The sequence below is a fragment of the Cryptomeria japonica genome, chromosome 1 (assembly GCF_030272615.1).
Source record: "Cryptomeria japonica chromosome 1, Sugi_1.0, whole genome shotgun sequence".
Classification (NCBI taxonomy): Eukaryota; Viridiplantae; Streptophyta; class Pinopsida; order Cupressales; family Cupressaceae; genus Cryptomeria; species Cryptomeria japonica.
The window spans coordinates 246,168,956-246,313,134 of NC_081405.1; the positions used below are offsets into that span (position 1 = coordinate 246,168,956).

Genomic DNA, 144,179 nt, shown 5'->3' on the forward strand with positions numbered 1-144,179 from the left:
AGCACACCATTAATCCTTTTTATTCTACCATCAAAAAACCTGATTCTAACTTTACCTCGACCAACAATGTCTAGAGGTGAATCATCACCCAAGTACTCCTTACCTCCATTAAATCCTTCATATTCAGAAAACCAATCTCTATTGGAAGTCATATGAAAAGATGCACCTGAGTCAATTAGCCAGGCATCATTACCTGCATGAGTCGCCAAAGCCGCAATAAATGCATCGCCATCTTCCTTGTCGGACTCAAAATCAGAATCAAACTTTTTCTTTTTCTTCTTCTTCTTTTCTTCTTTGCAGTCCTTACGGATGTGACCCGGTTTACTGCAATTCCAGCAAATGACTTTGGACTTTCCAGGAGATTTCGATCTCCCTTTGGATTTGGACTTGTCGCACTTCTCATTCTTCTTGCCTTTCTCCTTAGGTCTTCCACAAATGGTTAGGGCTTCCTTTGAATTGATGGATACCTTCCTTCGCATCTCTTCACTGAGTAGGGCACCCACCACATCTTCAGATTTCAAAACAACAGAAGTACTACCGATAGCCATAATAAGAGAATCCCACGAATCAGGCAAAGAACAAAGCAAGATCTGACATTTCTCCTCCTCGTCCATCTTAACACCGACGGATACTAATTGAGCCACCAACATATTGAATGCTTCCAGGTGGTCTGCAATTTGTCCACCCTCTTCCATCTTCAAGGAATACAATTTCTTTCTTAAGAAAATTTGATTTAATAAAGATTTCGCTTGATACATCTCACCAAGCTTAGTCCATAGCTTCTTTGCAGAGTTTTCTTCATGAACATTGATTAGAACAGAGTCTGCCAGGCACAGTCTGATTAGACCCTTGGCTTTTCGGTCCATAACATCATATTGAGCTGCCGCAGTAGGATCTGAGGGCCTTTGGACATTCGCATCAACAGCATCCCAAAGATCTCGATCTATTAGCAGTTCTTCCATCTTCAGCTTCCACATCTCAAAATTACTTCCATTAAATTTCTCCACCTCTATTCTCCCTGACGAACTCACCATCTAAATATTCCTGCAACAAGATCAAAAAGTGTCTTCTGCACAAGCTCCCACTCAAATCTGGATTAGTTCAAAAAACCCAACTGCCCACAATTGAAACCAAAGGTGATCAGGCTCTGATACCACTTGTAAGGAAGTAAAGTAGCGGAAACAACTTCCTACACTAACCTTGAGAGGAGGGTAATGCAAAACTTTTTTAGATCGTTACAACAGTTACAGAAAATAGAAATAGATATAATAGCATTCATACCACAAAACAGTGATTTACGTGGGGAAAACCCTTTCGGGAGAAAAACCCCACACTCCAAAAGTAGCTCAATATTTTATTCAGCAATCAAAAACAGATTACAACATACTTGCAGAGTAAGCTCTTCGCAGGAATACCACTAATCAAAGATTCAGAGGCAACTCAATAGCCATAAGACTCTTACACGCAACCTCTATCTCACACACCTCATAAATAGGAGATACAATACAAGAAACCATCAAACTGTATTACAAAACCATGGGCTAAAACCACCCAATAAGGTGTAGCCGACCTTATCTCCCTTCTAGATGCCCTATGACATGTTAAAGCACACATCAACACATGTCGCTCCCTTTTACAGCTCATTTATGTATTCGATACAAATTATTTTTTCCTATTTCAGGAGTACAAACTTCCGGAGGCCATAACTTGAGAACCGGGTGTCCGATTGACGAACCGTTTGAAGCGTCGGAAAGCTCACGAAGTGCTCTATCACCTTGTAACCACTGCATCAGTTACAGCCACTTTTCAAGGCGTTTCAAAGTCTCTAAAGCCCCCAAAATTAAGTTTAAACATTTTATCGCACCCCTCCAAGATGAAAACTTTAATATCTTCAAAACTAGCTGTGACCTTGCGACGCAACTTTACCAGAATGCTTATCTAGCCAACTAGAAGCTTCAGGGAGAGTTTTGCACCATTTCATGTTCAAATGAAAACTTACTATAAATAGTAACCTCGCATAAATGCAAGGTTGAGACACCATTTTTCCCAACACAAAGGGCATGAGTTTTGAAGATAGGGTAGAGGCCAAAGTATGGTAGTAGAAAAATTATGGTGTGAAATGTTAATTTGGAAGTGGATTTTGAAGATCTGATGATTAAAATTCTATATGAATACCAAATTCCAAAGTAGAGATTGAAAAATAGTGTAGTGAGAGAAAAGATTCTAGGTGTTTGATAGTTGATGGAGAGAATCAAGGCCTAGATATTGGAAAAATGTGATTGCCCTAATCTAGAGGTTAGTTTTTTTTTGCATTAGCTATTTTTCATATTATTGTCCAATATGAATTTGAAAAAGCTATATTCTTAAGGGAGGCCTATGGATCATGGGTAATGCTGGTTTGTATATTCAAACTTACTCACCAAGGTTTGATCCTCACTTTAGATTTGATCCAAGATGTTTCGTTACCAATCTAAATGTATAAAATTTCTCGAGAAATTTTGCAAATTGGTTGGCAACTTCCTAGGGGAGTATGTCTTTAGTTTGAGTACCAGAGGGGGTAATTTTTTAGCCTCCTTTGCTAGCATATGCATAAAAGTTAATTTAAGAAAATGAAACCTTCCTCAATTTTTTTTGTTTAGATTCATGATTGGATTATGAATGCCTTTGCATTAGATGCTTTAATTGTTAGAAATTTTCGCATATCGCTAGAGATTGTCAAAATTGTAAGAGTGAAATAAAGGACTATATTAAGTTAAAAGGAAAGAAAAATAAATTTTAGAAGGGTTCCCCATATTGTCTTCCTGAAGTTGGGGAGGTGGTGGCGGATCCTCAAAGTTTTTCATAAGATGAGAGTCCTTAAATGTTCAAGGCTCCCTTAGGGGTATTGTTGTTGGGAAGTAATTAGTGGATTATAATTTAATATGCCCTAACAAGGGATACACTATCACCATTGAAGAAAGAATGTGAGCCAGAGTGATAGAAAAGTGTTAACAAAATTATCAGAGAACAATGAAACACATGATTGGAGTATTGCTACAAGGATGGGTAGAAGAAATTAGGGATGATTGTATTAATATAAGGACCATGACAAATGCGGATTGATAAAATGCATGAATAAGTAAACAAGAAAGAACACATGTTGATGCAAAGATAAACATGATTTTTTCACTAGTAAAGCTGAAAATTAATTGATTGATTAATGATGATACATGAGATTCCTTCCCGCCTAGGTGCTACTGTCCCACTTGTGTGCTAGCATTCCACCTAGGTGCTAGTGTATAATCTAGACACTATAGTCCTTTGAGAGATCTATTATCCTCCCATTCATTATATGTAAAGTACTTTTGAGCCTCAAATAGGAAAACTTGGTGTATAAAAGTTCTATTTCTTGACATCAAGGGTCTTCTTAATTTTTCTTTTCATTAACAAATGTTATATTTTAATACTTATAGCATATCCCTTCCTTGGGAAGCATTTTGTTTCCTGGAAGTGATCTATCATCATTCCATTTAGTGGAGTATTTGTACTATCCTAATTAGGAAACCTCTTGTGAAAGGTTTCCCGTTATGTTTGATGTTTTCTAAGGTTGGTATTGAGTCTATTTCATGTGCATGTACCCTCATCACGCTCTTTGTTTCAAAAATCGATAGCCTCATTGTCTAGTCAAGTGATGTTAGCTCCTAGGCATTCCATTGTTGTTGTTGATTTATGAATATGTTGTTAGAGATTATAAGTATGTCTAAATGGGGATTAGAGGTTTATGATTCTCTCATCCTATCTTTGTAGGATGTGAGAGAATGTGCTCATGGGTTAGTATCTGATTATCTTTCAGGTATTGTTGAGCTTCTCTCTCTTATAGGTTCATCATGGTGGATTTTCCTCATGATTGTTAAGTCTTCTATTAGTGTCACTTTGCTTGTATAAATAATGATTTTGTTCTTGTTTTAGTTTCCTTTGTCACATGGTGTCCCATATGACACTCGTGTGTGTTAGGGTTTTGAGCAGATTCGAAGCAAATGTGAACTAACAATTATATGCATATTTAAATAAAAAGATAAAGAAATAAAACAGGACACAAATAACATAGAGATTTAACATGGTTCACCCAGAATGGGTTATGTCCACCATACACAGTCATCCAATCTTTCTTATTATCTAGCAAAAATAGTACATCAACCTTACAATGCCTTAAGCATCCCAACCGCTTATAAGATGCATTTTTAGGGCAACAAACAAAGTCGGCCTTTTTAGGGTTTTATTACAATGTCGATTTTCATCAACAAAAAATAGCAAAAAATTTGCGAGGATACGTGCTGAGTGTACAGTACTTTGTTGATCAGTCGCCACATTTCAACAATCTCCCACTTGGAAATTGATCAGGCTCCACACCGAACAATCTCCCACTTGGAGACTGATACTATACGACACCACTGTACATGCAGCATCCGCTGGATAAAACACTAGGACTCGACTGGTATAAATTCCACAATTATCAATCAAGAAGACCAACAGAAACTGATGAAGAAATCAGCTTCTCCTATGAAACTGCCTTCGTGAACATATCAACAAGATTCTCACTTGTGTGAATCTTCTCAAGCCATAACTGACCCTCCTCCAAAATAGTCTAGATGAAGTGGTACCTGAGCTGAATGGGCTTTGCCCTTGAATGAAAAGCAGAGTTCTTCGCAAGATGAATGGCACTCTAGCTATCAATATACAATGGGCTATCCTCTTGTGTCTAACCAAATTCCTCCAAAAAACATTGCAACCAAATCATCTCCTTATTGGTTTCTATAGCAGCAACGTACTGAGCTTCAGTGCTTGAAAGTGCAACAACCTTTTGCAACCTAGAAATCCAACTGACTGCTGTTCCCCCTATAGTAAAAACATACCCTGTAGTACTCCTCTGTGAATCACTATCACCTGCCAGATCAGAGTCAACAAATCCACTCAGAGCAGCATTAGATCCTTTGAAATGTAATGCTTTCGTAGTAGTTCCTTTCAAATACCGAAGAATCCATTTCATAGCATTCCAATGTTCCATACCCGGATTACTCATAAACCTGCTCACAACTCCCACTGCATGTGCAATATCTGGCCTTGTGCATACCATTGCATACATCAGACTGCCAATAGCTGATGAATATGGGATGTTAGACATTTTATTAAGCTCTTCCTGTGCCTTTGGGCACATCTCCTTAGTCAATTTGAAATGACTAACCAAAGGTGTACTAACTACTTTTGCATCCTGCATGTTAAATCTTTTCAACACCTTCTTTATATAGTCACTTTGGGACAAATTCAAGGTTCTATTTTTCTTGTCCTATGTAATCTTCATACCAAGAATTTGCTTAGCTGCACCCAAATCTTTCATAGCAAATGACCTGGCTAATTTCTGTTTAAGATCATTTATATGTTGCATGTTAGACCCAGCAACAAGCATGTCATCAACATAAAGCAACAGGATAATATAACTGCCATTATCAAATCTCTTAAAATATACACAATGATCAGAATGACATCTATGATAACTGTGTTCAACCATGAAACTATCAAATTTTAAATACCATTGTCGGGGTGCTTGCTTTAGTCCATACAGACTTTTCTTCAACCTGCACACCAAGTTCTCCTTACCTTTGACCTCATATCCTTGTGGTTGCAACATGTAAATTTCCTCCTCCAAATCTCCATGGAGAAAAGTTGTTTTGACATCTAATTGTTCAAGATGTAAATCATCTGCAGCCACAAGACTAAGTATAGTTCTAATTGAAGTCATTTTTACAACTGGAGAAAATATTTCATCATAATCTATACTCTTTTTCTGTGCAAAACCTTTTACCACAAGTCTGGCCTTATATCTTTTCTGACCTCCTTCCTCCTCCTTCAGCCGATAAACCCATTTGTTAGGCAAGGCTCTTTTTTCTGCAAGTAAAGGGACTAAGTCCCAAGTCTTATTTTTCATCAAGGAGTCCATCTCCTCTTTCATTCCTAGCTCCCACTGTTGTTTGGCATCTACCTGCATTGCTTCTTCATATTCTTCTGGTTCACCAGAATCTGTTAATAAAATAGAATACAAAGAAGGAGAAAATCTTTCAAGGGGTCTACTTGTCCTCGTAGAACGTCTAACACTTGCAATAGTTTGTGGGACAATCTGTTGTTGCTGAGCATCAAGTACCTATGGCATTTCATTTTCAGAATCTCATCCAACACCACATATTCTTGTTTGTCCTGTTCATGCTTCTTTCCCTGCATTTGTTCTTTATACATAACCTTCTCATTGAATATAACATCTCTACTTCTAATTATTTTTTATTTTTAAAATCCCATAACCAATAGCCATATTCATCTATCCCATATCCAATGAAGGTACATTTATGAGATTTAGCATCAAGCTTGGTTCTATTTTCTTTATCAACATGGACAAAAGCTTCGCAACCAAAAGTTTTTAGAAAAAAATAATTTACCTTTTTACCAGTCCATGCCTTCTCTGGAATACCACCATCCAAAGGGGTTGAAGGTCCTCTATTTATCAAATAGACAACAGTATGTACAACATCTGCCCAAAAATGTAAGGGCAATCTAGCATGCAATCTCATGCTCCTCGCGCCTTCCATGATAGTCCTATTCATTATCTCTGACACACCATTTTCCTGTGGAGTTCCTGGAACTATCTTCTACTTTCGAATCCCATTTAAGGAGCAGTAATCTTCAAATGCTTTGCTGCAATACTCACCTCCATTATCCGATCTAAGACACTTCAACTTTTTTCCCGTCTCATTCTCAACCAAAGCTTTCCATTTCTTAAAAGTTTCAAAAACATCTGATTTTTTTTTAGGAAATATACCCATGTTTTTCTGGTTGAGTCATCAATAAAAATAACATAATAATAAGAGCCACCAAGAGATAATACCTAAGCAGGTCCCCATACATCTAAATGTACAAGCTCTAACTTCTCACTCTTCTTCTCTTTCCCAACCTTGAGAAATCTGACTCTTTTCTGTTTACCATAAACATAGTTTTCACAAAACTCTAAATCAATCTTCTTTAGTCCTGGCAATAGATTTTTGGAGTGACGGGTTTTCATCCCTTTCTCACTCATGTGCCCAAGCCTATGGTGTCACATTATCGAATCTGTTCTTGCAACATTTATTGTTGTTGTCCCTACAGTAACTTTATCTATAGCACCTAGGATAGAGTACGTGTTGCATGTACACAGATATAATGTGCCTACCTTCGCACCTTTATCTATTACTAATGATCCTTTAGCGACCTTCCACATACTGTCTGAGAGGGTAACTATGCAACCTTCACTACCTAGTTGCCCTGCAGAAATTAAATTTCTTCTTAAATTAGGAACATGTCTTACCTCCTGCAGAAACCAGTCATTTCCATTCTGCAACTTGATCTTTATCTTTCCTTTTCCAACAATTTGACAGGGCTCATCATCACCCAAATATACCTGTCCAAAATCACCTTGAACATAATCTAGAAACTATTTTCTATTGGGTGTAGCATGAAATGAAGCCCTAGAATCTATTACCCAGGAATCATTAACATTATCCAAACATAAGATTAAAGCATCTTGTAAAGTATTACTTGCAATATTAGCTTCCTTACTAACATTTTCAATTTTTTCTCCTTCTTTATTTTTCTGAGACCAACAATCTTTCTTTAGATGACCAGGCTTTCCGCAATACCAGCAATCTTTCTTTCCTCTAGATTGAAAGTGTCCTTTCTTTGACTTCCCTCATGACTTCTCATTCCCAGGGCCTTTTCCTCTTTCCTTTGATCTTCCTCTGTTCTCCACATTCAAAACACTACTCGATGATGTTGGAGTCTCACCTGTGCTTTTCCTTCGCATTTCCTCGCTTAGGATAACACCAACAATATCATCAAATACCAAAGTATTTTTACTAGAGACAGAGTTACTTACAACCATAACCAAGCTATTCTAGCTTTCTGGCAAAGAACATAAAATCAAGAGAGCCCTAACCTCTTCTGCAAAAGTAATTTTTACCAAAGACAATTGACTAGTAATTGTATTAAATTCATTTAAGTGCTCCGCTACAGATCCTTCCTCACTCATTTTCAAATTAAACAGACGCTTCATAAAAAATACCTTATTCGAAGCCGAGGGTTTCTCATACAACTTAGCTAATGTCGCCATCAAATCTATAGTCATTTTTGCTTCTGTTATATTGAATGCTATAGACGGTGCAAGGCACAATCGAATGGATCCCAGTGCCTTTCTATCTAAAATGTCCCACTCTTCATTTGACATTGTGGTTGTTTTCTTTGCCTTTCCTTCCAATGGCCGCCACAAATCCTTTTGATACAAGTAATCCTCCATCTGCATTTTCCATAACTGATAATTCTGGTCGTTAAACTTTTCAACCTTGAATTTGGAATCCTCCATTGCTCCCACTCAAATCTGAAAGTCCTGCCAATTTATAGAAAACCTCGCTCTGATACCAATTGTTAGGGTTTCAAGCAAATCCGAAGCAAATATGAACTAACAATTATATGCAGATTTAAATAAAAAGATAAAGAAATAAAACATGACACAGATAACATAGAGATTTAATGTGGTTCACCCAAAATGGGTTACATCCACCATACATAGCCATCCAATCTTTCTTATTATCTAGGAAAAATAGTACATCAACCTTACAATGCCTTAAGCATCCCAACCGCTTATAACATGTGTTTTTAGGGAAACAAACAAAGTCGGCCTTTTTAGGGTTTTATTACAATGTCAGTTTTCATCAACAAAAAATTTGCGAGGATACGTATTGAGTGTACAGTACTTTGCTGATCAATCGCCACATTTCAACAGTGTGCACATTATGGATCAAGTGCAACATGTTATTGTTATACATTTCGTGTTGTTGTCTTCATTTAAAAAAAAAATTGTTTCATTCTTTAAACATGGCATTATAGCATATTTGCATAAAACTTTTTAGTATTATTTGTGTTATCATGGTATCTATTATGTGCAAAAGTTGTTAGACATATAGAAATTCGCAGATGAAGATTTCAAAGGCATACAAATTGGATAGTCTAAGGTCTATTAGCATGGACGTGTCTTTTATTTAATTGGAGGTGCAATGAGTTGGATAGGTTAAATGTATCCCAAGATTTCTTTTTTTACCAGTTAGGTAGAATATACGACCATTATACCTATCTATAAGGAGGTAATTTGGTTATAGGGAATTTGCACACATATATTAGTTTGAATTGTAAAGTTATTAGATTTGATATGATAGTAAGAGTTCTAGTTTATTGGGTAGGAATCTCTTGTATCATGCATGTAATAAGAATTTTGATGTTTACTTTATGTGAAAAAGGTTGAGAATGGTAGGTTTTGTCAAAGTATGTTGGTAGTCTAGACAATATTGTAAGTATTCTTATGAAGTTAGTGACCAAAAAATATTCTCTTCATGTCAGAAAGCCATGGATCTTGATCCTTATAATTAATTATACTTGTATTTAGGTCATGTAAATTTATTTGCAATGTATAGTGTCAAATGAAAAATGTTGGGATTGAGATACCATTTAGATTTTAATCTATTTCTAACATTTTAGAAAATAATTTATGATAAATATTCATTACAAATATCATTAGCCATTATATGTAGTTATGAAGAAGGCAAAGTTGGGAATGATGGTCATGAAGCTTTTTTTGATAAATTCTCAATTTGGGTATGAGAATTGAGTAGTGTAGCATCTTGCATGTTTTTTGTCCAGGGCTCATATGAGCTAGGTGATGAATCTGTATGTTTACCTTAGGTTATGCTCCATATTATGGAGTTACAAGTCAAAGATACTATCTATTTTTTGTATGGAGATCATTTCTACCATTTGTGGCTCATTAGGAGTTACATTTACTATTATATAAAGAGCCTCTTTATTTTAAACTCGGTATTTTTTGTATTTTATAATGGTTTGATGGTACTAAATATTTTGGGAAACCATTTGTAGTATTCATCTCCCATTTCTCTAAGTTGTATAAATTTATTTAATAGATATATAGGTGTTGTTAGTGTATCCTCAAAGTGAAAAGAGCGTTACCATGCTCTAGATGTATCTCTTTACATTGAATAAATTTATACATTCTTGCATTGTTTCTTATGTGGAAGTTTTTATTCAAAACATTTCTCCACACAAAACTTGTATTCATATAATTTATTGATTTTATTCTTATTACTAAATTTATACAATTTAATATAATCATTACATGGTAATCCCTAATTAAAAATTATCTTATAAAAGATTTAACTATTAGAAATATTTTAAACTCCATAGAAAAAAAATAATTAAAATAAATTGCAATCTATGTTTTAGAGAAACCATAAAAATATATGTTAAAACAACTTGATTTTGAGAAGGATAAGAATCTTATCAATAATAAAGAAATGCATACAAGATGTCTAATATAATAAATTTTAATCAGGAAAAAACAAAACAGTAAGTTAATAATCCTACTATCACCCATGCCATATGTCATGGAGTTCAAGCTTGGGATTCAAAGCTTGTTGGCCTAGAAATTTGCAGTACTTCATCAAATCCTTGGATCTATTTATAGAAGTATGTTTGGCTCAAAACTCAATCTATTGTGGTTTTGGTTAGTGAGAGAAGTTTAGGTTTGCTTGGAGAAATCCATAAAGAATGATGGAGATGGAGGAATGGTATCCTTTGCAATTTGGATAAGCAAATAGTCAAAGGGAAGGTCTCATTTGGTGCTAATGAATATTCGGAGGTTGATTATCAAATCTATATTTGGAGGTGCAACAAAGTGGGTTTGATGATGATGAAATCTGAATACGAAAGAAGTTAAAGAGAGAATTGAAAATCTCATAGATAGGGAATGTTTAGAGAGAGATAACGAAAAATATTAGAATGTATAATTATTTGTCTTGACATTGGTTTAGAAAAGAGGTCGATTAGATCTTTCTAGATTTGAGACTTCACAAATTAGAATCCTCAAAGTTGAGTACTCTTGCTTATCTTGATATTGGTTTAAAAAAGAGGCCAATTAGACATTTCTGAATTTGATACTTCACAAGTTATTGTAACACTGAACTTTATAAGAATCCTCAAGATTGACTACTCTTTCTTGTCCTTGACATTGGTTCAGAAAAGAGGCAATTAGAAATCACAAGTTATTTTAGCACTGAACTTTATAAAAAGTTAAGTACTCTTGTTATTTTTTAACTGGATTGTGGATCTTATGTTGTTCATTAATCTTCTACTCTTTCTTTTCTCTAGGCTTTAGGATATTTCATATGAATACAATACTATATAATAGATTTTATTTGCCATTAATAATAGAATAAAATTGATACATATGTTGATATTAAGTAGCAAATAAATAACTAGGATGATATTTAAATCCAACTGTTGTAGAGACGAGAATCATAATTTAAATATTGATTTTTTGATATGAAATTAACATTGAACTTTAGTGTACAAAATTATTTAGTGAAATTGCAAAAAGCATTTCTATAATATAATAGTAAAATTATGTGATAGCATATTTATATTTTACAAAATCTATGTAGAATATGTTTTTTTAAGTCAGCAAACGGCAAAGCCAAAAGTTTTATATTAAAAAAGAAGTCCTTAAATACAAATTTTAGCAGTCTAAGAACCCTTTTCGAGTCTTTCATAGTAGGAGATATTTTTCTGACAACATCTAATAAGAAACCACAACAAAATTTCTAGAGTTTATCAAAAAACCTTTAGTCTAATCTGCTCAGCAATACGGTTTGAAGCTTAACTACTGAGAACTAAAACAAAAACAAAAAAGATCATTGTCTGCAAAAAATTCATCTCTTTCTGATTGTGAACACTCCTAGGATGAAGGCCCAAGCTGGAGACCATATACAGCTAAACCACAACCCCCATGACCTCTACAACCCCAACCCCGACCTCTGCCCCTATCCCTTCCGAGGCCACGACCACCACCTTGACTGAGCTGCCCATGGCCAATACCTTGGCCACTCTGCAAGTGAGTTGAATTGGTGCCATTTTGGACAGGTACTTCTTTTTCTTCTTTTGGAGAGAGCTTATCGTTTAAGATAGCGAAATCTCTAAATTTGTCTTCCTTATCCAGGTCTCCACCTTGGTCTGAAACAAATTTTCATTTCAAGAAGACATGTGCCATTGCTACAAAAGCTCTGTGTTTCATGAGAGATGGGCCTTTAAGGTCTAAAAGAAACAGGTAAAAAGTTAGAGATTCTTCCATTTCGGTGATTAAAGCAAGATCACCGGGCCGCAAAAGGCCAGTTCCGAGCCCAAAGTACCCCAAGACTTTCCCTAAACCGACCAAAAGACATTATTTATTACTTTAATTTTGAAAATTTTAAAAACAAAAGTTTTTTCCAAAAGAAAATTATTGAAATGATCTACACGCTAACACCCAAACTTATACGCTCATGGCAACTATGAACTATATCCATGATAGATTGTTATCACCAATAACCGATGTTGGTAGATTGTATGGTTCTGACAGTACATCAAAATAGTTCAATGATTAACAAATAAATATCATCGAATGAATCATCAATACTTTGAATTGGTTTATGATACATCATATTTGAATTCTTTTTGAATAAATGACTGGTGGCAGATTTCAAAATATGTATTTGTTATTTAAATACTCAAATAAAAGCTTAAATGAGGTCTTTTTAACAAATTAAATTTCCACAGTCCATGCAAATGAATATTGTTTCTGGATTTAACTATGTAAGAATTTTTTACATTAACGTTTTAGATCATACTCCATGATCCAATCATCAAGATGTAATAAGAGAGCTAAAGGAAAAACATAGATGAGTTGTAGATCAAGGTAGGTTAAAAAGAGGAGGGACAAAGATGTGTAGTTTATAAGGAAGGAAGAAGAACACCAAAGACTTAATACAGAAAATAAAAATAAAAATCAAATCTGGTATATAAATACTTAAATAAAAGCTTAAATGAGGTCTTTTGAACAAATTAAATTTCCACAGTCCATGCAAATGAATATTGTTTCTGGATTTAACTATGTAAGATTTTTTTACATCAACGTTTTAGATCATACTCCGTGATCCAATCATCAAGATGTAATAAGAGAGTTGAAGGGAAAAAATAGATGAATTATAGATCAAGGTAGGTTAAAAAGATGAGGGAGAAAGATGTGCAGTTTACAAGGAAGGAAGAAGAACACCAAAGACCTAATGTAGAAAAAAAAAATCAAATAGAACATTTAAATGTTGTATGGCATTTCAATAATCAGTAAAATGAAGAGAGTAAAATTAGTGTCTAGATTTCAAACCTTTATAAAAAAAATCAGAAAATTTGAGAAAATATAATATTATGATCACAAATATAATATTATGATCACATTTCATATTGTAAATGTAATTAAATTTCTACAGTAAAAAAAATGGATATGCTAAAGATCTTAGGGTAAGGTCTCATGGAGGGGGGCTTCCTAAAAACATCAATGGGTGTTGTTTAGATTTTTTGGAATATTTTAAAGCTAGTGGTCCCATGATTTAGTAGTGCAGAGTAGCTTAAAAGTTTAAGTTCCAAAATTTAGGGAAGCTAGTGATCTCATGAAGAATGTTGCAAATGAAAAATTTATAAATAAACACCATGTCCTATTTCTTTTCTAGCAAGAATTTAAAATAGTAGCTAATTGACAAGTGGCGGAAAAAATTCCTAAGTTGGTGGGGCAATTTCTAGCCCCACCCCAATTGCACCTGCTAAAATATGTTGTCCTAAACAACCTCTTGCTCCATGAAAATAGAACTTGAAATCCCATAAGATCTTATCCTTAGATCCACCAAGAGAGAAAAAATGAGTGAACTTGGTAATAAGGGATGTTCAGGCATGATAAGGGAAAGAGGAGGAGGATAGTGCAACAAAGGGTATGAGTTTTGAAGATGGGTTAGAGGCCAAGGTATGGTAGTAAAAAAATTATGGTGTGAAATGTTAATTTGGAAGCAGATTTTAAAGACCCATTGATTAAAATTCTAGATGGATACCAAATTCCAAAGTAGAAAGATTGAAAAAGATTGTAGTAATAGCAAAATTAATAGGATTTGGCAATTATAGAGACAATCAAGGCCTAGATATTGGAAAAATGTGATTGCCCTAATTTGGAGGTTAGCTCTTTTTTTCCATTAGGTAGTTTTGCAAATTATGATTCTTAAGGGAGGCCTATGGTTCATGGGTAATGTTGGTTTGTATATTCAAACCTAGTCAACAAGGTTTGATCGTCACTTTAGATTTGATCCAAGATGTCCTGTTATTGATTTAAATGTATAAAATTTCTTGAGAACTTTTCAAATTGATTGGCAACTTCCTAGGGAAATATGTCTTTAGTTTGAGCATCATAGGGTAATTATTTAGCCACATATGCTAGGACATACATAAAAGTTAATTTAAGAAAATCAAACCTTCTTTATTTCTTTATGTTCAAAGTCAAGAATTAGATTATGAATGTCTTTGCATTAGATGTTTTAATTGTTGGAAAGTTTGGCACATCACTAGAGATTGTAGAAATTGTAAGAGTGAAATAAAGGACTATATTAAGTTAAAATGAATTTTTAAAGGGTTTTTCATATTGTCTTCCTAAAGTTGGGGAGGTGGTGGTGAATCCTCAAATTTTGACGTAAGATGGCAGTCCTTCAATGTAGAAGGTTCCCTTAAGGGTATTGTTGTTGGAAAGTGATAAGGGGATTATAATTTACTATACCCTAACAAGGGAGACATTGCCAACATTGAAGAAAAAAATGTGGGCTAGAGTGATATAAAAGTGTTACCAAAATTATTAGAGAACAAAAAAAACATGAAATATTGGAGTATTGCTACAAGTATGGGTAGAAGAAATTAGGGATGATTGTATTAATATAAGGACCATGATAAATGTAGATTGATAAAAATTTTGAACAAGTAAACAAGAAAGCATACATGATGATGCAAAGATAAACATGTTTTTTTTCCCTAGTAAAGCTGAATATTGATTGATCGATTGATGAAGATGATGTTTCCCTAGTAAAGCTAAATATTGATTGATCTTAAATATATCTGCATCACTTGTTTAGGTCACCAACATGTTAGTTCCAAAAATATCCACAAAATATGAAACGTGTAACAAGAATTCAGCTCAATCCGATTACCAATGCACATGTGGACCAAAAATGAATTGATAACATGCTTCAAATAAGTCATCACAGCAACCTCGAACACAACACCAATCAACAAAATCATCCCGAAGATTCCACATAATACGTTGTACCAAATTAACCTTGTTCTTCTAAAAATATCAGATACCAGATCATCAAACTTGCACTAGAATCAACATCGAAATCTAGGATTGCGAACTAAGCAATTCCAATCATTGAATCAACTACCTTTTTCACTGCAAACAAAAATGTGCACCCAAAATCGAGCTCTGCTCAATGTACTCACACTCTGCCGAACATTGTGTTCCACTTTCTAGACTTAAGCAAAATAGGCTTAGAACTTCCGGTAGAATGAATTTGCATATACCGGATAATACATATGATCTAAGTTGTCATCAACGACAACCCCTAAACAATCCTCAAGCACTAATCTCTTTCGAAACAATGTCTCTTGCCAACATCACATAGATAGTTAATATTATGTATGACACCTATTTACCAATTTTTCATCATGGGACTTATCCAAAGTGCCATATGAGTTTTCACTATTGGATATATTTTATATCTTTGATTTTTCTTTTTTTGCTATTTTCTAAATGATATCGATCTTCAACTATTCTAGTCCATTTGATGATGCTAATGTAGATGCTGGTATCATGATATGCCAGTAGTTTTCTATACAAAATAACTACTTTGTCAAGAGCATGACACTTGTATACAACCCATGGATGTTATTGTGATCCTTTTTTATACTAGGGTTGATCTTATTTGAATATACACATCATGCTAGATTACCATGAGATTCCTTAGAATAAAGTATTGCTGCAAAGACACAATGGATATATGAATTTGGATGTTTGGACTTTAGACAAGATGTTGGATTATGCTAGGAAAATGCAGATGTGATGGATTCTTTGAAATTTTAGATATAGGATTTTATTTTCCAAACTTGGAATGGTTGATGATGGAGTTTGGATTTTAGATTAGAATTTTGTTTGGAGCTTATACTTTTATAGGCCTTACATAATGACATTTTTGAAGGAGGTGGACACTTGTTATATGTAGGAGATCTCTTTTCTCATGGCTCTACTTTTTGAGTGACAATTGGATTTGGATTATTTTCTTTGCTCGATCCAATTTTCTTTAAGATCCATCTTGACTTCATGTGTCCCCTTGGAATTTTGGATTCAATAGTTTTTTACATTTGGTTTTGATATTTTCTTTTTAGAACTTTTCTTTTTGTTGGTCCCAATTGGTGGTTTTAAGGATTTGTGAATGATGGTTAATGGTGTGTATGGGAGAAGTATTGGTAGCAATGTCATGATAAGGACTACACATGGCTCTATTTTGGTGGTTGTATTAGATGAAGGTTTTCAAAATATTGTTAAGGTATCACTATCATCATTAGATTTGTTGATAAATGAATAACCAAGGCCTTCATATTTAGAATTTTTTGGAAACTATACTGGTTCTAAAATTCCTTACTCATGTATGTCTAATCCCATTCCTTAATATTGCATGATTTGAAATATTTTGTTTGTAATGGGATATTTATTATTTTGAAAGAAGGATGCTAACCTATCTTTGTGTAGCTGATATCCATCAACATTTGGTATTTTCTCATTTGCGAAAAATATTGCTTTGGAAAAAGTAGTTGAACTTGATTGGTAGCTTCTCTATAGTCTCATCTAATGTGATTTATGTTACTATGTGTCAAAGGGAGGTAAGTGTCCCATATTAGGGAATGAAGGTGATTAGACTATAAATAGGATCAATTTCAATTTTATGATCATACATGGGTTAGAGGTGTATGAGGGAATAATCTAGAATTTCTCAATCATAGGCGAGATGATCAAAGATTAGATCAACTTGGATTTCATGATCATCTATGGGATCTTGTTCAAATATTGGAATATCTTGGATGTTCTAAACAAGATCTTGATCAAAGTTAGATGGTCAAGGATATAACATATTTTTAATGCAGTGCATGAAGGTGCTCGATCGAAGGTCTCTTGTTTATGGATGTAACTTTGATTTAGGATAGGGAACATTGGGGTATGCTTTTGACCAAATTCTTGACACGTGCAAATTTGCTTAGATGATATGGGAGAGGATTGAAATGTTGTATTGCTAGTGATTAGTATGTGGAGGGACTCTTTGAGTTGTACAAATGGATTGGAAGAGTATCTTATATGCTTATGGATGTTAGACTTAAAATATTCAAGGTATATGAGGGGTTTGAACTTGGTAAAGTCAATAAAATATTTGGATGGGATAGGACTAGTGATGGGATGTGATGACATTACCTTGTTTATGCATTGGAGTTTAATATCCTTCTATATTAGTCCTTGGAGAAAATACCTAAATTTGTCTACATTAAATGGTTTTTTAGATTGAGATGGAGTGGATCGCAATGGCTTAGTGATGCCCAAAGCACCCAACTAACACCTTTAACTCTAGAGTTTTGAATATTTGTTTTATTCATCATTATAGGCTAGTTTTCCTCATTTTTTTAGGTAGAGAGTCACCACTATTTTGCTTAGGTTGGATCTTAGAGAACAAGATAACTAGAGGACAATCTTCGATTTTGTAAATGAGGATTCACACCAATAACAAGTGTTTGACAAGTTGAGATACATGACCCTTTGGGTAAGGCTTTGGGTTCCTATCTAGACTTCTATTGATTCCTTAAGGTCCTTGGATTATTCAATCTCAATAAAAAACCCTTTTCTATGGACAATTTAAGAAGAGTGCATTCTTGCTCAACATAAATAACTTGCCCTAATGACCCACTATGATGTAGTTTAGGAAGGGTTAGAGTGGTAAGGGTAGACTAGGGAATTCAACATAGAATAGGACTCAAAGAGAATGTTTTTATAAAGAACATTACCTCAAGTCCATTGTGTAAAGACCAACAAAGAGGAGTGAATGTTCTAGGGGCCATGCTCAAAATGACCTTAGCAAACTTGAGTTCAATAAAACAAAAGAAAGAAAGAAACTCTTAGATTTTGGATGACCTCCACGTAGACCCCATGAATTACCTAGGTAGAGTTGACCTAACTCCTCATCATGCTTAAAAAAAAATCTACCGATAACATATCTAACAAGAATAAAGTTTTCAAGCCAACTACAAACAAGTAAAACAATATTAGAAACAAAAGAATTATCTTAAATACCATTTTTAATATAAATTTATTAAAACATCTCAAAATCATTTTCTCATGCTTTCTAATTGACAACACCAACAATCATATAAGAAATAAAAAACACTCTCATAAATACACAAATCTCCTACTTTAAAAACAAGACTAAGGAACAAACAAAATCATGCAAATCAAATAAAGCCAAAATCATAAGGAGCATTTCACTTTAAAAAAACCATTTATTTTCATCACACAAAAGTTAACTACTCATATAAAAACCAAAGTTATATTATATAAAAGCCAAATTAAGTTATGGACATAAATATAAAACCGCGTGTTGGTAGGAAAAAAAGAATACCATGTTTGTTTTTATTACTTATTAACGACTTTGCACAATATCGTTCTCACAAACAACATTTCCTACTCAAAGTTTTTTAAAAAAGTACATTGTACAATCAAGTAAACTCTGCAACTCTCAAGCCCATCCGCCAGTCAAAGCAATGCAGACCAAGATCGAGGTAAACGAATATTATCTACGGATTTAGAATCCGTTGTTTTCGATATTTGTCAATTACAGAGCAAATCATTTTTTCGTAGGCTCAAATATAACCATTTGTTTTTTATTCGTCTGTGGAACTCCACACAATATCAGTTGGGACTTTATTTGATTTAAAAAATTCTTCGCGAGAGCTTACATTTTCTTAGTTCATCTGCTGCAACGGGAGATACTGTAAGTATTTTCCCCCACCACTTAGAAATACATCATTAATTTTACAACAAGTGATAAATTACTACGAAAATTCTTAATTTTATTTTCCGACACAAGCCGATTACGCATGTTTTGTAATTTTCCAGACCTAAGGTCTCCTGTTATATTAATTTCCGATCATGGGGGTGTGATTCTGTTAACTGGGGTCTTATTTATAACCCTGTGTATCAGATAAGAATTTTCACATAATCCTCTTTAGAATTTAGCCAATTGAGGTTTCGTATATAATTCTCTGTTTTAACCGAGAATTTCATTTTTTTCCTGTGTTCGTAGCAATATTTAGTTAAATTGTAATTTGTTTCCCTATGCTCCAGTGCTTATTTAGATAGTTTGGGATAAAGCTCAACAAAACATGGTAAACTAAAAAGAGAACATTTTAGCATAATTCATAAAAATGAATTGAATTGTGTACAGTCCAACACAAATAACATGAGTCACAAAAAGAAAAAACCATATATATGCTATTAGCATATTATTACATTATCTTAAATCACGATAAGGCAAAAGTTTTTATCATTGAACCATACTGTCATAGTGTAGCTGATGTTTTCTACTGAGCAAAAAGAGAAACTGCTGCGGTATACAAACAGGAAACATGTTTTTAGCTTTTTTGTCTTTCAAAAATGATTTTAATGTATTTTTAAAATCTCTTGTTTTTTTAAAAATTGGTTTATTCTACCCTCATGAGGCTGCAGTGAATATTGCGAAGTTTTCCTATCTGAGAATTAGCAAGACTATCAAAACTTGGCAAATCTGGCAGAGACATAGCTTGTTAAAAAGTTAATTTTGAACTTGCTTCCAATTTACAAGCGCACTCCATCATGACTACACAACTCCTTGAAGGCTTGAACAATTTAGAATGAATATTTAGAAGCTGAGAATAGTGGAACACATGTCCCAAAAAGAGTTCTGTAGCCTGTTGGATGGATTTAGACGATCAAGGTGTTTTGTAATTTATTTGAAAGTTCAGCGTTATTGAAATTATCGGGATTACTATGTGTGGGATGTTTGTACCAAATCCCAATGATTTGTGAGGATAGATAAAACTATTAAAATTTCTTCTATTGTACACTGATGTTTACCATTTTATTTAAAGCATGAAGGAATGAATTATCAAACTTAGGATACTGTTTGACTTATTTAAGCCACAACATAATTATCTATTCCTCATAATTCATCCAAGGTTTGGCTTGAACATTGGTCATCAGCATGGCAATTGCCTTGCCTTACCATTAGACGATGCTCCACTGGACATTCAATAGTTAATAGTTAAAATTTTGGTAGAATGCTTGTTTCCTGCCTTGCTTTTCGTCTCTGAAGCTCTAGATATTCTAATCTGACTGGTAGTAAAAGCAAATTTTGTATAATTGTATTTGCACTTGGTAAAGGATCTGACCAGATAGATCCACCCCTGCTATTTATAAAGGAAAATAACACACAGACATATAGGTTTTTGGTTAGCTTTATAAGTTTACCAAGCTTCAGCGAAGACTACAAAATGAGAGTACATGGCTGACACATATATTGTACTTTGGACCATGGAGATACCTTGAACCCTACTTATTTTTCCAGTCAGTTAAATATTGGAAGCTACAACTGTTATCAGTTTGCTGCCACATAAGTTTTAGAGTTATTGTTCTATAATTAAAGGGCCAAGGCTATGATTAGCTTTAATGTCCTTACCAGGAACCACAAATTACAGAACGTGGTGGTATGATTATATGGAGAGTAGGGGGTAAATGAGTTATTTGAAGATTCTCTAGTTTTTCTACCATCCTCCCATTTGCTTTCAGCAGGCTGCACTCTCATTATATCTTTGCTTCCCCCAAACTTCATTAGCAATAGCTGATACAACTGATTGATCTCAGCATCCTAAATTAGAACAGATTGTCTGCAAAAGGTAGAAACAATCAGGTAGAAGAATAAAAATTATGCTATATCATCAATCAAGAAAAAATATGAACATTTAATTGACATTTTATTCTAAATTCTCTCATGTTGGCATCGAGCTTGGGGAGTCTCTTTAATGGAGTCTCTTTAATTATCATTGACTACATTGATTAAATTGATTGTGACTCCAGTTTAGGGGCCTTTGATTCCATTTTATCATGACAACAATGGATTTTGTACTGATGATTATGCCCTTGACACTAATTGTAGATGAGCCTAAGAAATAATGATTGCATCTATATAATGAAAATCATATATTTCAGAATGAAAATATTCTCTAGATGGTAGCAATGTCCCAGTAGATGGTGCATAGCATTCAGAATAACATCAGCAATATCATCCAATAGCAAACACTCATCCATAATAACAGAAATAATCTAATTTTGAATAGATTTGAGAGGATTGATGTTTTGCACCGCACTAAAGTGTGGTTCAAAATGTTAGTTCTCTTATCTATGTGTAATTTTTCTAGAATTATTTTTTCTTGTAACATTGTGGAATGCGGAAGCTTGATGTTTTTTGTAATCCAATTCAAAGGCAAATAGTAATGCAGAACAGGAATTTTTGATAAATGATGGCACATGGCCATAAATACCAATTGACAGAAATATGAACACAATGTCAGTTAAGAGGGCACCCTCCAGGAAGCAGAAAAATTAATGATAAAAGAATTATTCTATGACTGATAATCAATTTATAGCCAACTCTAAGTTGGGTCATCCCCAGATTCCTAAGGGGCCAACTACTTAGAGATAATCAATTCTAGAATCTGTTATCTTCTAGTCAGAAGTTATTTGTACCATGCATTGGCTACTCCATATTCCTACATTACATATGATGACAAAAGAATGATTAGGGGCACAACATTTCCTCCTCCTTTTTTATAGTGTTACTCTCAACACTTAAATAAAAATCTTTTGATGGATAAACAATTTAAACTAAGTTAGTTAACACATGAAGCAGTATAGCTCAGAATTCATTGTCTTCTCTATAGATTTTTGTGGGGGTAGATAGAGGAACAGGGTTCTTTTGATTCAACTGAAAAGAAAGTGTCTGTACTGCAATCTCATTAGTTCTATACTGGAAATCGTTTTGTTTAAGTTTTTCGTGTATTCACTTATGTTTAAGAAATGATTTGGTCTCCAATTGCAATCATATAATCTCAATGCAGCTTCTTTAAATGATGTAAATTGCATTCTAGTGTTAATTATGCTCAAGTTGATGAAATGACATCCTTTTCTGAACTATGAGTTTCCTTGATTCAATTTTGATGGAATTCCACATGTGTTCCATGTGTCTCATGTTAAGCATCTGTAGGAACTAAGAAATCACACTGCAGATATGTAGCCATGACAGATGCATTTGTTTCATCTGGAAAATCAGCTTGTCTTTTATAAACGGTGAAGATCTTGTCTCGATAATTTCTATTCATGAGTGGATGGAACTAAAACAATAAATGTTGGAAGATAAGTACTGTTGAAGCATACAGATCAAATTTAGCAAGAATTTTTTTCTTTTTTAAAATGGAAAAGCATGCTGCTATAATTCATTGGCATTTTTTATCCATTCATTTTGTAAAGATGAAAGGCCTTCTATTGACGTTCATCCTGGAGGCTGTTGCACTTTATCACAATCATGTTTTCAAAACTTACAATATGAAAAAAAATAATTACTGACCAAGAATGCAACGTGGCCACAGGCTACTAAAATCTGTGAAATCCCTTTGAGGATTTATATTGGACAAACATCAGTTTTCATGTAGGTTTTCCTTTCAGAGAATTCTGAATTTGACAAAAAGAGTAGAGATTGGGGCACATTGTTAACCGACCATGTAATAATTACACAGGGAAATGTAAATTTGAGAACAGAACACATTTTTGGTTTTATAACCCAGGTCATTTACATGGTTAAAAATTATTAAAAAAGGAGTTTGAAATGGTTGCAGGAAAAAGGACTTTTATATGGTGCACTGAAGCCAAGATTTGATGCTGTTAAACTTTTGGAAAGTGGAGCTGATACAACTATCTGAGCCATTACTTTTGAACCAGATTTTTTTTGTCTTGGGAGCAGTTGCAATATATCTTCCTCGATTTCAAACAATTGAAGTGACATTACCAATTTCTTGACCTGTGAGTCCCAAGGGAATACACACATGACAGGATTGCAGTTGAGGTTCCTTTCTGTCAAAAAGATTAGAGGGCAACAGCTGAAGAGCTTTAAGGTGCTGCTGTAGGCTTTTTAGGGATTGAAAAGAAGCGGTTTAGCTAATAGACAAATAGATCTCCTAAACTTGGAGCATTCAGGATGGGCATACCCCTACAGTGGACAAAAATTACATGGTAGACCAGATTTAATAGAATGAGAAAGTGAATAGAGTCTGTAGACTAAAATCATATGAAAGTAAGTTATTGCTATTTTGTTATATTTCATGGAGGCAAGATAAAAAAAAAGTATTGAAATAATGCTTTTAAACAGACATAGACATTTCAAAAAGCATTCAAGTGAATTTATATGTAATAGGTAGGAAATATCTGGGTGTGCATGCAAATCAGAGTTTTCTGCATGGATGTTACATGGAAGAAGGGAGGAGTGATTCTCTCATTTTATACCTTAAGTAATTTTGTTTCAGTATCTGGTAAATGGAAAGATGAAGAAGAGGCTCCTCAGTGTCTCAAAAAGCAGGTCGTTTTGTACTAAATTTTTTAAAATAGGAACTTCATTAAACTTGAGGTGTTCGAAGTACTGGAAATTGGCATTCATGTGTACTGATGGCAGAATATTTTTTTTTCTCTAATTGGGTCAAGAGAAGGAACTCCAGAAGTTACATTATAACCCCATAGAAAACACTCTACTTCTTTATTGAAAACAGTTGGAGAAGACATTGCTGATAGCCCAGATTTGGATCTCAATGATGTTAGCTTCCCTTTTGGCACTGGCAGCAAGGAGTTAACATGGTACTGAAAATGTCGTAGAAGCTCCTATTGCCAAAGAGAACCTTTGCATAAACAGCGGACAAGGTGCAGAATTCTTTGATGAAAGCAGCATGCATGATTTAACTAATGGCTATGAAATGGAGCTCACTAGTCTACTAAAACACAGAAGGCGGGCATTTGAAACAAAGCGACCTTTGATATTTGAGGCATCATCACTGAAGTATGGGTTTAACAGAAGAAGTCCAGATTTAGGCTTCTTAGCTAATTTTAATATGATGGATTTTTCTGCTGCAGACAGAAAGAAGATATTAAAATCACCAATGGTTGAAGAGAATGGTGGGACTGTCCTGTTAATGACGTCTAGTTCAAAATCAATTCTAGCTGAAGACAGAAGCCCAAATGCAGAGGTTAAGGAAACTCAAGGCAGGTTATGGAAAGCTGTGGAACACAAAGAGGTAATGTATTCTATGTGGACTAATCTATTATCTCGAAACATGCATACTAAAATAGTCGAAGGATTGTAATTTATGTTCAAGCTTCTTCTGCAGTTATATTGATGTGGCATTGCCAATTTATAAAAGCTCTAGGGTTAAATTCTTATTCCTTTGATCACCTTACATCTAGGCAATGGTGTCAATAGATAACCTTTGACAGTGATTGAATGAGTTCCCTGATCATTTCTTTCAATTTTTTTTTTTCATGACAATGTTCATGGTATTTCTGAATGGTGTTTTCACCTTCATTAGAAAGGTGAGGAAGGACTTTAATAGATTTAATAAAAATAAAGTTGATCTATTACTAAAAGAAAACGAGTTACAATATAGATGTATCAAGGAGATTACATCAGCCACAGCTTGCACAAAGATTCATACAATGAGAATCACATAATTGAAGCCAAGAAGGCTCAGAAAAACCAGTCCGGTAAGCTAAATATGCAAGTTTGGCACACCATTATTTAAGGAATTCAGAAGCCAAAAGAGAACAACATATAGTATTTTTTAATTGATAATAGATTACCAAAGAAAATACCGAGAGTACAATCAGATGCAGCAAAGTGGGCATATACCCAAGACTGCTGCCCCCAAAAAAGATCACGTAACAGCAGTATTGCAATGTCCACTTACAGACCCCCAGAACCAGACCAAGGTATATTACATACAGTATTCAGAGCAGGAGCATAGAATGACCAACAGATCTGGGGTATGAAATAGGCCAGATTCACCAACAAGGAAGCCGGAGCTGTAGCAAAACTGAAAATAAACTGATTGCATAGTAGCCACGGGATAATGATATAGCCAAAGAAGCAAACCTGATGAAAAACTGCCTGTACAGTGTCCACAAAGTCCTCTAGCCTCACAGAACTGACAGGGACAAGGATGAGGAACATCCTAACTGAACTACAACTTGCCAAATAGTCAATAGAACCCATGGAAGAATAGACGTGGAGAAAGCCTGTACTGTATTCACACTGTCAAATAAACCCTTGCCAAAATAATGTATCCCTGACAAATATCACTGCCAAAACCACTGCACCCCTGCCAAACTCTTGTCACAGCACCATGAAAACAGAACCATAGATCACTAAACCTCATGCCCAAATCTGATGCAGCAAGAATAGTATATTGCTGCACTTTGAGGTGACAAAGACTCATAACATATAGTATTGTAACAATATATTAAGGTATTAAAACTGGTAGCAAAATAGAGTCTTTTTAGAATACAGTAAAAAACAGTCTTCAGCAACTCCCAGCAGCATCTCCTGCAGTTGCTTTCATTATAAGCATCAAATACGAAGGTACCAATGGGGGTAGAGAGAGTACTCGTGCTTTCACTATTATCAAAATTCATTTCAATATCAGCATCTTTTTCCACGGTTAACTCATAATTATGAATTTTACAACACTGCTTTTGAAATTGCATATAATCTTTGAGAAACTTTTCATCAAGATTTTTGATGTGATGAGTCCAGAACTGGGAAAACTTGATATGCAATTTGTAGACAACGGTGGAGCCTTCATCCACAATCTTCATAAGTCTGTCTCTGGGAATCTCCAAGGTCATAGTAACTTGTTCAATAATATAAAAAAAGTTTAAAAGAGTGGTTCTAATGGAAGATTCTGTAAGGTGCTTTCTTTTGTCTTGAAAAACCTCCTCATTTCTCATTTTCCAAAGAAACCAGAAAATCTCAATAGAAAGCACAAGCCAAAAAGTATTAAGCTTAGGATGCAACTCATCATCATACTTGTCATGTCTTCTAATTCGGATTAAAATATTTAATAATTTTTTTTTAAAGTTGGGCCTAGTCATTTCTATTTTTGGGGCAACTTAAATAATGGTTTTCAACCCAGTTTGAGGACTCTGCAAGTACTCTCCAAAACTCTCCAAACTCCTGAGTTGTATCTCTAGCCGAGTCCAATCGCCACCGACTCCCATGGCGAGTCTAGAAGAGTTCTGGGGACTACTTGTCCGAGTCTCACCCCAGGACTCTCTTGATCCCAGACTCGGACTCTTGAGTTCTGGGCATGAACTCTTGGGTCCACTTGGGTGTGGCTAGGGAGGTAAAAAAACATAAAAAATTGACTTTTTCTTCTTCACTCTATTTAGCCCAATCTTGTCCAAAACAGGTATGAACAATGAAATAGGAAAGGAAGGAGAGGAGAAGAGGAACATTTGAGACCCAAAAAGACAATGTTGAAGAAACAACTCATCATCATTTTGATACTATAGCACCTTCTAGTTCGAGCCCTGACAAATTGAGTTACATTAGGACGGGAAAGAGGAAGATGTACATTGTATTTGGTTGTTATTCTCATTTTGACATATCATTATATGTAAACATTTATAAACTTATGATATTACACATTTGGAAGTTCGAAACTATGAGCATGAATTATGAAATTACAAATATAATAGGAAAGGAAGGAGAGGAGAAGAGGGACATTTGAGACCCAAAAAGACAATGTTGAAGAAACAACTCATTATCATTTTGATACTATAGCACCTTCTAGTTCGAGGCCTGACAAATTGAGTTACATTAGGATGGGAAAGAGGAAGATGTACATTGTATTTGGTTGTTATTCTCATTTTGACATATCATTATATGTAAACATTTATAAACTTATGATATTACACATTGGGAAGTTTGAAACTATGAGCATGAATTATGCAATTGCAAATATTGAGTGTTTGAAGATCATATGAAATGTGTAATGTTTGAATTATGACAAACTGATGGTCAATTTAGGCTTTTATGTTCTCTAAATGCATTAATTTCTTTCTTTTTTTGTAAAACTAAGTCTTTTTTGGCCCACTCCTAGCCGAGTGTTTTGCTGAATCCGTGCTGAGTCCCAAGTCTGAGTCCAAATTTTGGGCTGCCGAGTCCAAGTTGTCAAACTTTGGTTTTTAATTTTCTTTTTCAAACACAATATAAAAAGTATATTTAATATAAAAGGTTTGTTGAATCTAAGGCATTTAAGGACGAGATCCCTTGGTTTGTTTAGTGTTTGAGATGACAAAACCCCTCTTGAATCCCACATTTGGGATCAAGGACAAAATACCTTGTTTCCAATCTTGGTTGATTCCATCCAAATATCACATGTTGATTTGTGGTGAGTTTGGATTTTGCTACAGTGGTTTTGGTTAGCAAAAATAATCATTTCATCATCAATGCATATTTGAGGGTTTATATATTGAATTTTAGATTTTTGGTGAATTTTTTGGGCATCCCAAACGGCTGGACCTGAGTTGTTACAGTCATACCAGCTGTTGGTTGACATCATTGGAGGGTTTTGACACTATTTTAGGAGGTAGCCCAGCTACAGAAAAAATGAGAAATTATTTTCCAAGGGTGGTGAACCATTTTTTTTTTGATAGTTATTGCTGATTTGGGAGGTGCCAGCTGTGAGGACAATCTATACATGCTTATTTGACTCCTTTTAGGTCTGATTTGTGTTTCTAGGGTCTGATGTTCATTACATCGGTGGCAAGGAGGATTAAAAATAGTTTGTTTGGTCATTGTAAGCTCGTACAACGGACGTACAGCTTCTGTACCAGTTTGTACAACCCTTAAACCTAGCTGGATCAGCCAACCACACCACTCCAATAAGGTCTATGTGAGTTAAAAATTGTAATTTCAAATTTGGTTTTGGTTTTAGAGCAATTTCCAACTTGTAATCAGTGCAAAAGTCAATAAAATCAGACTTTGAGGGTTTCCAAATTTATGTTCGAATCTGATTTGAGCATTTAGAGTGACCTAGGGTTTGACCTAGCCATTAAATTTATCAAAACTTGGTCCAGGTTTGTCTTAAGTGTTTGAGGGTTTGATCAAGTATTTTCCATAATTATTGTCAATGTTCAGTTTGTTTCTTGTTTCAAGAAAATCAGAAAATACAAAAAAAAAGTATAAAACCATAAAAAATATAAAGGGGACATTACAATACCAAAAGTTATTCCTACTACACCACTGAATAACACTCCCTTAAACATAGGCCAAATCAACTAAGCTTTTGAACAATCAAAGAAAAGATAATCAAAATCCTTTGGAACATTGTGGCTAGAACAAGTACTAAAGTCTAAAACCATTAACATGATAAAAGGAACCAATAGTAAACTTCTTGGTAAAAAATAATCAATTTTAAATTTTAATAGAATTTTGTAGACCTCTTTGATAAATATATGAAAAATATGAATATAAAATGAAAACAAACACCAAGCTTAAGAGATGTAGTGCTTTTGATTTGAGAATTAGTTATGAAATCTTAGAAATAGTTGTGTACTAGATGAGCATCATGGGAAACCTCTCTTTTCTTACACCTTGATAAAATTCTAAGCTAGTCAATTTTCGAATGTAATGACTTATGTAGTTGGCTATACTAATTGAAATCATTCACTTCATAAAAGCTGCATCAAAACCCTTGGTTATGTGTCAACTGTGCCAATTCAGCCTTATGTATTTTTCAAGGGTACTTTGTATTTGTTTTAAAAAAAAATCATTTTTCATTTCCAATGGTCATTTTAAACTTACCGCCTGAAAATGTTACAAGTTGTGGCATTAAAAAGAAATAGTTTCTGGTTCAATTTTCTCCCCGTATCATTATCTACGCACAACTGTAAATGTTTTTTAATTTTTGAATGTGGAAAATTTTCCATGAGATATGTTAGTTTCTTCTCCTAGTATTTCTCTTGTTAAATATTTTTTTTCTTCACAAAGGAATGCATTGTTTCTGATTGAGCAAGTTACTTGAAAGGCAGAAATGTTGTGAAGTTTTGTGCATCTATGAAAATTTGGAGACCTCACATTAAAAAAACTTAAGGACTACTAAAAGGCTATGTCACTGCACACATGCATAAAATTCAAAATATATACACTGGCCAACTGTTTTTAGGATTAAGTATACTTTATGGAATCATCCTGGTCTATAAGCATCATCTCAAATGAATTATCTTAGCACAATTGCAGGTACCAGGAAATCTTTACTACCTTGAAGGTTAGCAAAGAAATAGGAAATACCTCTCTGCACCTTTAATGATAAGACTTAAACTACAACTTTTCTTTTGACAGATAAACAGACACACAGCATTGTAAAATCACATTTGAAGAGGCCTGTAAGCATTGAGTACAATCTACAAAGCATATAACACCTATCATTCTGCTATCTGTAAATCACAGACATGGTAATTTGTAAATTGCAGCAAGTTGGCAACCACAGTAACACCTCTAAAACACAATGCAAGCAACATGATCAATTTGTAGACATCTAGGAAAAAAGTAAGGCATAAGAGAGAGAAGAATTATTGACTTTAGTGCCTCAAATTTTAAAATACTCTTAACCTGCAGAACAAATGACCGCTGTAGTAAATTTCAGCAACCTGCACTCTATTCAGTCATCCAACAACGGAGAGTATATTTTACATTAAACTTATGCTTAAATAGAACTCAGATCATCGTGATTGTCTCTCAAAATTTGGAGTCGTTATTGCATCCTATATGTTCTGTTGTACACTTGACACATGCAATACAAACCTATCAGCCAATCAACTCACTTGATTGACTCATTAAATCATGATTCCCACAGTTAACTGAAACTAATCAAGCAAACTCAATCCCTAAGCAGATGTGTTACCTTGTAGTTTTCACTTATCACTACTGATAACTCTAAGCTGTGGTCATCCTTGACAATCTCATCATTTGATGTGACTAATTTCATGAATGATTCAAATGTGAGCGAGTGTAAATGTGTGCACCTTAACTAGTTCATCAAGGCTGTTTATATATGTAATAGCACCCTGACATGGTGTATGACATGTATTTATTACATGTCAAATAATCTTAAATTTTATTGCAACTTAAGAAATACATTTTTATTCAAACACATCATTAACTTTTTAGCCAAGAAATATCAAAACAAAATAAGGTGAAAAGAATCAATTCAGACAAAATAAGCCAATATTCCTACTTTGTGACAAATGGATTCTCCTTCAAATGAAGTCATCTCTAAGAAACTGTAATGTCCCTTTTTAAATTTTTTTAGTTTCAAGCCCTAACACATAGAATATAAGCTTTGCATTTTTTTTTTTGGTCGATAAACGACAGAGCTGGAGATATTAATATTAAAAAGTTAAATGTTCCAAATTTACATGGAAATAATCAGTTTGCGTACCCTTTTTGGCCTACCTTAGAGCTAGAAATTCAAAAAAGGACAATATCCCTAATTGAAGCTATTTTTCATCCCACAAAATAAAGGGAACGTGTTGACGTGTTTGAAATCGCATTGCTGCAAACTCCATACGGCCAACGCAGAATAGAATAGCCGACTGATTATCCTACTCTCTCTTGAGATAAGGAAGTCTCTAATGCTGTTTTTCTAAGTTTGATCAAAGGAGACTACCTCAAGGTTTCTTTTGTCAGGTCTTGACTGCGGGATCTCTCAGTGGCTTGATGTGTTTATGCTGGAAACACAAGGGGGCTTACGTTTGATTGGTAATTTCATATGCGAATTCCCAGGGACCTCTTTTGGTTTTCTTTCAGGTGATGTTGATTTATTTGAAGCTGACTTAGCAAGACTGGATTTCTAAAAAAAGGATAAAATTGGGAGGAAAGAAAGGAAGGGTAGCGAGAGAGAACAGTAAATATTAACTAGGACAACAGATTTACCCAAGCAGACAGACACCTCCAGGAAACCAGGTTAAGCATCATCAGTCATTCAGACACAATGTTTGCATAAACTTAGTGCAATCTTCAAAGGAGAAACCAGATTTTCATATTACCAAATACAATATTAGAACTTCTATATTCATGATACGTGTACTTTTGATAATCGAACTGAATCATAAAATAGCCCAGATTAACCATGCAGAAAGGAAAAAAAGCAATCAGCTATCCTCTAATGGTATGGACTGTGGAGATTCTATCAGATGCTTGGTAAGAACTGCTGTATAAAATGAACAGACATAATTAAAAGCTTTCTAATTTAAATGAAGAAGGAGACCATGCACTCACAAGGAAATTTGAAGGTAATTTCAATCCATTGTATTAATTCCTGCAAAATTTCTTCAGAGCTTTCGCAACAATTCAAGAACTTCCTCCTAAATGAAGGAAAACCAGTCCCCTTAAATAGGTTTCCAAAAATGGATGAATGGCCAAGATCTAATCTAAACAAGTGGCCCAGATTCATCCTTACAAAAAGAGGGACCCACACTCATAAATAGGGAGATAAATATCTACAACTACTCAAAAGGAGCAATAACTACCAAAGGATAATTACAACTTTAAAATAATCCAAAAAGGGGAGGTGCACAAAAAAAACTTTACAATATGTTGACCAAAAGTCAACTGTCACCCTTTTGGGACAAAAGTGCACTTTTTAAGACTTGGAGGGAAAAAAGCATTTTTGAGAAACTGCTTTCTCTATTCTGGTTTCACATTCCTTTTGCAGAAACTGGTCTTCGCCATGCAGGTATTCTCGCCATAAATCACGACCTGCTACTCGTTCCTCGCGGACATATTCCTGAAACTTGATGCATAATTGGAAGAGGGGATTAAAAGGTGGCATGGGAGGGTGGCGAATTTTGTATTGCATGCCTTCGAGATACTGGTCCACGTGCCTTAAACCGTCCTTCCAGCTGGAGCGATTACGCTCGAAGCATAATATGTCTGAATGGAACTGACCAGCAAAACTTAAGTCTTCAATGGAATAAGAAGCCTTATCTGCTCCCAATCTTCCCTCCCAATCCGGCCGGATTACACTGTCGGACAGGTCATTTATCCACCCTGAAACCATTGATCGGAGGATGGTCTTGCCTAGTTCTCGCATGTTCCCCAGAATCGCCTCACACGCGTCATTTTCTTTATCAATAATTTCCTGGGCATCGTTCTTCATGGTGACGGTCCAATACCATTCCTTGAGAACACTGATGCTATGGGGACTCAAGAAGTCAGGCAGTGTGGGAATTTGTGTATGTGTCCAGAAAAGAGCTCTTAGGAGGGGAAGGGTAGAGGCCGCTACTTCATGCATGTGAAGGGATTCTCTCTTTACTTCCAACAACCTGACGAGAGTGAGCTCTCGATGGAGAGCCATTTCCTTTACTTCTTTGAGGATCTGTTCTCCCCTTTTCTTGATGTCTTGCACCCATTCCTTAACGGCCTTTGCGGTATCCCGGATTCCTTCAAATTCAGTTGTGGTCCTCTGCGCCAATGCCATTGGGGGAATATGGGATTCAGAGGGGTTGTGTAGTGGCCGTAGGAGCTTATCGATGTATCCCTCGGCTTGTTCAGCACGGGCTCGATACATGTCCTTTTCAGCCGTGATTTCCTCGAGCTGTCTGAGTATGTTTTGCACCGAGTCCTTAAATTCCTCCTTTTCTTGCTCTTTTGTAGCTCGTCCGATGGGGACAGTCGTAATGCTATAATCTGCAAGGGTTATTTGATCTGCTAGCTTGTTTACGGGCGGGGTAGCAATATGAAGAGTGCGGTTCCTTTGCCCATCCTTGGTTATCTTAGAGTATGTTCTCGGTTTCTTCTTCCCTTTTACTTTTGTTTGATCCATTCGTGAGAAGATGTCTTCAAGGTCGATGGGCGCCTTGGTGGCGGCCCTACGCTGAGCTCTGGCGATCAGCCACTCTTGAGGCACCGTCTGGGTTGAGGATAGGGTTAAGTTAGCACCTTGTGCTCCCATACTTTCAACTGGCTGATCACAAATTAACAGCTGTCCCGCCATCGGAGGGGTGGAAGAAGGAGGAAGCTCTTTGTTTGCATCTGAGTTCTCCCCTATCTCACTGAATAATTGTCTGATATCTTCCTGTGATGGTGGCTCCTTGGTTCCCTCGAGCTCATGGATCTCGTCTGTTCTTTGTTCCCCTTCGACAGTTGAGTCGTCCTTGGCTGCATGGAGGAGTAGTAATTCATGGCGGCTCTGCTGGGTAGGTTCATGCACTTCGATCCCCTGGGTGGATGGGATTTCTCCTTCCTCTATCTGGTCACCCGGCTTGGTCGAATTGGGGCCCTTTTGCTCGGTGTCCGGCATATCTGGAGCAGGAGGATCATTGGCTTGGAATGCCTCTATGTCGCTCTGGGAAGGCGGAGCAGGTATGCAATCCAAATCTATGGCACCATCGGGCGAACTGGGGTCTGAAGATGAAGCGGTCTCTGGCCTTCTTATGGGAATCTTCTCCCTCCTTGTTCTCTTGGACGTCCGAGTCCCTCTGCAAGCCTTAGTTTTCTTCCTTTTCTCTGGTTTTTCAGCTGATGTCCTTTCATCTTCGGAAGACTGAGAGTCGAAATTGCCCATCAGATGGTAAGTAAACTGGACCCCTTCATGGACTAGCCTCTCGATCTGGTGTTGTAACCATTGATCTGTGTATCTTGCCGGGGCTGCCATGACTGCTTCGAAATCCGTGATTGGGTCTCGAGACCAATCGACGCCTGGCAAGAGATGCCTCACTGCTTCGAATTCCCGGACTTGGAGACAATTCCCCGAGTCTGTGAGCTGATCCGGGACCCGACGGTACTCAAAGAGTCGCATTTGCTGCACACTCAATCTAGAATATTCCCGTCGCCTGACTTCGTAGTCATCGGAGCAATTTTTCCAGTAATCTTCAATTGACTCCTTTGCTTTGTAGCGCCTACCGTAAGCTCTCTTTGCCAAATTGTCATGATCAAAACATTTTCTTGGGAAATGTTCCTGTAGGCCATAAGAGGCTAGCTCTGCAAGGGACTCTTCTGCTAGGGTGGGAGTTCTCAATTGGACATCATGGTTGCCTATGATCATTGGAAATGCGAATCCAGCCTGCTTGCTTTCTCGTAATAATATGCCGGCAGGGCGTGATTGCCTTGCCACTTCCATGAGGACTACTTTATCGGTTGGGTACCGCGGAAGTCGAAGGGGGGCACCTTCGAAGCCAGCAATTCGGATGTAGGAGAATCTTGGGAACTGAATAAACCAGGCCCCATACCTCTGCACTAAAATGGTAGCTTGCTCCGAGAGCCTTATGTGTAACCCTCCCTGCATTAGCCTGACTAGGCGCATTGTGAAGGCGTCGTTGACACGTTCGTACTGTCCAACTGCGTAAGCCGGGCTGCTCTTTTCCCTTTGAGCTATATCCTGGTAGTGCAGCTGCGGGTAGCAATCATAAACCTTTACCTGACCAGGCCCATTCCCGATCTCACCTTTCATTATTAATCCTGGCAGTGGCTGGTTCTTTGCGAACATATAGACCAAATAGGAGGTCATGGTGAAATACTTCTTTGTCTCAAGCTCAATCAGCTGAGCATGGATGTTATCACTTATGATCTGAGCCCAGTCAAACTTAGACTTTCCGGCAAAGACCTGTTCTGTAAAATAGAACATCCATTCTTCAAAGTAGTTGGACTTAGGGAGTCCCATGACTCGGCTAAGTAAGGTGACCATATCGCCATGTTCATTATGAAAGTCAATTCTGGGGGTCTTTTTCACAATCCTGGTGCTTGAAGGCTTTTTTCTTTGAACCATTCTTCGTTAATTAGTGCCCTGCATCGAGCTGGGTTCATATCATACGCCCCCTGTGCCTCGTCCATTGTTGTAGCTATGGGATTATTTGGAAAGGGGATATCAAATGCATCGCCGATAGCCTCAGGGGAGAAGTCGGCAATAGTGATATCTTCCAGAAGCACTAATCTGGACTTTGGCTCGTAATGCCGAGCAGCTTCCACTACTAATTCATAGTTCTGGATTGCTGGAGGAAAACCTGCTGCTTGGGCGATGCCACTTTCCAGCATTTGCCTAGGCCTGCCATATGCATTGGGTGAGAAGACCCGATCCCTGAAATCCTGAATATCAATGTGGCCAAGGTCGGTGTCACCAATGTTGTCCCAGATACTCTGGACCTTTGACTCTCTTAACCCTCCCCTCTGATACTGATACTTCATTCTTTCAACTTTCCGTGGGATGTCTGATTTGGATGCTCGTGAGGTTTCTGCTGCAGCGGGTGTTTTTGATGATTCTGCCGCTGATTTAGGCATTTATCCTGCACAGCCAGACACGGATTACAAGGTGACTCGAGAATGACGATGCGGGTTAGATAATAACAGAAGTGTTTCAACAGACCGAGATTAGTTTAAATATCACTCTGGGCTAACAATCTGATTAACTTCTACAACATCATATTCCTGAAGATTCATGACTAAGCATTCTTACTCTCGAATTTTTTTTTTTTTTTGATTAATTTTAACAAAGGCAAAACATGAGAATTTTGAAAAGAGATGCAGTTTCCGGTCAAACCTCGGGTATGAATCCTAAATTTTGGATGTTCGAATGACGGAGATGCAGACTCTAAGCATTTCAAATTTTGCGTATTTTGCCTATTTGATTCACACATTTTAAATGACCGTACGCGATAAGGCGTACTTACCTGATTGGAGCGAATGATGGGTGATTACCCAACCTTGTCGTGCGGGGCGAGCGGATGACCCTGCAAAATTTGAATCCCAACGGTTATCCTTCCTGTTTAAATTTTCGCAGTTTGGAAGATGAAAGAGGATTTATTAATTTCACATGGTTCTGTGTCTAACAACCTGAATTTTAAATGGTTGATGGGAGGATGATGCGGTGTCTTACCTCCTTGCTTTCGGATTTAAGAGTTCCTTTCGAATTTCGAATTGGAGGTTTTCGAATCTAACCTTCGCGGGTGTGCTCGCCCTGGCCTCCGCGTTACAAACTGTGCCTTTTGCGTTAAAGTTTCGCTTGCTTTTGGACTTCGCTTTCTGCATTAAAGCTTGGAGCTTAAGTCGGGAGAGATGATCGCATTGGCTTTTAACTTTGCCTTCGTTTTGTGTTCGGACCTAAGGTTCGAAAATGATTGTGTCGCCTTCAGCTTCCATCCCCGCCGAGGTTCGGACCTGGGGTCCGAAATGCGATCTCACAGGGTTAATTTCCTCGCCTTTGCCAGCGCTCGAGGCTTAGGGTCTGGAGACGATAATCGCACTATGTTTTGCTTTTAAACGTTCATCTTGGAATTTCGGACGCTTAGGGTCCGAAAACGTTGTTTGCACTATGCTTTTACTTAACTTCGCCTTGTTGGAGCTCGGACGCGGGGGTCCGAAATGGATGCTGCGCTATGTTTAAAACTTTATTTGCCTTTGTTGAAGTTCGGACGCGGGGGTCCGAAATGCGCGTTGTTCGCACTATGTTTTAAAACTTAACTTCGCCTTGGCTTAAGTTCGGACGCGGGGGTCCGAAATGCGCGTTTTGTTATGTTTAAAAAACCCAACTTTGCCTTTTTCGGAGCTTAGGGTCCGAAGCGCGTGTTTAATATGGTTGCTTTTAAAGCCTTGCTTCGCCCTTTTTATTCGGAGCTTGGGGTCCGAAGTATGCGTTTTGTTGTGCGTTTTTGCTTTTTAAAACTTACTTCGCCCTTTTCAGAGCTTAGGGTCCGAAGTATGTATGGTGTGCGTTTTTGCTTTTTAAAACTTATTTCGCCCTTTTCAGAGCTTAGGGTCCGAAAACGGTGTTTATGTAGCTTTTTTAAAAAAACTTTAACTTTGTCATTTAGGGTCCGAAATGCGATGTTTGCACAATGTTTTAAAACTTCACTTTGTTGAAGTTCGGACCTAAGGTCCGAAATGGATGCGCAGCGTTACGTTTTAACTTGATTTTGGATATTTCGGACCTGGGGTCCGAAAATGGATGCGCAGCGTTACGTTTTAACTTGATTTTGGATATTTCGGACCTGGGGTCCGAAAATGGATGCGCAGCGTTACGTTTTAACTTGATTTTGGACATTTCGGACCTGGGGTCCGAAAATGGAATTCCACCTTACGCTTTTAAATTTTGAATTTTCACTTTCGGACACTTAAATCCAAAAAGAGGAGCGCATAACGTTATTTTTACCTTAACTTGACTTTCGCCAAGTTCGGACCTGGGGTCCGAAAAGGAGATGCATTATGTTAAGTTTTGAAATTTTGGAACAAACTCTCGGTATTTACGCCCGAAAGCCAGATCAGTCAAAAGGGCTCATTGGTTCACTACTCCAACGTTGATCAGCTTACGGACTGATCACGAACTCGCTCGAGGAGATACGAGAAACTCTGATTCAATTCTCGGGATGACGATCAAAAAACTCAAAACTGGAAAGGGGGACCCTGTCGGCGACAGGGGGCGTGTGCAACGCACAACAAATGGCGACTCTGCTGGAGAAATGCTCCCAGTCATTTCGGGAACGCAAGTTCGGATCGAACCTAGAATCTCTGGTTAACCACCACGACCGAGAGGAGAGAAGGAGAAGAATCTTTCAAAATAAGATAATGTGAATAGTCAAATCAAATCACACGCAAGTCGGATCAACTAGTGTGTGCAAATGGGGTTCATTCCAGCCTAGAAAAAGTTGTGGCATCAATGTTTCACTGTGTCGAGATGTCCAATGGGCTAATACTCCAAAAGCAACCTGGATAGAGCCCCGCTGCCAGCAAGCGTCTATAGCCCCGGCGGAGTTATCGCCTGTTAGCTCACAGAGATTGCTCTGTTTCCGGCAAGAAGGTTTTATCCCTTTTTCTTTTTATACCGGCAGAGATGCCTGCATTCCCTTTTGCCAATTTTACGCTTAACGCTTGATTTCAGAGCGCTTGATCAGTTTTCTTTTCTTTTCTCTTTTCTTTTTTTTTTGGAATAGTAGGCAATGAAGCCTACGCGGGATTGAGCATAACAGTGGTCGCTGAAGTGTAGCCACGGACCTTTCATCGATATAGCGTCCCTTTGATTAGCAACTGATTGTATGCAGTTTTTTTTTTATGTGTATCTGTGCAGTAATCGCGATATTGTGGATAGGTTTTGACTAGGACAAGATTTTGTAGAGAAAGGTCGTCTAGATCTAACCGGACGGATCATGGGGTGCTCCATTAATCAAAAGTCTCCCCGAGCTTGGATTCCAAAAACAGATGGTAACAGTAATCTGGCGTCGCACCAGCGTTTGTACATGGCGAAGGCCTCTTTCGAGAAAATGACAGGGGTCCCAAAAATGGAGCAGGAAAACAAGAAACTAAGCTAAGACAAGGAAGGAAAACGGAGCCGCTATTCACAATGAAAAAGGCTTGGGGAAGCCTATGGCTGGAAATAATGCTTGAGGAATTGACCATTCACGGGCAAGGGAACGTCCTCGCCTGTTAGGGTCCTGAGTCGGAATGCATTCTCTCCCAAAATTTCTGAAATTTGAAAAGGACCGAGCCACAGATTATCAAATTTGTCGTGCTCTCCCTTTCTTTCATGAGCTTTGTCCCAACAAAGAACAAGATCGGAAATGCGAAAGGCCTTTACTTTTGCCCGTCTGTCGAACCAACGCTTGACTACTTCTTGGTGTTTGGCAAAATTATTTATAGCGTCGTCTCTTTTTTCATCTAAGTATAACAGCTGGGACAACCTGGCTTCCGCAGCGTTATCGATTCCTAGGTATTTGCTCATGAACTGCAAAGTTGGTATTCTCAATTGTATCGGGAAGATGGGGTCAAGACCATATACTAAGTGGTATGGAGAAGTTCCAATGGCGGCCTTGCATCGGGTACGGTCTACCCAAAGGGCAAATCGGAGTTGGGTATGCCAATCTCTCGGGTTCTTGTCTAGGAGTCTCTTAATCACACTCAGGAGGTTTTTGTTTGTGGATTCCGCTAAACCATTACCTTGGGGATAGTAATTAGATGAAAATTTTAAAGTGATCCCGTAATTGAAGGCCCAATTTGAAAATTTTAATGACGTGAAAGCAGAACCATTATCACAGACTAGAGCATGAGGACAGCAAAAACGTGTAATAATATTCTCCTCTAAAAATTTAATAACAGCATCAGCATTGCATTGTTTCAACGATTGAGCTTCAGACCACCTTGTACAATAATCGGAAGCGGTTAGAATGTACCTGTGTTGCGCAGAGGAGGGTGGGTTGATTGTACCTATGAAGTCGAGCGCCCATTGGCCAAATGGTCTTACCTCTATGACTGGTTGGAGTGGCATAGCTGGGGTACGCTCCCTTGCTGCGGATGCTTGGCACACATGACATTTCTTTACATGTTCGTGGGTGTCTCGAAATAAGGAAGGCCAATAATAGCCTGCCCTGAGGATTTGGTGAGCCGTTGCTAAGCCTGATCCGTGGCCGGTTCCGAACTTGGTATGGAACTGCTCTATAATCTGGCGTGCTTCATCCTCATTTACGCACCTCAGGTAAATGCCCTCATGATTCCTGCGGTATAAGACGGCACCTTGCAGCATGAAACGGCTACTCTTCATCCTTAGTGCCCTTTTCTGCACTGGGTTGAGGTGTGATGGGCATTTCTGATTAAGAAGGTAGAAAATTATGTCATCGTACCAACTGTCTGGGGAGACCTGTTCAATCAAATACTGTTGATGTACGATTCCTGAGCATTCAGACGCGAGGGTTTGTGTCAAGGCCTGACCTCGCACTAGCTTCATAGGCTGGATTTCAACGTCATATTCCTGAATGATGGTCACCCATTTGCCTCTCCTTTCGCCTAGCTCATTTTGCATCAATAATGTCTTCACTGCGACATCTGGTACTATGGCATATATCTTACTCCTAAGTATATAATGCCGGAACTTCCTGATGGCTTTGACTAGCGCATAGGCCTGCTTTTCAATGTTTGGGTATCTTAGTTCAGCCTCCTTCAACGGAGTACTCATGAATGCTATCGGGTGCTCACCCTTTTCCTCCCTTCGCTGAGTTAAGATTGCTGCACAGGTGTGCTCGGAGGCGAAGGAATAAATGTAAAAGGGCCTTAGGTAGTCAGGGCTTACCAGAACCGGCGCTTGGACGATTGCTTGCTTGATCTCTTCGAACGCCCTTTTGGTTATTGGGGTCCATTCTATCTTGGCGTCCTTTTTCAACATATCGTTGAGAGGGCGAACTATTTCAGCAAACCCAGTTATGAATTTCCGAACAAAATTTATCTTTCCGAAATATGACTTAAGTTCCTTTTTACTTGCAGGGAGGTTGATTTGCAGTATGGCCTTGATCCTATCAGGGTCAATTGCTATGCCCTTTTCTGAGATAACATGGCCGAGGAGCTTACCTTCGGTCACTCCGAACATACATTTCCTTGGGTTTAAGGATATCCCGAATCGACGACAGCGTTGGAAAACCTTTCGCAAATCATTCACATGATCTGCCCTTTGTTTGGAGAAAACGGTCAAGTCGTCCATATAGACAATGATGCAGCGACCTACAAGGTCTTTGAATGCAATGTCCATGGCGCGTTGAAATGTAGCCCCTGCGTTGATCAAACCAAAGGGCATTCTCCGATAAGCAAATATCCCCCACTTAGTGGTAAACGCAGTCTTAAGTCGGTCCTCGTATTCGACCATTACTTGGTTGTACCCAGAGTAACCGTCCAAGAAGGACATCATCTGGGATCCGTTGACTGTTTGCAGGACTTCATCAAGGGAGGGCAGCGGGTAGTTATCCTTTTCTGATGCTCTGTTTAGATTACGGAAATCGACACACAGTCTGATTTCCCCGCTCTTCTTTCTTACTGGGACTAGATTAGCGACCCAGGTAGAATGTCGTACTGGAAAGACGATGCGAGCAGCCAGCAACTTCTTTACCTCTTGGTATATTAATGGTTCGAGGAGGGCATTCACTGGACGCTGTCTTTGCCTGAAAGGTTTTGAATCTGGCTTGAGGGGTATGGTATGAGTTATTACAGATGTATCATAGGTTTTGAGATCCTCATACCCCCAAGCGATGATATCTGGGAATTCCCTCATATTTTTGAGGATTCCGTCTCTTTCTTGGGGCGTACACACTTTGCCAATCAGCACGTTCTTTTGATTTCCTTGCGTGCCGATGTTGATTTTATCACAGGCGCCTCCTTCTGCAGTGCCCTCTTTGCGAGACTTAAGCTGGTCCCAGTCGAAAATTCGTTCTAACTGCACCATACCTTTGGGAATCGTATTTGTTCTGAGATTTAAGACCCCCTCTATGTCAATCTCGGCTTCTTGGGGTTCTTCCTCATCTATGATCTGAGTTGCAAATACATCTGAGCTTGTAATGAAGTCGATGATGTGTTTGTCATCATTAAACACCTGAAAATTGGTAATGTTGTCTGGGACTGATGGAACTGAGGCTAACTCTACTGTAAATTTCTTCAAACTTTGCATTGATAGTGGCTCAAGCGTGCTTGCGGCCTGGGCCAACGAATCAGCGACCTGGTTTTGTGACCTGAATATGGTTTTGATGTTAAAAGCATCGAAGCTTTCCATTATGTCCCACACGCGATTACGGTAAAGGCTGAGTCTCTTGTCGTGGCAAGTGTATTGTCTTCGAACTTGCCTGACTACTACTTCGGAATCTCCGAAACAATGCAGGATCTGGGCTCCCTTTTTAGTGGCTAATAGCAAACCGTGAATTAAAGACTCATATTCTGCTATATTGTTGGTGCAGTGAAACTGTAGTCTGTAGGAAGCTAAATAGGTTTCACCAGTGGGGCTTATCAGTTCTACCCCTGCTCCAGCCCCTCTCTTGGATTTAGAGCCATCGAACCTTAAGGTCCAAGTCTGATTTGGGCTGGTAACCTTGCTGGTCGCGGTTGCCGAACCTGTAATTCCATACTTTTGCCGCTCAGGGGGTGTGGTGGCCTCCGGTCTGAGAGTATGAGTTTGTAGCACCTCTGAATGCCTCTTGCATGCCTGACTCAACGCTGACCTGCATAGTGAACAAGTTGTTTCTGAATGGGCAGCATTGTGAACTCTGCACCAACCGGTTAGGAGCAGATTTGCAATAGAATCTTGATAGTTGAGCTGGGACGCTGGTCTTTCACATTTACAGAAGAATTCCCTGAGGCTGCTAAATAACTCCCCTTCTTCTGGCGATGGGGCCTCCTTATCATAACTCTCGGCAATCTGTCCGAAATTTTGGACTGGGTTTGAGCATTGTACCAATAGGACTTCGTTCATTGACCCGACGTCTGCCCTATATGTGCCCAGGTCTGATTCTAAGAATAGGGTTTCATTAGCCTGATTATATTCCGTAATCATCAGCTTGAGCCGAGGTTCGGACTCGATCCGGATCTGATTTGCTACCCCTCTCCATGGTAGCCACATGTGAGTGAAACTAGAATGCAGCCAGCCGTTGAGGACGCGGGTCCAATCTCGGCTGAGTAACATGCCATAGGCCCCTGGGATGTCCACCACTTGAATGTCGATATACATCTGAATACGTGGATCAGCTGTTAGTTGCATGTGTATGTTGTTTAGCTCGCCCACTACAGTTACTTCAGATTTGTCCAACTGGGTAACCTTTCGGTTAGTCTTGGTGGGGGTCAAGCCTAAAGCACTGCATACTGACAAGGGCATAACATTTGCTGAAGCTCCCGAGTCAATGAGGCAATTGTGCAAGTTCTTACCAAAGATTCGGAGAGTTAATAAAAAAGGGGGGGGTTCTAGCTTTTCGGTGAACAAGCTTATTGTAGGCTCTGATGGTATGGTATCATTGTTCATGATTGAGATATCCTGAGTCCTTCCCCGTGCACGTGCTCCAAAGCCGGCCTCCATAGGTGGATCATTTTGGAACTCAGGTGGTGCAGAATAATTCACTGTCGTATCCCTGGGAGTTGTTGGTCCTCTCACCTCACCACTGATCTTCTGGGGTTGTCCTTGTACTATCCTTTGTCCAGGGTGATCGTCCATCCCTTTGGACTGAGTAGGTGTGGGTTCCTTAAGACTATTCAAGACCATGTCCCTGACTTCGGAGACTTTCATTAGTTCAAAAAAGGGTAAGTTGACTTTCATTTTTTTGAACTCATCTGCCACCAACTGGCCAAGCTTAGCAATTTCTATGTTGCTGGATGACCTATCACTAGAGCCTGGATTTGTGACAGTAATTGGCTGGTTCTGCGGAATGAGCATCCTTGTCTGGGGTGGGGTTTTCTGGGGCTGCCCTTGGCTCGCGTACTGTTGCGATGCCTTTGGATAACTTGGGTTATTACTAGCATTCTGATCTGGAGGGACCTGGATGTCTTTGGGAGGTGTGGAAGTGGTGTAGGGGCTGCTGTTGCTGTTCTGGTTGTTATTGTTATAATACCCCCGATTTGCGCGCTGGTACTGCTGAAATGCATTCACATCGACGGGCTGATTCGGGTCAGCCACCTCGTTTTCATCCTGATTGGGGAAGAAAAATGGGGGAATGTAGGTTTCTAGAACAAGTGCAGTGTCGTACCTTGGTGACGGCACTATTTCAAATCCAGAGGGAGGGAGCACTGGTTGAGGCATTGTGTTTTCCACCTCTCGTTGGAATATGCTGGCAGCAACCTGAAATTCGTCGCATTGTAACTCTGAGTGCCGATTAGTGTTGTGTAACCTGCACCAGTTAGAAAGTGCTGCCTCTGCCAAAAATACCGTATCCGTTGGCCTGTTTTTCGATGCTGGCGGATTGTCGAGCGGAGTAGGCACTCCTTCGTTGTTGGGACGGGTGTTCCATGTCCTTGCGGGTCTTTGATATCCTTGATTCTGATATTGGCCCTGGTGTTGGTTCCTCTGATTACTTTGCAACTGATTATTCTGATTTCGCAGATGAGTAACTTCAGAGGACAGCCTTTTCATTTGGTCAGTCAGTTCCCGCATCTCATCCTTCTCCTCTTGGGTTCTTGATGACACAGTGGTATTTTGCAGATAGATAGGCTGCTTAGGGAGGATTTGGGCTATAGGTGGTCCTGGATGAAGTACCAGTTGGCTGGTGGGCTGCTGAGGCTGATATGCCGGTTGTGGGATTGGGTTTAAAATGGGCGTTTGGTGGGTCAAAGCTTGAGTAATTCCCTGGAGTTGGCTGGATGCAGCAGGGGGGCCTAATTGCATCAAGGGCCCGACGATATTTTGGCCTAGCCCCTTACTAATTTCCATGGCCTTAGCATAGGCCTCAGTCAGTGTAGTTGGCGCAGGGTGTGATTGTCGGACGAACATGGCTGTTAAATAATCCAGCGCTGAATAGTAGATTTCCCTTGCCGAAGCGTCACTCACCACATACGGATCCTGTAATCGGGTGAAGGCCTTATGGAACCTATTGTTGAAAGAACTTATAGGCTCGTGTTCCTGTCTCTTGACTTCCACAAATTGCCTGTACAGCTCCGTGGGGGTTATAGGGATGCCATATTTTCCTGTAAAGGCTGCCTTCAACTTTTCCCAAGAGTCGATAGAGGATACCGGTAAATGTATGAACCAGTAAAATGCGTCTTCCCCCAATGAATAAGGAAAAAGCCTGCATGCAACATCCGCGTATTCAATTCGCCTATTGCGCAACGCATCCTCAAATATTTTGATATGCTCTTCCGCTGTCCTGTTTGGGTCATTTGGATGAAAAACGGAACAGAATCTGTCTGGGCTCTTGGGCATATCATGGTAAGCCGGGAAAATCAGCGGTGACGGGTTGTCTACCAACCATGTGGCACCATTTGGAGCAGGTGGATTGTGCGCCATCCGTGGCTGAGTTATCTGTGTTGTAGTAGGAACTAGATTTGTAACCACTGGAACCGTAAAAACTGAACTCCCTGGAACGGCGGACTGCTGATTCGCCGAGCTGGACTCACTGGGGTCTGAAGGTTGGCGATAACCCTTGCGTCTATAGCACTGAAAACCAGTAAATCTCTCCCGTTCTGGGCTTGATTTTTGGACTCTTTCGAACCTTTTAGGAGAAAAAGACCCAATTCGTTCCAGCGTGAGTTGTCTAATATGATCTTTGAGCTAGACTGCTCGGAGGCCCTCCTTCTAGCGCCAATTCTGTTGACGTGTCTGAAATCGCATTGCTGCAAACTCCATACGGCCAACGCAGAATAGAATAGCCGACTGATTATCCTACTCTCTCTTGAGATAAGGAAGTCTCTAATGCTGTTTTTCTAAGTTTGATCAAAGGAGACTACCTCAAGGTTTCTTTTGTCAGGTCTTGACTGCGGGATCTCTCAGTGGCTTGATGTGTTTATGCTGGAAACACAAGGGGGCTTACGTTTGATTGGTAATTTCATATGCGAATTCCCAGGGACCTCTTTTGGTTTTCTTTCAGGTGATGTTGATTTATTTGAAGCTGACTTAGCAAGACTGGATTTCTAAAAAAAGGATAAAATTGGGAGGAAAGAAAGGAAGGGTAGCGAGAGAGAACAGTAAATATTAACTAGGACAACAGATTTACCCAAGCAGACAGACACCTCCAGGAAACCAGGTTAAGCATCATCAGTCATTCAGACACAATGTTTGCATAAACTTAGTGCAATCTTCAAAGGAGAAACCAGATTTTCATATTACCAAATACAATATTAGAACTTCTATATTCACGATACGTGTACTTTTGATAATCGAACTGAATCATAAAATAGCCCAGATTAACCATGCAGAAAGGAAAAAAAGCAATCAGCTATCCTCTAATGGTATGGACTGTGGAGATTCTATCAGATGCTTGGTAAGAACTGCTGTATAAAATGAACAGACATAATTAAAAGCTTTCTAATTTAAATGAAGAAGGAGACCATGCACTCACAAGGAAATTTGAAGGTAATTTCAATCCATTGTATTAATTCCTGCAAAATTTCTTCAGAGCTTTCGCAACAATTCAAGAACTTCCTCCTAAATGAAGGAAAACCAGTCCCCTTAAATAGGTTTCCAAAAATGGATGAATGGCCAAGATCTAATCTAAACAAGTGGCCCAGATTCATCCTTACAAAAAGAGGGACCCACACTCATAAATAGGGAGATAAATATCTACAACTACTCAAAAGGAGCAATAACTACCAAAGGATAATTACAACTTTAAAATAATCCAAAAAGGGGAGGTGCACAAAAAAAACTTTACAATATGTTGACCAAAAGTCAACTGTCACCCTTTTGGGACAAAAGTGCACTTTTTAAGACTTGGAGGGAAAAAAGCATTTTTGAGAAACTGCTTTCTCTATTCTGGTTTCACATTCCTTTTGCAGAAACTGGTCTTCGCCATGCAGGTATTCTCGCCATAAATCACGACCTGCTGCTCGTTCCTCGCGGACATATTCCTGAAACTTGATGCATAATTGGAAGAGGGGATTAAAAGGTGGCATGGGAGGGTGGCGAATTTTGTATTGCATGCCTTCGAGATACTGGTCCACGTGCCTTAAACCGTCCTTCCAGCTGGAGCGATTACGCTCGAAGCATAATATGTCTGAATGGAACTGACCAGCAAAACTTAAGTCTTCAATGGAATAAGAAGCCTTATCTGCTCCCAATCTTCCCTCCCAATCTGGCCGGATTACACTGTCGGACAGGTCATTTATCCACCCTGAAACCATTGATCGGAGGATGGTCTTGCCTAGTTCTCGCATGTTCCCCAGAATCGCCTCACACGCGTCATTTTCTTTATCAATAATTTCCTGGGCATCGTTCTTCATGGTGACGGTCCAATACCATTCCTTGAGAACACTGATGCTATGGGGACTCAAGAAGTCAGGCAGTGTGGGAATTTGTGTATGTGTCCAGAAAAGAGCTCTTAGGAGGGGAAGGGTAGAGGCCGCTACTTCATGCATGTGAAGGGATTCTCTCTTTACTTCCAACAACCTGACGAGAGTGAGCTCTCGATGGAGAGCCATTTCCTTTACTTCTTTGAGGATCTGTTCTCCCCTTTTCTTGATGTCTTGCACCCATTCCTTAACGGCCTTTGCGGTATCCCGGATTCCTTCAAATTCAGTTGTGGTCCTCTGCGCCAATGCCATTGGGGGAATATGGGATTCAGAGGGGTTGTGTAGTGGCCGTAGGAGCTTATCGATGTATCCCTCGGCTTGTTCAGCACGGGCTCGATACATGTCCTTTTCAGCCGTGATTTCCTCGAGCTGTCTGAGTATGTTTTGCACCGAGTCCTTAAATTCCTCCTTTTCTTGCTCTTTTGTAGCTCGTCCGATGGGGACAGTCGTAATGCTATAATCTGCAAGGGTTATTTGATCTGCTAGCTTGTTTACGGGCGGGGTAGCAATATGAAGAGTGCGGTTCCTTTGCCCATCCTTGGTTATCTTAGAGTATGTTCTCGGTTTCTTCTTCCCTTTTACTTTTGTTTGATCCATTCGTGAGAAGATGTCTTCAAGGTCGATGGGCGCCTTGGTGGCGGCCCTACGCTGAGCTCTGGCGATCAGCCACTCTTGAGGCACCGTCTGGGTTGAGGATAGGGTTAAGTTAGCACCTTGTGCTCCCATACTTTCAACTGGCTGATCACAAATTAACAGCTGTCCCGCCATCGGAGGGGTGGAAGAAGGAGGAAGCTCTTTGTTTGCATCTGAGTTCTCCCCTATCTCACTGAATAATTGTCTGATATCTTCCTGTGATGGTGGCTCCTTGGTTCCCTCGAGCTCATGGATCTCGTCTGTTCTTTGTTCCCCTTCGACAGTTGAGTCGTCCTTGGCTGCATGGAGGAGTAGTAATTCATGGCGGCTCTGCTGGGTAGGTTCATGCACTTCGATCCCCTGGGTGGATGGGATTTCTCCTTCCTCTATCTGGTCACCCGGCTTGGTCGAATTGGGGCCCTTTTGCTCGGTGTCCGGCATATCTGGAGCAGGAGGATCATTGGCTTGGAATGCCTCTATGTCGCTCTGGGAAGGCGGAGCAGGTATGCAATCCAAATCTATGGCACCATCGGGCGAACTGGGGTCTGAAGATGAAGCGGTCTCTGGCCTTCTTATGGGAATCTTCTCCCTCCTTGTTCTCTTGGACGTCCGAGTCCCTCTGCAAGCCTTAGTTTTCTTCCTTTTCTCTGGTTTTTCAGCTGATGTCCTTTCATCTTCGGAAGACTGAGAGTCGAAATTGCCCATCAGATGGTAAGTAAACTGGACCCCTTCATGGACTAGCCTCTCGATCTGGTGTTGTAACCATTGATCTGTGTATCTTGCCGGGGCTGCCATGACTGCTTCGAAATCCGTGATTGGGTCTCGAGACCAATCGACGCCTGGCAAGAGATGCCTCACTGCTTCGAATTCCCGGACTTGGAGACAATTCCCCGAGTCTGTGAGCTGATCCGGGACCCGACGGTACTCAAAGAGTCGCATTTGCTGCACACTCAATCTAGAATATTCCCGTCGCCTGACTTCGTAGTCATCGGAGCAATTTTTCCAGTAATCTTCAATTGACTCCTTTGCTCTGTAGCGCCTACCGTAAGCTCTCTTTGCCAAATTGTCATGATCAAAACATTTTCTTGGGAAATGTTCCTGTAGGCCATAAGAGGCTAGCTCTGCAAGGGACTCTTCTGCTAGGGTGGGAGTTCTCAATTGGACATCATGGTTGCCTATGATCATTGGAAATGCGAATCCAGCCTGCTTGCTTTCTCGTAATAATATGCCGGCAGGGCGTGATTGCCTTGCCACTTCCATGAGGACTACTTTATCGGTTGGGTACCGCGGAAGTCGAAGGGGGGCACCTTCGAAGCCAGCAATTCGGATGTAGGAGAATCTTGGGAACTAAATAAACCAGGCCCCATACCTCTGCACTAAAATGGTAGCTTGCTCCGAGAGCCTTATGTGTAACCCTCCCTGCATTAGCCTGACTAGGCGCATTGTGAAGGCGTCGTTGACACGTTCGTACTGTCCAACTGCGTAAGCCGGGCTGCTCTTTTCCCTTTGAGCTATATCCTGGTAGTGCAGCTGCGGGTAGCAATCATAAACCTTTACCTGACCAGGCCCATTCCCGATCTCACCTTTCATTATTAATCCTGGCAGTGGCTGGTTCTTTGCGAACATATAGACCAAATAGGAGGTCATGGTGAAATACTTCTTTGGCTCAAGCTCAATCAGCTGAGCATGGATGTTATCACTTATGATCTGAGCCCAGTCAAACTTAGACTTTCCGGCAAAGACCTGTTCTGTAAAATAGAACATCCATTCTTCAAAGTAGTTGGACTTAGGGAGTCCCATGACTCGGCTAAGTAAGGTGACCATATCGCCATGTTCATTATGAAAGTCACTTCTGGGGGTCTTTTTCACAATCCTGGTGCTTGAAGGCCTTTTTTCTTTGAACCATTCTTCGTTAATTAGTGCCCTGCATCGAGCTGGGTTCATATCATACGCCCCCTGTGCCTCGTCCATTGTTGTAGCTATGGGATTATTTGGAAAGGGGATATCAAATGCATTGCCGATAGCCTCAGGGGAGAAGTCGGCAATAGTGATATCTTCCAGAAGCACTAATCTGGACTTTGGCTCGTAATGCCGAGCAGCTTCCACTACTAATTCATAGTTCTGGATTGCTGGAGGAAAACCTGTTGCTTGGGCGATGCCACTTTCCAGCATTTGCCTAGGCCTGCCATATGCATTGGGTGAGAAGACCCGATCCCTGAAATCCTGAATATCAATGTGGCCAAGGTCGGTGTCACCAATGTTGTCCCAGATACTCTGGACCTTTGACTCTCTTAACCCTCCCCTCTGATACTGATACTTCATTCTTTCAACTTTCCGTGGGATGTCTGATTTGGATGCTCGTGAGGTTTCTGCTGCAGCGGGTGTTTTTGATGATTCTGCCGCTGATTTAGGCATTTATCCTGCACAGCCAGACACGGATTACAAGGTGACTCGAGAATGACGATGCGGGTTAGATAATAACAGAAGTGTTTCAACAGACCGAGATTAGTTTAAATATCACTCTGGGCTAACAATCTGATTAACTTCTACAACATCATATTCCTGAAGATTCATGACAGCGCATTCTTACTCTCGAATTTTTTTTTTTTTTGATTAATTTTAACAAAGGCAAAACATGAGAATTTTGAAAAGAGATGCAGTTTCCGGTCAAACCTCGGGTATGAATCCTAAATTTTGGATGTTCGAATGACGGAGATGCAGACTCTAAGCATTTCAAATTTTGCGTATTTTGCCTATTTGATTCACACATTTTAAATGACCGTACGCGATAAGGCGTACTTACCTGATTGGAGCGAATGATGGGTGATTACCCAACCTTGTCGTGCGGGGCGAGCGGATGACCCTGCAAAATTTGAATCCCAACGGTTATCCTTCCTGTTTAAATTTTCGCAGTTTGGAAGATGAAAGAGGATTTATTAATTTCACATGGTTCTGTGTCTAACAACCTGAATTTTAAATGGTTGATGGGAGGATGATGCGGTGTCTTACCTCCTTGCTTTCGGATTTAAGAGTTCCTTTCGAATTTCGAATTGGAGGTTTTCGAATCTAACCTTCGCGGGTGTGCTCGCCCTGGCCTCCGCGTTACAAATTGTGCCTTTTGCGTTAAAGTTTCGCTTGCTTTTGGACTTCGCTTTCTGCATTAAAGCTTGGAGCTTAAGTCGGGAGAGATGATCGCATTGGCTTTTAACTTTGCCTTCGTTTTGTGTTCGGACCTAAGGTTCGAAAATGATTGTGTCGCCTTCAGCTTCCATCCCCGCCGAGGTTCGGACCTGGGGTCCGAAATGCGATCTCACAGGGTTAATTTCCTCGCCTTTGCCAGCGCTCGAGGCTTAGGGTCTGGAGACGATAATCGCACTATGTTTTGCTTTTAAACGTTCATCTTGGAATTTCGGACGCTTAGGGTCCGAAAACGTTGTTTGCACTATGCTTTTACTTAACTTCGCCTTGTTGGAGCTCGGACGCGGGGGTCCGAAATGGATGCTGCGCTATGTTTAAAACTTTATTTGCCTTTGTTGAAGTTCGGACGCGGGGGTCCGAAATGCGCGTTGTTCGCACTATGTTTTAAAACTTAACTTCGCCTTGGCTTAAGTTCGGACGCGGGGGTCCGAAATGCGCGTTTTGTTATGTTTAAAAAACCCAACTTTGCCTTTTTCGGAGCTTAGGGTCCGAAGCGCGTGTTTAATATGGTTGCTTTTAAAGCCTTGCTTCGCCCTTTTTATTCGGAGCTTGGGGTCCGAAGTATGCGTTTTGTTGTGCGTTTTTGCTTTTTAAAACTTACTTCGCCCTTTTCAGAGCTTAGGGTCCGAAGTATGTATGGTGTGCGTTTTTGCTTTTTAAAACTTATTTCGCCCTTTTCAGAGCTTAGGGTCCGAAAACGGTGTTTATGTAGCTTTTTTAAAAAAACTTTAACTTTGTCATTTAGGGTCCGAAATGCGATGTTTGCACAATGTTTTAAAACTTCACTTTGTTGAAGTTCGGACCTAAGGTTCGAAATGGATGCGCAGCGTTACGTTTTAACTTGATTTTGGATATTTCGGACCTGGGGTCCGAAAATGGATGCGCAGCGTTACGTTTTAACTTGATTTTGGACATTTCGGACCTGGGGTCCGAAAATGGAATTCCACCTTACGCTTTTAAATTTTGAATTTTCACTTTCGGACACTTAAATCCAAAAAGAGGAGCGCATAACGTTTTTTTTACCTTAACTTGACTTTCGCCAAGTTCGGACCTGGGGTCCGAAAAGGAGATGCATTATGTTAAGTTTTGAAATTTTGGAACAAACTCTCGGTATTTACGCCCGAAAGCCAGATCAGTCAAAAGGGCTCATTGGTTCACTACTCCAACGTTGATCAGCTTACGGACTGATCACGAACTCGCTCGAGGAGATACGAGAAACTTTGATTCAATTCTCGGGATGACGATCAAAAAACTCAAAACTGGAAAGGGGGACCCTGTCGGCGACAGGGGGCGTGTGCAACGCACAACAGAACGTTCATCAGAAGCAATACAGAAACATCCTATCTACCTCCGTACTCTGAGATTATCATCATTACATCTTCATACATGTTTTTCATCAAGACTAATTAAAAAATTCAGAATCCAAAAAGCAAAAAGAATTCATATCTTTCATTTTCCTTGTATCAAATTCAACCGCTAGGCAGGAGACCCGGGGTGGGAGCTATGCTGTCCTCGACCACGACCACAACCACGACCACGTACATGACCCCGACCCCTGCCTCGACCACGACCTCGTCTACGTCCATGGCTTCTCTGCAAGCCAGCTGATTCATCTCCACTTGGGTTGGGGAGCTCATTCTCTTCTTTAGCAATAAGGAAACCATTTAATATTGCAAATTCCCTGAATTCTTCCTCCCTATCTGAATCCTCAACATTATTTGCTGAAAACTTCCATTTTAGAAATCTGTGCGCCACAACAACAATGGCCCTGTGTCTCATAAGGGCTGGACCCTTGAGATCCAGGGGAAAGGGGTAAAAGGTAATTGTTTCTTCTGGGTCTATTAATAATTCTAGGTCCCCAGGCCACAGTATACCAGTCCCATGTAATGCATACTTTAAGACCTTTTCTAAACCACCCAGTAAGTCTGGGTCGAAAAGATGGGTTGCCAACTCTTTTACCTCTTCCTTGGGGACATGATCATCCAGCAAGGAAGCCACAAATCTTGAAGATATTTGAGTGTTGTCCCTATAATACTCATTTTTGTCCAAATGTCCCCATTCTAGGACCATTTTCACTGCCAATATGACCAAAGGATCGGTGTTGTGGAGGAGCCACTTCAATCTGTGGTCTGAGATTTCCTTGAAGGTTGATTGTCGGTTAGGACTGGCTAAAGAGACCAGAGTGTCTACTCCAAAGCACGAGACTGGATCAGGGAATGCCCTGACAATAAATTTTGAGGAGCTAGCCATTAGCAACTTTTAGGAGCGAAAGTGTACTTTTCACTCTCCCAGGACCAAACCATGCATTTGAATTTGAGAAAACTCGGCCATGGAAGAAAAGATGAAGGGTGAAATGAAGAGATCACTCTTTCAGCTAGCTGATCAGCATCTATGTGAATTTCTTCATTCATCTCCTTGTTTAGTATGATCTCAGCTACCTCTACAATCTTGTCATGTATCAAGTTTATTGCCTCATCGACTTGGGTGCATCCACTGCTGATATCTTCGAAAACGACCTTCCTCATTCAGAGCAAGTTAGACCACTACTAGAAATCAGGCAACTATCCATCATCTAACACTCCTCCATTCATCAAAGTTTTAAGGTAGACTCTTAATTGCCTACAATCTCGACATAGTATAGTCTCTGGTGAAAACGAAAGTATCATAAGCTGCCACGAGGATTTGAGTTCTCTCAAGAACACTTATGGCCTTATCAATATCTTTACTAATTCCTTCACAAATGCATTCACCTTCTTGAAAATCTTATTTATCCAAGTCTCCATCAGGTGTGTTGAAGTTCTCATCTTTTCCAATTGTTAACTGAGTCTGGAGGAAGCAATGGCAGTGGCGTAGCTGAAGGATCATGTTGCCTTAGCGGTCGTTTGAATTGCTGGAAGTAACTCTTCAATGCACTCACTTCTCTTTCCAATTTCTTGTTCTTTTCTACTTCTAGTTTCAACATGTCGTGGACTATCTTCATTGTGTCGTTCAAGTCTTCCATCGCCTGCTCAATGGTGGGAGGACTTAAGTCAGTTGTCTCCAAGTTATACTCTCCTACTGTGATCTCGCCTTCGGGCTTATCTACTCTTGGAGTGGCAATTTGTATCACTCAAGATCCTGTACCATCTCTTGTCATGTTTGACATCTTAGTTGCTTTCTTCTTTTCAACAGTCTCTTGAGTTCGATTTAGGAAGCTGTCTAAATCAATAGGACTACTTACACCTCATTGAGCTTCTAGTCTTCTCGGGTAGAGAGGTTACTTCATCTTCATTTTCAATGTCCACATATACATCTTTGCCTTCCTTGTCATTGATTTGCTCATGTGGAACAAAATTGCCTTGACCTAGTGATTGCTTGCCCTTGTCTGTCTTTTCGCATCCGTTGTTCTGGATTGTAGACTCCATGGATTCATTTAATCCATGATCTATGCTCTTTCTAGGTAGCTGACTCTCTTGGCCAACTACTTGATTCATCTCCACTTCATGTGCAGAAGAAGGACTAGTGGAAGAGCAACCTGCACTTGATTTATGTTTCTTGTTTAAAGGCTCTTCCTTGTGACTTTCTTTTCTCTTTGATCCTCTGGAGTGAGCTGACTTAGTGGCACTTCCACTCATGCTTGCACTTTCTATATCTCCATCGGAGGATTCTATCTCTCCCATCATTTTGAAAGTTAGTTGTGTATTCTAGCTCTTCAATTTCTAGATTTGGATGTCTACCCACCTTTTTGTATATGCAAAGATCGGCTTCATCGAATCTTTCAAATTGGTGACCTCCTCATCAATCCAATTGACTCCCACCTTCTTGTCCTTCTCTTGCTCATATATCGGCTGAAGGCATTTTCCACTATCTTGTGCTTGATTTGGAATGTTGAAGACCTTGCACGTCCTAACGATGTCGATTGGTAGTCTTGAGCACATTCTTATTATTTTAAAATCATTCCGAGCATTCATGAAATGATCTCCTAATTGTAGCTTGTGTTTGTGCCTTCTTCCATTAGCTCTTCTAATATTGCCATAAGGATCAAAGCTATCTCTGGAGAAGTATGGTATAAGAAGGTGAGATTTCAATTTTCAATTACCCCTACCTACTATGTCACTCATCTTACCCCACATCCTTCATCTACCTTACTCCCACGGTATCTCCCATTAACCACATCCCCTCATTCCTTCTTCCTATGACTCCCTTCCAACTCACTACCTTCAACCCCCCCCTTCACTACCATGCCACATGCTTGGGCCCCACAAACTGTAAGATGGAGATAAAGTTTTAAGGCATTATTCAAACTCCGACATTTCCACTTCCAATTGCCCCTTCAAAACACAAACTAAGACCTCCTTTGATGCCTCTAAAGCACGAACTGAGGATTTCTTTTTCCTATGCCTTCAAAAAAACACGAAAAATTTCCGATGCCTAGCCAAATCAGCAAACTAAGCATTTCCTTGGACCTATCAAATGTGCGGACTTCCTTTGCCTGGGTGAAAGTATGAACTTCTTGGGCTTACTGAATTCCATGATGGAGAGGGATGATATGGGCTAGGACCAATAGAGAGAGGAAAGGCCGACTCTTAAGGAGGCATTTCATTTAAAAATGTGATCGATGGAAATAAAATGAACAAAATAAAGCATTGCAATAACAAGTCTGCCCTATAATGAAGAAATATGACCCTAAATAGGAAATGCATATATAAGAGCTTGATCAAATCTCACTTCAATAAAATCAGGATACAATTTGATTCCCAGCCGATTAAGAGCGCCGATTAAGAGCAGAGCAAACATCAGGAGCAGCATACATTGAGGTGATATTGATTGAATTTACCAGCAATTTCTTTACATATTCAAACCGAATTTCTTATTGGATTTACAGTGAATTTTGGAGGTAAACTTGATGCGAGCCTAATTCTGATTTTTTCAATGAAGACCTACAGGCGAATTTTAAATCAAACCTGATTTTGATGAATTTCCCCAGCCAAGACATTCTAATTTGAGCATAATTTGATCAGACTACAAGTTAGACGATGTTAGCTCCAACTTTGAGATTAATGACCAGATTCGAAAAGACTTTAGGAAGCAAATTTTGGGTAATATTGTTCCCATTTCTTATGTTTTGATTGAAGTTATGTTCTTTTCAGGTCTGATGCAGAGAGTCAGCATGAGGAATAATGGAAGAATAGGTCTTTAAAGCATAAAGGAGAGATCACACTCAGCAATGCAAAGGAGTAGATCAACATAACTTCATCATTGTATCAAGCAAAGCAAGGAAGCTGGCTACTTCACCTAATGAACTCTCCAACATTCATCAACATCATAAGATGAAGACAAACCTCATCAATGAGCTAACACAAGTGAAAGAATTGTATTTCAAGGATGAATGATCAAACACCTCCAAAGATGTCGTTGAATGAAAAATGGAGAGAACTTCCATCACAAGGAAAGGCAATACACGATAATTGTAAGGATTAAGTATCAAAGGGAGGAACTAATGACTATCTTGAATTTCCTTTGGATATCCAAGAAAACTTGACAGGATAGTGAGCTGTAATTCAAGACTAGACTTCAAGGTGATAGGACTCAGGAGCAATACAAGTGTAAAGGGTGAAATCCAAACATCCTAAGGAAGGAGTTTCCATGCATGAGAAGGAATATGAAATGGTACAAGCTCAAGATAGGAGATAGTTTCAAAAGAGTTAATCAAAGTTAGAAGATAATGCAATTTGGAAATATCTCCTACCTTCGTCTCGTTCATGATTGAGCTTGGATAATGTTGAGTATCAAGAGATATACCTCAATCACCTTCAACTTGTGATGAGTTACAAAGATCAATCAATCTAAGGTGGTGCCTGGTCATCACTTATCCAATCACATCATTTCAAAACAAGGCATCCAAATTCAATGTACTTGACTTATCCAACAAAGAGGATAACTACCACATGGGTACAAAGTTTGATGTACCTATCGTCATCATCTATTGGTCTATTATTCAAGGAAGGACATGTGTCTATTTTATTGTAAATCTATCATCAGTCAAGCATTAAATGCTTTGTAATGGGTGTAACAAACCCTAATTAAGGTTTTCATCTTTCAATTTGAGCCATTCATTGTAATGAGAGCACTATATAAGACTCCACTCTTTCATCTGTAAAGGTGAATAGTTAACAGTTAGGAGTTCAATAGCATTTAGCAGCTAGAGTAGAGCAGGAGGAGAAGGCAAAGATTGTTGCCAAGACTTTGTTGTAAGAAGCATGTAAACTTCATTGAAGATATGGTGAAATTCATATGTTGATTCAACAATTTGCATGGTCTCTACTTCTGATTTAATTTTCATGTTGTTTAGATGAATGGAAGAACTTTGTGCATGATCAATGGTGAAATTTGTACATCCATACTACTAACACCTTGCTGATTGTAAAATGTCTTGCATAGTCAATTGGATCCATCTTAGCCAAGCTTAACTTCAATTATCACTCTTTCGTTGATATGCTTCACCATGATGGTATCTACGCTTGTAGTGGTGATTTGAAAATCATCAATCTATCCCTAGAAGATCACACTAGCCTTGCGAGGATGTTCGCTGCATGTCAAAGCAAAGCTTAGTTGAGTTTCACCAAAGATTGTCCATTGCTCTTACATTCCTAGAATTAGAGTAGCTTCCTAAACCCTATTCCTTTTTTTTTAAGTGAAGTGAAATCCCATGTTCCAACGATATCCAAGCATTCAAGATTCAACGTAAGTCCACCTTGTGATTCCAGCAATATCACATCAAACAATTGAGTCTATCCAAGAGAACGTCAAGACCTGACATTCGAAATCTTGGAGTCATTCTATTTGATCACATAGCTTAGCATTTGGGGAGTCTTTGTTCAAGAGAGGATAGAATACTTAGTATTTTATTCTATGTTGCATAGTGCGTAAAAACACCATCAATGAGCATCAAAATTGATTGGATCAAACAAGTGTATGTTGAGGCTGAAGAGATCCAAATGTTTGTCACCAACCACCATATTGCACAAGGAATATTTAGAACATTCTCGAAATTTGAGTGGTTGAAGGTAAGTTAAATAATAAATATGTTTCAATTTAGTAAACATTTTTAACTTTATTTTAATTTTATTTTTTGTAAATTTGTTTATTTTTATTTTTATTTTCAAATTAAGACCTGTTTTGCCTCCAACACAATTGTGTTAAGAGGACTTGTGAAAGTTCGTGAGACATTTTCTAACATGGTCATCAACCAAAATTGGTCCATATGGAGACAATGTAGCACTACAAGGGCAACAAAGGTTAATAAAATGATCCTAGATTACATTTGGTGGGATCATGTTGAGTATCTCCTCAAACTCATTGACCCCATATTGAGCATGATCCATTATATCAACATGGATAGGCATTGTTTGGGTAAGGTATATTATAGCATTGACTCAATGATTGAGAATATGAAAGTCATCATAAATGCAATTTCTTCAAAAAACTACACAAAATCATTGTAGAGAGATGGAATAAAATGACCATTGTGTTGCATTTTCTTGCCTTTGCATTGAGTCCCAAATATTATAGTTCTCAGCTCATTTATCTGACATCAAAAGTGATATCTCAATGATGAACCACTAGTACCAAACCGGTACTGAGAGAGGGGGGGGGGTGAATCAGTAAAAACACAAATACTGTCCAAAACCGGTTTGATAGCAAATACTCCAAATGACTGATAAACAGGGATACCGGTAAAACAGAGTGCAACCAATAACATCCAGTATAGCTCAATCAGTCATGAACCAATCACTCAATAAGCTTTTCTCTTAGCTCAATACCACAGTATCATTATATTCTCATGCATAAACTAGTAAACCTAACCATCAGATCTTCACAATAGTAAGTTCAATATGTTTTATAGACAGGCATAAAACATAGAACCTTCATGTGCTTAACAGATAAAACAGAGGATCACAAGACAAGAGCATTACACATGACACACATATTTTTCACGTGGAAACCCAACTAGGAAAAACCACGGTGGGAATGAATACCCACAAGCTGCTTTTTGAACTCTTTAGAAGTCCGCTTTGTTAGGAGCCTTGTCCGGTTAAGGACATTACAATAGGTTCTGGTAGGAACCGATCCTATTAAGGATCACCCGGTTAAGGGTTAAACCCGGTAGGGTCACCTTGTTAAAGGATTTTAAGAACTCAATAGCTGAAAGGATCTCCTAAGCTTCTCTAGCTTCTTAGAACTCATTAGCCTCGAGTTACCCGGTTAAGGGATTTGAAACAAGCCGGTGAAGACCACCCGATTTAAGGGATTTTGAATCAAGCCAGTTAAGGCTACCTTGTTAGGGGATTTTACAACTATTGAAGTGGTTAGAGATCAACAGGTATTACAATGATCTGTTAACAGCACTCAATGCTAATGCAGATCCGTTTAGGCTCCTCTTTTCCTTCTGCACATTCACTTTGCAGGTATCTCTTCTCCCCTTTGGTCTGGCAAGAATCACGTATCACTTTCCTTGGATACACACTCACAACTTTTTGCCAACAACCTCAGACAGAAACCCAACATCGACCTTATAAGAAACATACAGGTCGGTAGCAAAAACCCTAAACCCTAAACCTGTTAGGTTGAGCAATTCAAACAGTTCGATCCTGACCATTGGATCATACTGCATTAAATGCACCAGTCTTGAATCAATCTCAAGACATTCTCATTCGTCCATTATCCACCGTTTTCATGGCAGCTGATAACCCATCACACTTTATCACCGTTTGACAGACTTCGCACATTCTCGAGGTAGATAGGAATAGTCATCTTTGTGCAAGATCCTTCACGCACACAGAGCTTACGTGGCAACACGATTTGTCCTTCATCATACTACTCACTCATCACACAAAGATCACCGATTGAGTCACACAGATTTGAGGTACTCTAATCGGAAACCCCGAAGTGGAAGCTGCCTACCAACCGGTAGTCATACAGTGCTTCAATGTGCCGGTTCCCATAACTACATGCCAGTTCACCTTGAACAAATATGCCGCTTCACTTTGGCATATATCGGTTCACACTATGTCCCATATTGACATCAATGACAACATACAATATCATTATGTTTTTATGCCAGTTCACATAAGGCGCATGCCGGTTCACACAATGCCAACAATCTCCCCCTTTGGCATTGATGGCAATATACAAAAGATATCTTCTCTGCTTCACATCTTCTCCCCATTTGCTGCAGATGTCTTTTCACTTCACTCCTTCTCCCCCTTTGACAACAATGCCAAAGTGGAGCTACAATCATCACTGTTTCATCATGCTGCTCCCCTTGAGGAGTAGCATCCATAAACACACCAATCAACCAAAGATTTGTTTTTTCAATACCTGACTGATGTGGAACACTCACTTTTAGTTCACCTCCTGAAGGGGCAAGACCCCTAATTCACCTCTCAAATGCACAAATGTTGTCTTTGGGAGAGGCTTGGTGAATATGTCTGCTAACTGCTCCTTACTGGACACATGCTCCAGTGCAATCTCTTTATTCTGAACCTTTTCCCTCAAGAAATGATACTTAAGCTCAAAATGCTTGGTTCTAGAATGTAAAACCGGATTCTTTGATATATTGATAGCACTTGTGTTATCACAAAATATACTTACCGGTTTAGATACAGGGATCTTGAAGCCTTCCAGTACATGCTTCATCCAGATTGTCTGAGTGCAGTTCATGAAAGCTGCAACATACTCCGCTTCCGCTGTAGACTGAGAGATGCAACTCTGCTTTTTACTTATCCATGAGACCAGTCTACCACTGAGAAAGAATGCACCACCGGTTGTGCTCTTCCGGTCATCCACATTACCGGCCCAATCAGCATCTGTGAATACTTTCAGATTGAAATTATTGCTGTATGGGTACCACAATCCATAGTCAATTGTTCCCTTCAGATACCTAAGAATCCGCTTGACTGCACTCAAGTGAGATTCTCTTGGACTCTTCTGGAACCTTGCAGTGATGCCAACTGCATGTGCAATATCCGGTCTGCTATGCACTACATAATGCAACTTACCAATCATTGAGCGGTATTCCTTCTCATCAACCGGTGCAGAATCATCCTCCTTTGTCAGTTTGCAACCGGTCACCATCGGTGTACCAACCGGTTTGCTATCTTCCATGCCAAAAGTCTTCAACACCTCTTTGACATATTTGGACTGAGTGATGAAGATTCCATCTTTCGTCTGCTGGATCTGCAGTCCAATGAAGAACTTAATCTCCCCTATGAGTGACATCTCAAACTCTTTCTTCATCTCATCAGCAAACTCATGACTCATCTTGTCGTCTCCACCAAAGATGATGTCATCAACAAAAACTTCACAGATCAGAATCTGATCTCCTTCAGACTTCAAGTAGATATTGCTATCTTCACTTGTTCTCTCAAATCCAATCTTCACAAGATGGGAATGTAGGCGCTCATACCATGCCCTAGGTGCTTGCTTTAGACCATATAATGCTTTATGTAGCCTACATACCATGTCACTGTCTTCAGATAGGGCAAACCCATCTGGTTGCTCAATATACACCTCCTCTTCAAGTACACCATTTAGGAATGCAAATTTTACATCCATTTGATATACCTTGAACCTCTTAAAAGCTGCATATGCAAGAAGCATACGAACTCCTTCCAATCTGGCTACAGGAGCAAAGGTTTCCCCATAGTCTTCACCTTCTTCTTGAGCATATCCTTTGCATACCAGTCTGGCTTTATTCCTAATCACTGTGCCATCCTCATTCAACTTATTTCTGAACACCCATTTGGTGCCAATGACATTTTTATGTTCTGGTCTGGGTACCAAGGACCATGCACCATTTTTCTCTATCTGGTCAAGTTCTTCTTCCATTGCCTTGATCCAGTCTTCATCTTTATGAGTCTCTTTGAATGACTTAGGCTCAAATTCAGAGATCATACATGAGTTTTCTCTGATCTTTCTTCTAGTAAGGATTCCTGCATCCTTATCACCTATGATCTACTTGGGATCATGATTCAACTTGACATATCGAGGAATGGTCTTAACTGGTTCTTCTTGCTTTTCTTCTTCATCCTCATCTTCATCAGTATCAACATTCACCGGTTCAGGAACACTGTTACTGGTACTAGGTTGACTGACAACCGGTTCCCAGAAGGTTGCAACCGGTTCATTTACAACTTGCTCACTGCTGGTTTTCTCAGTCTTCTTAGAGGATTCATCAACTCTTACATTGATGCTTTCCATAATTCTCTGAGTCCTATTGTTGTAGCACTTGAAAGCTTTACTCTTGGTGGAATATCCTAGAAATATTCCTTCATCACATTTAGCTTCAAATTTGCCCTGATGTTCACTCCTCTTGATGTAACATTTGCTATCAAATACCTTAAAGTAGTTTACCACAGGTGTCTTACTGGTCCAATATTCATAAGGAGTTTTGTCCTTACCCTTTTTGATGAGTACCCGGTTCATAGTGTAAACTGCAGTGCTCACTGCTTCTCTCCAAAAGGTGTGAGCAACCTTTCCCTGGATCAACATAGTTCTAGCTGCTTCAACCACAGTCCGGTTATTCCTCTTTGCTAGGCCATTCTGCTGTGGAGTCCAGGGGGCAGACAGCTGTATCTTGATGCCAAATTCTTCACAATACTTGTTGAATTCACTGGAAGTGAATTCCCCTCCTTGATCAGTTCTGAGACATTTGATCCTTTTACCGCTTTCCTTCTCCACTAATGCTCTGAAAGCTTTGAATTTCCCAAAAGCTTCAGACTTGTCTTTCAAGAATGTGACCCACATCATTCTTGAGCAGTCATCAATGAGAATCATGAAGTACCTATCACCTTGCACACTTCTAGTTTTCATAGGACCACATAAATCAGTATGCACAAGATCAAGCAAGTTGTCAGCAGTAAAAGATTTACCTTTAAAGGTTGAGTGTTGGATTTTGCCAAGATCAAGAGCTCAATGAAATGTACAAAATAGAGACATAATATGGGACAAGAATAAACTGTATTCTCATCAATAGAAATGATCAACAATAATCAACTGGATTCAATAGTTCAATAGTTACATACAATGTAGATGAGCCTGCTTATATAGGCAAGGCTAGGGATATGTATGAGCACACAAATATGACATGTGGCTCAATAAGAAACAAGGGTAGGTAGGAAATAGGTGTGGGTAGGTAGGAGAAATAATATAATATTCCACATGAGGTGGATCACCCACCGAAGGTGGAATTATCACTCCACAATAAGTGGATATGATAGTGTAATAACAAGATCAACACCATAAAAGGTGGAATTTCTCCTACACACACTATCCCAATGTTGCACAAACACCCAAGTGTCTCATATCCAAACTACTATGAAATGCATTATCCTAAGTAAACTTAAGTAAGTGTAATAATATCCATGATGAATAATTATTTACACCAACACCCCCCCTTAAGTGCAACTTAGGGGAATGCACTTAAGTCTACAATGCAACTAAGAAATGCAAGATGGGTCCCGGCTACGAGGCCATGTTAGGTACCCATGTACAAATGCAAATGCATGCAAACCAATGCAATGAAATCTCTCACAAAGTGGGGAAAGAGAGAAAAACCCAATGGGAAAAAACCCTCCCCCAAAAAGAGATGAAAAACATACAAGAGAACTCTCATAGAAGAATGTGAGGAACAAAACCCCATGTGAGGAAAAAGTCCCCCCCATATGAGAGAAGAAGAGAAGTCAAACTATGACCCCCCCTCAATGGAGAATCTGCACCAATGATAGAAGCTCGAGGTATGAAGAAACAGCCCCACGAACGTCGAACAACATTCTTCCCCTTAGGAAGAAACAAAACCAAAGGTGTATCCATGAAGTCTCCCCAATCATGAAGGGAAGATGTATGAAGAAAACTCATGATGAAAGGAATCTCTGACAAACACTCAAGTGTCCCCATGTCGATGCTGAAAGATACCCCTTCCAAAGGTGGTAAACTGTGCCACACTGCTGAAAAAGGCACTCCAAGATCTAGTGGAGATGAATGTAGAACATGTCCCAAAGACTCACATGTCTCCTCAAAACATAAAGAGACCTCCTCCAACTGCTGTACATAAGTATCCACAATCATATCAACCTCAAAAGAATGATCATGTAGAGAATGAACAAGAGGGTCAGAGTGTGCCCTCGCAACAATCGAAGAAGGATCATCTTCATCAAAGAGAAGATGAATGTCATCAATGATGTCTCCCAAATCTGCAATGTAGGATTCCACAAACAAACCTGCAATGTCTGTCAAGTAATCATCCCATGAATCTGAAGCTGGAAGACAATAAATATCCTGCTGCACTGAATCACATGAAGGCAAAACTGTTGCACTATCTGCATCATCAGGTGCAATAGGTGATGTGATATCAATATGAGGAGATGAAATACAAGACTCAAGAATGGGGTCACATGTGAGAATCCCCATGTTCAAGTGTCCAAAGTTCTCCTCAAAATCTGAACCATCACAATAAGTGTGATCATCATATGTAGAATCATCAAATGTGAAATCATCATCATCAACAAAATCTGAAAAGGAGTATAACCGAGATGCATGATCAGCCACCCCAGTCGCAATAATAGCTCTAGTCTCCATGTCTCTAATGAAAACTGAGTTAGGTGTGAACTCCACAACTCTCTTAGTTGCGCAATGTGTGATTTGATAGATAGAAAGGAGATTGTTTGTCAAGTGGGGTACACACAACACATCATTGAAGGAGTTATCCCCAATGTCAATAGATCCTTTCCCAATCACATCCATGTATGTATGATTGCCCATCAAAATCTGTGGCATGGTGCAAGGCTCAAATGTAGAGAACATAGACTGCGAAGATGCCATATGATGAGAAGCCCCTGAATTTAGAAGCCATCTCTCTAAATCATGACTGATAGTAGCACATAGAGCTTTTCCTTTTCTTGTTCCAAAAAAGTGAGTCTTTCCACTTGTAGAAGCCATGAATGCTTGCCCTTTTCCTTTTGAATGTGAGGAAGTGGAAGTTGATGAATCATCCTTCTTGTAGACTTCAGGCAAATCAATGTTATGCTTTTTGATGATATGTGTGAGCTCATCAATCTTCTTAGAATGGCAACGATGCTCCTCATGACCAATCTTTTTACAATAAGCACAAGTAGGTCTCTCCCTCTTTGGTGAATTATCTCTCTTAGAAGAGGATGAATCTCCTTGTTGTGGAGAAGATGGTGTTTTTTCCTTAAGCTTTGATTGCCATTTCTTCTTGTTTGAGTTGTCCTTTCCTTGATTTCCTTTGTTCCCTTGATTTGCCACTAATGCTTGAGACTTAGAAGCCTTAAGAATGCCCATGCTTATCAACTTAGTTTGTTACATCATCAACATTTCATTGAAAGCATCAAATGTAGGCATTTTGTAGCTTGAACCCATTGTCATCCTATGGGTTTGGAAACTAGAAACAAATGCTGCATATTCTTGTGGAAGCTTGCCTATCAAGTTGAATATCAATTGAGTATCCTTCTTATCAATGCCACAATCTTTGAGTTGTGCCCTCAACTCATTTGCCTTAGTGACATAATCTTGTATAGTATCAAAGTTCTTGGGATTTAACATGGTGAGATCACTATCAATTTGATATCTCCTAATCTCATCAACTTGACCATACAAGTCTTGAAACTTTTGCCAAGCATCCTTGATTAGAGTACATTTCTCTATATGAAAAATGAGATCCTTTGATACATACTTTCTTAAGGTACCAATTGCCATGATATTTTTAGTGAGCCAATCTAAGCGACCAACTGGATTAGCCTTAGGATCAGCTGGAGCAACAATAGTTCCATCAATGTAATGAGTGAGTCCTTTTTCCATAAGTTTACTCCACGCATCAATTTTCCAAGTAGCATAATTATGTAGAGTTAAGAGAGGAAACTTAGAAGAACCCATAGCAGCAAAAAAGGAAGGAACACAAGAGCACAAAAGCACAAGAGACACCCCCCCAAATTCACTCAATCAATGTACCCCCCCCAAAGTGATGATTTTGGCACTTTATACTTAGTGCGATTACAATGAGCCACTTGCAAAACAAGGCAAAGTGGACTTATGATGCAAATTTTACTACTTCTCAAATGAGATACAAGAGACTTCTATCAATAGTGCAATGAATCTAACTGAGATTCAAGCAAATATACAAGTACCAAGAGAGCCAAGAATGGCCAAAATCTGAAAGTACAATTTCTACTTACAATGACATCAATCTGATAGCATCATGTGAAAGTAGACGAAAAAATACGCAATTTCAAAAAAAACGGCACCTAAAAAGGTGGTCGGATGACCCCAAACGAAGCCTTTGAAGTTGCAAAAACTAGGATTACTCAGATATAGTCACCAAAAACTGCATTTTCTGAAAAATCCGTGCATCAAAAACAAAAATTTTCTTCACCACTGCGGAGAGCACAAAATTCTAGCCCATTTCAAAACAAATTGCACCCAAAAAGGAGCAAAAATGAGCAAGTTATGGCCATTTGAAGTTGAACTGCAAAATAAAAAATGCAAATGAGAGGGGGGTCCAATATTTTCAAACCCGGCCGATGTGGCGCTGACATCAGCAAATCACTAGGTTAAATTTGACAGCCGTATGACCGTCGCAAAAACTTCGCCCTCTGCTGACTGGGCGTCCGTATTGTACGAATAGATGACGTGGCCAAGTGACTGTGCGGACCGTACTGTACAGATTCGTTGACTGGATAAAACACATGGCATATTACTATGTACGGATGGCCTGCGTGTCATTGTACGGAAGGTACTCGCGGGCCAGTGGCGGGCGCGGGTTCGCCGGTTTTCCGTGTGGCAGAGGAGCTGGGCTTGTCCGCGTGGTGGTGTGGGCACCGGGAGGCGGTGCGAGGAGCCGAGCTACGGACTGTGGGAGCCGGCACCGGAGAGGAGATCCGGGCCCGGGAGCGGAGGGACCGGTTGCGGAGGTGCTCGGGCTGCAGCGGCGGTAGCAGGCGGGCGGCGGGTCTTCTCGGCGACGGCGTGGACAGCGAACCGGCGGGAAGGACGCGGCGCGGGAAGGTACCTGTGGCGGGCGCGAATCTCAACGACCTGCGGCGGGTACAACGCAAGTACGAGGCCTGCGCAACCTGCAGTCTGCGGTACACGCGGATCACGGGGGGGGTCTGCGGACCCCCCAAAAAACAATTTTTTTTTTTTGATTTTGATTTTTTTTTTTGCTTTCGGAATTTTTTGATTTTTCGAAAATTTTCAGAAAATGAAAATATTTTTTTTTTTTTCGAAAATTATATTAAAAAATTTGAAAATCCGTACGATTATAGCAAAATTGGAGAAAAAAATTTTCTCACCAAAATAAGCCGAATTTATAACCAAAATTCATGGAAATAGCCTTCTGGACGCAATGGCGGAGTCGGATTTGGGCTAGGACGCCTCCAAAAGATGCTGCTCCTCAGATCTGCCTCTTGACATCGTAATAATGCCTCTTCAAGACGAATCAATGAAGCCCCAATGGCTCTGATACCATGTTAGATTTTGCCAAGATCAAGAGCTCAATGAAATGTACAAAATAGAGACATAATATGGGACAAGAATAAACAGTATTCTCATCAATAGAAATGATCAACAATAATCAACTGGATTCAATAGTTCAATAGTTACATACAATGTAGATGAGCCTGCTTATATAGGCAAGGCTAGGGATATGTATGAGCACACAAATATGATATGTGGCTCAATAAGAAACAAGGGTAGGTAGGAAATAGGTGTGGGTAGGTAGGAGAAATAATATAATATTCCACATGAGGTGGATCACCCACCGAAGGTGGAATTATCACTCCACAATAAGTGGATATGATAGTGTAATAACAAGATCAACACCATAAAAGGTGGAATTTCTCCTACACACACTATCCCAATGTGGCACAAACACCCAAGTGTCTCATATCCAAACTACTATGAAATGCATTATCCTAAGTAAACTTAAGGAAGTGTAATAATATCCATGATGAATAATTATTTACACCAACATTGAGGAAGACATTTTCCCCAATTGACATTCTCTACACAAGGTATTATCCGATTTGCTCAGCACCGGCAACCCTCTAACTGCCTTGATCTTGCTAGCCTTCACAATGTTATCAAAGTTCACATGGCAGAACCTCCTATGCCATATCCAGCTATCATCAAGCTTAGCCATAAGACATGTACTTATATTTGCATTCAGATGAAATAGGTTACCTTTAGTCTGCATGCCCGTGGCTACCAATTTACCATCTTTACCTTTGATTCTGCAAACTCCATTCTTGAATTGCAGAGTGAGACCACTGTCATTTAGCTGGGCAACACTTAGAAAACACTTAGAAGGTTTTGTCTAAGACCATCAACCTAGTACACATTGTCAGCACTACTCTTTCCATTCAAAGAGATGGACCCTTTGCCTTTGACCATGCATGGTGCATCATTGCCAAAGCGAACCACACCACCATCATACTCTTCTAAGGATAGAAACTTGCTCCGGTCACCAGTCATATGGTGAGAACAACCACTGTCAATGATCCACTCATTGGAATCATCAAACCGGGAGACAAGAGCCTTCTTGTTTGCCACATCTTCCTTTACAGCAATGAACACAATGTCTTCATTCTCTTCATCTTCTGATTCCTCATTTGTGACACCTTCATCAACTGCCACAAAACAATTTCTCCGGTTTCCTCGTTTGAATTTCCTGAACCTTTCCGGTTTATCCTTGTTGTCACTATTAGGATAGTTCATAGCAATATGTCCTATCCGGTTACAGGAGAAACATTTTAAAGGAAGCTTACCTTTGTATTTACCAGTTCCTTTTGGAAATCTCCTGGCAAGAAGAGCTTCAAACTCCATCAGAAACTCTTCATCCTTCATTTCTCTATTCTGATTAGGTTCCCCACTAGTGCTAGCCTCTTTTCCTTTTCTGGATGGTATAGCAGAAGCTTTAAAAGCTGATTCTGTCTTTTGAACACTACCATCAAAACTATTCAGCTCATAAGCTGTCAACTTAGCTATCATGGAGTCCAAGGACGCCTTAGACTTGTCTATTGATCTCAGCTCCTGAATAGCAGCAACCCTTATTGTATAGACCAGCAACATGGATCTCAGGACTTTACTTACCACAGTGGAATCTTCTATTTTGCCACCTGCACTCTTTATTTCTCCAACAACTGTTTTGATTCTTATTCCATACTGCTGAATGGTCTCTCCTTCAACCATCCGCATGTCTTCAAACTTTCCTCTCAAGCTCTCTTCCTTAGTTTGTTTTACATGCTCATCACCCCCATAGATATTTTCAAGAGCATCCCATACCTCTTTGGGATTTGCCTTGTCCTGAACATCAATAAATTCAATGTCAGATAGGCTACTGATGAGGGCTTCCATGACTTGCCCATTTTCTTGTATCTCTCTCTTTTGGGCATCGGTGAGAGTACCGGTAGGAACAACATATACATTTTCAACATAACTCCAGTGTTGAACACCCATGCTTTTGATGAATATCTTCATCCTGTCTTTCCATATACCAAAGTTTTCCCTGTTGAACTTTGGACCTTCCCTCTTCATCATTTGGCTAGGATCTTTTCCTCAAGCGGTTAAGCTTACAACACAGAGGACCTGGAGGGCTCTAATACCAATTGATATCTCAATGATGAACCACTAGTACCAAACCGGTACTAAGAGAGGGGGGGGGGGTGAATCAGTAAAAACACAAATATTGTCCAAAACCAGTTTGACAACAAATACTCCAAATGACTGATAAACAGGGATACTGGTAAAACAGAGTGCAACCGGTAACATCCAGTATAGCTCAATCAGTCATGAACCGGTCACTCAATAAGCTTTTCTCTTAGCTCAATACCACAGTATCATTATATTCTCATGCATAAACTAGTAAACCTAACCATCAAATCTTCACAATAGTAAGTTCAATATGTTTTATAGACAGGCATAAAACATAGAACCTTCATGTGCTTAACAGATAAAACAGAGCATCACAAGACAAGAGCATTATGCATGACACACATATTTTTCACGTGGAAACCCAACTGGGAAAAACCACGGTGCGAATGAATACCCACAAGCTGCTTTTTGAACTCTTTAGAAGTCCGCTCTGTTAGGAGCCTTGTCCGGTTAAGGACATTACAATAGGTTTTGGTAGAAACCGATCCTGTTAAGGATCACTCGGTTAAGGGATACCCGGTTAAGGGTTAAACCCGGTAGGGTCACCTTGTTAGAGGATTTTAAGAACTCAATAGCTGAAAGGATCTCCTAAGCTTCTCTAGCTTCTCAGAACTCATTAGCCTCGAGTTACCCGGTTAAGGGATTTGAAACAAGCCGGTTAAGACCACTCGATTTAAGGGATTTTGAATCAAGCCAGTTAAGGCTACCCTATTAGGGGATTTTACAACTGTTGAAGTGGTTAGAGATCAATAGGTATTACAATGATCTGTTAACAGTACTCAATGCTAATGCAGATCCGTTTAGGCTCCTCTTTTCCTTCTGCACATTCACTTTGCAGGTATCTCTTCTCCCCTTTGGTCTGGCAAGAATCACGTATCACTTTCCTTGGATACACACTCACAACTTTTTGCCAACAACCTCAGACAAAAACCCAACATCGACCTTATAGGAAACATACAGGTTGGTAGCAAAAACCCTAAACCTGTTAGGTTGAGCAATTCAAACTGTTCGATCCTGACCGTTGGATCATATTGCATTAAATGCACTAGTCTTGAATCGATCTCAAGACATTCTCCATCGTCCATTATCCACCGTTTTCATGGCGGCTAATAACCCATCACACTTTATCATCGTTTGACAGACTTCGCACATTCCCGAGGTAGATAGGAATAGTCATCTTTATGCAAGATCCCTCACGCACACAGAGCTTACGTGGCAACACGATCTGTCCTTCATCATACTGCTAACTCATCACACAAAGATCACCGATTGAGTCACACAGACTTGAGGTAGTCCAACCAGAAACCCTAAAGTGGAAGCTGCCTACCAACCGGTAGTCATACAGTGCTTCCATGTGCTGGTTCCCATAACTACATGCCGGTTCACCTTGAACAAATATGCCGCTTCACTTTGGCATATACCGGTTCACACTATGTTCCATATCGACATCAATGACAACATACAATATCATTATTTCTTTATGCCGGTTCACATAAGGCGCATGCCAGTTCACATAATGCCAACAAAAAGTTGCTCTATATAGTCTTGAAGTCGCTCAAGGGTACAAGATAGCACTTTGCAGAGTTTGTGCTAATCATGACATGCGGGATGTAGTGACGATTGAGTTCATGGGTTTTGCACCAGTGATTGTGGTCTTGATGCTCCTTGGGACAAGTATATGTTTGATGCTCATAGTCGGTTGTACTTTCATTGAGAAACATACATGCACCTACAACCTCTTGCAATCAAAATTTTTCTCGTAAGTTCTACAAAAAAAATCTTTTAATTTCTAAATTTTGTAACTCTTAACTCTCTAATTGTCTTAATAGGTTGCTAGTTCATCTACATCTAAGAAAAATTAGAGCACATACTCCTTCATCCAACTAAACTCAAAAAAGGCAAAGAACTTGATGTACGTGCATTCAAACTTGCCGCTCCTTACACACAAAGTGGCTACAAAGAAGGGGAGACAAGGATGTGGGATATCAAGGCAAAGCATATTGAATTGGATGCTTCCATTTTCCACTTATCTGCTCTTGATGTTGACAATGGCTTTGAGCCAACTAGTAAGTAGAGTACTTGATGTATGTAAGAAGGGGAGACAAGGAAATGGAATATTGAGCTAGAGCATATTGAATTGGATGCTTCCACTTCCCACTTTGCTTCTCATGATGTTGACAACGACTATGAGCCAATTAGTGAGTATGAGTGCTAGTGGTAGTGGTAGTGGTAGTGGTAGTGTCAATGGCACTATTTGTGGTTCTCTAATTTACCACTACATGTTGTCTAACATGGATGGTGATGATGATATTTTTGATGACTCATATGATATTTGATCAATGATGGCGGATTGTTGACACTCAACATTATTATTTTCTAACTTTAATAGATGTCATGGCATTCAAGTTTGACTAATTTTTGACTATTTTTATGGTGGTATATTTTGAACTTAATTACTATTGCAAATATGTATATATTTCTGTTTTTTTTTTTTTGTATGGATGAAACCAAACTAGTAACTTAGTTTTTCTCGTCTACTTCTTGTTCATGCTCTTATTCTTCTTGTTCTTCTTTAGATCCTTCTTGTTATTGTTCTTTTGCTGCTTGTTTTTTCTTTTTCTCTTTTTCTTGTTCTTGTTCTTGCTCTTGTTCTTCTTTTCTGTTTCTTGTTTTTTTTCTTATTCTTCTACTTCTTGTTTGTCTTGATTTTTTCTTGTTCTTGTCCTTGTCCTTGTGCTACTTCTTGTTGTTAAGATCTCAATTACCAAAAAATATCCAAGAATTTCACTTATTTTGTAGCCTTTGGGATGAATTTGGTAGAAACCTGTTGACGTGTATTTTGTACACAATCATACGCAGAATAAAATACCCAAGGGTACCTTATCCTCTCTTGAATAAAGCCTCTGATTGCTGAAGATGTCGCAAAAAAGGATCAATCAGGGTGACTCCAATGTTCTTTTATGTAGGGTCTCTACATGTGGATAAGCACCAGTGGTCGTTGTGAATGCTGTTTCATCAAGGGGCCTTACGTCCTCCGAGCTGTAGGAACAAGATTTCCCTAAACTAACAAGTTCTCAAAAAGATCAAAAGGTTGGGTTTGCAAGGGGTAAATTCTAATCTAATCCTAAGAATGACCCAATGTAGGCTAGACTTGGCAAGATTCTACCAATTTCAATATTGCCATGAAATAACAACCTAACTGAAATTGATGCGATCTTCTAAGGTAACAAATGATTTTTCAATTCATCAAGGATCATGGACACTACCACAAAGGCACATATCCAAAGCTCAATGACGATTGAAGGTTTAAGTAATTCAAGTCTCTCCAGTTGATCACACAAGGCGTCCCTACAATCAGTAAGAAGCTAGTGGTTTGGAACGTGAATCTCACCAAAGATCAAGCCCAACACTTAGTCCTTCAAACTTAAATACTACTTCGACTGAGAATGATTCAATAAAGTAAACAACCATGAAGATAGCCACAAGAATTGCAATAAAACACCATAACTTCAATATTTTATTGATCTCAAAGCCAAAATAGACAACAATTGCTTGAAATTCTTTCTTCAAAACTCAATCTTGCTACAAAATAACTTTCTTCTCTCCAAAAGCTCTAATCTTCTAACTATTTCTTATTGCTAACTATTACAAAATGAAAATGAGTGAGGGCATATATAGCATCCTCAATTACAATGAACGGCCCAGATCAAAAGAAGATCAACGGCTGAGATTCTGACACCCAAACCCTAATTAGGGTTTTATTACAAAAGTTCCCTTTTTATTGAACAATATTAAATGCATAGCCAAATATTTAATTTGGCACAAAAATCTAGGAAACATAGACCAATGACAATTAAGGTGCCATGTCATCTATAACAACCTTTCTTCTAGAACCTTATTCCCTTTCCAATGCTCCTTTTTAGCATATGCAATGAATCTGGACACGATTCCTTCAATCTCAGCAATAGGAATCTCGGGAAGATTCCTCATTCGTTCCTCCAAGTGAATAATCTGATCAAAGGCCTTGAGAAGAGCTGCATCCCATTCAGGTTCGAGTTCCCTGATTTTCTCAATCAGGAGCATAGTAGCAAACATTTGATCTCTTTGCTCATCTGTAATAACATTCTCATCTTTGCAAAAGATGACCTTGACCCTTTCTTCCAACTCTTGAAGATCCACATCTGTCTCAACTTCGATTCTTCTGCCAAGAATAGTACATAACACCCCAAACACCTTGTCCTGGATTGGATGGATGACCTCCTCCACTTGATTGCATTTGGCGCTAGTGTCCTCGAAAAGAACTTCCTTCATTTGGAGTAAAGTAGACCACTAGAGTAAATTATGAGCTCCTCCATCCATTATCTTTTCTTGTGCTAAGATCTTCCTTGGTGTTTGCCTAATTACTTGAAGAACAGGAATGATAACATCTTTAGTATGAGCAAAGGCGGCTATTGTTATCATTAAGTTGTGGATGATCTCAAGGACCTGGATAGCCCGATGAATGGTCTGCATCATTCTTGTTGCAAACTCAATGGCAACTGTATGGGATTTGTCAATCCAAGAGCTCATAAGCTGGACCAAGCTCTTAACTCTCTCTGCCTCACCAACTGATTCAAGGGGAAGCGCTTGCACAGGAGATACTGCTGGATCCTGACGTCCCAAAGGCTGACTGAGGTGGCTAAAGTAGCCTCTCCAAGCACCTCTCTCTCTCTCAAGTTTTCTATTCTTTTCCATTTCTTCCTTAAGTTTATCTTTAAGTGCTTCAAATGAATCAGTTGCCTCATCCATTGCTTGCTCGGTGGTGAGTGGACCAAGCTCAACGGTTTCTACATCATATTCTTCTGCAAGGATTTCACCCTCGTACTTGTCCACTGCCGGTGTAGCTATTTGCAAATTCCTGGATCCTGTCTCATCTCTGATCATCTTGGACATTTTGGTGGCCTTCTTCTTTTCTGTTACTCCCTGAGAATTTCCAACAAGGCTATCTAAATCAATCACATTATCTTCGTCTTCGATCACAATCACCCTTGTTAGTCTCTCCTTCAACCAATCTGGAATGGGGGACCTTGTCTCTCTAACTTGTATTTCTTTAGGTAATGGCTCTTCTTTCCGGAGAGGAGATGTCGCTTCATCATCATTCTTGTCTTCATGTAGCTCATTGACCTGGGGAGATTGACTTGATGAACGTTGAGATGCCTGTCCTTCTTCATGTTTATCATTCTGAACCATTGATTCCATAGATTCCTCCACTTCAAGTGTCCTCTTCTCTTGTCGAGAAGATGTGCCGGATGAGCGATCTCGATTGGCCTCTTGCTTCTTCTTGGAAGATTCTCTTTTCTCAGGTCTTTCCTTCCTCTTCGCACCTCTAGGATGAGGATTGCCTTCACTTGCGCTTCTGGGGTGAGGATTGCCTTCGCTTGTGCTTCTAGGATGAGGATGGCCTTCACTTGCGCTTGCTCCTCCTTCTGCCGATCTTTCCTCCAAAGTAAAAGTCATAGGTATGTTCTGCTCTCTCAGCTTTTGATGTTGCACATCAACCCATCTGCGAGTACAGGACAAAACTGGAGCCATCAAAGCTTTTAAGTCCACAACCTCAGGTTCATTCCAATCTATCTTTACTGCCTTGTCCTCTCTATCATAGGATGACTGGAGGTGCCTGCCACTGTCCTGAGCTTGATCGGCCACTCTGTAAACTTTGCATTTCTTGATAAATCCAAAGGCAATCTGGAATGCATCTTTCTTTCACTTCTAAATCATCTGAGAGATTCATCCAAAAGTCCTCTACTTGACATTCATGCTTGTATTTTCTACCAACTGTCTCCTCTATATACCCATAAGGATCAAAATTCTCCCTCAAGGAAAAGAATGAAAATGAATATAAGGCCAACTCTCTTTCTGCATCATCTAAAGCTGGAGCATTAGGACATACCTCTATTGAATTTCCTAGTATGATAGGTACAGGAATTCCATTTCCATGCCTATGTCTGAATGCCTTCGCATAAGCTGCCAACTGCCTAGTCACCTCAAGTAATACTATCCTGTCTGTCGGATATCTTGGCAACATATATGGAGGTGAAGGACACCCATGAACTCTAATATATGTAAACTTCTGGAATTGGATAAACCAAGCACCATACCTCTTTACAAGCTCTTGTGCCTCTTGAGATAGCCGATTGTGAATCCCGCCTTGCAGTGTCCTGGTGATGTTCATTGTGAAGGTATCATTGACTAACTTGTAGTTACTTCCTGGTGGATGATGCAAATGAACATAAGAGTCACAAACTCTGACTTCTCCAGGTCCTCTTCCAATCACTCCTCTGTGAGGTAGTCCTGCATATTCAAAACTCCTGATTAAGGCATACATGATGTATGAGCTCATGTGGAAGGATTTAGTAGCCTCCAGTCTTCTCAACTGCACGTCCAAGCAATGGCTAATAATTCTAGCCCAATGAATTGTTCCTTTTCCTTGAACTATCACTTGGATGAAGAAGAACATCCACTTCTCAAAATAGAAGGCTTGATGAGCCCCTGTAACTCAATTGAGTAAGGTTATCAAATCTCTGTACTCCTTCTGGTCCTATGTGGTGTGTTGGGAATCTTGCTCAGGTGAGGACGACTTTTGAGTAACCAATTCTTGTTGATGATGCTCAAGCAAGTGTCTGGATCATCTTCGTACATGGATCTAGCTCCTTCCAAGCTTTTGTAAATCATATCTTTATGTTCTGGTAGATGAAGAGCTTCACTGATAGCCTCTTCTGAAAGATAAGCCAAAGTGTTTCCTTCCTTGGACACGATCGATCTTGACTGTGGGTCGTAATGGCGGGCACACTCGATCATCAGCTCATGGCACTGGATTGCTGGAGGGAAGCCGACCGCCTTGATAATGCCACTTTCAATTATTCTCCTTGCGATAGGTGATGGCTTTCCAATGTAAGGGACCTCTCGAAATTTCTTCACACTGAAGTTTCCCAAGTTGGTATCTCCAATGTTGCTCCACTTTGACAGAATCTTGGTCTCCATTTCTTCATTCCTTTGATCTTCCTTCATGAGGGCTGGACGACTGGTGGATGCTTCTGCCTTTGGGGTCGCCATCTTGACACCTACACAACATTTCATAATGAGCAATATATTTTGCAACGTAGAAATATAGACTGGATTTAAGTTTTAAATTTAGGAAACTTCATGATAAGTCTTTGAATTATCATTTCCTAAATATGACTATGCAATTGGAAATTCAAAATTTCAAAATTTGAATGAGGGAGATCTCGCCATACCTCTCTTTGAGAACTAGCTCTAAAAAAAAACGATGCAAAAATTAAGAAATTCGCTAGGCAAAATGAAGATCGAAGTCCTCTAGCAAATGCACCTCCTTCATCAACTTCACCACCCTTTGGGTCTTCAACGCCTTGAGGAAAACTCGCTCCACCTCTAACCTCCAACAAAGTTCGCACTCCTTCTTGGATCAAAATTCGCACTTCTATTGCTTCTCCAAATCGCATTTAAATAAATGATTGAATGATGGATTAAAATGCTTCAAAATACCTCCCTTATATAGGCGCTTACTATTGCAATTGCCCATAGGCCGACTTGGAAAATAGGCAAAAATAAATAAAAATTCAATAGAGGAGGCCGACCTTGCAAAAAAAACATTAAAATAATACCTCAAGCGCACTCTTTTTATTTAATTTAATAATAATTAATTTTAAATGCCTTTGCAATTAAAATTTTGATTTTTTAAAGGCCTAAATTAATTATTAAATGCCCATGTGAACTTATTAAATGCCAGTTTAATTAAAATATTTCAAAATTTTAGCGAATTTAGCATTTAATGCAATTTGAAGGATATTGGCGCCTAAGCATGGGAAGAATAAGGGACATCAACAACATCGCTCTGGTCCCTGGGAGAGGGACAGGAGCGCTCATGCATTTTAGCCTTGTATTTCCTGCTTTTTACGTTCAAAGTCTTATCTTGGACGTCCAAAATGACCTTTTCGCTTGGAATCTTGAGTTTGATTTATTCCATCTTTGGAAGGAGTGTATCTTAAAACATTTTCGCCCTAGTCCCTTGGTGAGGGACAGGAGCGATCCCACCTTTTGTCCTTGGTCCTTGTCTTTTCCAATCGCCAATTCATGTTGCAGGGCAATCAATGATCTTCCTTGTTTGTTCTATGCATGTTTAACTCGTTTTCTTCAAGGCAAAATTGACCCTCTTAAGATTTTCGCCCTGGTCCTCCAATGAAGGACAGGAGCGATTTTTGCTTTTGGGCTTAAAATTGTCGATTCTTGAGATTAATTCCTTGTTCACTATCTTCCTAAAGACATTTCTCACTTTGCATAATCTTGCCTTGACGTGGTTTTGGAAAGGAATGATTGATTCTATAGAAATCGCCCTGGTCCTCCAGTGAAGGACAGGAGTGATCTTTAGTCCATGGCACAAATCCATAATCATATCAATATCTAATTATCTTCAAGGCGTAAAATGTCATTGCTTACTCCATCTTGAGTGTTGGAAACGAAAGTAGCACTCCAAAATGTTAGGCAATCAGGTAAATTTGAAGATTTCGCTCTGGTCCCTTGGTGAGGGACAGGAGCGCCTTAGCCAATTTCATCAAGTTTTGTGGTTTTTTGCAACTTCGTTCTTCTTTGAAGTATTCCAAATATCATCGCCATCATGCGCCTTGGCCGGGATTCGACCAAATTTGGAAGGGAAGACTTGATAATGCATTTTTCGCCCTGGTCCCTGGGAGAGGGACAGGAGCGCCTAGGCAATTTTGAGCTCACTTACGTTTTGCTATCTTTCCGAAATTATCTTCAATGGATTGATCACGCCTCCCTTTATTCATGTCAAACTTGAAACGCGCTTCACCTTGGCCAGAAACTTGTCTTGAGGGAAAATCGCTCTGGTCCCTTGGAGAGGGACAGGAGCGCTTATTGCAACTTGGGTCGATTTTCTCCTTCGTAAGCCACTCAAGTTATATTCAACGAATAAAACATACTTCTCTTGACCTCCTCAAATCGCGAAATCACTTAAATCTTGCAAGGATAATGCAAATTTGGAATTCAAGCTCCGGTCCTTCAGTGAGGGACAGGAGCGCCTTTTGTCCTCAAGGTCAAATCTTTACAATTTTCATTTCAAATCTCCTTTGCTGGGAAAGATATCATCATTTTGCAAGCTATGAACAAGAGCCCAAGTCCAAAAAATGTCCAAGAAGGTGTGTTTGAAGAAAATCGCTCCGGTCCCTGGGTGGGGGACAGGAGCGATCTTGTCTTGCTAGGCCAAAAGTTCAACCTTTCATTGCTAACGGCTAAGTCTGGATACTCCCTTATGCTCATTTCATCCTTCATTGCGTCCTTGATGCTTCAGTTCGATCAAATGAGGCCCAAAACGATCTAGGTGAGCCATTTCGCCTTGGTCCTTCAGTGAGGGACAGGAGCGATTTGGTCTTAAATTTTAAAAACTTGTCATTTTTGAGTCTTCAAAATCTTCAAAATCTTCAATTTACGTCCAATTGCATCCCGTGGCGACCCTGCACAAAAAAATTAAAACAAGTCAATAACCAAGATGCACCAAATATCACTTTCGCCTTGGTCCCTGAGAGAGGGACAGAAGCGATTTTGCCCTTATAAGCCAAAATATCAAAAATTTAGGTCTTCAGATCACTTCATCATGCAGGGTTAGGTCGTCTCCAAGGCCAGGAATTGGTTACCTTGCCTTCAAAATTTGGTCAAATTTACCCAGACAAAATTGCACAATTCCATTCTCAAAAATGTTAACACTTAGACCTAACCTGAATTTGCCCTCAAAATCCTGACTGGACCCATCCTGAGACATACTCAACTTCCTGACAGACTCAGGCTATTTCAAAATTGCAATCTATGCGAGGATGCTTAATAATCTTTCAAAATTTGACTGGACTTCGGCTTGAAAATATCAAGAGGAAACTCCCAAGGCTTAACCCTAGTCCAGACGACTCACTCACTTACTCAAAACCCTAAAAGCAAAGAGAAGAACAGGCAAAACAAAAGCAAAAAGAGGGGGTCCCCATTTTAATGGGGCGATGTGTGAAATGGTCACAACAAAACCCTATTTTAAATCACACAAAATAAATCCAATCAGTGTGATTTTTATTTTGGGAACCTTAATAGGTCTCTAATAGCACTTCCTGGAAAAAATCTCCAAAATTTTTGCTGATTTATAGCCTTGAGAGCCAATTAGGTGACAAACCTAATTTCACAACTTTTCAAATTATTCTCCAAATGACCTCAAATGTGAGCTGTAGTAGTGCTTATAATAAGCCCTTTAGATATCAGAAAAAAAAATCTTCAATTTTCAGATGTGGGAGCAAATTATGTGAAAACCCTAGTATAACCCTAACTTTGCAATAAATCCTTAAATTCTGCTCCAATCTTTCAAATTTATACTATAGATGCTTCAATATGACCTTGAAAAACCCTTCAAAATTAGAGAAAAATTTATCAAAATAAAAGAGATGATCGCTTTCCAAAATGACCTCCAAAATTGAAAAAAAATGCCTTGCCTTCATGGTGCCAAGATCATGCTGTGATACCACTTGAAATGAAACAAATTACACAATAGAAGAATGTAATAGGAAATATGTTGAAAATACTTGATAATAATATGCCACCTCGAGCGGGATACCTCCAATAGTCTTCAAGAAAAACACAACACTCCACATGATCATAATAGCTATCCCCTATCTCCTATATATACCTTGGCTGATACCCAAGCCAACTTAGATACTTAATTATAACCCCTAGGGCAACTTGACTACCAATATATGTTTATAACAATGACTATTTCGCTTATTTAAGAGTTAAGGTAGCCACAGGTTAACTATTCATAACCCAATATGCACTATAGGATTAGGGGCATAATGCTTACCAATTCAATCAGGGCCAAAGGAATATTCATGGTACAATAGAAGCTTGCAAGATGATGTTGTTTGCAGCTGAAACCATCTCTTATTAGATAGACTAGAACAATCTATGGGACCAAGGGGAGTTGAAGCAATAGGAATCCAAGCATTTTGGGTTGTGAAGCTTGTTGAGTTTTATTCAAAGCATTCTTGTAGAAATAGATGCCTTGGGGGATTGTAAGACAAATGGACTTGTGCGTAACTTGCATTGCTAGTGCTTAGGGAATTGGGTGCAAGGAGTGTGTGATCGAGCAAGTTGTAGAGCTGGTTTGCAGATGTTAAGAGTATTGTTGTTGCTGCAAAGTGCTCCTAGAGCGCTTGGGGCAAGTCACTTGTAAGTAATTTGTAAAGATAGTGACTTGATGAGGCTTACACCCCATTCTTCTTGGAGTTTAGGCCACATTTGGTTTTGCACAAATCTATTTCTTTGTTGCTGTGCCTATATGTAGGAAATATTTTGAGGGAATCCCCACATTATGTGACTTCTTGGGGGTCATGTCGTAGCAAGCCGCAATAAAGTCTTGGAGAGAGATCCAAAGGAGGACTTAAGCCTAGGGCTCTAGGACCACACGCTAAGGAACCTCAAGAAGAAATCTTAGGTTTGAATCTTGCCAAGCCAAGTCAGATTAGCTTGGCAAATGTAAGAAGTCTTCATCTGGTTGGCAAGGAGTCAAAGTTCACTAGGTGTGTTTGATGGCTAGACCATATCATGCAATCAATGAAGGTCAACTACAAAGGTCTTGAATAACAAATGAATTGAAGTAATGGAAATCAATACTAGAGACCTATGGATAAGTCAATGATGCTCTTGTTTCCTTAACCTCACTTGTTCGCATGGTAGCAAGAATGTGATGATAGGAGACATTGTTGGGAAGCATTTGTTTATGCATAACAGGGTTTAGGCCTCAATTGTAACAATGTAATGGGAGCGCCCTAGGCTCTTCTACAAGCTCCTCAAGTTCAAGTAGGATGGCCAAAGGAGGAAGAATGATTTGGTTGGTACACCTACAAAACTATGCCACCAACCTAGTTGGTATCCTTTGAATCATGTTATTTTGTTGTTATCAATGCCAACCAATTTATCCTTTTTTCCAAATTGCTAAGTTGTCAATTGTTATCCTAGTTTATCTACTAACAACGTTTGCAGATTGCTCATAATTGTGGAATGACAAGAAAAGAAGACAAGTCTTTGAAGGTTGTGATGGAAATGTTGTCATTGATGTCGAAGGAATTAGATGTCTTTGATGTCAAAGATGTAAGAAGACAATTATTCCTGTCAAAGGTGATGATTAAGGAATTGGATAGCTGTGATTTATATGGATTGGATGGCTGTGGTTTATATGAAAAAGACATCCACATGAAACCATTAATGATCAGAATTGAAGGCATCTCCATGATCAGATTAGTGATCAGTATTGAAAATGAACTCCATATACAAGATGAGGGTATACAGTGATCAATGCAGCGATCTGCTTACAAAGACAATGAACCACTAAGCAACAAACTGATATATATATTGTCTCAGTAAATGGCTACAGAGTACAGTGACTGAGAATATATACTGTATATTCTAATATATATATATATATATATCCTGTATATTCTGATATATAATACTTTACTTACACAGCAAGACATGACTACAGCAACAAATGGCTACAGAATACATATATGTTTATATACAGCAATTCATGTATATAAAGCAATGAACAATTCGATGATGAATTCAGTAAGTACAGCACAATGACTGGAGCAGCAATGTAGCAGGGACGTGGGACTTGAATATAGATTTGGATAAAGCATAGAGTTTGAATAAAGCATTGGCAATTACTCAAACAAAATTATAATCTAAGTTTAAATTAATCGGTGGTGTACAGAACTCGGTTCATGAATTAAAGAATACGATCGACTTGTTATCGAGAAAAGCAAGTCAAAAAGGTGCAAGGTGGCAAAGGCATACATTTGATACCACGTATGCACAGCAGTTTGAAAAGGTTATCGAATCTGTGAAGATAACATAAGCAGTGACTTTATTAAAAACGATGAAGCACAGATCAATTAAAGTGAATCCTTATGGGCAGCGAACTATGGTCTATTTAATATAAAAGCGGCAGTTTGAGCTATATAGATTAACCAAGTTTGATTGATTCTTATAATGACACAGAAAGTTAAATCTAATAGCTCCATGATTACATTATTCAAGTCAGCGATCAAACAATCATTAGTAAGGCAGCGGTACAATAGCACAAAATAAAGTTTATGATTTGATGGAGTAGCAAATTTAACTTGAGAAAGAAGCGACTTAAGATCAAAGACTATACTTTGTTATGGCATCGAGCTTATTAAGAAACCAATGTGAATGGCTACTTCATGGTAATTAAATATGCAGCGATATATGAAGAAATAAATAATGTCGCGATCTTAACATGCTGGGCATATTCAGGTACCTTGAAAATATGATAGCCGACTCATGTGTTTGAATATCAAATGTCAGCATATAATGTGGTCAATTCACCTTACAAACGCAGCGATATTAGAAAGTCAAGCTATGATAAATCATAGACAAGGATATCATATTTGCCATTATGGTTGAAATCGAAGGCAACCAATATCATAGAAATTACATCAATAAAGCCAACTTTTTGTGTTGGGTAATTCACCGACTAATTCATGAAGACGGGATGAAGTATGGCAGCATGATCGGGAATATGATAAAAGTAGATTCATTGTTTTGGAGAATTAATATTAGCGATATTATTATCGCAGCTGTAAAGAAATAAAATTAGAACGTGATTAAGTGACAATGATTCACCTTATAGAACATGTTTTGTTTGAAAATACTTAATCAGAGATACGGCGGTTTGAAGACAAGTCAGCAAGTTAAAATAAATAATCGGTATCAAAGACTAATGGTGTAGTTAAGATATTAATAAAGAAGTGACGAGACTTAAAGGAAAGCACATTATTTATGATAAAGAAATGTTAAGGCAACAATTAAGAATAAAAACAATGGCTGCGGTCAAAGTAATGTGACTAATATTAATAAGGGCCGTATCTCTTCATAGGGACATTGAGATATATATAAGTGAGAGATATGTGTGGTGTGTATGTGAGAGTATAATATTGAAAATATAATTCTGAAAGTAAAGTATTGAGAAAAATACTGAGATTAACTCAGAAAGTGGAGAATAGTACTGTGTATAATGTCTAAAGAACAATTATATTACACAGAAATGTTGAAGGCATAAATACAGCTGTGTGATGTGAAAAGACTATATGAAGTGTGAGAGAGTATATTCTGATAAAATGGTAATTAGCAATTGTGTATATGTTCCATAGAGATAATCATTCACTATATCAGAATAAAAGAAGATCTTATATATATGAGAAATCTATTAAAAAGAAAAGTATGAAGAATTGGTGCAGACTTTAGAATACACAGAAATCAGCTTTGACAGATTTCTGAGTGTATGGCAGCAGATTTAAAAATTTATATATATACAGATTTGAAGATAGTTATAGGCTATAGCAGATTTAAAGGGGGAATTTATAGCAGATGTAAGAAAGAGTCTATAGAAGATTTGTGAAATAAAATTGAGACAGCTGTAAGTGGCAATAATATATCAGACTTGTTGAAAGAAATAATTGCAGATTTGTAAAGGAATTTACTACAGATTTGTATCACAGATTTATGAAGAAAGTGTGGCCAGGTTTATATGACAGGTTAGTAATGTTCATCATAGCAGTTTGAAGAAACAAATTTAAGTGTCCATCATCCGTTGTTATAGCAACATTGTCAAGGTGGAAAATCAGATTTATGTGAAGTGGGTTGGTGCTCACAGATTCTGAATTGGGCAGTGGGTAGGTGCTCACAAAATCTAAATTGAGAGTTGGTGCTTCCAGTGGGTTGGTGCTCACAAATTCAGAAGTGGGAGTTGGTGCTTCCAGTGGGTAGGTGCTCACAAATTCAGATTTGGTAGTTGGTGCTTCTAGTGGGTTGGTGCTCACAAACAAACGTAGGGGTTGGTGCCTATGAAATATTGTAAAAGAAGAAATATATAAAAGCATTGATTTACCATGGTTTTCTCTTGTAAGGGTTTCCACGTATATATCTTGTGTTCAACTTGTGTTCATATTAGATAGATTACATATGAATGTTAGTATGCAATGAATATGGTAATAAGATAAGTTATATACTTATGATTGAAGTTGAAAAAGTTTAATTGGTAAAAGATTGTTGTTATACTGATTCCCCGCTCCACCCCACCCCACCTCTCAGTATAACCATGTGCTCTTCAGGTTGAGAGCCCCAACATGAAACTAAAGATGTTATACTGATGAAGATTTGATTATGAGAACAAGGTTATCAAATGGCTTATGAATCATTTGGTGATCCATTCAAAAGACACATCAACATAATGAAAATTTGAGGAGGATGCCAAGGTGAGATTCTGCTTCATTCTCAAAATTGCATGGATCCCATAAAATGAGAGAGAAATTCTAAGTGCAGATTGGCACACAGTTTGGGTGGTAATGCCCTAGGGAAAAGTCACCTAAGAGGACAAAGTTAATCTGAAAACACAAGGAGGAAATGCATCTAAATATTAGTGAATGCCACACCTTTTTAGTGACTGGGGTAGTCTAAAACTGCACCCAAAGTGACAAACATCAAATGAAATAATGCAGCTTCAAGTGAAAACAAACATGTTATGAAATCGGACAACTGTTTAAGTGGCTTTGCCATGAGAATAAGACAAGTAAAAGTCACAACTTTCAAGTGGCTTTGCCATGAGAAAATCATGATAGTGAAATGGTGAACGAGTAAGTAAAAGGTGACTAGTATGAAAGTGAAAGGAGATGAAGAAAATCGTACTTTTCAAGTGGCAAAGCCACAACAAAACCATGTCTTAAACCTTGGCATGAGCATTACTGACTACTTGTGGTCAAAGAAAACATAAAGTAATTTCACATGGCACTGCCACCTCAAAACTGTGAGTAAGTAAATCAATTCAACATATATTCAATGCCTAGCTTGAGGATTTTAAAGTAAAAATCACTTGAAAAGATAGTGCCATCTTTTGACCAATTGGGTCGTATGAAAAATTAAGCATGGATTAAAAATTTGATGGCCTATTTAAACTTGTTTCCACTCATTCAAAATCACAAAACAATTCTTACTTCTGCCGTGTATGGCAGAAAGCTCCATTTTCTTGAAGTTGCAGGTAAATGTCTTATTTTGGCACCAAGGGATATTACTTGTCAAAGTTGCAGTGATGGTGAAGAAGATTTCGACATACTCAAGCTTAGCCTTAAAAATTCTTCCATTTTGTGCTTCCTTCATTTCAAAATCTCTTTTCAAAGTGCTGTTCTGTCAGTTAATTTCAAGTTTTTATACTTAAAAATCATGGACAACAAGAAGATGACCTTTTGAAGGAAGGAATTGCATGAAGGTGTCATAGAGCCTAAAATACTCTTATCAAACAGCTTATACCATGTTTGGGATATGATGCTGGTTCATACAAATATAATCAATTTGAAGATGGTGTTGGAATATCACATCTTAGTATAGTAATTGTAGGTTAGTAATAGTTAATAAATAAATAGAAGTTAGTAAAATTAATCCTAGTTTAGAAATAGAAGTTAAACGTTAGAAATAATTATGTTGGGAGTTATTTCTCGTAGGCAGTTGAATAAAGTAGCTGGGTGGTTGATGCATAGGAAAAATTATATGGCTTTAAGAAATTCCATTGAAGATAACATCACCAACTACTCAAAAATATGGAATCTTTGTTTTGAGATTATTGTAATGCTTGTCATCAGTATTGATTTTGAGAAGCATCGAACTGTTGTAACATTTATTTTCAGAACCTTTTTCAATTCATACCGAAAGAAATGCCTAGATTTTAGGAACGCAAAGGGATACCTCAGCAAGATTGAGATGACAATGGAAAAGCAACAACTTCAAAATGTGGACCTGTCATATGTTGCTTTGTATCTATCCTGAAGTTGAAACCCAAGAATGTATGTTGGTGTAAACAGGATGTTGTACCTAGCAAGTTCAACACCTAGGTCCTAATCCCACATGTTACTTAAGTTTACTTAGAGAACACATAGGATACTTCCCTCTTTTAGTTGATAGTTATCTCGTGTAAGTTGTTTCAAGTCATAAGATTAAGACACATGTCATTATGCCATTCTATGTTCACCTTGGTCTATATAACTAAGGGGTCCCCTTTGTAATCTCGTTTAAGTTGTTTTAATCTATCATTTGCATCCTTTGAGATCTTGGGTGGCTATAATCTCAGCCAATCTTGCATGGTATAGAGCATTCTACGCCAATTCTTACAATGTATTTTGATAGGTGTCAATCGTACATATCTCTATGCTGAATTACATAGTTGATTGCACGATGGAGTGTAAGTTCGCTGTACAAGACAAATAAATTAATTTTCACAAGCTGTATAAATTGCTTCATGGCAATTTCATCTTGTTTTAGTGTGCATTTTAGACCCTTCCAACATGATTTGAATCTTGCTTTTGCAAAATATATGCTCTTTTGGATATGGACTTTTACGTCCTTATCTGGATGAAAGGGATACTTTGATATAGCATTTCTATTCCATTTTATGTTGAAGAATGAATTTATAGGAATTCTTTACGATTTAAACTTTTCTTGTATTTCCTAACTAGTGGTTGGCACTCAAAAGGAAATTGTTGGTCCTTAAATGCAATTAATAACTTTTGCCTTAGAAAATATATTTTATTATAATAATATTTGAACTTTGGTCTGCCTTATTTTTCTCTATGTTTATTAATACAGATTCATGGTAAAGGCTTTTCATCCAATTATTATTCAAATATTATATATTGGTTATTTAACAGTTAAAAGACTAACACCTAATAGCCACACTTTCCATACTTTCTGCAGCTTTCAGAATATACTGAAGCTAGGGAGATGATAGAGTTTGATGTTGACACAGTTCATGATATGGAGGAGGTGCTGTCTGATTCTTTTGAGAATGGTGGAGCTGGATTTGTTTATGCTAATAGAGGCTCACCTTCACAGTCCCATATGTCTTACTGGAGCAGTGGCTCAAATATTTTAACTCCACAAGAGGATGGTTTATCTCAACAGGTAGAGCCCTCCCCAAAAATTGATGGGATTGAAGTTGTTGGTGCAAAACAAAAAAAGGGAGGAACTTCTATTGAAGAAAAACTGGTTGGTGTGAAGGAATATACAGTATACCAAATAAGAGTATGGAGTGGGATACATCAGTGGGAAATTGAAAGAAGATATCGTGATTTTATTCATCTTTATCATCAGCTAAAAGGGATGTTTGTTTCTCAAAATGATAGGCAACTGCCTTCCCCATGGGAAAATGTTGAAATAGAGTCTCGCAAAATATTTGGAATGGCTCCGAATCTGGTGGAAGAAAGAAGTACACTCATTCAAGAATGCTTATGGTCCCTGATTAAAGGGGGGTCTCCATTTGATACAGCGGCACCTCTGATTCATTTTCTACTACCAGAAAAAGCTTCCAATGATCCTGCCTTGGAAGCTAAGGAATCTGTAAATATGCAACACATTTTTGGGGAGAAAGTATCTAATTTTCAGTTTCGAATGTTTGACTTCTTATCACCTATGTCATACTCTGGAAAGATTGTAGGCGAAGACAAACAGAGAGACACAGAACCAAACTCATCATTTGGGAAGACTATAAGGCTTGTTGTACAAATTCACCCTTGCAAGCCTTTGAAACAATTACTTGAAGCTCAACACTACTTATGTGCAGGGTGTTACAAGAACTTAGATTTACCAAATGGCTTGATCCAAGGATTTGTGCAGAATCTTGTCTTGGGGAAGCCTCGACTTTGTGAATATACTGGTCAATTATTTTGCACTTCCTGCCATTCAAATGAAACTGCAGTACTGCCAGCTCGTGTTTTGCAACTCTGGGATTTTACCCCATGTCCGGTTTCTCAGTTAGCCAAAACATATCTTGACTCTATTTATGATCAGGTGACTTAAACCTTTTGGATTTAATTGATTATAAAGTGTTATAAAATACTGAGTAGAAGTGCTTGTAATATAGCATTAGAGTTCTTATATTATTTTCTTTTCCAGATTTCAAATTCTTTTGCTATTATGAACTTCACAGCACCATTTCCTCTCACTTTACTTCTGTATATACATGTATGTGTGAATACATATGTTAATATGTAAATATATGCATGTATATCTTTGCATCATGTATTGTGAAGGGTAAATATATTTAACCTTTCAAACAAAGACACTCATTTCCTGTTTTTTTTATTGTGAATTCATATCAAATTCCTAATTCACAGACTTCTACTTTCCTTGCCCATGTTTACGTATAAATTTGTTTGCCTCTGTATAAGTCTTAATGGAGCAAGTCAAAATTTTCACCAAGGGCCACTTGCCTGACCATCCATATTGGTTGTAACCATTCTCTCTACATGGATCATTAAATATTAGAAGTGTCCCTCCTCAAGGGCATAAAGTTCTTTGCTGGCCAAACATTATAGTATATAAATCCAGAGCAGTCTCTCTGTTTGCACACAGATGCATTTATTCATAAGGCCATAAGATAGCTCCATATTGAAGCATTTACGGTGACATTTTTCCAGTCTTATGAAGAAAAGAAATCAAGATAATTCTAGATATCCGCGTAAAATTAATTGTAGAGATTTTTCATTATTTGAGAATTCTGGTTTTGGTGATTCATTATAAAATGCTGATCGCCTAAATTAAATCCTTGGTGACTCAACAAAATTTTTACCATATTTCATGAGAGAATCATAATTATTTTGATGCTACTGTAATGAATTAATGTAAGAAATCAAATACGATCTTGATTATTCAGCTGCATGTCAACCAAATGAAGAGCTATATTACAGAAACATACGAGTCTCCTATAATTTTTATGTGGTGTCTTGTGAACATATCATAGATGTTTAGTTGTATCTTCTCCCTATCACAAGGGGTTATGGAGTATACATTTTGATATTGCTAAAACATATAGTTACCAGAAAACTCAATTATAGGAACATGGACCATGTCTCTGTCCCTGTACCTCAGTCTCTGTTCACTTCATCTATATATAATATAACCATATCCTTATTATATCCCTATTTTGATTGGTGTCTCTATCCCTATACAGTATCTGTAACCCAACACCTCCAGGTAACTTGATTATTAAAGCATGTAACAATGAGAAATTTGCATTTAATATTTTCTTACATCTAGAGTTACTTTCAGTAACCATCAAATAATAGATAAAATCATTTTCATTAAGTTGGAGTAAATCACATTAGTTGGCTACTTTGTAAGTGGTAACTATGTAGTGCAAATCACAAAAATAGCAATCACGTTATTATTAGGGATTGAATTTCTGATATATTAATGTCACCTACTGAAGGGTTAGATGTATTGAAATGAGAGATAATCTGCTGATGGGCGCCCATAGAATTGTAGGGAGCCCTCCCCCATAGAATTGTAGGGGATCAGCTTCCTAGAGTAACAATTATAGGTGCTAGCCCCCCTCCACTCGATAGTGGTTTCCTGAGGTGGGTGGGAGGACAAAAGGTGCGGATGTAGCATTTCCAGTTTTTGCTCTTGTAACTGCCCATAGAATAGTAGGGCACCTGTAGGTTTGCCAGATTTTGCACCTGTTGTTTGTCGAGATCAAGACCCAGTTTCTATTGATGGTCCATATCCAGATTCTGTAGATCTTTTCCTGAGAGAAATCAGATCAGATTTTCTTATGATCATGCAGATGATGGTTTTACATGCCTGGTTTTACTCATAGTGAAGAACCTTTCCATAGGAGGTAGGGAGAAATCTGCTAAGACTGAATTAGCATTGTGAGATATAATTAATTATTGTGGACAAGTAACTCAAGTCTAAGTGAATGGAACCAGCATGCATCATAAATAAGAGACTGAGAGACTAACGAGGGGGTGGGAAGATAGGATGTGGGTGTTAATTTTAATGTGAACCTATGAGATGGTTGCCTTTGTACATGGTTCTAGTCATAACTATCAGGATTTATTTTGACTTTGAAGTTTGAATCGAGTTTTTGGCAATTAAAAAATAAAATAGAGCAATTATGAGTCGAAATGCAAACTGAGAATCTACTAAAAGGGGCTCTAACCTAATGTGGACCTTTTCGAAGGCCTCTGTCCTTGGTCCTACATCTACTTAATGGAGTTTCTCCACACTCCCAAATCTTAATCGAGTTAGTTGAGTTTTAAAAATAAGAACAGAGTTGATTCCCTTTGCAGACTTGACTGGGTACGAGACTTAAGACAGACTATTCAATACCAGATTGCTGTGGGCATGTGATGTGTTATGTTACATATATAAGACCGCAGAGTGAAAAAAGGCATCTTTTAATCTTACATTACTGTAGAATGAGTGCTTATTTCCTGTAGCAGTAATTTTTACTGAAAAGGGCAATTGTCATCCTTCCAACCTTGGATTTTTGCAGGAAACCGTCGGATTTCTAGCCATTGAAAATACTGTTGCTGTAGCAATAATTTATAAGTTTGTATTTTAAGCATTTTCCTAAATTAATTTTGAGTTCTTTGAGTTCTACTCTTCAGCTTGATGTGTCCAAGTCAAGCTTGGGTATCATGTCATGGCCTTAATTCTAATTAAAAGAGGAGAGAAGCTGTAATTACTCCAGGGTCCAGATAACTTGTTTTATTTTTTATAGTCAATAGTTACTTGTATGTGCACAGCAGTTCAAGAAGGTGAAGATTGGGGCTGGAAGATATTTCTGACCCTAAATGCTGTCAAAGAGGGCAATTTTGTCCTTAAAAGTTGTGCTGGAGTCTAAGGGACATTTTCTTGGTGAAAGAACTTCTAATTTTGGTAAGATGCAACATTTTATTACATAATCAAAAATTCCTTTGATCAGCATCATGGTAATTGATCTTGCTTATTATTATTGCTGGCATTGGCATGTTGTGATGGTTAAGTTGTGGTGTTGTTGTTCTAGCCATCAAGGTTCAAACCCTGCTGGGGTGCTATTGTTGAATGTTTAAATAGGGATGAGGTCCCCTATTTGTGACCTCACCGGCTTATAGCTTTAGATTAAAAGCATTTACCCCTCTTTAAAAAAATTGATCTTGCTTATACATTTCTCTCCTCTAGTAGCTCCTTGTAATCTCCCCTCCTTAGGCAGTTCAGACTACAGCAGAGGTTGCCCCTATAATCTTTAGATTAAAAGCATTTACCCCTCTTTAAAAAAATTGATCTTGCTTATACATTTCTCTCCTCTAGTAGCTCCTTGTAATCTCCCCTCCTTAGGCAGTTCAGACTACAACAGAGGTTGCCCCTATAATCAGGAGGTTCCCGTAGGTCAGCAGAGTGGTTAGGGGACCCAACCGGGGTTAGTGAAGCTTTGCAGGGGGCTTTACAAACCTTTCCAAATATGCAGATGCAATCTCCTATTTTTTAGGAGGAGACTAGGAGATGGTCCAGGAGGCATTCTGAGTCATTCCAGATGGTTTGAGACAGTTTCCTAAATTTTAGGAAGGGGTCCTATTTTTTAAGAGGGGACTGGTAGTGGCCCTGCTATATTTAGACATCATCCTTGGACTTGCGGTAGCACTCAGTTTTCAATTTGGAGTTCAAGTGATGAATCCAGGTATAAATTTGAAATATTAAAGTTATTACTTTAATGTTTCATTTTAAATAAAATAATGTGATTTTAATAGAAAAATACTTTATAATATAATATTACATTAAGTGGCCTCCTCCATGGCACTCATCCCTAGGAGGCTTAATGTTGTTTTAAAAGGTGGTCATTTGATTAAGGAAGAATAAGACCCTTGAAGAGGTTCGAACCTCTTTAGAAAGGAAAATAAATTTATATAAACTTTATTAAAATAAAGGGAAAGCCCTAAAAGGGTCCGATTAGGGTTTGGATTCAATAAAAGAACATTTGGAGGCCTCATTTCACCATTCAATCATTCATTTTTACAACAGCAAATTGTATTGAGCTCTGGAGAAGAGTTTCAGAAGCAGATCAGACTTCTGGGAACGAAACCTCCCTGGAGATTGGAAGGCTGGACGAAACCCCAGCATTCCTTGAAGGGTAAATTCATTCAGAATTCACATTTGAGCAAAATTGATACCATTCTGCGGAGTTATCAGTGGATCAAACATCGGTAGAGGGCAGATTTGAGTAGCAGATTTTAGATCAGGCTATGATATGCATTGCAAATTCCAAAATCAGTCATTCCACAGCTAGCCATACTTTCTATACAAAGAAATACAACAAACTACAGCTGGGCGTTAGGGTTTGGAGCTGAATCAGACCCAGATCATTCTACAGTTAGAGGCAGATTTATACAGGTTTATGCTGATATGGCGCCTAGGGTTTGAAGGGAGATTACTGATTTGATATTTCAGTTCATAAGCATTGTTACCAGCACCTGGCCGCTGTATTTGGAGACAATTTCCAGTCATTTCCACAAGGGTTTCATACCAGAAATCCTCCTCCTCTGAATAACAATCCATGGTTGAAACTTGAAACTATCAACAACTGCCAATAATTATTGAACCCGTGCACCTAAAACTGTAAAGTCGGATCTGAAAATGGCATGGCCTATGAATAAATTGCAGGTTTAAATGAGATCAGACCACCTGAACTGAGCTCAGCAGGATTAAGTAGCTATGAATGATACTGGTACGACTCCTTGTGATATGCAATTTTTGTATTTTCCAATTAGCACAAACTGTCTGTAGATACAAATAATGATCTTCAAATCAGCTACAGCTTCCATCTAGGAGAAGTACAGTTGGTCAAACATACAATAGTATTGCTTCCAAGGTTAAGTTCCAATGGATGGTCAGTATAAACTATAATATTCAAATTAATATCAGTCCAAAGCTTCCAACAGTAGCAATAAATATTAACATTGTTCTTATGCTTTAGTAGCTTCTTCCATGACACAAGCCCCACTCCATGAGCTACACTCAGTAGCGATAAATAATATTATTTACTTCCTTAAGGTCACAGCATATTGCATGCATAAAATACACATGATTTCCTCCTTAAAAACTGCGACCACCTTGAAGTCCATGCATCCTTAACCAACTACTGGTTGACTATTGTCAGAGAATATTCCCCAGAGGGGAGTCAGAAGTCCTCAGTCACAACAAACATTTTGTAGGAAATACTCCTATTTGTAGGTCCTATAAGCTTCCGTTGGGCTTATCTTTTTTATTTAATCACTTTCCTGTTATTTACGGCAGCTCCTTTCAGGGCATTGACTTCGAGGAAGATAATATTAGCTTTCAAACAACTTGTGCTCCAATTTACATTACGTAAAACGCTGAAGGCAAAAAAACCAATACTTTAAGCAGTCAAAGTTAGACAAACCAAATCATTCTCCAAATTACAATTAACAAATAATAATGTAGCAGCTTCTAACCAAAGCAATGACAAATAATATCTAATATGGCCAGCAGAGTATGACAATTACTACGGCCAAAAATGTAAATATTAACCTCCTGTTTATGCATCAAAATTAATTGGAATCCCAATTGATGAACGTTCAAATTTGAAGCTCACTAAAAATGCCAAACTAATATTTTCAGAAAAACCCCAAGCAAACCAAAATATTGGAAACTAGAAAATGACAACCAACTTTTGATCTTTAGCACAATCTTCTGAGACTCCTAAAGTAATATTTCTACACAACTGCAATCTTTGTATGGAATCGCCTATACCAGATATGAGAGTTTCATCCCCAAATCTAATCCAAAAATCAAGAGAGTTTTGGTCCTCCAACCAAAAGATGAACACAAATGATCAATCTTCAAGAGCAGGAGCGTTTGCTATTTTAGCCCTCCACAAGAATTTCTAGAATTTCTTTTTCTTTTTAATTTAACATTTCAATTACCCCCTTTGGCCTAGTGAGATCAAATTAGGCCCATTTTTTAAAACATTTTATAATATCAATTTTTGGTACTTTATAATCTAATAATAAAATAAAAGTTGCCTTTTTATAAAATTGAAGCTACTTTTTTAGACAATTTAAGTTAAATTATTAAATTATTTCCTTTGTCCGAAAAAGGGGACATGACATTGTTTCAAATATAAAAAGAAAGGATTGCTTGGTAAATTCGCTGATGTGCCTTATTCAAGTTGTGGGATACCTATTGTCTATTCTCAAAGCTGCATCAATAAAATATTTGCCTTTTTCTATGGTAGCATATTGAGCATTGAATTGGCTACTTGATGGTTCTTCATATTCTACCTTGATATTGATTTGTTGATTTTACTTTCCACAATATGCTTTAATTTGGATCCTCTTTGGATGATGAAAACCTTATAGGCTTATAGTAGTAGTGATTATTAAAAGGCATAGATGCCCCTCCAACTAATTATGTTCTTTAGTATATATTCATTTTTTGCAAAGCCAATTTTTCCCATGATTTTCACAAGGAACCGTTTATTGCCCATCTAGTCTTTAGATTGAATTAGTAATCAATAGTTGGATGCTTCTTGATGCAAAAATTTAAAAATTGTGCATGTACCCATGCCTTTTTTTTAATTAAATTTTATTGTTCATGTTTCTATCACATCTTTGTTTGGTTTTAAATATTTTTTTGTCAACGTGCTTTCAAGACTTTAAAGTTGTGAATTGGTTCTTTTTATTGATATCAAACTCTTATGTTTTCAGCCAATGCTGTGTGTTAGAGCTATTAATCCTCACATATTTTCAAAGGTGCCTATTTTAGAGCAAACTCTGGAGATGCGCATGAAATTGAGCAAAATGTTTGCTCTTATACGTTGCCCTGCACAGGAATCTATACAACAAAGTCTAGGATCACGCAGCTATCTTCTTGAGAGTAGTGACTTTTTCAGTCTACACGATCTTGTGGACCTTTCAAAAAGTCCATTTTCTGGTGAGTGACCACTTCAACCAGTCCTGTTGTTCCCTTTTTTAAGATGAATAATTTAGAAATGGTAGTTAATTAGGAAATGAGGCAGCCAAATATTTTTATATGTTTTACCTTGGTTAAAATTTTCTTAAAGGCTACTTATGACCTATTTCAATGCATTGCACTAACATCTTCAAGATTTCAAATTAGATCAACATTCTGATATTATGAAATGATGGACTCTAAACATTTTGTACAGGGGTTGGACATGCTGTTGAATTTCTAAAAGCTTTGGGAGATAATGTGAGAGCTTCCATATACCCTTCAACATCGATTCCTTCTTGCAACTCGAAATTGAATAGCCTTGATGAAGAGCCAGGTTGTAGGCCTCTTGCTTATTTTTCCTTGTTACTGAAGGCACAAAAATGGTTTCTTGTTCTAACCATTGTTATTCATTGTTTAAAGTGGTTGTCAATGATTCATCAGTATGTTTCTTTGATGTATTTCTCAGATTGCACATTTTTTTGATGTTTTAGTTAAACTTTCATTCCATTTCTTTCTGCATCCCCAAACACAAGCTCTCCTTAGGACGACCCTGCCCAGGGAAGTGATTGAAATATTGACAAATAGGCTTAAAAACACGAACCAAAAAAATCAGACAGGTAGATTTGTATATTGCCAAATAAAGTTGACAAATTTTGTGTCTCCTTGATTTGTAAAAAACATAAAAAACCCAGAATGTGACCAAGGAAATGGATATGGATACCATTAAAATTACCTAAGGAAGAAAGAGTTTTCTTGATGACTAACTGCTCTAAGAAAATGAAAAACCTTATTTACCTTATCACTATCGTAGGCTGGGCAAGTAAACTAACACCTCACTGAATCAGTTCTATATTATTTCCACCATTAATTTATTATCTTTTACATACTATCACAAGGAAAGGGCCTTAAAATTTGTTAGAGCAAGAGCACCAAGAAACAAAGGTTTCGAGAAAAGGGTTCACAAGATAGAACATTCTTTGAATTTTACAGTAGTTACACACAGAATGATTATATTTTAAGTGCCAAAGGACAGAAGCATGTATTTAATTCAAAATGATTGTTGGTAAATAGTAAAACATAGATTTCTTTGACAAGGGAAATGGTTGGATAAGTGTCCCAAAATTTCATGTTAATGTAAGCTAGTACAATATTTAGTAACAAAATTCTAGCCATTATAAATAAATTTATCAACTTTTATGCATGGGAGTCAACAAGGGATTATTGTTATAAAGCTCAAATGCTAGCACATCTTAAGTATACTCTTCAACATCTTAAATATAACAGAGTATACTCAAACGACCTTGTCACCAACTTCCAATTACCAACAACATTAACCTATTTGGAACCTGTTCAATATTATTGATGATCATCTATGGTTTATGAATATAAGAATAGTAGCATGATTATAGGGCATTTCAACACGAGAGATAGTCCCTCATCTCCGAAGGAGAAATGAATTCAGAAAGTTGAAATCCATTGGTTTTAATCATCTAGAGGATTCCTTGAAAGTTGAAACTTATAGGACCCTTTTGGTAAGGATGAGTCTACAATACTTAGTCAATTGAAAGACATCCTCAGCAGATCAATATTATACTAGATAGAGGGTATATTGTAGCAATCGTTGTATCAGAAATGCAAACATCCTCGAATCAAGTTAACTCTAAAGACAAGAATCCATGGTCTTATATATATATCAATTCTTCTAATCCCTTAATTGGTCATACTTTTCTCAGCAAGGGTTGCAATCATGCATTTTCGGTGCCTACCATCAAAATCAGCATTGTAGGGTTAGGTGACTGAAAAATTTAATCAGAAACTTGAGTATGGCATGATTCTGATTCTATGCCCTGTAATGAACATCTTTTGAAAACTTGGTTGTCAACTAAAAGGAACAAAGTCTAAATCATTCGAGTGCCTCTCCACCTACAAGATGAAAACTAAAATGAATACCTTGCTTGAAAATCTTTCAAAAAATGTGAATTGCTATAGTTTATCTTATACCTTATAGACCAACTCTAGATGGCGATTGCTGCTCTTTTTCAAGTAACAAAGATAAGTCTCTAGCAATCCTCACGGATAATGCATTAGGCACTAGTTTACCCTGGGCGAAGATGATGTCCATATTCAACAAGCTTCTTTAATCTATTTGATTAAGACAACCAGAACAACGCATGTCATAAATTATAAAACAATGGTCATACAGTAACAAGTATGAAGTGGCAGTTTATGGGTATGTCAGGTTTAGCACAATACTTTGGGGGACTCCTAATTCATGAATGTTAATATTTAGGATAAAGTGTAATAATTGTGGGGCAGAAAAATCTACATAGTTCCCCATTAGATTACCCCTGTTGTGACACTTTTTGGATTTTAATCTACCACATATTGACTTAATCGGTTGTTCTAACCTAACTACTAGGTTTACTAACAATGAAAACTGAACAGCATAAAACATAGGTCAGAGCATAAAAACAAGAACATAGTCAATACCAATGAAATGCTGAAAACAAAATTTACCCTTGGCTGGCTAGTTGGCTCATTGCCAAATTATATAGCAATATGGAATTGTGAGAATTGTATATACTTAGAAATAATGAGCTGGAGATACATTTTTCGCCTACTATTTTAGAGTTTTATTGTGTCTAATAATCATAGCAAGCCAATGGGTGAGATCATCCTGCAAAATGATAAGAAAGAACTCTATGAAAACTTTTCATCAATGGAATTAAGCATGGCAGTCTCCAGAAATGTGATTTTTCACAAAGAATAAGCCTATAAGATTTGGTAATTTTGAACTATAAGTATGAGGCTATGTGTCTAAAACACAAGAGGAAAATGTTAAAATACCTCACTCCTTTACGTTGTGTTCATCATAACTGAAGGTCTGACTACGGGTGAAAGAATTGGAAGCACTTGTAAAATCATCCAATCTGGGTGAGCATATTTTGGGTTCAATCCTAAATTTGACATTCATTCGTAATTCAATCCAAAACACCCAAAACCTATATATAGTCGAGACAGTTTGTATTAAGACAGCTCAACTCTGTACATAAACTGTTTGCTTTCTGAAACTAAGAGAATCCAAGAAATTTTTCTTAAGCACATTGGACATTTTTTGCTTTTTCTTTTATCTTGTCCTCTGGATTTAGATACACTGAAAGTGCTGGTGTTTTTATTTTCTTTGCCACATTTATAATTTCTCAGTCAAGAAACAGCTAGAGTAACATTCTTGGTACTTACAACCTAAGTCACAGGATACGGCGATTTTCATGGATGAGGTTTGAATTTAATTGAATTTCAAACTTCTATAAAAAAAATCGAATTTAATCGAATTTCCTCTATAAAGCACTGCTATCCGCCTCTAAACACAACTCAGCTGGTCGTGGGTATTCTTTGTATATGCTTTGTATCTATTGGGTCATGGGTGTCTGCAACTGCTGGGTCGCCCTCGGATTTTCTCCAACAAGGGTTGCTATTTTGATAATTTATTATTAGTATACATATATTTAAAAATAAACAAAATTATAGACGGCGAATTTTATCTGAATTTTTTTTCGAATTTTTCCCTTGTCGAATTTCATCCAAATTTCATGGCTGTCGAGTTCGAACCTTGTGACTTATCTTACAACAACATAATGGAAAACACTGAAGGTTATTTGAGTAGCTGGTTCACATATACCAATACCGAGTCTCTGTAGATTTGTAGGTAAGCATTTAAGTAATTTCTTTTGGCAAGTGCAAAACTAAACATTTAGAAAATAAAAATACTCTAAATGTTCCAGGAAACGGATGAGTGGTGGACATGCTATTTTCAATGCAAAAAAATGAGGGGTAGAAATTATATGGGGATAAAGAAGATTTTAAATAGATGAATGATAGCTTTTGGTTTTAACTGTATATTTTTCAATCAGAAGCTCTCATACATCTACTTCATGGACTATGGAAAACACATGCCAAATTTTTTAAAATAACCACAAAAAAGGTACATAGGATACCAGTATCAAAAGGGAGGTATTTTAATTAAATAGTGTATGTAGAGTGGGTATCAAAAACATAACTTCAAAGGGTAGAAATGAAATTAGGCATGTTATTTCATTGTTTTATTAAGTGAATCCCCCAAGGTATCCATTCATTATGCATTCTTTGAGTTGTGCTAGCATGTTTTTTCGTTAGAGTTGAATGTGTTATTTTATAGTTAATACTAAGCATATTAATTCAAAATCAGTCTCCAGTTGTAAGCTTAAGCATGTTTGCATATGTACGAGTCTATAGAGTAATCAGCATGTTGACTGACCGGTGAAACTGCTTACTGTAGCTCTCCCAATTCTAATGGAGGATGTGTTGAAAAAAATGCATATACATATCACACAGCTTTGTTCCATATGTTATTCAGAGGGAAAGCCATGTGGTGCTGGCTTAAGGTGTCTGATTCCTTCTAGCCATGTATTTCCTTTTCAGGTTTGAAAAAATTGTGTTATAAAGTATTTTCAACTTTGAGATTTGATTCATATCTACTGAAATGAACTCTTGCATCATTCAATATTTGTTGCAATATAAATAAGGGCCGTTTAAATGTCACTAGAGTTTGATGATTCTTCTTGTGCTGAACAGGAGGAAGATGTGATACGTTGTCATTCATGTGGGCTGTTGTATCACCAATTCTGTTTTGAAAACCTCAGTAGCTGTTCATGCAGATGTACTGATCATTTGGGCAAAGAACTTGCATTCAGAGGATAATTTAACATCATGTCTGATGCCATTTCAGAAAGAAGATTCATTAAATAATACTATCCACCCAAATCTATAGTGTCCGAGTCCAGAGAAATTACAAAGGTTTTAATATGAAGGCAATATCAAGTTTCCTGTATCATAAATGTTATGAATATGAATGTTTCTATCTGGTATTTCACAAAGCTAAATTTGACCAATGAAAAATTGCTCTTTTATCAGGTACAATCTTGTACTAAACATAAGGAGTTTGAAAAGTTGAATCTATGGATACATAAACCTTCCAGCCTGCTGTGATAGTTACTGTTACATTATGAAACTATCCAACACTATGTGTTGGAACTTGGAAGGTGATTGAGGGCCACTGAAATTGTATAGCATTGTCTAGGAATTTGAAGAGAGGAATATGAATGGATGCTTAAAACTTCCAGCCAGCTGTAATATGTACACTATGAAATTATCCAACTCCATGTGTTGGAAGGGTTTTAAGGGCCACTGAAATTGCATGACATCATCCAGGAGTTTGAAAGATTGATTGGCCATAGATTTTCAAAAACAGAAGTAACACTCTGTGCTAAAACTCCACTGTTTGAAGATCATTCAGAATGAAATTTGAAAATTTCAATTACAATAAGTAATGGTGGCTGCAATTTGGTGAAACGCACCAGTGGGAAGATCATTTGTAATGTGCTTTGATAGTTTCAATTATAAGTAATGTTGGCTTGTACTTACTTGCTGGTATTAATGAAAGCAATGCTTTCTCGTTATAGATCAACACAGTGCTCAATGTTGTTTTCAGAATATCCAACCCTTACCACTAACGGAAACAAAGAGTTACATTAATCAAACAACGAAACGGAAATTGGTTCTTGTCATAAGACCAATTCAAAGTTCAATTTATCTTTCAATTATTAAATTATTTCCCATAAATAAGGCCCTGTCTGTGGAAGTAGAGGATGGAATACAATTGTTCTATTTATATTAAAAAATAAAGATTTCTCTTACAGTAGACGTTAAAATTGCTTCGATTTGTTTCCATGATATCGTCCCACAAAGAGTAATTGTATAACAGGCTATTGCAAGGCCTTATGTAAATCAAAGTATTTATGGTATGGTGTAAAGTGCTTTTGGTTTCTGCCATATGTATTTTTTGCATCGACATTTCAGATCACTCTGTGATCCAACATCTCTAAGTAATTTTATAATAGGCAATTGCAAGGCCTCATGTAAATTAAACTATTTATTTTATAGTGTAGAGTGCTTATAGATTCAATTGGATGTATTTTTGCATCGATGTTTCGGATCATACTCACTGATGCAAAAATACATAGATGAATCTAGAAGCACTCTGCAGCAGGGTGTTGGATCACTGGGTGTGATCCAAAATGTCAATGCAAAAATATGCAATTGGATGTTATATAATTGAGTGTTATCCATAATGTCAACACAAAGTTACATAGTTGAATTTAGAAGCACTTCAAACCAGGATGTTGGACCATTGGCTGTGATTTGAAGCATCAATGCAAAAATACACAATTGGATGTTAGATAATTGAGTGTGGTCCATAACATCAATACAAAAATACATTATTGGATGTTAGATAATTGAGTGAGATGCATAGAATCAATGCAAAGTTAAACAGTTGAATTTAGAAGTACTTTACACCAGGTGTGATTTGTAATGTTGATACAAAAATACACAGTTAAATCTAGGAGCATTCTATACCAGAATGTTGAAACATTGACACAAGAATGCACCCAATCAAATACAGAAGTACTCTACACTAAACTAATGAACTGGAGAACTCGTGCTTACTATCTACCGTATCTCCATGATGCAAACTTCAATATTATAAGCTACCTCGAAATTGATATTGTATATAAACAAGGAGGTGGTACTGTTTTAATTAAAAAATATACAACTCTATTTATATGTAGTCCTCAAGTAGTTCGTTCAAATCGATATCTAATTCATCACAAACCATATCCAGTCGTATGATTTCCGCGGACTAGTGCTTAAATTATTTGTAGATTTATGCCTACAAAAACATGCTCATAGAGCGGCTATAGAGCACGAATATACAGAAGTTAACATGTAAGGATCAAAAGAAACAATGACAAAGCACACACACAACTAAACATACAAGATCTGCTTTAATGGGTCCAACGGGCTCCAGCAAGTAATCATAAGGCTATGGCATACAACCAAAAATCCATCATCCTTCTTCTGCATCAATAAGCCCCGTTCTTTGATATGTTATGCTTATTGTATGTTAGATACAAAAACTGACTAACTGATCTTGTATGCTGGATGCAAACTGAACCAACTTCCAAGTTGGACACTTGGTTTTAATTTTCCAACTCTCTGTGCCTCTTTGTGTCAAAGACTAAAATCCGCAATTTGAAAAATTCTCCGGTTCAATGGGATCCCATGTGTATATGACCGTTGCAGAAGCACACAGTATTAGCTGTAAACTACGATGAAAGCTCAGGGAGCTCCTCTTTTGCTCAGGCTAATGACCCGGATTGAGTATCTTAGAAGCAGGTGAGCTTCACAGGGTCAAAATGCAAATTAAAGATGTGAGACGAATTTATAAACCATCTTCTCATTTTGTAACTTTATGACTAGATGAACTTTATTTCAAAGTTTAACTGGCGCTTCCTCATGTTCATGTATTTTCCTCTGCCCTAAGGAAGGTAGCAATGTCAGAGATGAGGTTGTTGGGACGTGTCTATTCAGGTTCTAAAATGGTAAATGGCAGTACGGATTGACTAACACATCAATCCGTTTTACACCGTCGATTTTGTAATAAACGGTTGTGATTGACTAACACGTTACGAAAGATCTGTTTTGGAGCCAGAATAGCTTTGACCAGATTGTTAGGTCAATAAATATAATTGCACATGATCTTTAGAATCTGGCCTTAGGTACAACAGAACAAGACTTTTAAGAATTCAATTTAATGCATAAGACATTGGAAAAGTAGCGTGGCTAACAATAAGACCAATGGGTGCAAAAGTTAGCAGCAAAAATTTAAAAAATGCCATTGAACATTTCTAGTATTATAAAGTAAAACTCCTCATAACTACAATTATTAATAGAAAATCGATTGCAATGCTATTAAGGTTTGTAGTAAAGTTTTAGTTTTTTTTCACAATAAAATAATCTAATTTTATAATTATAGTTGTAATTATATAATAAATGGAAATTTATTTTTTAAAAGGTATTTTAGAAGGGGTTATTATAATAATCTCTAATTTTTTGCAATTGTTTTGGTTCTAGGAGAGTAGATGTTGAGTTAAAATGGGAGAGTTAAATGTACAAACACAAAATGATAGTCAAACTTAAACAAGACATACACATTCAAGTTAGAGAAAAAATGAAAGTTAGAATGATAATATAAATGCAAAAAATAAGAATATTATATCTCCATTTGATCTGTGTTGTCTTTTAGATGCTAGAAGGATTACAATTTGGGTGTTCTTTGCTTACATGTTACACTTTTTAATAGCATGTTAGTATTATGAATGATGGATTTAAATGTCCTTTGGTAAGCCTTTTAAATAGACTTTCCATGTTGGACATGGAGGGCTTGTGTTAGGATGAAATGGAGGGCTAGGATTGCTTGATCAATGGATGGGATTTCTTTAAAATGTATGATGAAAGAAGATGTAAGTGGGTATAAATGGAAGTGATATGTGGAGAGTGGAGAATGAGAGATGAAATAGATAGTCAATATTCCTTCATTTTGCATGCTCACACTTGTGTGAGCAAGGAGTGAGGCAAATGGTTTGATGAAACATGTGAAGATAGAGGATCCATATTTGCTCTTGGATTAGAGGAGGCCAAGGTTTTTTGGCTTTTAGTGGTATTAGGTGGAATTTTAAATTTGAAGAAAATATTAAAGACCGATTAATTAGCCCAATAAAATAAAGGCTACAAAAGCATTGTTGGATGGTTTTCTCATAAGACCTCTGAAGCTACTGCATTGTAGCATGTGTTGGAAAAATGAGGTAAACTGAGAACTGATGCAGAGACAGAGAAACTAGGTAGAATTCCCAATCCCAACACATTCACTCAACTTGCTCCAATTGATCAATCAACAAGATCTTACTTCCACAAATCAACCTTACAACAAACTCACAACATCGATCGTGGACATCACTCAATACTAGACAACATACCTCTACCTATAGCCCTTACTCACACTAGGCCATATGCACTCAAAAGATCAAACACCAACAAGAAAGCATAGACCCAAACCACCTTCATAGCATGTCATTTCACATCCCTCTTGACATGTTACATGCATTGGAAGTGGTCTACAAACTTCCTAATATCCTTGTTCTTCACAAAGGCTTCACAATCCTTGTAGTCCTAGTTTTTAATTCTTTGGGGAATAACTCACAAACTTCCCAAACCACTTGACAACCAAATTGAAGATTTGAGTACCCTTTTGGGCCCTCTATAAATTATGTCAGACTTAGGTGGGAGACCTTGGACCAGATGTACATAATACTACCTGACCTAATTGGTCAAGAGCCCTATTAGGCCTGTTTTACAAAGCAACCCCTCTAGAATAGACTCACAGAAACTTCAAAACCATTTGGAAACTCAGAAAATGTGTCAAAACCAAGGATTCCATAAGAATTTTGGGCCTGCACTCAACTGGTTTCCCTCAAACCAATCTATCCCTCTTCAATTGCTTGCCATTACACAATGCCAAGCATTTCAGTGCACTTTTTTATCTCCTTCACTCACGGCCACCTCTATCAACCCTACCATGCTATGATACACCTGTTGGCCCAACATCCCCTCGATTTTGAGGAATTTTTCACTCTTGTGAATGTTTGGAACCAACCATGTCTTATGAAACCCTCGATAGGGTTTTCTCAGAACCCAGAACTGAAGAAAATCAATCCCCTGGCTCCAAACTTTGTTTCAACCACTTGGAGATGTTAGATATAACACTATTTCAAACCTCCAAACACATTAGATGCCTTCACCAATAGGAAACAATAATGAAACAAAAAGAATACACAGATAGACACAAATTCCTGCAACAAAGATGACTTCTCATTCATCAAATCTTCATCAATCATACAAGTTCGGCCTCAGAGGCTTTTATATGCATCATCCAACGTCTCCCAACATCCACAACTTAAATTTGAACCATAGGACTATTGGAGACCAACTAACCACAAAAGTTGTTAAGTTGACAACAAAAGTTGTCATGACAATTTGACAACAATGTACAACTTTGCACTCTTGGCCTTACAACCGACCAAACCAACACAAAACCATTACATAGGAGTCAAATATGACCACATAACACAAATAACATCTTTGAGGACTTATCTTGGTCCTTTTGAACAAGTGTGACCAAGGTTGACCCCTAGATCCTATTACATGACTAGATAAACAAGATGGCTATAAAGCCTTACACACATGATATTGTTTCACTTGGATCTTAAGATCCTTATTACATGCAAAAAAAGAAAGATTAAATTGTTCATGGATTGGACTCCTTATGTCCACTTGGTGCCCCTACACCATACTCCTCGGGTGAACTTTTCTCAAGTCCTCTTGAGAAGAGATCTTCAAGTTTGCATCCAAACTTCAGAATATCATGCTCATACAACCATGTTGTATTTACCTCTGGCAAACTATGTCACTTGACCAAATACTACTTGTAAACCTGATTCCTAGTCCTTTTCACCACTTTGGTATCTAAGATCTTTTCAAGCTTCAAAGGTGGCTTGGATGGAAGATCCTTGAGCCACTCATCACCTTCTATTGTTGTTTCACCTATCACAATACCTGCAATGAAATCATTCTTGCAAAGAGTCAGTACCTGCATTGGAGCCAAAAGCCTTAAGGATCATGCATGGTCCTATCTTCCTAATCATCAACTTAGTGTGTCTACCCTTTGGTAGCCTCTCCTTTTTCAAATGCACCCATACCATATCACCAACTTGAAAGTGTACTTCCCTTCTCTTTTTATTTGTTTGTTCCTTGTACTTGTCTGCAGTCTTTTGTAATTTTGTCTTAACCTACTCATGTACATATTTGATTGCCTCAACAAAGTTCTCACCTTGTTTACTATAGATGACCTCCTTGGGTAACTCTCTCAACTCCAAAACACTCCTTGGATTCATGCCATAGATAATTTGGATAGGACTTTTCGTTGTGCTTCTATTCACTAAGTCATTGTAGGCAATTTTTGTTTGTGGAAGGATCGAATCCCAAGATTGACCATGAGGTTTTGTGAGACACCTCAATAGGTTTCCTAATGACCTGTTAACCACTTCAGTCTGCCCATCTATTTGGGGGTGGTAGGCAAAAGTGAAAGACAAATTTGTTCCCAACTTCTTCCAAAGAGTCCTCCAAAAATGACCTACAAATTTGACATCTCTATCAGACACAATGCTTAAGGGAAGTCCATGAATCCTTACCACTTCTTTGAAGAAGATCCCTGCAATGTGAGAAGCATCATTGGTACTCTTACAAGGCAAGAAATGAGCCATTTTACTAAATCTGTCCATAACAACAAAAGCATTGTCATATCCCTGCTTGGTTCTAGGCAACCCCATTACAAAGTCCATGCTTATGCTCTCCCATGATCTATTGGGTATAGGTAGGGGTTGGTAAAGTCCTGCATTTGTGGCCACTCCTTTAGCCTTTTGACATACAACACAACATTCCACAAACCTTCTGACATCAGATTGCATTTTGGGCAAGAAGTAGTGTCTCCTCACGTGCTCCAAGGTTTTATCTAACCCAAAGTGACCACTCATACTCCCACTATGCTTTTCCTTGATGATATTATCCCTCATTGAACACTTAGGGATACACAACTGACCACCCTTGAACAACAATCCATCTTGAATCAAAAACTCAGAATACTCAACATGGTATGTATTTGCAAAGCCAAAACATACCTTATAAATCTCTTTGAAGTCATCATCATCTTCGTACATTACCTTTAGGGAATCAATCCCCACACTTTGCAACTGCACCTCCTGCACTGTCAACACTCGTCTACTGAGAGAATCTGTAACCTTGTTGGCAACCCATTTATTGTGCTTTAGGGTGAATGTATAAGCTTGGATGGATTCCACCCACTTCATATGTTTGTGGCTAAGATTCTCCCGACTGTTGAGAAAACTCAAGGTCTAGTTATCCATGTAGACAACAAATTCTTTTGGCAACAAATAATGTTGCCACTTCTTGAGTGCTTGGACAAAATCATACATCTCAAGATCATAAGAGGAATAATTCCTCTTGGCCTCATTCAATTTTTCACTGAAGAAGGCTATTGGTTTGCCTTCCTGACTGAGAACTACAACCATGGCCATATGGCTTGCATCACATTCAATTTGGAAAACTTTATCAAAATCAGGCAAGGTTAGGACAGGTTGTTGTGACACCTTCCTCTTTAATGCTTCAAAAGCTTCATAAGCAGCCTTGGTCCATGTAAACTTACACTTTTGTCCACCTTTGATAGTTTCCAACATAGGAGCACAAATTTGGCTAAAATTTCTTATGAACTTCCTATAGAAAGTGGTTAAACCATGAAAACTTCTTACCTCACCCATTTTTCTTGGAGTAGGCCAACTCAATATGGATTCAACTTTGGATGGATCCATCTTGATTCTTCCTTAGGAGATGACAAAACCAAGATATACCAACTCCTACTTTATGAATACACATTTCTCCAAATTGATCAACAACTTCTCCTTGTGCAAGGTCTCCAAAACCATTCTGACTTGCTTCAAGTGTTCCTCTTTGGTCTTACTAAAGATGAGTATATAATCTAAGTAAATTGCCACAAATACCCCAATTTAATGCTTGAGTACTTCATTCATGAGCCTCATAAAGGTACTAGGGGTATTGGTTAGTCCAAATGGCATAACCATCCACTCATATAACCCCTCATTGGTTTTAAAAGGAGTTTTCCACTCACCCCCCTCTCTTATTCTTATTTGATGGTAACCACTTTTTAGGTCTATCTTGGTGAAGTAGAAAGCTCCCCCCAAATAATCCATCAAGTCTTCTATCTTAGGCATAGGGAATCTATACCTAATAGTGATCTTATTTATGACCCTAGAGTCTGTACACAACCTCCATGTCCCATCCTTCTTGGGTGCTAAGAAAGTGGGTACTGCACATGGGCTTAGACTTTCCCTAATCTATCCCTTGTTCATCAACTCTTGGATTTGGTTGGCAATCTCTACATTTTGTGAGGGAATCATCTTATATGTTGCCTTATTAGGCAGGGTAGCCCCAAGGATGAAGTCTATGTGGTGGCTAATGTCTCTGATAGGTGGGAGGGAGTTAGGCATATCCTCCTGCAAAAGTCCATCAAACTGTTGCAATATTTTTTGTATCTCCTTTGGGATCTCTTTCCCCTTTTTGTCTACTGCATCTTTAGGCTTCAAGACCAATGCAAAGCCTAGTTTCTCATTCTTCAATGTCTACAACATTTCCTTCCCTCCCACTATCATCACCTTTGATTCATCTTCTTTACCATTTTTACTATCCAGATTAGGGTGTAAGGTGAATTTCTTACCATCTTTTGTGATGACATAGGTGTTCCTTTTCCCATCATGTTGGGCCTTCACATCATACTACCAAGGACGCCCAAGAAGCAAATGACAAGCATCCATGGTCGCAATGTCACAAAGAATCTCATCCTTGTATCCCCCAATGAAGAAATCAACCCAAGCTTGCTCATCAACTAGGGTCTGTTGTCCCTTAGTCAGCGATGAAACTTTATATGGATAAGGATGATGAATCCTTCTCAAATGTAACTTGTCTACCATTTCTAAAGACACTAGGTTATCTATTGCACTAGAATCCACAATCACTTGACATACCTTACCTCTGGATTTACATGTAGTCCTAAAGATGGTCTTCCTTTGTGGGGGTTATTGAGGAATTGGTGCCTTTAGAAATGTCCTCCTCATCATTAGTGATGCAGTCAAGGTAGGGAGACCAAGTCAAGGACAACCCAACCTTTCATCTTAACACATACACCATGCAAGATATACCAGTAAATGGTAACAGAACAAAAACAAGAACAACCTATAACAACACAAAACACATAACTGGTAAACAACTTGAATAAATCTTATTACAGTCTAAAGGATTACACATGCCACATGTTGAAATGTAGTCAAGGATATAAATAATGCTTACAACACAATTATAGGATCCATAGATCATCCTCATAACAGATCGACTTTCGGAAGCAGTCTGTCGATTCTACCCTAATTTGGACCTCAGCCTTTCGGCCTCAGTCCAACCAGATCAAAATCATGCCAGATCTACATCTTTGCTCAATCTCATAACTATATCTTCTATCTTCTAACTTATATCTCCACAAATGATTCACCAACTCCCATTTATACCGTCTACAAATAATTACAACTCAATCAAGTCAACCCAAAGACCAACCAGTTCATGAAACGTGCAATGGTAACATGTCGGCTCAAATCACTAAGAACAAACACAAAACATAAAATGATGCACAGACCTCCAGGAATACCGACCAAGGTCCAAAGCAACATCTCCAATGATCCACAAGTCATGGAGGTCAACCGCAACCTGATCCAACTCACTGCCAGACTAACTGGTAAGAACATATCAACCAGGCCAATACCAGAATCGATAACTCATCGGGAACAAAGCCAAATGCCATGAAACTCGAACACGAAAAAGACCACAAACACAAGGGAATAAACCCAAAACCGCAACACTAAACACTCAAACTAGAAGAAATTCCACACTCTCAAGTAATTCTACTGAAAAATTACCCGACCGGTAAGAACTAGACCGGTGCTCCTGCATCAAACTCTCGGGGTTAATTGAAAAGTGAGTCCCATCACTTGATCCGGTTTGGAGATCGGTTAGTGGGTACTTGTAACTACCTCAGGGGGTTCAACGATCTATCTATAGCTTCTGATTGCCTCTCTACGATGATCTACCGGTCCAAACTACAACCTTCCTCAATCGATGATCGGTTCAAGTCTCCACCCACTAACTGCCTCAAGCTCAAGCTCTAGGATCGGCGGTCTACCTGCAAACCTTGCTCTACCTCACATTTAGCAATCTGAACAAGTCCATAAGTTGCCTCAATTTTCTCTCCAACCAACTGGTGCACAAACAACACTATGTCCAACAACAGGTTCACAAACTAGCTCTGATACCATTTGATGCAGTCAAGGAAGGGAGATCCAATGAAGGACAACCCAACCTTGCATCTTAACACATAAACCATGCAAGATATACCGGTAACCGATAACATAACAACAACAAGAACAACTAGTAACAACACAAAACACATAACTGATAAATAACTTGAATAAATCTTATTACAGTTTGAAGGATTACACATGCCACATGCTGGAACACAATCCAAGATATAAATAATGCTTATAAAACAATTACAAGATCCACATATCATCATCATAATAGATCGTCTTCCAGAAATAGTCTGTCGGTTCTACCCTAATCCAGACCTCAGGCTTTCGGCCTCAGTCCAACTAGATCACAATCCCGTCGGATCTACATCTTCGCTCAATCTCATAACTATGTCTTCTATCTTCTAACTTCTATCTCCTCAAACAATTCACCAACTTCCATTTATACTGTCCACAAATAATTACAACTCAATCAAGTCGGCCCAAAGACCATCCGGTTCATGAAACGTGCAATGGTAACATGTTAACTCAAATCACTAAGAACAAAAACAAAACATAAAACGATCATGGACCTCTGGAAATACCAGCCAAATCCCAAAGCAACATCTCTGACAATCCATAAGTCACAGAGGTCAACCGCAACCCAATCCAACTCACTGCTAGACTAACCCATAAGAACATATCAACCGAGCCAATATCGGAATCGATAACTCACCGGGAACAAAGCCAAATGCCATGAAACTCGAACACAACAAAGACCACAAACACAAGGGAATAAACCCAAAACCACAACGCTAAAAACTCAAACTAGAAGAAATTCCACGCTCTCAAGTAATTCTAGTGAAAACTTCCCAACCGGTAAGAACTAGACCGGTGCTCCTGCATCAATTAGGCTCTCTCCTACTTCTCCATGTTTATTTGCGGGTGACTTCACACTCTGACAGTCATCTTCTAGGGTCAAATGTGTTCTCCTCTCTCCACCTTGAGAGTTTGAGGTGCTCTTCTCTGGACATCTATAGAATGGGTGGCATGTTTTACCACAAGTGTAACACTTCCCCGTGAAAGGACCTTTTTCTGATCCTCTCCCTTTGTCATTAGATCTCCTTCCTCTAAATCCTCCTTTGAAATTGGAGCCTCCTTGCTCAATTGAACTAGATTCACCCCGACCCTTCTATGGTTGACCTCTACCACCAAAGTTTCATTTCCCTTTGAATTTCTTTCCTGCTCCTCTACCTCTACCACTTTGATCAGACTTCCTTTTGAACTTCTCCTCTGCTCTCAGTGCCAAATGATAACACTTACTCACTGTATCAGGGGCTATAATATTGATTTCATCTTGGATACTATACTTTAACCCATTCAAGTACCTTGCTACCGTCTATGACTCTTCTTCATGGTACTTGGTTCTGAGACTCAACTTGTGAAATTCCTCAGTATAGGCACTTACATCAAGATCCTTTTGCCTTAGACTTTGCATCTTCCTATATATCTGAACCTCATTATCCATAGGGACAAAGCTTGCCTTTATCTTGTCCATCACTCTATCCCAAGAGGTTATCATACTTCTCCCTTCCTTGACTCTGTCACCTTGCAAACAATTCCACCATGTGAGTATTTCACCCTTCATCTTGGACTTAGCAACCATGACCCTCTTGTTGTCAGGGATCTCTTTACATTCAAAATTATTATTCAAGGCCTCAATCCAATCCAAGACCTCATCTGCGTCCCATGCTCCACAAAATATGGGAATGTCATCCTTGCCACCTAAGGAGTTCTGGCTAACTGCATTCAGGGATTCCACAAATTCTTTCTGATCTACAGACAACTAAACTTCCTACCCAGGGGTTCCTCCTTATGCTCCCCCTTCTTTCTCCTCATAAGGATCACATTCTCCTTTCTTCCCTTTGTCCCTAGCCTTCTCTAACTCCTTCACTTTGGCTTCAAACATTTCCCCAAACATCTTCTTCAGTTCCTCTTGTGACATTTCCTTTAGAGGCATCGTGCCAACCTCTTCCTCACTCCCTGATGCTGACATGCACCAAGACCACCTATCCCAAGTGATCTAAACATGCTCTGATACCACTATGATGTAGAGGCACGGGGAAACTAGGTAGAATTCCCAATCCCAACACATTCACTCAACTTGCTCCAATTGATCAATCAAAAAGGGATTACTTCCACAAATCAACCTTACAACAAACTCACAACACCAATGGTGGACATCACTCAATACTAGACAACATACCTCTACCTATAGCCCTTACTCACACTAGGCCATATGCACTCAAAAGATCAAACACCAACAAGAATGTACAGACCCAAACCACCTTCATACCATGTCGTTTCACATCCCTCTTGACATGTTTCATGCATTGGAAGTGGTCTACAAACTTCCTAATATCCTTGTTCTTCACAAAGGCTTCACAATCCTTATAGCCCTAGTTTTGAGTCTTTGGGTAATAACTCACAAACTTCCCAAACCACTTGACAAACAAATTGCAGATTTGAGTACCCTTTTGAGCCCTCTATAACATATAACAAACTCAAGTAGGATTCCTTTGGACCAAATGCACATAATACTACCTATCCTAATTGGTCAAGAGCCCCGATTAGGCCTATTTTACAAAGAAAACCCTCTAGAATGGACTCACGTAAACTTAAAAACCATTTGGAAAATCAGAAAATGTGTCAAAACCAAGGATTCCATTAGAATTTTGGGTCTGCACTCAACTGATTTCCCTCAAACCAATCTACCCCTCTTCAATTTCTTGCCATTACACAATGCCAAGCATTTTAGTGCACCTTTTTCTCTCCTTCACTCACGACCACCTCTATCAACCCTACCATCATATGATACACCTGTTGGCCCAACATCCCCTTGAGTTTGAGGAATTTTCACTCTTGGGAATGTTTGGAACCAACCATGTCTTATGAAACCCTCGGTAGGGTTTTCTCAAAACCTGGAACTGAAGAAAATCAATCCCTTGGATCCAAACTCTATTTCAACCCTTGCAATGACTTGGAGATGTTAGATATAACACTTTTTCAACCCTCCAAACATATTAAATTCCTTCACCAATCGGAAACAATAATGAAACAAAAAGAATACACGGTTTGAGACACAAATTCCTGCAACAAAGATGACTTCTCATTCATCAAATCTTCATAAATCATACAAGTTTGGCCTCAGAGGCTTTTATATGCATCATCCAATGTCTCCCAATGCCCACAACTGAAATTTGAACCATATAACATATGTCAGACTTAAGTGGGAGACCACCTAACCACAAAAGTTGTCATGACAGTTTGACAATAATTTACAACTTTGCACTCTTGGCCTTACAACCAACCAAAACAACACAAAACCATTACATAGGAGTCAAATATGACCACATAACATAAATGACATCTTTCAAGACTCATCTTGGTCTTTTTGAACAAGTGTGACCAAGGTTGACCCCCTAGATCCTATTACATGACTAGATAAACAAGATGGCTATAAATCCTTACAAACATTATATTGTTCCACTTGGATCTTAAAATCCTTATTACATGCAAAACAAGAAAGATTAAATTGCTCATGGATTGGACTCCTTATGTCCACTTGGTGCCCCTGCACCAAGAACTATTAGTGGCCTCAAGCCACAAGTCAATTAGATGAGTTGACAAATATTTTTTGATCGTATTGCCTTTAGGATCTTGGTGTTAGAAGAGGATAGAAAGAGAAACAAGATTGACAATCATGCTTGACATTGCAGAGCCATAGAACAAAATTCGTTCGATTTGATGACAAGTATTGTGGCATCAAACAAACAAATCTCGTGTGACTATTTAAGTTGAGAAAAATGTCAAAGAAATGAAGGTAGTTGTTGTTGGGTTGATGGGTTTTAGGGCCCTTTGGAGCTCCCATTAAAGTTTATAGCTCAGAGAACAAAGTGAGGGGGAGTAGAAAGGCCACCTACATGTGGACTTATGTACATCAAAAGCTAAATAACTCAATATATAAAGGGCACAACCCATTATAATCTATGGCAAAAGCCCATTTTAATGAAATATACTCAACTTATTTCTACTTAGTTGTATCTTGAATTTTCTATTCTTGTAGTAAGTCTTTAGTTATGTGGCTAGGAATCCCTTGATTGAGATTTCCAACCATAGTGACTATATCATCTAGAATATCATTTTAGTTCAAAATTTATCATAAAAAATACAAACAATTCAAAATATATATATTTTGAGGTATTTTTTTCTTAAACAACTATGTGTGTGCGTGTCTACACATACATACATACATACATATACATGTGTGTGTGTGTATTAAATTCAAACATAAAATATAAGATTTTTTTCTATATATATAGTTATTTAGTTATTTTTTGAGTTGTACATTTATCAAGGGAATCTTCTTGAGGTAGGAATTATAATTTAATATATTTATCTATACTATCAATATTGTGTGTCAATTTGTCTATTTTGAAAAACAAGGCTATCCTCAATTTCCTCCATATAGATCAATACATTATCATGGTCATATATATCTTCCAACTACTCCAAAACTTGTGTTGATGTGAACATTTATACTCTCTCTTCATCTTTGTCAACAAAACAACAAAATTCATCAAACGAAAAAGTAAGATTTTTATTTTCATTAGCCCCTTCTTGCTTGATATCTCATTGTCCAACTAATTTGTCGACATAGGTATTGGTATTTTTCCTCATCTTCAACAAAAATAGAAGTTCATCAAACAAAATAGCCAACACTTCATGTTGAGAACCTTTTTCTTGTTCAATATCACATTGCTCCAATTGATTGTACTCATCACCCTACCGTAATAAATATGATTTTTTTCATTTCGAGTCATGAAATTTCACCAACATCAACTTCTTCTTTTCTCTCTAGCTTCAACTTCCCTTACTCATTAAACAAACTACTTTTCCAAACAACAAACTCACCTAGGAAAAGACAGAGTGCTAGGACAAGAGGACTATTTTGGAAGGGAAACTTGCAAGGTTTGTTGAGTTTCTTAAGGAGGAATGAGCTCCTGAGGAGGTTGTTCTTAAGTAATCAATGGTTGAGTTTGAATAGACAGTTTCTTGCAAAGGTAAAGTATCTCTAAATCTTGAAAGTTCAAATTTAAATGACTTGAGGATTCATGACACTCACCTTGTTTGAAACTTGGAAACTTAAACTTAGAAACCTCCTCCTTCACAAGTTTCTCAAAAATGCAAGACGCTAATTGGGCATCTAATATTTGAGCTTGGGAAAGTAATAGCTTCATTTTCTCCCCTATTGCAATAGTCTCTTTTGCAACTCCATCCTCATATTGGTATATGTGTGCCTCCATCTCTTACCCCATGAAGATGAGCTCAGTGCCAAGTCCTCCTACTATAACTCAAACTCTTGTTGCCTCTTGATGTCATTTAGCTACTCATTGAGGGACAACAATATATATTTTATGTCATCAGTTCTCATATTGTCATCTTAGGATAGTAACCATGTTGTTTTGGCATGAAAAGGGCTTCTTGAAGATGATTAGGAGCATGTGCATAACACCAGTAAGTTGGTGCAAGGATGGGTGGGTCATAAGCATATTGAGCACATTGATAGTTTATTGTACAAAAATTATTTGAAGTAAAACTAGCCGCATGCTTAGTTTGATATGGATAATAAGAAGGTACATGAACAAAATTTTCATGAAATGGAGGGTGATAGGACATGTATCCATGAAATGAAGACATATTGAAACATTTGCATAAGCTACAAAATTTAATTAAATTATAATAACCCCTAATTAGTTATACTTCAAATTAACCTAAATTTTCCCAAATCTAAAATAGGTTATTAAGTTTATGGGAGTGCCAATTAGAGAACACATATGAAGTAATACTTATAAACTGAAATATGTACTATTGAATTAGATTGAGTGATACAATTATTTAATGTATTAAAGACCATTAGTATTATATTTGTTAGATAAAATCAGATTGTAGGTTAGTTTCCATTCTTTATTATTCAATCCTTAGTGCACTAGGGTAGGCTAGCTGGATAGGGTGTCCAAGAGACCCTCCACCCTAGGCCTAAGAGCAAATGTTGCATCCCTCTTGGCTCCATGTGGCAGGTGTTAAGCATCCATCATGGCGTGGCATACTCAAGGTGGTGTCCTGTCACTGTTCTCCCTCATCACAACCACCTTCTTGGCTCCATGTGGCAGGGGTTAGGCATCCACTATGGAGTGGCATACTTAAGAGAGGGTCCCACATACATTAAGCAACGAGTTTGTAATTGATATGATTTTATAACTGTCTTGTAGGAGTTACAAGTTCCCTTAGTTTAACATTATTATACCATCATATTAATCAATCCTTATATTGTCCATCATATTGTGTTATATCATATTTCATGACAACATTACATTACATTCATTATGAACTTTATAAGTTAAATTCATCACATTATATTTCAATTTATCATCATCATAGAATTAATTCCCATCACATTTATATTCTTATTATATAGATGATAATGTTCATGTATCAGATTGTAGTATTTATTATGTATACTATATAATAATTATTATTTATTAGATAATAAACTACATTACTCAATTATATCCTTTTGAATGATCATTCCACTAATGATCAATTGTATTATTATATTATATTTATTGTGACTATGCCTATAAACTAATTATTTATTGTAGAGACCAATTTCATTTATCATATAGTTATCTTATGCATGTATTTGGGTTGAATGTCTTCTTGAACAATTCTTTTTTTTCCTATATTTTCTCCTTATCTTTTTCTCGTTTCCTTCTTATTGTGGAGGTTTGAATTACCAGAAAATTGTCTCATTTATAAGACTTCGTGATTTTATATTATGTTCTCGTTATTTGAAGACAATTACTGGTGATTAATAGGCGGGACATGACACTTCCATAATATTCTCCACCCCTCTTGTAAAGGTCGATATGTTGCATATATACCCATCGGTTTGAGTGGAGGGTTGTGTTCTTTGCCAATGGATATTCTTCTTGTAAAAGCTCACCAACCCCTCATACAAAGTCTTTAGCCTCAAATAATTACTTTGTTGATTATCAAATCTAATCATGAATTAATATCTAAAATTATTGTCATTATTAAACTATAATTTGTATTATAGGAATGATCCAGGACAGATAGTTGGTTTTCCACCCTTTATTGGAGTTGTCACGGGAGTAAGAACAGAGAGCGGGGTTCCTTTTCCTCGTGACCCATCGCCTTAGGTGGACCCAGGTATGAATTTGACTTCTAACAATGGTTTGAACTTTCCCCAACAGGATTCATGTGTTGCCAGGGGCCCTACTAACAATGCACAAGATGGTTTCACCTTGGGGCCCAGTGTCGGTGACTCTATTTTTGGTAGAAACCCTCAAAATTCAAATTTGAATTTGAGCAGGAAAGAGGTTGGGGAAATAAAATATTGGGTTTATCTTTTTGGAGTTAAACCAAATGGTAAATTCTCATTTCCACCTGTAAAGGTTTCCTCAGACCCCAACAGTGGTTGTGTTTTAATATCGGTCCCATACACGGTGATCGACCACAATATTTCCTTGATGGCTTTATCTTTGGTGGGGAAGTTTATGGGTCCAAGGCCAAATATATAAGTTGTTAGAGAGTTTGTGAGAAAGAAATGATGCTTGAAAGGGCAAGTGGAGGTTCCTGCTTTTCTTAAAGGTTTCTTCTCCTTCTCATTTTCATGCAAAGAGGATATTTCAGTTGTCTCTTGTGGAGGGCCTTGGGTTATTGGCAAGTCATCATTGGCTTTAAAAAAATGGGCTCCTAATGGTCTTGACTCTCAAAATTTCTATGAAGTTTTCCCAATTTGCATCAGGCTTCCTGGGCTCCCCATGAAATTATAGAATGAAGATGTGTTTAGAGGAATTGCAAGCTCTTTGGGGGAGCTATTATCGATAGATCAAGTGACTGCTACTAGGAAGAGGTTGGTCTTTGCCAGGATTTGTGTAAGTATTGTTCAATCCACTGATCTCCCCTCTTTGATTGAGATTCTCTCTAAGCTAGGGAAATGGGTTCAACCGATTGAATTCGAGACCCTTCATTTTGTTTGTTTCAACTGTAAAAAATTAGGTCATTGGGTAAAATATTGTCCGAACAATGCTATGAAACCAAAAGGCACAGCAAAAAAATTCTGGAAAGCTAAGAGTGATCCTCTAGAAAGAAAAACCCCTAAGGATACTCATAGTACCAAGGAAGTGTTGGCTGGAAATAACTCTACCCTTGATAGAAGGGGGCATCCAATGGAGGCAAATAGAAATGCCCAACTTGAAAGAAAATATTCTGATGTGATCTCTTGTCAAAAAGGGGAAAAGAATGGTAGTGATTCTTCTTAGAATGAAGATAAGGTCCCTAGTCATGTTGAAAAATAGGAACATAGAAAAGAGACTTTCCATGAGGCGATCCCTGATTCTCCCATCCCGTCTTCAGAGGAAGATTTGAATAGTCAAAGTGAGAATGTGTCACACGACTCAAATGAAACTACCAGCTATGTCAAATCTATATTCCCTCATGATGGTCAGTATGTATTGGGAGATGTTGTTGATCCTACCTCTGAGGACCACATCCAGAATTCAATGTCGAAAAAGGAAATAGATGGAAAGTCTAAAGAGAGAAATTATGATTTGAGCAAAGAGAACTTGAGTGTGGAAGAAACAAATTACAAAGAGGACAGTGGGTTCACTACAATCATCAAGAAGGAAAGGATTAAGAAAATGCCAGCTCCTGGTATGACCACTAGGAACAAAACTAGAGCTTATATGGGGCCAAGAGGAAGTGTTGGGAGAAAATCTTAAAGATGGCATAGAGAGAAAGATAGTAGCCAAGACATTTCAGATGGGATACAATGCACTATCCTTGATATTTGTAAGAACCTGACTCCAAGTAAGCAATAAAGATAATGTCATGGAATATGTGAGGACTAAATATTTCTCATAAACAATAAATTTTAAGCAATCTAATTAGAGATCACAAACCAGATATTTTTCTAGTCCAAAAGTCAAAAATACCAAAGGATATAGTGGAAAGATTAAAGTTTTTCATCTCTAATGGTGTTCATGGTAACAACTCTGAGGGGGCTTCTAGAGGAATTGCCTCATTCTGGAATCTTAATATTATTAGTGGTATCCCTATTTGGGAAGATTCTAATAATGTTGCTACAAAATTTCATCATGTCGGAAATAATTTTAGCTATATTCTTTCTAATATATATGGTCCAAACTGTAAATCTACAAGAATAAAATTCTGGAAGTCTTTAGCTGAATTTAGAGCCAAATACCCTAATGAAAACTAGATTGTTATGGGCGATTTCAACACCCCGAACAATGATTCAGAAAAAAATGGTGGATCCCAAGTGCAGTTGGATAGTAAATTGGACCTCTTGGAGTTTATCAACAACCATGACCCGATTGACATGGATCTCTAAGGCACCTCCTTCACCTGGACTAATTGAAGAGTTGGTAAGGATCTTATATAGGTTAGACTTGATCGAGTTCTACTTTCTAATGATTGGTTGTGTAATTATTTGTGTTCTCTTTCAACACTTTCAAGAATTGGTTATGACCACTATCCAATCAGTTTTGTTGCTAACTCCTTTTCAAATAAAAGAAATTTCTCGTTTAGATTTGAGAAAATGTGGCTTTCTCATCCTTCTCTTCATGATAGAGTTAAACAGTGGTGGAATATTGGTATCAATGGTTCTCCCATGTTTAGAGTTGCAAAGAAGCTCGAAGAGGTAAAGAAGAATATCAAAAAATGGAACAAGGATTCTTTTGGGCACATATTCATCAACAATACTGCCATCCAGATGGAGTTGAAAAAGATCCAAGACAAAATCTAGGAAGAAGGTTATAAGGATGGTTATCTAGCTAGAGAAAATAATGTTCTTTCCAAATACCATGACATTATTACCAAGGAAGAGGAGTTTGGAAGCAAAGGTCAAGAGTTACTTGGTTAGCTTCTAGTAATAGGAATGCCAAGTTTTTCCACCTCTCTACTATGATACATTGAGAATCTGATAGAATTAACTAGTCTAGTCACATAAATCTGTCCATTTTAATTAAATGAATATTTTCTATTTATTTGATTAAAAACCCACTAGCCATCAGTTAATTAAATTAATATTTAATTAATTCATCTTCAAAATCATTCTCCTATTAATTAAATAAATTATTCAATTTATTTTAATTAATTCAATAAACCAAATTCACAATCAATTAAATGAATAAATCCTATTTATTCAATTACATCCCCTTTCCTCTTTTAAATAAATTAAATAAAACATTTATTTAAATCATTAAAATCCACCCCACTTGCATTCTCCTAAAAATGCAACTTGCACCTATTTATTGAAATAAATGAATTTTATTTTAGATAAAAATCCTATTTTCTCTCACCCACCAAACCCACTTGCAATCCTAACCCTCTTCTAGATTCTTCTAAACCCTTCCTAATTAGCCTAATCCATCCCCTAAATATTGTCACATTCCTAAGCAACTTGAAGTCACTTCTCAAAGACTCTAAAGTCTTTGAAAAGCATTTATTGTTTTGTGTGTTCAACAATTTAACCTCTAAAGTCTTCCAAACCACTAATGGCTCTTACATGACCATTTATGGTTAAATCCACTTGCACCCATGGTTAGGGACTTTGACCCCTAAATCAACCCTCATGTAACCCATGTGTCTCCTCAAGCATTTATTGCTTTGACATGGTTATCCTCACTAACTCTTGCACAAGAGTTTATCCATTGGATAAAAGCTTTATTCTTTGGATAATGAATTTATTCACTCAACCTAACATTAACCTTACCTCCCAAGTTAACCCTCAGGTCATGTCAAGCATTAAATGCTTCTTCCCTCTCCTCTCAACCTATCTCATATTCACTCTTGTCATCATGGGATTGGGTTGAAAGCCCTCTCATGGATTGAATATCATTCAATCCTGACCCTTGTTGAGATTACTCAATCTCAACCATCCATTGCTCCATATTTCCTATAAATAGAGCCTATTTCTTCATAATCCAAATCCTGAAAACTTGTATGCATTTACATTATAGTGAATTTTAGAGAAGAGCATTTAGCATAAATAACATATATTATCATTTTGGACTAAAATAAATCATTCTCATTTCATAGCATCTAATATTAGTTTTTGTTCACATTTGCATATCATTTTGAGAAAAATCATTTTGATGAATACTAAGAGGGAGGGGGGGGTGAATTAGTATACCAAAAATTACTGAACTTAAACACTTAACAATTTAGTAGTCAATCGGTATAACAAATTTACTAACAAACCGGTTAAGACAAAGACAATCCAAACATCAAATAAAACATTCACCCACAAGAGCACAATCACCATAACACAAGAGGTTTTGATGTGGAAACCCAGATGGGAAAAACCATGATGAGCTAAAACTCACAAGTAACTATCTGCAGAATAGAAACCAGACCGGTTAAGGTCATACAATGTTCTTCACTAGAATAGATCCTGTTAGGAATCTCGATCTTCATTAGGAGATAAGTCTAATTAAAGACTACCTTGTGAGAGGATTTTAGATCCACAGTTGTGAACCACCTCATTAGAGGATTTACAAAGGCTTTGTCAGGCCTACCCGGTTAAGGGTTTCAGACTTGTTGAAGATGTGAGTAATCAACAAGTGATTGATCTAAATACTAGCACAGTATGCTTGGTTAGATCCTTGATAGCTCATTGTTAATGCATTTTAGCATTACTTCAGTCTTCAATATCTCCACACTCTGCTTCTTCACACAGACCTAATCTTCTCTACTATGATCGCACATACAAAAACCTCATACACTTCTAAAACCCTTTCTACACCTAAAACCCTAGACATGATGTCCTTATAAAGGAATCTGATTTCATGTCAGTCCAATAGGATTACATTGCAAGTTCCTAGGTTCAGTGCATCTGGACACATTTGGTAACATAGCACAAAATCACCGCCAAAGTATCGGTGGATGATAACTCATCACAAAAATATTGGTTGGTAACTCATCACAAAGTAATACCGGTTCATACATTTAACTGATTACTGGTTGTCAAAAATGAAGACAGGGAAAATGATAACTGTCGCTTTAGTTCCTTCAGACCGCTTGAGGTCTTCATATCGCTTTGGGTCTTCATACCGCTTGAGATCGGTAAACACTTTCTGCAAAACACCGATAGTCTAAAGACTATAATACATAATACCGGTTGTAACAATTACCGGTTGAGCATAACTCATACATACAAAAAGTGATCTCAAAGCAAGTGCGTGTCCATCAATGACAATCACAACATCATCATAAAAAATGCCAACAATCTCCCCCTTTGGCATTGATGGCAACACTTAGGAAAAAATTTGACATCTAAGTGTTTTACAACAAAAAATATGCCATAATCAAAATTACTCCCCCTAAGGATATACACTATCCCTTTTGTAGAAAATACAATGTATACTACTCCCTTAGAGAGATAACATGAAAGTATACATAACATTCATCAAAATTTTAAATACAAAATACTACTCCCCCTTTGTCAACAATGACAAAGTACTACAGAATAACCCCTGTTTCTCATTATCATTAATATAATAAATGTTTATGACAATAATGAGTGAAACTTATCTAAAACCGATTTAAAATCCCGCATAAAGGTCTTCATGGATAAAGACCATGATTCAAGTAATGAGGTAGCCACCTCACTTTCTGTTTGCATCTGGGATACCTGTTCTTCCATGGCATCAATTGTGCTCATCTCTTGAGTGATCGTTAAGGCATCCAGATTAAGATAGCACTTCTGAAGTATTTGCAGTCTAGGTAGTAGAACCAGTTGAAGTTCTTGCAAATCTCTCATCCGGTTGCTAATCTCCAACTCGATTCTGGCAGACTGGAGCTAAAACTGGTGAACAATTTGCCCATATGTAGTGAAGGAATTATAGGGCATCTTAAAGGTGCTTAAATATTCCTGCAAATCAGATTGCAGTTTTTCCTTTTGTGCAAGCACATCATCACAAAATAGATGGGGTTGTCTTATCTTACTGAGCAATAGTTTTCCCTCATCCATAGCATCTCTTATGTCCTTCTGCTCTTTTTGAAGTTCAGACCCGAGCTCATTCAGTTTCTTCACTAAGGTAGTGTTTAGTGCCTTTTGATGCTTATTCTATGCGTTAGCTTCAGCAACCTCTTCCAGGAATTGTACCTGGTCCTCCACAACTGAGCATAGAAGTTTTAGTTGGGCCAAAGAGGAATCGGTACTGGGGAGGTTAGTACCAGGAATCAAACTGGTAAGAGTTTCAACCGCAGTTTGAATAACATCTTGCTCCTTTTTCCTCCTTAATGCTTCCAGTCGCTCTTGTGCAAGCTTAATGCTTTGGAGCAGCTCTGATTCATTTGCATATTGGAGGTCAATAGGACTAGTAATGTCAACTGGTTTGGCTTGACTACCGGTTGCCTTTGGTGTCTCCACATGTGTTCTCTTTGTCGCTTCCTTCTTTGCTTTGGCTTTTTTCTTTTCCTCTTCTGCCTTCTTTTTTTCCTCTACTTCTTTCTTTTTCTTCTCTTCATCCTTCTTCCTTTCTTCTTCCTTCTCCTTCTCTTCCTCTTTCTTCTTCTCCTCTTCCTGTTTCTTCTTCTCCTCTTCTTGTTTCTTCTTCTCATCTTCTGCTTGTTTCTCTTTCTCTTCATCTTGTTTCCTCTTCTCTTCATCTTTCTTTTTCTCTTTCTCTGCTTGCACTTTGTCAGCCTTTTCTTTGTCCTATTTCTGCTTCTCTGCCTTTTCTTTATCTTGATTTTCCTTGTCTACTCTCTCTTTATCACCCTTTTCCTTTGCTTCATCTGGAGTGATATCTTCACCATCCAAAGCATCAACGTCAATAGTGTCCATTTGTGTAGTAACCAGTTCACCTTCACTATCATACACCTCATCCGGTTATCTGGTTTCTGGTTCTTGTTCAGTCTTCTTGTTCGCTTCAAACACTTGGTGCAATCTCAGAGTGACTTTGGCATGTGAGTGTGTGTCTTTCACCACTTCAGAGACTTTCCCTTCGAGTAACAAGAGTCTTCTTCTTCTCATGAAGAAGAGGTCTTTATATTTATCCATAATTTCATAGAACTCTGAATTTGACACATCAGGAAAATATTGTGCAAAGATTTCCTCTCTTATTTCCTGTTCCTTTTCTATGGCAATGCACCATTTGTTATCTAAAGAATTGTATAAAGAATCTGGTGTCATAGATCTAATTTATGATGGTGAGCGGTCATTAATACATAGAAACTGAATAACTTCCTGTTTGACTTCCTCCTTTTCATTGTCATTAAAATCATCAAAATGATCTATTAAATCACTTAACACTTTTCTCCTAATATTCTTGATAGTCCTTTGACAATGTGTCAATGGTTTGTGAGAGGAAATGTCTATATTTACCGGTGCTGACGATGTCGGTTCATTGCTAGTTGTCTTTGTCTTCTTCCTTGTTTACCTAGTCTTTTTAGGCTGCACTTTAGGTTCTGTATCCTCATAATCTAGTGAGTTGCTCTTAGTCTTTTTCTTTCTTTCAAAGACCTTAGCAGGTGCAACTTCCGGTTTCTTCTTGGCGGGTGACCGCTTGGTCACTTTAGGACTTGCAGAGGTAACTGGTGCCGATACCGAGGGCACTGCCTTTCCCTTCTTCACTGAAGGTTCTTCAACTGGTTTTATCCTTTCCAAGTAAGTGTCAGTTATTTTCTTCTTAGGATCAAGAGGCGAGGCAAGTACGGTAGAGGCATACCCATCTACCATATCATACATCACCTCATATCCCATGGGCTCCACTTTTTCCTTTTTGAGCTCAACCGCCTGCATTATGCACTCATCTACTTTGATGGTAAAGCAGATGGCCTCTTCATACTTCTTGACAATATCGCCAAATATCCTCATCCTCTAGCTCATCTTCCGCTTGAATTCATCAAAGTATTTGTTCAAGACTTCAGGATAACCGGTTCCCACCACTTGAAGACTTTCTCTGATTTGTTTGGTAACTAGTTGGTCAGCAGACCATTGAATATCACTCACTCTAGGAAAATAGCCTTGAAAGTAGAAAAACAAACCTACCAACAGTTATCCAAATTTGAATCTTAAGGCATTGTCCTGTTTGATAGACTTCAAGTTTACCAAAAATTGCCTCTGCATACAAGTGCATAGATCAAATGAGGCATCTTCTATGATCATTTTGTAGGCAACATTCACCACAGCAACAGAGACAAAGTTAATTTTGCTAGCATAGAATGTTCGGTATCCAATCACCATGCAAGCATACTTGACCAAATCATCCTTGATGGTGTTGACGGTCATTCCCCATTGGTCGCTCACTGAGCCAGTGAGCTTAGTCATTTCAGTCTTGATGAATTTCCTTAGGGCTGACACCTCACCAATATTGCAGAAACTGGTGACGACATGAATAGCTTCGGGTGTAATGTCATGTGTCCTCTCGAGATACATTTTGTCTCCATGCACTCTGCTCAGGATAATGCAGATGTGATCTTCCATGAACTCTTTAAGAAAATACACCGCATTGTGAAGTTTCTTCCTTTCCAGGATGTTGTATTTAGGTTTGATCTTCTTGTCATCCCCACAGAACAAACCTAGCTGAGAATGGATCACTAGAGATCCTAGGTCTTCCAATTTACAATCAATATAATTTGAAATACCTTCCTCAACTATAACACCAACGGGTATCTGGGATAGGGAATTGTATTTCATCTTCTTTTGTATGAAATCCACTGAATCAATAGGTGTACTAGAACTGGAGTGCGATGCAAAAGCCATGATAAACAAACAAACTCGAAAAATACCTTCGCGAATCGAGATTTAGGGCTTTGACACTAGCTAGCAACACACCACTTTGGTTGCTTGGAACACCGCTTGGTTTTCTTCACTAATAGGTTGCAAATATCTTAGAATTCTTCTACTAGATTTCAATTCACTTTGAATCACAAGTCAAATCGCCTTTGGTTGCTTTGCACTTGAAAATTTCTTTGCTCACAAATTGATAAGTGAAAATGACTTGAAAATCCCATTTAAATGAATTCTTCACCTACCATGATAAATGATCCACCGTTAGGGCATAAACCCTAATTTTGCCTTTTATCATTTCTGGTCTTCTATCAATTGATAGGTAACACATACCAGTTAAGGTCTTTTACCAATATAAACCGGGGGTTCAAAATATTTCACTGATTCGCTCCCCCTAAGCTTTTCTAAAGCTTAGTTTGCTGGTTCAGAGATTTCCACACTAGGTGCAGAAACTAGTTCTTCCTATGACACTTCTTTAGGTTTCTTCTTCCATGTTGTCTTTATATCTACTTGAACAGTTTCAACATCAATCTTTCCTTCTGGAGTGACTGGTATATCATCTGATATGTTCTTTCTCATCCTGCAGATTCTAGTAGTGTGACTCGGTTTGTTGCAGTGATAGCATACCATTCCAGGTGCTCTCCATGGTCCATTATTCACATTTCCATTCTTCCTTTTGCATGTCGTAGCAGTGTGACTGCTACCATGACAGATCATACAGGTTTCTCTCCAACCGGTTGCATATTGATAGCCACCGCTACCTGATTGATGGTCATAGGCTTTATACCGGTTTGGATTCCGGTTCATAGAGGATTTAGGAAAAAATCCTTGACTCCTTTGAGGATATCTTCCAGTGTTGTGCACATTAGACCTGCATTCAAATGCTCTATGCCCAAACTTGTTACATGCATAACAATTTCCATTGAATCTATTGGATCTAGGCTTATTGTTTAGAAAGTAAGGAAAATTATTGTAAGCCTTATTTCTACATACATTAATAGTATGTCCTTTCTTGAAACAATTAAAGCAAACAAGTTTGAATTTTTGCTTACCTTTATTCTTTGATGTCGGTTGCTTCTTTGATGCTACATCTTTTTCTCTAGAGGTCTCACCTTCCTCATAACCAGATAAACCAAGTCCATTAGTATTCTTTACCAGTTTGGTTGATTCAAGTTTTTGCTCTAACTTAGCAGCACTCTGATTGAGTTTGGCAAGTATCTCCTTTGTTTCAGTGAGCTCCTTGGTAATAGAAGCATTGGACTCCTTCAAGGTTGCATACTCAGAAATAGCCATATTTAGTTCACCTTGCATTTCTTCTTTTTCCACTTTACTTTCTTGTAGATGAGCGGTAAGTGCACTGATTTCTCGCTTCAATTTGGAGATCTCATGATCTTTGTCTTTTACCAGATTTTTAGCTTTCCTCCAGTTCTCAAGTTCTTGACACATTCTAATAGTCAGTCCTTCCAGTTCCCTTCTCAAGTTGGCATTAGACTCATTCAGTTTTTCAACTTCTTCAACTAGGGCTTCCATGTCCGCTTCATTAGAAGAATTGTTTTCAGTAAGCTCCATCAGTTTCTCAGCATGCTCTCTTCTTTTTGCCAGAGAGGCTTTATATTTGACTTTGAGTTCATCAAAGGCTTTCTTAGTCTCAGTGAGATGGTGAGTAAGCTCCCTCACAGTGTATTCCCCCATATCTCCTTCCAAGTGGTTAGACTTATACAAAGGTTTGCTCTGATAGAAATTGATGAATACTAAGAGGGGGGGGGTGAATTAGTATACCAAAAATTACTGAACTTAAACACTTAAACAATTTAGCAATCAACCGGTATAACAGATTTACTAACAAACCGGTTAAGACAAATACAATCCAAACATCAAATAAAGCATTGACCCACAAGAGCACGATCACCATAACACAAGAGGTTTTGATGTGGAAACCCAAATGTGAAAAACCACGGTGAGCTAAAACTCACAAGTAACTATCTGCAGAATAGAAACTAGACCGGTTAAGGTCATACAATGTTCTTCACCAGAACAGATCCTGTTAGGAATCTCGATCTCTGTTAGGAGATAAGTCCGATTAAAGACTACCTTGTGAGAGGATTTTAGATCCACAGTTGTGAACCACCTTGTTAGAGGATTTACAAAGGCTTTGTCAGGCCTACTCGGTTAAGGGTTTCAGACTTGTCGAAGATGTGAGTAATCAACAAGTGAGTGATCTAAATACTAGCACAATATGCTTGGTTAGATCCTTGATAGCTCATTGTTAATGTATTTCAACATTACTTCAGTCTTCAATATCTCCACACTCTACTTCTTCACATAGACCTAATCTTCTCTACTATGATCGCACATACCAAAACCTCATACACTTCTAAAACCCTTTCTACACCTAAAACCCTAGACATGATGTCCTTATAAAGAAATCTGATTTCATGTTGGTCCAATAGGATTACATTGCAAGTTCCTAGGTTCAGTGCATCTGGACACATTTGGTAACACGACACAAAATCACTACCAAAGTGTTGGTGGATGATAACTCATCACAAAAATACCGATTGGTAACTCATCACAGAGTAATATCGGTTCATACATTTAACCGATTACAGGTTGTCAAAACGAAGACTGGGAAAATGATAATTGTCGCTTTAGTTCCTTCGAACTGCTTGAGATCCTCGAACCGCTTGAGATCCTCGTACTACTTGAGGTCATCATATCGCTTTGGGTCTTCATACCGCTTGAGATCGGTAAACACTTTCTGCAAAACACCGATAGTCTAAAGACTATAATACATAATACTGGTTGGAACAATTACCGGTTGAGCATAACTCATACATACAAAAAGTGATCTCAAAGCAAGTGTGTGTCTATCAATGACAATCACAACATCATCATCAAAAATGCCAACACATTTGTCAATCTTGAACCTCTATAAGGCATCCATAGTACAAAAAGCTACTGAGAGCTACAATATTTGGAACTTGGAGAGGAGAGGAAAAAGGGAGAAGGAGCTGCGAGCATGGTAGAAGGCATTTGGAAATGCCTTGTTGTGTTTGATTTCATAGTTAAATGCTTTACTTTGTTTTTAGTGTCTCTCTTGGTATGCCTGCTTAGACTAGTTTTTGGTTGATTAACACCAACTCTTCTTTATTTCTTGTGTTTCTTATGTGTTATATGATCATAGGTTTTAGTCTAAACATTAACCCATTTTTGCAGAAAATCATTTGGTGAACCCGACGTGAATCGAAGAACAACTTTTTGAAATTACTAACTTTTTGACTGTTTTAAATTGACACATAGGTCATTCTTTGGCTCTTTTGTTCGCACTTTAGCGCTATGATTTCCACAATAGTGCTATTGTCTCAAATTTAGCGCTATTGTCCCTAGTATAGCTCTTTTGACTATTAAGTAGCACTTTTGTCCCTATTTTAGCATTGTTGACTTTCTATATGAATAAATTCTTTTAGCACGTTTGTCCTTACTATCGTGCTTTTGTGTTAAGTAGCACTTCTGTTCTCACACAAAGTAGCGCAATTGTAATGAAGTGTTGTAAAAAAATACCTTGTAACCGAAAACCCAAAATTTTTAGGCTTGTGGAAGCCCCCCAGACATGCGCATTTTTCTAACATATTTTCTTTTGTGCAGGTTTTGACTAACGACTACAAATAGAAATTTTAGTGATTTTTAGCTTAGGAAGTAAATTTGTTTTTATTGCTAACTTTATCTTTCAAGTTGGGATAAAATAAACTCACTTTCTTTTTGGTTAAAAATAAACTACACTTTGATTTGGGTTTTAAAATTCACCACATCTTTCATTTGGAGCTCTAAAAAGAACATCATTGTTATGAGCTAAAAAGAACCACAAAAACTCAAACAAAAACAATTTAATTTCTTGCAAGTTAGGAAACAAACTTTGTTTTGGTGGTTAAAATCAACAAAACAACTTTTTTTCTTGCAAGTTAGGATTCATTTTCTCTTGGTGCTTAAAATCAACAACACAAATTTTGATTTCCTTGCATCAATTCAAGTTAAAAATTACAATCCACACTTGGATTTGGGCAAATAAAAAGAACAATCAACTTGTTTTGTTTTACAAAGCGATTTACTTCAAGAAAACGTGCTTTTCATTAAGTTGACCAGGATTTCATTTTCCTAGTTTGCTCAACATATTGTCTTTGAAGGATAAAAAGAACACCATGGCTGTTGGAGCAACATCTCCAAATAGTTAGATCACCATTGCAATGACAAGTTAAAAAGGAAAAGTGTATTTTGTGTTTGGCACACTTGTGCAAAAGAGTTTGTCGAGTGGTCCTACTTCTAACACACACTATCCTCTCCCTTGGCTTTCGTGGTCCTAGGTGCAAGAGAAAAGTGTTAGTAACACTCAAATCTTATCTTTTTAGGAGAGGCCTACCAAGAGACACATCACTCTTGGGAACAACCTCGCGCGGTAAATCCTTCGAGCCGCCATAGAAATTAAGTGTGAGTGAAAGCTATAGCCTTGGGTATAGTTGTTCCTATAGAGTAACTTGCCAAAAGGACAAATGGGCCCCACCACAAGTTACAAGCCTCTTAAGTGAGTCACTGCAGAATGAACTTATGTCCAAAAACATCAAAAATTACTAAACACCTTTAAGTAGTAGCCCACCCGTTCTATTGATTGAGGATATTCGTGAGAAGTTCAATGCAAGAGCATAGAAGGTTTTGCTCCCAAGATACTCACCATACATATTTCCTTGAGTAGAAACATGGCTTTTTGGAAGGTCACTTGTAGCCTGATAAAAGTGGTGACTCCCCTATCATAGGGATCATCTATTTGTTATGCTCGTGCAAGACTTAGTATATCACATCCTTATCTGCCACGACGAGATTCATAAGGTATGTAGTACCAAAGTTGAAGAAATATCAAGATGTGGGCTGAAATTATCGCAATTGGCCATTTGACCTCAGGGATAAAGAGTGTTTGAAGTGCCTTCATTTTGTATTAGACCAATACAAATTGAGCCGACTACAGGCTTTGGAAAACACCTAAAATACATTTGAAAGAAAGGGTCATAAAAAGTCCAAAGATTGGGTTGATCTAGACCCATACTTACTTGTGCCTTTGATAACTCAATGATGAATGAATAGTACCAAACCAGTACTGAGGGGGGGTGGGTGAATTAGTACAGACAAAAATACAGTCCAAAACCGGTTTGATAGCAAATACTCCAAATGACTGGCAAACAGTGACACAAGTTGAAACAAAGTGCAACCGGTAAGACCCAGAACAACTAAAACAATCATAAATCAGTTACTCACTTAGCTTTCCTCTTAGATCAATACTATAGTACCATTACACCCTCATGCATGAACAGGAAAACTATCATTAGATCTTCACAATAGTTAGTTCAATATGTTTTATGGACAGGCATAAAACACAGAACCATCATATGCTTAACAAGCAATAACAAAGCATCACAAGATAAAAGCATCACACATGACACACATATTTTCACATGGAAACCCAACTGGGAAAAACCATGGTGGGGATGAACACCCACAAGCTGCTTTTTGAACTCTTTAGAAGTCTGCTCTTTTAGGAGCCTTGTCAAAGACATTATAGTAGGTTCTGCTAGGAACTGATCCTGTTAGGGATCACCCAGTTAAGGGATGGCTACAATACCCGGTTAAGGGTTAAACCCGGTTAGGGTTACCTTGTTAGAGGATTTCAAGAACTCAGTAGCTAAAGGATCTCCAGAGCTCTATAGCTTCCCAGAACTCAATAACTTCGAGTTACCCTGTTAAAGGATTTGTATCAAGTTGGTTAAGGCTACCCTGTTAAGGGATTTCACAACTATTGAGGTGGTTAAAGATCAACAGGTATTACAATGATCTGGTAACAACACTCAATGCCAATGCAGATCTGCTTAAGCTCCTCTTCACCTTCTGCACTTACACTCTACTGGTATCACTTCTCTCTTTTGGTCTGGCAAGGATCTCATATCCCTTCTCTTGGATACTCACACATAGCTTTTGCCAACAACTTTAGAAAGAAACACAACATCGACCTTATAGGAAACAGATAGGTCAGTAGAAAAAACCCTAAACCCTAAACCTGTTAGGTTAAGCAATTCAAACGGTTCAATCCCGACCGTTGAATCATACTGTATTAAATGCAACAATCTTGAATCGATCTCAAGACATTCTCCATCATCCATTATCCACCGATTTCATGGTGGCTGATAACCCATCACGTGTTATCACCGTTTAACAAACTTCGCACATTCCCAAGGTGGATAGGGATAGTCTTCTTCATGCAAGATCCTTCATGTGCATAGGGCTTACATGGCAACATGATTAGTTTTCCGTTATACTGCTAACTCATCACACAAAGATCATGGATTGAGTCACACAAGCTTGAGGTACTCCAACCAGATATCCTGAAGTGGAAACTACCTACCAACTCGTAGTTATACAATGCTTCCATGTGCTGGTTCCCATAACTACATGCCAGTTCACCTTGACATGTTGGTTCAGCTTGAACAAGTATACTACTTCACTTTGGCATATATACTGATTCACACATATGCTGGTTCACACCATATCACATATTGACATCAATGACAACATACAATATCATTATATCCTCATACCGGTTCACATAATGCCAACAATCTCCCCCTTTGGCATTGATGGCAATATATAAAGATATCTCTCTGCTTCACATCTTCTCCCCCATTTTCTGCAGATATCTGCTTCACTTCACTTCTTCTCCCCCTTTGACAATAATGCCAAAGTGGAGGCTCAAGCATCCCTGTTCCATTATGTTGTTCCCCCTGAGGAGTAGCATCCTTCAACACATCAATCAACAAAAATTTGACTATGCAATACCTGACTGATGTGGAACAAATACTTTTAGCTCACCTCCTGAAGGGGCAGTACCCCCAATTCACCTCTTAAATGCACAAATGTAGCCTTTGGGAGAGGCTTGGTGAATATGTCTGCTAACTGCTCCTTACTGGAAACATGTTCCAGTGCAATCTCTTTATTCTGAACCTTTTCCCTCATGAAATGATACTTAAGCTCAAAATGCTTGGTTCTAGAATGTAAAACCTGATTCTTTGAAATATTGATAGAAATTGTATTATCACAGAATATACTTACTGGTTCAAATACAGGGATTTTGAAGCCATTTAAAACATGCTTCATCCAGATTGTCTGAGTGCAGTTCATGAAAGCTACAACATGCTTTGCTTCCATTGTAGACTGAGAGATGCAACTCTGCTTTTTACTCATCCATGAGACTAGTCTGCCACTGAGAAAGAATGCACCACCGGTTGTGCTTTTCTGATCATCTATATTACCTACCCAATCAGCATTTGTGAATACTTTTAGAATGAAATCATTGTTGTATGGGTACGACAATCGATAGTCAACTGTTCCCTTCAGATACCTAAGAATCCATTTGACTGCAACCAAGTGGGATTCTCTTGGACTTTTCTAGAACCTTGTAGTAATGCCAACTGCATGTGCAATATCTGGTCTACTATGCACTACATAATGCAACTTACCAATCATTGATCAGTATTCCTTCTCATCAACCAATGCGGAATCATCCTCTTTTGACAATTTGCAACCGGTCACCATCGGTGTACCAACTGGTTTCCTATCTTCCATGCCAAAGGTCTTCAACACCTCTGTGACATATTTGGACTGAGTGATAAAGATTCCATCTTTCATCTGCTAGATCTGCAGTCAAATGAAGAACTTAATCTCCCCTATGAGTGACATCTCAAACTCTTTCTTCATCTCATCAGAAAACTCATGAGTCATCTTGTCATCACCACCAAAGATAATGTCATCAACAAAAACCTCATAGATCAGGATCTAATCTCCTTCAAACTTCAAGTAGATATTGCTATCTTCACTTGTTCTCTCAAATCCAATCTTCACAAGATGGGAATGTAGGCGCTCATACCATGCCCTAGGTGCTTGCTTTAGACCATATAAGGCTTTATGTAGCCTACATACCATGTCACTATCTTCAAATAGGGAAAACCCATCTGGTTGCTCAATATACACCTCCTCTTCAAGTACACCATTTAGGAATGCAGATTTTACATACATTTGATATACTTTGAAGCCTTTAAAAGCTGTATATGTAAGAAGCATACGAACTCCTTCCAATTTGGCTACAGGAGCAAAGGTTTCTCCATAGTCTTCTCCTTCCTCTTGAGCATATCCTTTGCACACCAATCTGGCTTTATTCCTAATCACTATGCCATCCTCATTCAGCTTGATTTGGTGCCAATGACATTTTTATGCTCTGGCCTGGGTACCAGAGACCATGTACCATTTTTCTCTATTTGGTCAAGTTCCTCTTCCATTGCCTTGATCTAGTCTTCATCTTTATGAGCCTCTTTGAATGATTTAGGCTCAAATTCAGAGATCATACATGAGTTTTCTCTGATCTTTCTTCTTGTAAGGATTCCTGCATCCTTATCTCCTATGATCTGCTTAGGATCATGATTCAGCTTGACATACCGAGGAATTGTCTTGACTGGTTCTTCTTGCTTTTCCTCTTCATCCTCAGCTTCATCAGTATCAACATTCACCGGTTCAGGAACACTATTACTGGTACTTGGTTGACTAACAACTGGTTCCCAGAAGATTGCAACTGGCTCATTTATAGCTTGCTCACTGTCGGTTTCCTCAATTTTCTCAGAGGATTCATCAACTCTTACATTGATACTTTCCATAATTCTCTGAGTCCTATTGTTGTAACACCTGAGAGCTTTACTCTTGGTGGAATATCCTAGAAATATTCCCTCATTGCATTTAGCTTCAAATTTGCCCTGATGTTCACTCCTCTTGATGTAACATTTTCTACCAAATACCCACAGGTGTCTTACCGGTCCAATATTCATAAGGATTTTTGTCCTTACCTTTCTTGATGAGTACCTGGTTCATTGTGTAGACTGTAGTGCTCACCGCTTCTCTCCAAAAGGTGTGAGCTACCTTTCCTTGAATCAACATGGTTCTAGCTGCTTCAACCACACTCCGGTTATTCCTCTCTGCTAGGCCATTCTGCTGTGGAGTCTGGGGGGCAGACAGTTGCCTCTTGATTCCAAATTCTTCACAATACTTGTTGAATTCACTGGAAGTGAATTCCCCTCCATGATCAGTTCTGAGACATTTGATCCTTTTACTGCTTTCCTTCTCCACTAATGCTCTGAAAGCTTTGAACTTAACAAAGGCTTCGGACTTGTCTTTCAAGAATGTGGTCCACATCATTCTTGAGCAGTCATCAGTGAGAATCATGAAGTACCTATCACCCTACACACTTCTAGTTTTCATAGGACCACACAAATCAGTATGCACAAGATCAAGCAAGTTGTCAGTAGTGAAAGATTTACCTTTAAAGGTTGAGGAAGACATTTTCCCCAATTGACACTATCTGCACAAGGTATTATCTGGTTTACTTAGCACCGACAACCCTCTAACTACCTTGATCTTACTAGCCTTCACAATGTTATCAAAGTTTACATGGTAGAGTCTCCTATGCCATATCCAGCTATCATCAAACTTAGCCATAAGACATGTACTTATATTTGCATTTAGATGAAATAGGTTACCTTTGGTCTCCATGCCGGTGGCCACCAATTCACCATCTTTTCTTTTGATTCTGCAAACTCCATTCTTGAATTCCAGAGTGAGGCCACTGTCATTCAGCTGGGAAAAACTTAGAAGGTTGTGTCTGAGACCATCAACCCAGTACACATTGTCAGCACTGCTCTTTCTATTCATATAGATGGACTCTCTGCCTTTGACCATGCATGGTGCATCATTGCCAAAGAAAACCACACGTCCATCATACTCCTTCAAAGGATAGAAACTTGCTCCGGTCACCAGTCATATGGTGAGAACAACCACTATCAATGATCCACTCATTGGAAATATCAAATCGGGAGACAAGAGCCTTCTTGTCTGACACATCTTCTTTGATAGCAACAAACACAATATCTTCATTTTCTTCATCCTCTGATTCTTCATCTGTGACACCTTCATCAACTACCACAAAACAGTTTCTCCGGTTTCCTCCTTTGAATTTCCTGAACCTTTCTAGTTTGTCCTTGTTATCACCATTAGGATAGTTTATAGCAATATGTCCTATCCGGTTACAAGAAAAGCATTTCAAAGGTAGCTTACCTTTGTATTTACCGGTTCCTTTAGGAAGCTTCCTAGCAAGGAGAGCTTCAAATGCCATCAGAATCTCCTCATCATCTATTTCTCTGCTCTATCTAGGTTCACCACTAGTGCTATCTTATTTTCCTTTTCTGGATGGTATAGCAGAGGCTTAAAAGTTGATTCAGTCTTTTGAACACTACCATCAAAACTATTTAGCTCATAGGCTATCAACTTGGCTATGATGGAGTCCAAGGATACCTTAGTCTTGTCTATTGATCTCAGCTCCTGAATAGCAACAACCCTTATTGCATAGATTGGCAATAGGGATCTCAGGACTTTGCTTACCATAGTGGAATCTTCTATTTTACCACCTGCACTCTTGATTTCTCCAACAACTATTTTGATTCTTATTCCATATGGCTGAATGGTCTCACCTTCAACCATCCGCATATCTTCAAACTTCCCTCTCAGGCTTTCTTCCTTAGCTTGTTTTACATGTTCATCACCACCATAGATATTTTCAAGAGCATCCCATACCTCTTTGGGATTTCCCTTGTCCTTAACATCAATAAACTCAATGTCAAATAGACTACTAATAAGGGCTTCCATGACTTGCCCATTTTCTTATATCTCTCTCTTTTGGTCATCAGTGAGAGTACCAGTAGGGACAACATAGACATTCTCAACATAACTCCAGTCTTGAGCACCCATGCTTCTGATGAATATCTTCATCCTATCTTTCCATATATCAAAATTTTCCTTGTTAAACTTTGGACCTTCCCTCTTCATCATTTGACTGGGATCTTTACCTCAAGCGATAAAACTTACAACACAGAGGACCTAGAAAGCTCTAATACCAATTGATAACTCAATGACGAACAAATAGTACCGGTACTAAGAGGGGGGGGGTGAATCAGTATAGACAAAAATACAGTCCAAAACCGGTTTGACAACAAATACTCCAAATGACTGGCAAATAGTGGCACAGGTTGAAACAGAGTGCAACCAGTAAGACCTAAAACAACTAAAACAATCATAAACCAGTTACTCACTTAGCTTTCCTCTTAGCTCAATACTATATTACTATTACACCCTCATGCATGAACAAGAAAACTATCATCAGATCTTCACAATAGTTAGTTGAATATGTTTTATGGACAGGCATAAAACACAGAACCATCATATGCTTAATAGGAAATAACAAAGCATCACAAGATAAAAGGATCACACATGACACACATATTTTTCACGTGGAAACCCAACTAGGAAAAACCACGGTGGGGATGAATACCCACAAGCTACTTTTTGAACTCTTTAGAAGTCCGCTCTATTAGGAGCCTTGTCCGGTTAAAGACATTACAATAGGTTCTTCTAGGAACCGATCCTATTAGGGATCACCCAATTAAGGGATGGCTACAATACCCAGTTAGGGTTACCTTGTTAGAGGATTTCAAGAACTCAATAGCTAAAGGATCTCTAGAGCTCTATAGCTTCCCAGAACTCAATAACTTCGAGTTACCCTGTTAAAGGATTTGTATCAAGCTGGTTAAGGCTACCCTGTTAATGGATTTCACAACTGTTGAGGTGGTTAGAGATCAATAGGTATTACAATGATCTAGTAACAACACTTAATGCCAATGCAGATCCGCTTAAGCTCCTCTTCACCTTCTACACTTACACTCTGTAGGTATCACTTCTCTCTTCTGGTATGGCAAGGATCTTGTATCCCTTCTCTTGGATACTCACACACAGCTTTTGCCAACAACTTTAGAAAGAAACACAACATCAACCTTATAGGAAACAGATAGGTTGGTAGCGAAAACCCTAAACCCTAAACCTATTAGGTTAAGCAATTCAAATGGTTCAATCCAGACCGTTGAATCATACTGCATTAAATGCAACAATCTTGAATCGATCTCAAGACATTCTCTATCGTCCATTATCCACCGATTTCATGGCGGCTGATAACCCATCACGCATTATCACCATTTAACAAACTTCGTACATTCCCAAGGTGGATAGGGATAGTCTTCTTCATGCAAGATCCTTCACGTGCACAGGGTTTATGTGGCAACATGGTCGGTTTTTCGTTATACTGCTAACTCATCACACAAAGATCACCGATTGAGTCACACAGGCTTGAGGTACTCCAATCACAAATCCTGAAGTGAAAACTACCTACCAACCGGTAGTCATACAATGCTTCCATGTGCCGGTTCCCATAACTACATGTCGGTTCACCTTGACATGCCGGTTCACCCTGAACAAGTATACCGCTTCACTTTGGCATATATACTGGTTCACACATATGCTGGTTCTCTCTTCTCACATATCACATATGCCGGTTCACATCATATCACATATTGACATCAATGACAACATACAATATCATTATGTCCTCATACTAGTTCACATAATGCCAACAGCCTTTTGAGGCAACATTCTTGTGGTTGTGTGCTTGCTTTGTTTTCTTGTCAAAGAAAAATTAAATTCTGAAACAAGTATTCATCCAACACAAAAATTCTCAAAACATTTTTCAAAATACCAACAAAAGATCAAAAACAAGTGCAAACAACAAAGTATCAAACTATATGACCATTCTTCACATCTTGAGAAAGAAGAATCTTCATCAGAATATCAACTTGACGAAAAGACCATTAAGATCAAAGTCTTTTATCAAAAGAAGGAAATTCTTCTATCTTAATAGACAAATCTATGTCTCTCATAGAACCTTCTTACGGCACACGTGTCTCTATCTTCAAGGGAAATCAAATGTGTTTGATCAAGAGTCATTAAACCGCAGAGCTTTTACCCAATATAGAGCTTTGAGTTATCACAAAAATAAGGGAGGAAAGATCAATCCTGCCTTCTTTCCAGACATTTGTATCACATATAACTCAGCTAGGGAAGAACCACCAACCCCTGAACAAGAAGAGGAAGATTTTGTTCCTTTTGTAACACAAAATTTTTATTGAAGTACATTTCATCCATTTCTCACATTCACACATCATCAATCCATTCCAAATTCTCGAAACATCAAGAGGTTTTTGTCTTAAGTTCTCTTTCGATATTGCTTGAATCAAACACAATACATCACTTTTTAGAGTGTCTCGACATCTAGGATAAACTCATCCTAAGAGGCATTTCTACGCAAGTTAAAACTGGTCTATGAGTTAATCCTCTCATTACTAGGTAGTTGAATATGTAACACATCTCAGATCTCTCTAAACCTTATCACATCAAACATTGTCAATCAAACACAACAAGCAATTCAAAAAAGAACTTAGGTCACATCTGCCTTTAGTGCTAGAGAACCATATGCACAACACCCCACCAAACATAAATCTCTCATTTCATCAACAACTCATCATCATTTTCACCCAACTTCAACAAAAACTTGTAAACCAAATGGCTCAAACCAGATCAAGGTCTAGACAACAATAAATTGAGGAAGAAGAGGAGGAAAATATCAATGAATTCCAAGAAGCTCTTGGAGGAAATCCAAGTACTCCTACTCTTGTAGCAATAGAAAGGGCACAACACAACCCTCTCTTTAATAGACCTTTTGATGAAATACTCAGGAGCAATGCTGATGCTCACTTTTTAAGACTTGTTCAAGAGGGAGCCAAACTACCCTCTGATTTTGATGTTGCACAACTAAGGAAAGCATCAGAATGCCAAAGTCATAATAAGGATGAAATAGGTCGAGATCACATCAGATACAACCTTCATCAAGGTAATCCCCCACTTCCTCCTCCTCCAAATGACATAGACATGTTGCGGCAACAAGTTGAAAATCTCGCCCAACAACTTCATAGTGGTGTGAAAACTAACCAGTTTTCACTTAATGACATTTGTCCCTATCCCTTTGATAGGAAGCTTCATATGCCACCTTTTCCATGAGGGTTTGAAACACCCAGGTTCAAAAAGTACCGAGGAAAAGGAGATCCTCACGATCATGTTAGACAATTCCATTCAGCTTGCCTCGAAGTGGCATACAAGGACACATACCTAATGCAAATTTTTCCCCAAAGTTTGGGAGGAACAACCACATCATGGTTTTCTCGACTACCAGGTGGCATTAGGGACCTTCGAAGAACTAGTCCAGAAGTTCCTAGCACATTACTCACACAATATTGAACGTGATATCACCATGGTTGATCTATGTAACACTAAGCAAAAACCAGGAGAGCTATTTTCAGTTTTTCTGCAACGATGGCATCAAATGTCTAGCAGACATTCCCTTCAATTACTCGAACAAGAATTAGTGGAAATATTTATTTCCAACTTAAACGACGAAATGGAATTTCACCTAGACGTAAAAGACATAGACTCTTTCAATGACATTATCACCAAAGGTTTAAAATGTGAGTGGGCTCTCATCAAAAAAGGGCTTATCAAGATATACAATAAGCCAAAGGATGGCCCTTGCCCATGCTTCAATAGCGATAAGCCTAACTTCTAGAATAAAAACAAAAATATCGTCAATGACGGGGTTGTGGATGCTAGAACTATCAAAACTGCACAACCTGTGGTCCAAATTGTAGGACGTAATCCCCCACCCAAGAATAACACAGTTGCTCCCTCAAATCAAGGACATAATGTACCTCAAGAGGAACCCAAACAATGCCAACAAAATTTTAAACCAAAGCAAACATACACTCCCTTAGGGGAACCTATTGAAATGGTGTTACGTTAGTTGGTTTCTCAAAATCTAGTGACCTTACCCAAAACATCAAATTACAAACCTCAGGTTAAACCTTCATGGTGGAGGGATACTGAACATTGCGATTTCCATCAAGGGAAAGGACATAAAACAAGCAATTGTCACAGATTGAAAGATCTTATTTAGGATCTTATTGACTGAGGTGAGATCAAAACCAAAGGACATGACCCAAAAACAACAAACAATGATCATCTAATGTTCAAAATCCACTTCCATCACAAGATCAAAGGGGTCCTTCCACTTCAAGGCAAAACACAGATACCACTGATTATATGTGCACCGCCTATAATTACACTGTGAATTACCTATATGATGCCAATGAACAAATTGAAACTATTACCATCAAAAATCCCAGATCCACTTGAAATGTTGTTACACGTCACGATAAGATCACCATAAAAGCAGCTCCACAAGGCACCACATCTATCCCAAAGCAGTATAACCTTGTGGAATAGTTAGATAAAATGTCCGCATTGATATCTATCTTAGAGCTATTGCACCTATCTCCATCTCATAAAACAATCTTGGATCAAGCTCTCCAAGAGGTGTCAGTCCTTGCAAATCTAAACACAGATCAATTCCAAGCTATGGTTGGTAGTCTAAGATCATCACCTTGTCTCACTTTCTCTGAAAGTGACAATACATCCTTCCAACAACCTCATAACGCCTCACTCCACATTGAAGGGTTTATCAACCAACATAGGATCAAGCGAGTCTTGATCGACAATGGAGCAGGCCTAAATATCTGTACACTACAATTGGTCATAGCATTGGGATATGCAATTGAATCCATGGATCCCTGCAAAAAGATAACAATCAAGGCCTATGATGATGCAGAGCGTCCATCCAAAGGAGTTGTTGTGCTACTGATCCGGGTGGGCTCAGTGGTGAAACACATCATATGCCAAGTTCTGGACCTTCCTTTGTCATAAAATTTGTTGTTAGGAAGACCTTGGATACATGCCATGCAAGCCATTCCATCCACCTACCATCAGTGTATCAAGTTCCCTCATAATGGTGTAGAAGTTATAATCCTAGGTGATGCAAATTCATTTGCATATTGTAATAATATCAACCATCAACCAGAGATTACAATTCCTAACAATAGAGAAGCGACCTCATCCACCTCATACATTAGTCCAGCCTCTCTTTCTAGTTCAAACACCAATATACCCAAGCAAGAGAAGCTCAAGATGAAAATGACAGAGGAAGGTCCTGGGGAGTACAATCTCAGCCAAGTCTTTTGTGTTGGACAAATGCCCACTTCTCCTAGAACTCATGGTAAACCTCAACAGTTACTTCAAATACCACTAGTCAAGCCAGCATATACTTTGACGCCTTTCATCCTTGGGAAGAGTCAAGAAGAAGAAACTAGAGATGAAAACTTAGTAAAATGGATCTATAAAGACCCAATCAACACGGACATCCCACAAGCTAAGCTTCCCACATATCAATATGGAAAAGGCCTTCTCATTATGCAAAGAATGGGTTATGATGGTCAGAGTGCTTTGGGACCTTGCAAGAAAGGATGACATGAACCGCTGCAGTCAAAATTAAAGCCCAATGATAACACAGGATTAGGCTTTCAAAAGGAGATCCTTCCTAAGCTTAGATTCAAAGGGAAACCCATCAAACCTCTATATCATCCTACTACAAATAAGTCACCTTTGATTATATCAGCAATACCGCGCACCATAGCAACTGCCCCATTGAGACTAAAAAACCCAACAAAACCATCCACAACACCAGTCATCCCACCAATCAAACCAGCAACCCCATCAGCAACAACAATAACATCAATAGCACCATTAGCAACAACAACTGTGTCAGGATCCCCAATAGTATCAACGACACTGGCAATTCCAACAAAAGCAGTAAAGTCCACAGAACCAATACTCCCCGTATCAGATTCATTAATCCCTATAATTCTTCCTACAGCATCAATCATTTCATCTACAAAGGTACATCAACCGATCACACCTAAAGTGTTTAACTCAAAGGATATCTCGGTATGGTATAGTAATCGGTTACTAGAAAGTGACTAAGAGACTGACTCACATGAGTGGGAATTTGATTCAGTACATCTCAATACTTTAGATGAGGAAGACATATCACTACCTCGACCTCACAAAGACATCCCTATTTAGGGAGAAGCACAGATAAAGACCTCTTGGATTCGTGAACTGGAAACTTCTTCCACAGACCCTACGTCACATCCTATGCCTGATTCTGACAGGGAGAGTACCATCAACAACCTTCACCACAACGTCTTGACCCTCACTGACACGTCTTATGAACTTAACCTTATCGATGAGGTAATGCATATTAAACATCCTAAACTTATCGAATGGAACAAATCTAATCCCTGAAGCTTTGACCAATTCAAAAATGATGAGGCGATCATTGACTTTTTGGAACTATGGGATAACATACCAAGCGGGGATCACAAAGTTGGATTCGCCATTGAACTTAATAGTGCAACATACTTTGGTGCGGATGCCAAACCTTTCAGCTGCAAAAATATAACAATAAAATATGGATATTCCAGTGAAAACCACACTGTGGCACTGTTTGATCCCACAAAAGTAAAAAGAAAGAGCATATCCAATGGTGAAAACCTCTCTGAGGTGACTGAGGATGAAAGGTTTGACATTCTCCCCTCTAGTACACAGTAGGAACGATCAACAATTCTTATTGAAGAGACAAAAGAATACAACATGGGGAATTCTGAAACTCCTCATGACATACATCAGACATCTCTTTTAACTCCAGAGGAATAGTCTAAGTTTGTCAAATTCTTCTAGAAGTGCCAGATTAACTTCGCATGGTCATATGCAGACATGCCTGGTCTTGATCCTGATTTAATCATGCATCACCTCACCGTAGCAGAAGGAGCTAAACCTGTCAAGCAGAATCTTCACAAGATGCATCCCTAGATTGCAGTACTGACTTCAGAGATCTGAACAAAGCATGTCCTTAAGATGGCTTCCCCCTACCCAACATTGACATAATAGTGGACCTAACAGTAGGACATGCCATGCTTTCACTCATGGATGGATTTTCAAGGTACAATCAGATAAAGATCGCACCAGAAGATCAACATAAGACAACCTTCACATGTC

General features: G+C 38.3%; 1 protein-coding gene across 4 annotated transcripts; it reads left to right on the forward strand.

Moving 5' to 3' along the window:
• The first annotated feature begins 18,682 nt into the window (after window positions 1-18,682).
• LOC131079533 (uncharacterized) lies at window positions 18,683-101,066 on the forward strand. Of its 4 annotated transcripts, none has more exons than XM_058017524.2 (9): window positions 18,683-18,834; window positions 18,969-19,046; window positions 22,981-24,423; window positions 87,306-88,397; window positions 95,099-95,324; window positions 95,560-95,679; window positions 99,661-99,803; window positions 99,957-100,192; window positions 100,296-101,066. In XM_058017524.2, exons 3-8 carry the CDS (start codon window positions 24,079-24,081, stop codon window positions 100,080-100,082), a joined length of 2,052 nt encoding a protein of 683 aa, XP_057873507.2. In that variant the 5' UTR covers window positions 18,683-18,834; window positions 18,969-19,046; window positions 22,981-24,078; the 3' UTR covers window positions 100,083-100,192; window positions 100,296-101,066. The 4 variants fall into 4 exon arrangements, with proteins under 4 accessions (XP_057873507.2, XP_057873490.2, XP_057873499.2 ...); XM_058017507.2 differs by having other exon boundaries at window positions 99,957-100,178; XM_058017516.2 differs by lacking the exon at window positions 18,969-19,046 and having other exon boundaries at window positions 18,684-18,834; window positions 99,957-100,178.
• Window positions 101,067-144,179: the final 43,113 nt, after the last annotated feature.

What these genes read in the sequence shown, in the direction of transcription:
- LOC131079533 (XM_058017524.2), top strand. Translation starts at nt 24,079, where the DNA reads ATGCATGATTTAACTAATGGCTATGAAATGGAGCTCACTAGTCTACTA. An exon ending in TAGCCTTGATGAAGAGCCAG is followed by an intron (nt 95,680 to 99,660) that starts GTTGTAGGCCTC and finishes TGCTTACTGTAG; the next exon opens with CTCTCCCAATTCTAATGGAG. An exon ending in GCCATGTATTTCCTTTTCAG is followed by an intron (nt 99,804 to 99,956) that starts GTTTGAAAAAAT and finishes TGTGCTGAACAG; the next exon opens with GAGGAAGATGTGATACGTTG.